Here is a 144179-nt window from a genome sequence, read left to right as displayed (position 1 = left end):
GAAAACAAAGATTATTCAACATTATGGTTTAGGGGAAGGATACAAAAAGCTATCTCAGAGATTTCAGCTGTCAGTTTCCACTGTAAGGAACATAGTGAGGAAATGGAAGACCGCAGGCACAGTACTTTTAAGGCCCGAAGTGGCAGGCCAAGAAAAAGAAAGAAAAATCTCAGATAAGCCGAAGTGAAGGATGGTGAGAACTGTCATAGTCAACCCACAGACCTGCTCCAAAGACCTACAACATGATCTTGCTGCAGATAGTGTCTCTGTGCATTGTTCAACTATACAGCACACTTTGCACTTTGCTGTATGATGCTGTAATGCAGAGAAAGCCTTTTCTGCATACATGCCACAAACAGAGTTGCTTGAGGTATGCTAAAGCACATTTGGTCAAGCCAGTGTCATTTTGGAAGAAGGTGCTGTGGAGTGATGAAACTAAAATTGAATCATTTGGACATAACAAGAGGCGGTATGCATGGCTGACAAATAACACAGCATTCAAAGAAAAACGCTTGGTACCTACAGTAAAATTTGGAGGTGGTTCCATCATGCTGTGTGGCTGTGTGGCCAGTGCAGGGAATCTTGTTAAACTTGAGGGTCACATAGATTCCAGTCAATATCAGCAGATTCTTGAGAACAATGTTCATGAATCAGTGACAAAGTTGAAGTTGCACCTGAACTGGATCTTTCAACAAGACAACGTTCCTAAACACTGCTCAAAATCTACTAAGCCATTCATGCAGAGGAACAAGTACAATGTTCTGGAATGGCCATCTCACTCCCTAGACCTGAATATTATTGAAAATCTGTGATGTGATTTTAAGCAGGCTGTCCATGCTTGGAAACCAACAAACCTGACTGAACTGCAGATGTTTTGTAAAGAAGAACGGCTGATCGTCCGTTTTGACCTTCGGAGGCTGATAAGCCTGCCATGTTTAGGCTTGAGCAGAGAAACACATTTGCAGCTCCTCTGATTGACCAAATCCAATTCCTAAGTATTCCCTGGTCTCCGACATCTTCCTTTGCAAGGCGTACATTTGCTCCGAGATGTTATCCAACTTACATCTGAGTTCAAGGGTTAACGCAGTCTGAGACTGTATCACCTTGCCCAACTCATTAATCATGATGGACAGGTGAGGGGTCATGGTTCTCGTAATAGCCATCTTGCCAATTCTCCAGTAGGTCAGGGCAGCACATAAACCAATAAGCACCAGCCCTCCCACAATAAAACCAAATATAAATAAGTCTTTCACATCCTCCACAGAGAGTGCTACCGAGCATGCAACACTCCACTTCTTCCAGTTGTCAAGAACATAGCCCACAGGGTAGGTTCCATCTGGGCACACAGGGTCCCAAGCCCTGATTTCCTTGTAGAAAAAATGGTGTTAATAGCGTTCAGAGACCAGCTGATCAATTCCATGGTTAATCCAAATACGGTTTGAAGAATTCACAGTCCAGTGAAGTAGGGACTTGAAGGCTGGAGCAGAGATAGAGGAGAGAGGAGGAGATGCAAACACCCTCGCCGGAGTCCCAAGCCAAAAGCTTGGGACTCTGGCAAGGGCGTCCCAGTTCGCAACACAACATGTATTCATGATTGTAAGTTTATCCATGGACATGTGCAAATAATTAGTGGTCGTTGATGTACTGTCCATCCATCCATCCATTTTCTTCCACTTCATCTGGGGTCAGGTCGCGGGGGCAGCAGTTCAAGCAAAACCGCCCAGACCTCCCGATCCACACACACTTCCCCCAGCTCCTCCAGGGGAACCCTGAGATGTTCCCAAGCCAGCTGAAAGATGTAGTCCCTCCAGCGTGTCCTGAGTCTTCCCCGGGGCCTCCTCCCGATGGGACATGCCTGAAACACCTCTCCAGTGAGGCGTCCAGGGGGCATCCTGAACAGATGCTTGAGCCACCTCAGCTGGTTCCTTTTGGTGTGAAGGAGCAGTAGCTCGACTCCGAGTTCCTCCCGAGTGACTGAGCTCCTCACCCTATCTCTAAGGGAGCACCCAGCCACCCTGCGGAGGAAACTCATCCTGGTCCCTTGTACTCACGATCTTGTTCTTTCGGTCATGAGCCAAATCTCATGACCATAGGTGAGGGTTGGAACGTAGATCGATCAGTAAATTGAGAGCTTTGCCCCTCTGCTCAGCTCTCTCTTCACCACGATGGTCCGATACAGCGACTGCATCACTGCAGATGCTGCACCGATCCGTCTGTCGATCTCACGCTCCATCCATCCCTCACTTGTGAACAAGACCCCAAGATACTTAAACTCCTCCACTTGAGGCAAGGACAACCCACCGACCTGAAGAGAGCAAGGCACCTTTTTCCAGTCGAGAACTATGGCCTCGGATTTGGAGGTGCTGATTTTCATCCCGGACGCTTCACACTCGGCTGCAGACCACCCCAGTGCACGCTGAAGGTCCTGATTTGACAAAGCCAACAGAACCACATCGTCCGCAAACAGCAGAGATGAGATTGTGTGGTTCCCAAACTGGACCCCTCTACACCCTGGCTGCGCCTAGAAAATCTGTCCATAAAGGTAATGAACAGAACCGGTGACAAAGGGCAGCCCTGGTGGAGGCCAACGTGCACTGGAAACAGGTTTGACTTACTACCGGCAATGCGAACCAAGCTCCTGCTGCGGTCGCACAAGGACCAGATAGCCCTTAGCAAAGGACCCCGGACCCTGTACTCCCGGAGCACCCCCCAAAGGGTGCCTCGAGGGACACGGTCGAACGCTTTCACCAGATCCACAAAGCGCATGTGGACTGGTTGGGCGAACTCCTATGAACCCTCGAGCACCCGATGGAGGGTGTTAGAGCTGGTCCAGTATGCCATGACCAAGACGAAAACCACACTGCTCCTCCTGAATCCGAGGTTCGACTATAGGTCGAATTCTCCTCTCCAGTACTATGGAATAGACCTTACCAGAGAGGCTGAGGAGTGTGAGGCCCCTGTAGTTGGAACACACCCTCTGGTCCCCCTTCTTAAACAGAGGGACCACCACCCCGGTCTGCCAATCCAGAGGCACTGTCCCCGACTACCATACAGTGTTGCAGAGGCATGTCAAGCAAGACAGTCCCACAACATCCTGAGACTTAAGGTACTCAGGACGGATTTCATCCACCCCAGGAGCCTTGCCACCAAGGAGCTTTCTGACCACCTCGGTGACTTCGGCCTGGGTGATGGATGAGTCCACCTCTGAGTCCCCAGTCTCTGCTTCCTCTTTGGAAGACATGACGAAGGGATTGAGGAGATCCTCGAAGTATTCCTTCCACCGCCTGACAATATCCCCAGTCAGGGTCAACAGCCCCCCCCCCCGCTATAGACAGTGTTGGCGGAGAGCTGCTTCCGCCTCCTGAGGTGTCGGACGATTTGCCAGAATTTCTTCGAGGCCGACCAATAGTCCTCTTCTATGGCCTCCCTGAACTCCTCCCAGATCTGTGTTTTTGCCTCTGCAACTGCACAGGCTGCAGCATGCTTGGCCTACCGGTACCTGTCAGCTGCCTCCGGGGTCCTACTTACCAATAAAGACAAGTAGGACTCTTTCTTCAGCTTGACAGCATCCCTTACTTCCGGTGTCCACCACCAGGTTCGGGGATTGCCGCCGCAACAGGCGCCAGAGACCTTGTGACCACAGCTACGAGCGGCCACATCGACAATGGAGGTGGAGAACACGGTCCACTCGGACTCCATGGAGGTGGGAGTTGAAGACCTCGCCAACAGAGGATTCCACCAGTCATTCCCAGCAGACCCTCACGATACGTTTGGGCCTGCCAGGTCTGACCGGCTTCCTCCCCTCCCAGTGGATCCAACTCACCACCGGGTGGTGATCGGTCGACAGCTCAGCCCCTCTCATCACATATGTGTTCGAGGCACGTGGCCGAAGGTCAGATGATACAACTACAATGTGACTGTGCCATCAATACTGTATGAAATGGAGATATAAATTGTGAAATGCTTGTGCAACTAGGGACTGTTATGACCATTTTACAAATCTGAATTTACATATAAATAAATTGACAACTTTTATGATGTAATGCAACAATGAGCTTCCCCTCTTTGCCCAGCAGCCGCCACTAGTTGGATGTCATTCACAATCCAGATGACAGGAATAGCAGCACTTGAAAAACATAGCAGAAAACAACGCTCAGTCCCCCCTCCCCTCTGCTTGCTTGCCTTCCAACCAAACTTCAGGTGGGAATCAAATTGCACCCACACGGCATTCAAGGTGCATTCTGCATATTCCTGCTGCATTCTGCTGGCATTATGGGGATTTGTGCTGTGTTCAGGATGCATTTGACCTGTATTCTGGGTATTTGTACTGTGTTTTGGGCACATTCCACCTGCATTCAGGAGCTGCTGCACACCACTGGTAACCAGGATGTGTGCCAATTCGGCCCACATTCTGGGTATTCAAACGGCATTCCAACACAGCTGTCGGAATATCTGTTCCCTCACGAGTGCATGTCGAAGTTTGGTTTTTTTACCCATTCCGGCTGATTTGGCTTCATTCCTGCTCATGCGTGCTAAGTGTGATGGGCCCTTGGTGCGTCTGAAGCTGGGAATCTTCTCAAGGTGGGAGGAATCATGAAGAAAGAAGGATATGTGAAGATTATGAAAGAAAACCTCAAGTAGTCAGCAGCAAAACTGGTTCTCAGTCGTTGCTTTGTCTTCCAACATGACAACGCCCATCTGGCCTGGACGGTCAGTAAGATCTTGGACATTCATCATCGGGGCAGGAGTTACCAGTACTTGGTGGACTGGAAAGGCTATGGACCCGAAGAGCGCTCCTGGGTGAAGCAGAGCCTTATCTTGGACCCTTCCCTCCTCCAGGACTTCTACCAGGACCATCCCAATTGGCCTGGTCGGTCACCTGGGGCTCCCATTGAGGGGTGAGGGGTAGTGTTGTGTGTTGCCTTGGTTTCTGCCTGGTCCTGCCTCCTTTTCTTTCTGTGTTTCCAGGTGGCATACTGTGGAGCTGATCACCGCATTTGACACTCATCATCTCCTGCAGTATTTAAAATCCAGTCAAACACTTCTACCTTCAGCAGAAACTCAGTTCTCATCACTTGGTATCCTGGCCTCTCTATCCCACGCAGTCTTTTTCTGATCTTCCAAGCTCAGTGCGTTTCGAAGCAGGTTTTAGTCAACTTTGTCACCTGTATTTGAACCATGAGCGCCCCATTGCTCCATCTGTGGTTGTGTGCCTCGAGACACCACTCACATGCTCCTCACCTGTATCTGCTCCTCGGTTCCAGAGATCCCACACCTCCTCTGCTCCATGGGCTGCCACCTAACTTCGGTCTTCATGACCATCATCTCTACACCGCTCCCCCGGGATCATCTTGCCATCATCACTCCTGGTTTGCTCCACTCCACTTCCCTGGTTCTGGTTCCATTGGACTGCAGCTCCCTGTTTCTACTATGGCCCAGCCTGGGTCTCCACGGTCCAGACATCCTGAGCATTTCCAAATTCTATTTGCATATTTGCAGTATTCTATATTGTACAATAAATCTGTTTCATTCATTCATTTTCTCTGCTCTCTGCATTTGGGTCCTCCTTCCAGTTGGGTCTGACCGTAACAGCCTGATCCTTTGAAACAAAAGAAAATCCATCATTTGTGTTATTTTAGTAAATCGGGGGTGTGCAGATATGGAATTTTGCATATTTGTATTTGAAAGATTCACTTGATTTTTGTTTACTTTCACAAACAATCATTTTATTTCAATTTGTGAATTAAGAGTTGATTTAGCATTCTTTAACTGTACACATGCAGACAAAATACACACAACAAAATGAAACAAAAAGAAAATATGGTTAAAGCATTTACTGAGTTGTAGGGATGACTGTTTTCTTATGCTGTACTTTCTTACTTTCCTCCCACACTTATTCTGAAGGTATGGATGGATGCTGGAACTCAGATCTTTTTCTCCTATGTCATTTACCTGGGCTGTATCACCGCTCTGGTAAGTTACAACAAATATAACAACAACTGCTACAAGTCAGAACCTCCATAATATCAAATAATGCTTCCAACTTTGTTTTCTCACATCTTTTATACATTTTTAAATATTTTAACCAAAAGTACATTGCAAGACATTATGGAACTGCTTCATCCCCCCCACCCCCACCCCCACCCGTCTTCTTTTTGTTTCCAGGGATTGCTTGTGCCTGTGTTTGCTGAACAGCGGCGCCAGTTTTGTGGCAGTCTTTGCTGTATTTTCCATCCTTGGCTTTATGTCCTATGAACAGAATGTGCCCATCTCAGAAGTAACTGAATCTGGTTGGTGTTTTAAAAAAAATGTCACCGTGCTTATGCTGCGTTTACACATAATGACGACAAGTCACGAAGGCCACGAAGTACACATTCTTGGCCACTGATCACGAATGTGATTATTTGGGGCAGAGACGTCAGGTGTCCTCAGGAACTGCTGCAACCTGTTACCACACGTTACGATTAATGGCACATGTTGCCGGAGAATTATCAAGAACCATTACGCACGGTCAAGAATAGTGTTCCGCATTGTTACACGCTATTACGCTCTATTACGCGTAACAGCGCATCGTTGTGAACAAGGTGAATTGTCTCCACACACACAGCCATATTCATCCAACCGATTTCAGATCGCTCCAGTTTTTCAGAAGAACTGTGTGACTGCATGCGTAGTTGGGCTCTGTGCCATGGAGTGGCGCAGAGAGGAGGAGGAGGACAGAGCCAGATGTGTGGCTTCATGCGGCTCTCGTCTTGTGCATTTTTCCAAACATCAGGCACATGCAACAGGTGGAACACCTGCAGGAGCACGCTGAAGAGCACTGAAATTAGACTTTTAGCCGACTTGGTGTCAGCAATCAAACTGAATGCGGTGCAGCAGGGTTTAATTGTGCGTGCGCTTCTTCCTCCGCAGGACTGGAGGAGGTGCAGAGATGTCTGGCTGCACGTGAGTCTCCTCTCGCTCCTCTGGTTGCTCAGACTCATTCTCCTGCTCATCGGTTACAACAGCAGGTGGAACACCTGCAGGAGCATCCTGAGGAGCTTCAGCAGGAACTGTGGAACAACATTTGGAGTCGAATTTAATTGTGCGCACGTGACAGGAAACTGATTCGTCGTGGTGCGCAGTGAAATGTGACGCCGCGTTACAAGTCATGTCAAAACTTGACAGTTTCTGTGTCACTTCGTAATAATGCGTGACAGTTTGGGCTCTAAGAACCATCACAGGAACCACTATGAACATTGTCACGTTCTATTAAGGATCACTACTCATCAAGACGGATCAATATGCTCAGTTGCGACCTCCACGACGTCAGACGAAATGAGGGTGGTGTGTGACATTCATGGAAGATTTTTTGACAGGCAAAAACATGCTCCACGAATATCAAGAATATCACGCACCAACATGTACTATTAAGAAACCTATTCAGATGCATTAAGTCACATTAAGAATGTCAGGAATGTGTCACGAATGACAGAAAAATGACATTCGTAATGCGTCTTAAAGTGTTTACATGTTTTATCTGTTGTTTTACAAGTTTTACAAAAGCTTTTGCAGCTGTTTTCTTTTGATTTATTTTGGCAAAAATATTCTGATGTCATCTGCTAACAAACAGAGGAGAGGCAAATGTTATGTGATCACCCAGCTGTCTGTCTGTCCATCTATCTGTATGTCCATCTGCAAGCAAATGATTGCAAAGACAGAATTCAGGTTGCCCAATAGTAGGGAAAGAGTTAGGTGTGTTATTGGTAACACAAAAATGGGCCTTGTGTCACTGCAAAGATCTGGTGGTGATAAAAGTCAGAATTCTGACTTTGGGACATCAAAAGGGCCACAAACTGTGAAGAACATCTGTTGTCATATTTTGCGCTTCATAATGCCCCACACATTTTCAGTGGGCAACAGGTCTGGACTGTAGGCAGGCCAGTCTAGTACCCGCACTCTTTTACTACGAAGCCATGCTGTTGTAACATCTGCAGAATGTGGCTTGGCATTGTCTTGCTGAAATAAGCAGGGACGTCCCTGAAAAAGACATTACAAATACCTGGATGTACCTTTCAGCATTGACCTATCACAGACAGTGATGCCGGTAGTAACGCGTTACTCTAATCTGACCACTTTTTTTAGTAACGAGTAATCTAACGCGTTAATCTTTCCAAATCAGTAATCAGATTAAAGTTACTTCTCCAAGTCACTGTGCGTTACTATTATTTTTGCATTGTGGGTTGATAGCAGCATTAAACTTGGTCTGTGGGCAGGAGGTCGGGGTTTGACTGAACTACACACTTTAAGCGAGCTGTGAGCTTTCATCCGCGGTTTTCTGCAGCAGCTACGACTCGTCCTCACCTCTTAAAGCATGGTGACAACAGCACACCTGCACTGAACTTTACAAAGACATTTTTATGTTTTATTTTTCTCCTTTATTTAGAATTCTGAGCTGAGCCGCTCCGTATCGTCTCGTTAAAAACAGCTGATCCTCCGCGACGTGTCAACAACTAACACTATTTTCCACTCAAATGCACCTAAACTCTCTTCCTGAGGACCACATGATGTGAAAACGCAATAAAACTTTCTTACCTGTAAATCTGGTCATGTTTTCTGCATAAATAAATGTTATCCATTCTTTGTGCTCAACCACCAAAGCAGGGGCGAATCCAGATGGAATGGGGGTGTGGAGCAAGGATGTGTCCCCCCACAACACCCCTAGATTAAAGGTCCAGTTTTGAAGCCTTTTTTTGCTACAACTACTAATACTACTTATAATAATAATAATTTTGACAAGTAAAATGTTTAGAGAGAATTTAAATGTTAGAATAATATTAGAAAGAATTTAATAGTTACATTTATAAACAATGTAGGCTAGAAATTGCAAGTTTTACTGTTACAGTGCTGTCAACAGTGAAATATGAGATCAAGAAAGAGGTCTTTATTTTACTTTTTATAAAACAAGTATTTATTTTCATTGAAGTCAAGAAAGGGTGACTATAAAGCGAGTTTTGGCTAAACAAGTATCATTGTCATGTTGAGGTGGCAGAGGGTTGTTGTCAACAGCTGGGGAAAGTAACTAAAAAAGTAACTAGTAATCTAACTTAGTTACTTTTACAACTGAGTAATCAGTAAAGTAACTAAGTTACTTTTTCAAGGAGTAATCAGTAATTGGATTACTTTTTCAAAGTAACTGTGGCAACACTGATCACAGATGTGTAAGTTGCCCTTGCCATGGGCACTAACACACCCCCATACTATCACAGATGCTGGCTTTTGAACTTAGCGCTGGTAACAATCTGGATGGTCTTTTTCCTCTTTTGTCCAGAGGACACAACGTCCATGATTTCCAAAAAACAATTTGAAATGTGGACTCATCAGACCACAGCACACTTTTCCAATTTGTGTCTGTCCATTTCAAATGAGCTCGGGCCCAGAGAAGGCCGCAGCATTTCTGGATGTTGTTGATGTATGGCTTTTGCTTTGCATGGTAGAGTTTTAACTTGTACGGACTTCCGGTTCCGGCCATGCGAGAGTAAGTCACAAAGTGTTTCGGCTCTGCAGCTAAACTGAGTAAAAGCTTCAAAATTTGACAAAGTATGTGTTAATCTGTCGGTCATTTAACCTGCTACAGTTATAAACCAAATACTACTCGTGAACACTGAATATGTCACCTAAAAAAGGAACTTTGAAGTCGGCGGGGACTGATGAGGTGAGCGCAGATAAAACCTCTGGGAGGGGCAGCGAGGCCCGGGCTAATATGGACGGGACGAGTAACCAACAAGTGCTGGATGCTATAGCTGCCTTGCGCTCAGACTTATCTCAGGCAAAAACCGACGTTTGTAGCACACTACGAGGTGAAATTGCTGCACTGAGGGCCGATAATGATGCAGCCATCTCCTCTCTGATGAAGCGCCTGGACGAGCATGATGATAAGCTTAAAGAAATGGCGGAGGTGGCCGAGGGCACAAGTTGCACTGTTGCCGAATTGGAGAACAAAGTTAAGCACCTATCAAGCAAACTGGAGGAGCTCGCGGAGAAGCGCATGGGCCTGGAGGGCCACTCCAGGAGACAAAATATTAGGGTGGCCGGGGTAAAAGAGGGCAGAGAACATGGTCAGCGGGTGAGCAGTTTTGTGTCACAGTTGTTACAAGAGACCCTGGATCTGCCCGAGCCTCCACTGCTGGACCACGCATACAGAGCAGGGCGTGCGCGCTTGGGAGATGACGGTCCCCCGAGACATCTTATTGCCAGAGTACATTACTGTCACACCTTGGATGAGATTCTACGTAAAGTATCACTGAAAGGTACTCTGAAGATTGGAGAGGACCCCACCTATATTTTTCGAGATCTGCCCCCAGAAGTGGTGAAACGTCGTGCTGCGTTTACCCTGGCCAGGAAACTGCTACGTGATCAGCCCGGGGTGAGATTTGGCCTCCTGTACCCCGCCAGACTGAGAGTGACTCACAATGGATCAGAGCTTATGTTCACGGATGCGGACAAAGCCTATCATTACGCACAGGAACACTTTGGTACAGCAGAAAGACGGTGACTGGAGAGAGACAGTGACGTGAGGACACCGAGGTGCGCGGAGAGAAAAAAGTGACGAGAGGCACCGAAGTGCACACGGTGGACTTTTGCATTATATAATCTGGGCTCGGGGAAGGTATGGTACTCACTCTTATGTTTATATTTGAATCTCACGCCATAAAGATGTTTATTCACTGTAGAGGGACATTTGTTATGCATTGTTATGCTTTGTCCAATGAGACTACGAGCAGCTGCAGTTGTCTTTGATTGTGGTTTTGGAAGTTAAGATAAAGAGCGTAGTTTTAGTTTGGTTTTTCTTTTCTTCTCATAGTTGTGGCATCCCCCCTTTTTTAGGATGCAGTATTTACGTGTTATGTTTTGCTCTGTTTTTTGTTCAGTGGGGTTTTACAAATGGGGAGGGGGAGGGACTGCACATGCACATAACAAATAAACGTGGTAATGTTTTATTTAGTGGTTCTGTGACCTACTGTACCTGGAATGTGAAAGGTATTAATGAGCCTGTGAAGCGAGGAAAAGTCTTATCCAATCTTAAAAGCCTCAAAGCAGACATTATATTCTTACAAGAGACTCATTTAAAAAATGATGCGCATAATAAATTAAGATGCAGATGGATCAATCAGGTATATCATTCAACATTTTTAGCCAAAGCTAGAGGGGTGGCTATTCTCATTAAAAAAGGAGTTGCTTTCAAACAGACATCTACGGTAGTGGATAAAAATGGGAGATATGTGTTGGTTACGGGAGAGCTGCACGCCAATCCAATAATTATGGTGAATATTTATGGTCCTAATTTTGATGATTGTGAATTCTTTAGAAAAATCATTAGCCTAATACCTGACATTCCTAATGCGCAATTAATCATAGGTGGCGATTTTAATTGGGTGCTTGATCCATATTTAGACAAATCACAAACTCGAAAAGTAATACATTTTAAAACAAGGGATCTGGAGTACTCTTTCCACTCTCAAGTACATATTTACTTTTCAATATTATTACTGAAGAGGCAATGGAAGTGTGAGTGATGTTTATATTTGTTTACTTAGCAAGCCTCGTTAATACTTGAAGCGCATTTGTTTATTTTCTATTTATGCACTTTACGTTGCGCTCTGTATAATATTAAAAAAAACTGTCAAAATGCATGTTTTAATACTGTTCATGCCTCTAATAAAAATATCTGACAAGTGTTTTAACTTGTAGATGCAGCGATGAACTGTGTTAACTGACAGTGGTTTTCTGAAGTGTTCCTGAGCCCACGTGGTAAAATCCTTTAAACAATGATGTCAGTTTTTAATGCAGTGTCGCCTGAGGGATCGAAGGTCACGGGCATTAACTGTTGCTTTTCGGCCTTGCCGCTCACATGTAGAAAGTTCTCCAGATTCTCTGAATCTTCTGATTATATTATGGACTGTAGATGATGGAATCCCTAAATTCCATGCAATTGAACGTTGAGAAACATTGTTCTTAAACTGTTGTTCACAAAGTGGTGATCCTCACCCCATCTTTGCTTGTGAGTGGCTGAGACTTTTGGGGATGCTCCTTTTATACCCACTCCTGAGTGGGGATGTAATTATTTGTTTGAATTTTGTTATATTTCTGTTTTTGGGACCTTAGTGTAGCCTTCAACTATTTAGAGGGTTTGGATAATATTGCCCTGAGCGATATAAAACCAAATTAGCAGCAGCAGGACTGGCATCTCGTCCGTACCAACACCAAGCTGGAAGATGGAAAAATGATCCCACACAATGGCCAGATATCCTGATATTTATTCCTACCTCATAGACACACCAGGTATTTTTATATTTTATATAATTTATGTCACGTATGCATTATGAATTGCTGGTCTGCACCAGGAGGGGTCAGCTGCTGATTATTTCCCCCAAAGTAACGCATGATCGATGTGACGCATAATCCTCTTGGTGTTTCATAACAGATTTTAATATTCTTTGTCACTTTTTTGGTACAACCCACTGCCTTGCATTCTTGAGGCATTAAAAAAACAAAACAGTGGTGAAAATGAAAAAACCTGCATCAACTCCATTGTCCACTATGGATGGTTTACACACCAGTCGGTGTTGCTCAGCACGTTGCTAAGATCTCACAGGCAGAGTTCCCGGATGTGCGACTGAGTCAATTCCATTATTATTATTTGAATATAGCATTTCATATTGTTTTTAAAAATCTGTTTTATTATCAATTATATGAAAACAAAAGGATTCCTGTAAAGCAGGTTATTGAAAGCGACTCAGACAAAATTGAACAGAATATTTAGAATATTTGAAACAGCAGATCCCCACCACAGATATCTCCACCTCCTGAACACAGTTTATTTAAACTTGAACTCAAAGCAAATATAAGATTGTTTTCATCTTAATGTACTTAATGAAATGTTGTACAAATTGTGGAAAAATATAAGATTGTATTCAGCTTATGTACTTACTGAAACATTGTACAAATAGTGGGAAATTTGTTGGTGTTAGCAAAAACAGATATTAGCTAACATCATCTCAGTGTTGTCAAGTTAAACTCAGTTGCAAGGAACACTGACAGCATGTGTTTCACAGTAAAAGTATTTGCTGGAATGCTGGCATTAAATGTTTATTTGTGAAATGGTGCGAGCAACATGAATTATCTGATGTTGTTTAACTTTGCTACCAGTAACATCAGCGAGCCACGCCATCTTGGAAGTATGAGTGTTACAATGTTAATCAAAATAAAGGTTTCAAAATAAAGGTTTTGAAATGAATTACCAAAATTTTTATAATACATCATCGTGCTATGCGCAAGCCATATCCAAAAGTGGAGGCCGATCTGACAGATAGAGAGATATGCGAGCCATATACCCACACACAGATGCTCAGGTTTTGCTCACTGCTTGTCTGTAAATACACAGTCAACACATCATTAACCTCTGCAACACACAGTGTGCACCTTTTCATTATTTGACAGCATGAAACCTTTTTTTTTCACTTTATATGTTCTCTGTGTGTGTATGTGTGTGTGTGTGTGTGTGTGTGTGTGTGTGTGTGTGTGTGTGTGTGTGTGTGTGTGTGTGTGTGTGTGTGTGTGTGTGTGTGTGTGTGTGTGTGTGTGTGTGTGTGTGTGTGTGTGTGTGTGTGTCCACACAGGGGGTCATGTATGTCTTCCAGCTCTTTGACTACTATGCTATCAGTGGCATGTCTCTGCTCTTTGTGGGGGCATTTCAGACACTTGGCATTGGTTGGATTTATGGTAAGTGTGTTGACCAGAAAATATAAGACTGTGCAAACAAATAATGAGAACATCTGCATCCACTGCACTTCTGCTCTCAGTCAGTTCATTCAAATTAAACAATCTTACGGTGTGACAGTACAATTGGGAGGTGTGAGCTTGAGCAGGGTGAATGTGAACATTTAAAGGACATGTCTCACATAATTAATAACAACTCAGATTCTGTCTGTTAGAGTGATGATATACTATTAATTTGTGCACTTCCGTGACCTGTCTCTAGCCGTACACCAATCAAAACATACAGCTATGGAGAGTTACGAAAAAACAATATACTTGTATTTCTGACTGTTTCCGGCAGTCTGCTTACATCATATATGTACAGTGCATCCAGAAAGTATTCCCAGCGCTTCACTTTTTCTACATTTTATGTTGCAGTCTTATTCCAAAATGGGGTAAATTAATTTTTCCCTCAAAATTGTACTCACAACACCCCATAAAGACAACATGAAAAAGTTTTTTTTTTTTTTGCAAATTTATTAAAGATAAAAAAAAAACGAAGAAAACGCATGTACATAAGTATTTACACCCTTTGCTCAGCACTTTGTTGATGCATCTTTGGCAGCAATTACAGCCTCAGGTCTTCTTGAATATGATGCCACAAGTTGGTGCACCTATCTTTGAGCAGTTTTGCTCATTGCTCTTTGCAGCACCTCTCAAGCTCCATCATGTTGGATGGGAAGTGTCGGTGCACAGCCATTTTCAGATGTCTTCAGAGATGTTCAATCAGATTCAGGTCTGGGCTCTGGCTGGGCCACTCAAGGACATTCACAGTTGTCCTGAAGCCACTCTTTTGATATCTTGGGTGTGTGCTTAGGCTCATTGTCATACTGAAAGATGAACCATCACCCTTGTCTGAGGTCAAGAGCGCTCAGGAGCAGGTTTTCATCCAGAATGTCTCTGTAGATCAGTGTGATCAGTGGAAACATGATGCACCTGTGCTCAATTTGGAGCTTCATGGTAAAGATTGTAAATACTTATGTAGATGTGATTTCTTAGTTTGTTTTATTATTGATAAATTTGAAAAAATTGCAAAAAAAAAAACTTCTTTCACATTGTCATTATGGGGTACTGTGTGTAGAAATTTAAGGAAAAAAATTAATTTCAGCAATTTTGGAAAAAGGCTGTAACATAAACAAGAGCAATCAGAGATTTCTGACATCCACCAATTCGGATCTGGATCACCACCAAAATGTAATGGAGTCTTCCATGGCCTAATATGTATCCGTGGTGAAAATTTGGTGAGAACCCATGAAGTAGTTTTGACGTAGTCCTTCAAAGCGTGTATAAAATGAAATCTGGATTCAGAATCTGCATCCGGATCACCTCCAAATTTGACTGGAGTCTTCCATGGCCTAATATGTATCCGTGGTGAGAATTTGGTAAGAATCTGTGAAGTTGCTTTGATGTAATCTTTAAAACTGTATGTAAAGGGAAAACTTGATCCAGAATCCAGATCTGGATCTGGCTCACTGCCAAAATTCAGTGGAGTCTTCCATGCCCTAATATCTATCTGTGGTGAAAATTTGGTGAGAATCCATGAAGTAGTTTTGACATAATCCTTCAAAGCACATATAAATTGAAACTTGATTCCAGATCCGCATCCAGATCACCTCCAAAATTTAACGGAGTCCTCCATTGCCTAATATGTGTCCATGGTGAAAATGTGGTGAAAATCCATGAAGTAGTTTTGATGCAATCCCTCAAAGCCAATAAATGTGAATCTTGATCCAGTATCCAGATCTGGATCTGGTTTATATCCCCCAATACACACCCAGAGTGAGAAGAGAACCAGTGCAGAAAAGGTTGGTGAAACTCTGGACTGAAGAGGCCACTGAGAGGCTGGGGGACTGTTTCAGAACCACAGACTGGAGCATGTTTCAAAACTCTTATGGTGAAGACATCAAGCCTGACTTAGTGTGTCACTGACTACATGAACTTTTGTGTGGAGAGCACTCTGTCCACCCGGAGGGTACGGTGCTTTCCCAACAACCACCCCTGGGTGACCCCCGAGCTGAAGGTCCTGATGAACCAGAAGAAGAGGGCTTTCAACTTGGGAGACAGAGAGGGGCAGTGTAGAGTCCAACAGGAACTCCAGTGGAAGATTCGGGCAGCCAAGAAGGTGTATGGAGGGAAGATGGAGGAGCAGCTGGTCCAGAACAACGTCAGGGACGTGTGGAGAGGCCTCAAGACCGCCTCCGGATTTGGGCAGGGTGCCAGCAGGACTGCAGATGGAGATTCTCGGTTTGCAGAGGAGCTAAACAGTTACTTTAACGTTTTGGCTCCTCCACACCTGCCCCCCCTGCCTGCTGCTGGCTCTCCACATGTCTCCAACAGCCAGCCCTCCAGTCCCTCTGACCCCCCACCTTCTTTCCCCGATCACCTCCACTGCACCCCGGACCTCATCCCTCCTCTCCCCAGACTGTATTCAGCACCAGCCCACCTCAGCTCACCCCCCCCCCCCAATCATGTTTATATATATATATATATATATATATATATATATATATATATATATATATATATATATATATATATATTCTATTTCTACCTCATTTTCTTATTTTATTGTATTGTTACAAGTATTATTATTGCTTATCCTTGCACACGCTGTTTGATGCACATTTTCCTCTACTCACACCCATCTTGTGTGTTTTTTAAGAGCTGACGTAACATGTGAATTTGTCCACTGTGAGAGAAATAAAGTCTTATCTTATCTTATCTCTTATGTTATATATATATATATATATATATATATATATATATATATATATATATATATATATATATATATATATATATATATATATGAAAACTGCACTTCAAATACAAATGAAGCACTGCTTCTTTTAGACAAATATGCAGAGTAAAGACAGGTCTGAGAAAGTACTAGGTCAATAAAATGCTTCAGTTTTGGACACAATTTATCAAATTTAAAGCGACACAGAACCATATATTTTTGAATCAGAAACAGTTAATTTGTATGAATCTGTGTTACACATGTCAGCCCCTTCCAGATTTTGCCCCAGAAGTCATTATTTCAGAAAATCATCATACTGGTACATTTTCCTCTATGTTAACTGGTTTTCTTTTACAGCGCCTTGCTATCCTGGTGACTCCCTCTCCTGACTTGCGCAAGAAAAAACAGGAACAGGAGAAACTCACCTTGAAGGCAGATGGTGACCGTGTCTGTCAGAACGTGTTGCCCCCCAGTGACAGCTCCGTTCTGCTTGAGGAAATCGTCTCCAGCTGCTAGTGACCCCAGAGCTGGTAAATAGTCTTGTAAGGGTCAAAAGTCACTCCTCTGCTTCTGGTATCATTGCTGCTCATCATTCTTTGTAATAACAAAAACATTGTTTAAAAAAACTCTGAAAATTCTGTTATTCTTGTGACAAAAAAAGGCAGCTGTTTCGCCTGATTGTCAGAATAAGTTTGTAAAAAATATAGTAAAAACAGACAAATACTTAAGAACATACTACAAATTTTACAATATAAATAATTAGAATTTGCAGAGAATTAACAAGAGGAGAATGGGTATAGGTAAGCTTGAACTGGGTGTATTCTGTTTGTCACATGATGTGAATAGTCTGAAATTGTAATGAACTGCAGAATCCATTTCATCCTATAGATACATAGCCTACTCAATAATAAATGGACAGGATTTTTTCAGAAATCCTCATATATAACATGTATGTTATATATGAGGATATACATATATATATATATATATATATATATAAATATATATATATATATATATATATATATATATATATATATATATATATATCGTATACAATTCACTATAGTTTCAGAGTAGGGGCCTGTTGTGTGACAGCACGGTGGCACAAACAGTAAGCATGTTGTGCTGGTCTCTAAAGCAAAATATACCTATTTCAAGGCTACTTGAGGCCTATTCTTATACAACTGGTGCTGTGTTAGAAAAACCAGATTAACGTGGTTTGCACACAAAACTTCCTGTAGTGGCCCTCAGAAAAATGGGAGCAGCACAACAAAATCTTATTAAATGGGGAAATAATTCTAAAGCTGGATTTAATGGTTTAAAGTTTTTTGTTTGTTGTGATTTTGTTTGGGACTTTTTTCTTTTTTGTAAATTGCAACAACTTTACACCATAAAATTTACAGGTTATTTTGCCATGGTATTTATGTATTGTTACTATGTTGTTGTTGTTGTTTTGTTTGTTTGTTTTTTAGCAATTATTCTGGCAATCACAGCTGCCAGGGTTTTACCCTTAAAAACAATAGTTTTTTTGTTCTTGTTTTTGTGTTATTCTCTGATGGGAAAGTGAGAAAAATTTTGTCACTTTGTTTACATTATAAATATGTGGGTCACTGGTGTTACACTGTGGTTAAAGAACTATAACGCTTCGTTATTCAGTTAACTTGTATAGTGGAGATGATTAATACTTCTCTTCATACCGGTTTATTTTCCAGCTTTTTTAAACAAGCTGTTGTTGAGCCAAATTTAAAGAAATCGTATTTGGATCCATCTCTTCCAAATAGTTACAGGCCAATATCAAAATTACCTTTTGTGTCAAAGATTTTGGAAAAAACAGTAGCAACACAACTTAACTCTTTCTTGGAGGATAACTGTTTTGGATATTTTTCAGTCTGGTTTTCGAAAATTGCACTCCACTGAAACCACTTTACTTAAAGTGTCCAGTGACATTTTGATGGCAGCAGACTCTGGAACGTATACAGTTCTGGTTTTACTAGATCTCACCTCTACTTTTGATACTGTTGATCACAGTATCATGATAAACAGGCTTAGGGATCTGTTTGGGATTAATGGTGTTGTTTTAAAATGGTTTGTCATATTTATCTGAGAGATCCTTTACTGTTTATATGAATCAAGTGATGTCTGAAACAACAATGTTGTCTTGTGGGGTGCCTCAGGGATCTGTTCTGGGTCCATTTTTACTGTATATATACGCTCTTGGCCAAATTATAATACGTTACAATAACATTTCTTATTATCTCTATGCTGATGACATTCAGTTATGAGTTTTATAAATTGTCTAGTTTAAATAATTGCCTGACAGAAACCAAGCAATGGTTAAACTGTTGTATGGCTGGGGGGGCCTGGCTGCCGGTTTGTTTGCCTTTTGTGTTTCCTCCCAGGTGGCATGCATTTGGGACTGAGTGGCTGTGTTGCTGAGGCTGTTAGGACTTCACCCTGATCACCTGCGACTCGTCAGGACTCACAGCTGAGGTGCATCTGGAGGGATTGGAGTATGTTGGCATTTAAGACTGAAGTGCACAGTGTGCATTTGCCAGAGACTCGACCTTGTGACCAGACGGGTGAGATCGTCGTCTTGGGAGCCATCTCATCAGCAGCGGACGCTGAGAATGTCCAGGTTTGATGCACGGTCTGTGAAAGAGGAGAGGGTGAGGTCTCACGCTCGTCAGCACACTTCCTGAGGTACGTTGGATTTTGTGACTAACAGTTATACAGTCAGTAAATGTGGTGTCCCTCACACCTTATTGTATTGAGCTGTATGTTAGTCATGTATCAGCTTCCACTGCGGTGGTGATTTGTGAACGGGATGTTCCATGCCTGCAGGTTGGAAGCTGATCAGTAATCAAGCCAGGAAGTGTTTGCTGTTTGTACACCTTTAAGTGTTCTGTGTGTAGAGTGTGGACTCACATAATGGTTCCTTCTTTCACAGACTCGGTTGTTGCGGCCACCTGGGGGGTGTCGGCGGGGTCCTTGGGTCCGAAACAGCTTCTGGCTCCGGACCATTAGCGCTGCTGGGAGCGCACCACGCCAGACCGCACCTTTTATTATTATTATGATCACTGTTATGTATTAAATTCAGTTAGCCTTTGTACCGTGCTCTGCTTATTTCATACTGGGTCCTTCAAACGCTGGTCGGTTCTCCGAGCTGCGTCCGACACATAACATAAACAACAATTTCCTCCAGTTAAATACTGATAAAACAGAAACATTGATTGCTCCTGACCATATGTTTTCAGAAATTAGGCAGCATATCAGCTTCTTGGGCTCTTCTGTTCAATCGAACCTTAGAAATTTAGGTGTCATTTTTGACAATTCAATGTCCCTCAAGCATCATTCCAAACTGCTGGTTCGAAATTGTTTTTATCATTTAAGGAATATTTCAAAACTCAGATTACTGGTGTCAAAGGTTGAACTTGAGATGATTATTCATGCTTTTATCACTTCTTGTTTGGATTATTGTAACAGTCTTTTTACTTGTTTCAATAAATCAGTTTTGGATCGCCTTCAGTCTGTACAGAATGCTGTGGCAAGGCTTTTAACTGGCACCAATAGAATATCCCATATCACTCCAGTTTTGGTTTCTCTTCATTGGTTGCCAGTAAATTTTAGGTTTCATTTTAAAATTTTAGTTTTAACTTTTAAGGCCTTACATGGTCAAGCTCCTCAGTATATCTCTGACCTGCTGAAACCTTATTCTTCATCCCAAGCTCTTAGATCGTCAGGTCAAAAGTGGTGGTTCCACATACGCGGTTCAAAACTCGTGGCACCAAGGCTGTGGAATTCTCTTCCCCTGTCTTGATGCTTTTAAAAAGCAGCTGAAGACATTTTTATTCAGACAAGCTTTTAATTAATTTGTTGTTTGATGCTGTATTCTATTGTTTTATATAGTTGTGATTATGTTATACTTTCATTGTGAAACACTTTGTGATTTTTATCTGTTTAAAGTGCTATATAAATAAAATGCACTTACTTACTTATTTACTTTAACTCATAAACAGCTCTGATGTTCAGTCTGACATAAAGCAGAATAAATAGGGAGGATCCTCGGTTCAAATCCCAGCCTGACAGGAAAATCACTAAGTTACTGATAGAGGAGGACAGTCAGAATTCTGACAGTATGAGGTAAGAATGCCAAAGAATGAGATAAAACTAAAATATGTCTGGCAATGTTGAAGAAAATGAGGAACAAGATAAAAGAAAGCATTTTGATCTAGATTTGGAAAGTAATGGCCAAGTGGTGAAAGTGACGGGCTTGTGACCAGATAAGCCAAATTTCCATCAGATGGGAAAATTACTCGGGCCCTTGGGCAAGGTCTTTAATCCCCTAGTTGCTTCCAGTGTGTAGTGAGTTTATAAAATCGGTAGCTGACATTTTTCAAGTGCGGTAATAAATTGCACAAAGTTTGTATGAGTTGGAATGGCATGTGAGTCCAGAACCTTTTTAGAACACTTAGATCTTAGACCTCAAAGGTTTTTAGAAGAAGAACTCAACCCTTTAATTTTGTGTTAATTACTTAATTTTTTTATGTTCATTTACTGTCTTAATGTATTTAGAAATTGTTTGTTTTTGTTATCATATATACACTAATTATTATTATTATTGTTGTTGTTATTTTATTATTACTTCTATTTTGTCATTCGATTTTAAAAGGGACCACAAAGGAAATAAGCGTTTTCACTTTCTTGTCATCCATGTATTTTTAACGTATTTACAGTTATGTTATGTACTTACATTGAACTTACTAAATAAAATCATGCACACACGCTTTAAATATATAGATGATTTACAGCATTCATCCGGGACCCAAATTACAAAAGCATACCTACCGGAAAATGTCAGCTCTTCTCAGTTTCTCCTTGATCAAAGCCATATGCACGCATGCACACACACACACACAAACGCACACAAAAGCCACTTGGCCGTTATAATAGAGATAACTCTTTCATTGTTCAAGCTGTCTGCCAGGAGCTGAACACAGCAGGTGAAACATGAGTGTTTTCATCCTGAATTAAGAATTTTCTTTTTCAGTAAATGCTGTAAAATACTCATGCAGTGGTTAGTTGTGTCACCTCTCAGACAGGTCATCGGTTTACATCCTACAACTGGCATTGTTCTTCTGTCTTCCTGAAGTTAAACCACATATATTCTGGATGCAAACTGTGGAATGAAGGAATCTAATATTGATTATACTGATTAATGATTATAATAGCAGAAGCAAAATGATTAATTAATTTGTTGATTAACAAGAAAATAAATTCATGGGTTCAGCTTTGTTAATTAAATTATTAATCAAGCAAAAATATCAAATCCTCATCTTTTTTAATATCTATTTGCTTCAGAAACATGGTGAACATGGTAGATTCTCTGTTTTATAACATTATTCATTTGTTATCTAGTTTATTGGATTGTTGGTTTGAACAAAAGACATTTGAAGATGCCATCTTTTGCTCTTGGATGTTTTGATGAGCATTTTTCACTGCTTTCTAACATTTGTAATCTAACTTATAAATTGAAAAATACTGTACATAATTGTGGAAAATGAAAGTTGTTGTATTGGAGTGGCATTCCAATAACCATCTGTGTATTTATCACACCCGTGACAGAAGTGACAAGATGATTATTCAATTAGTCAATTATGAAAAAGAAATATTAATTAACCATTTTTATAATAGATGAGGCAGTTTCTCATTTATCAACTTATTTATTCAGGAAAATTGCTAAAGTCACTGATTCCAGCTTTACATATATGGTATTTTTCATTTTTATCATTGTGAATTAAATATGTAAGGTGTATTCAAAAAGTACCCAACCTTATTTTATCCCATGGAAACGAATGAAGTGTACAGGGAGTTGTGTGGTGGGGAACCTACTTACTAATGCGAGAATTATTTTCTTTCCTGCAGACCATATTAGTTGCTAGCAGTCAACTTTAGAGTGAACACATGTACTGAGCACCCGTCGAATTCTCATTTGCTATAATATGACGGAACAACTAGCGCAAAGGTATTGCATCAACTTTTGCCCAAAGCTTGGTGATACCCGATTGGAAACCATTTGCAAGATTCAGCTTGCTTTTGACGATGTTGCCATGAGCGTGACATAAATTAAAGAGTGGTATAACCACTTCAAAAATGGGAACACGTCAGTGGAGAGTGAAGCACGTTCCAGGAGGACATCCACAAGCCGAAATGACCAAATGACTGAAAGAATACGGGCTTTGGTCATGGATGACCATTGTGTCACCATCCAAGAACTTGCGAACAAGGTAGAGCTAAGCACAGGTTCGGTACATCCCATTTGGACAGAGGATTTGGGCATGCAGAGCGTGTCAGCAAAATTCATGCCAAAGCTGCTAATGGTGGAGCAGAAGCACCTGCATCTGGAGGACTCGCAGGACATGCCAGAACACACTAATAGTGATGTAGGTTCCTTTTTAATGAAGCCACAGTTTGACGCTCAAATTATTCCCTCGTTGTCATCCACAACAACGACCAAAAAATAACTCCACAGGATCCACTGAATTCAGTTAAATATTTTACTTAAAGAAATAAAAACAAAACTAACTGGTACAAAGTTGTCCACAAAGGGAAAATAAGACTTAGTGGGAAAGATCAAGAAGGAGAGGTCAAAAAACTGTGTGGCTCCACTCTGTGCTGCCTGACTGAAAATCAGACCAGGTAGCGGTGCTTGGCTGCAATTAAACATGGGCAACCACTTAAAGCCAAAAGAGGCACTACAAAAATGCCACATAAGGAATACAGATGAACTCTCAAACGATACGAATTATCCACACATTTAAAGTGCACTGAATTAAATATTACTCTATTACTCACTGTAAATACTGTAAATAGTCTGTATTTAACAGAGTAAACATAAATAGCCATGAACTTAAATTATTGTTCAAATATTGATGAACTAGAATTGCTTTTAGGCTCCTACAGGTGACCCCAACTTCCTGAACACCATCATTACTGGTGAAGAGACCTGGGTTTACTGGTGCAACCCAGAAACAAGTCATCGCAATGGGAAACATCCAACATCACCGAGACCAAAGGAAGCATGGCAGGTGTGCAGCTATGTCAAAGTCATGTTGACCATTTTCTTGAATGCACACCAGAAGGCCAAAATATTAATAAAGACAATTATCGGGATGTCCTGTGTCACCTTCATGATGCTGTGCTTCGCAAATGACTAGATCTGTGGGCTAAGAAAGTTGGCAGCTCCAGCATAACAAAGCACCTGCCAATTCTGCTCAGCTGATTCAGGGTTTCCTGGCCAAACATCACTTCAGGGATTCATCAGACTCATTACTCTCCTGACATGGATCCCTCTGGTTTTTGGCTGTTCCCCAAGATCAAAATGACACCAAATGGGACTTGATTTGAGTCATCAGAAGACATCATGTGGACTGTGATGCCCCAGCTGGACATCATTCCAAAAGAGGCCTTTCAGAAATGCTTCCAACATTGGCAGAACTGCTGGGAGACGTGTGTACAGTCCCAAGTAGACTACTTTAAAGGGGATAAGGATTTCAGAACCCCAGGTGAGTAATTGTATTTTTTGTGGCCAGTGGTTGGATACTTTTTGAATGCACTTTGCATTTTTGTTTTGGACACCTGTGAGGGCAAAACAATTTATGTGAAAAAAGAAATGCCTTTTAGCTATTTATTCTGAGCAGATATCCTTATACTTTCTTGAACATCTTCATTCCACCACCATGTCTCCTTGGTGTCCTTCCTCTGTCCAGATGTCACAGCAAGTACTGTACCTATCTGGCTGTCACCACTTTTGCAGTAGATGTCCCGTTGTCCACATCCAGTGGCTGTCTCACATTCCCCCTCAGTTTCATATGATAGTTTTCAACCTTCACCATCTGATCCTTGATTTAGCTCTCATTCCCTTCCTGTTCCACTCTTCCAAGGTCATCCTACAAACCACCATCCAATGCTGTCTAGGTATGCTGTCTCCTGCCACCACTATACAGGCTACAAATTCTTTCAGTTTGCATTCCCTACACTGGGTATAGTCCACCTGAGTGCACCTCCTGCCACTGTTACACATCACCCTGTGCTCCTCCTTTTAAAAGTAAATATTTGGGACAGACATTTTCATAGTTTTCCAAAATCCATCATCATCTGGCCTTCCGCATTCCTTTCCTTGATACCATGTCTACCCATCTCCTTCTTAATGTCCTTTGATGTCCACGGCAATCCCTTTACTTTCTTCCTTGGGTAAACTCTCTTCCACCTCATTTAACGCGCTCCATAAATCTTCTTTCTCCTTCATCTCACAGCCTACCTGTGATGCATATGCACAGATGACATTCACCATCACCTCTTCAATTTCCAAACTCACTTCTTTGCTCAGTACTTTGTTGATGCACCTTTGGCAGCCATTACAGCCCCAGGACGTCTTGACTATGATGCCATAAGCTTCACACACCTATTTATGGGCAGTTTTCCCATTCCTCTTTGCAGCACCTCTAAAGCTCCATCAGGTTGGATGGGAAGCATCGATGCACAGCCATTTTCAGATCTCTCCAGAGATGTTCAATTCGACTCAGGTCTGGGATCTCGCTGGGTCACTCAAGGACATTCATAGAGTTGTCCTGAAGTCACTCCTTTGATATCTTGGCTGTGTGCTTAGGTTCATTGTCCCGCTGAAAGATGAATCGTCACCCTAGTCCAGGGCTGGTGCTAGCCATTTGGGTGCCCTAAGCACAAATGCTTTGTGGTGCCAAATGGTGGTGCCATGTTTTGAAAATGGCTGCAAATAAATAATTTTGTATTAACAATGGGACCAAACATGACACAAAATGATATAAAATTTTAAATAAATAAATACCACCACCATTATTTAAAAATTAATGCATAACTACAGTCTGTAGTTAATTAATTAAACTTATCTCAGAAAAAAAATTTAAACTTTTTTCATGTTTCAGCTTTTAACACAGGATTTTGTGCTTTACTCCCATTGAGATCATTGTCAGTTCAATTCTCTTATATTTTTGGACCATTCCATGGATGAAACATCATAAAGTCAATGTAAATTTTCACAAATATTTTACATTTTACACACTAAATTAATTCTGAAAATAATCAGAGTAATGAAAAGAATCAGCAAGCAGCAGCATTAAACGTGGCGTAGAGAACTAAAACATTTAGCAGGATCTAAATCGTTATTTTGAAATAAAATGTTCAATTACATGGCAGTTAAGGCTTATTTAACATCAGTGAGCATAAATGGGAATTTAATTGCACATGGAATTTAAAGCATCAAGTGTTTCAGAGCCCTGGCTGTGAACAAATGATCATTCAGCTCTCTGTAGCCTAATTCCAGAAAGCTTGATTTCAAAAATGATCCAGATGAGGACGCACTAGACCTCACCCGGTCTAGTTGTTTTCACCAACTATGTGGACTTCTGCAGATGGCTGTCAGAACGTTTTGGAATTGAAATCCGACACTTTTTGGATGTGCATAATATAATTGCATTTTCTACTACTAATTATTGTGCTTAGCTTTCAAAACAACCAGAATAAATCATGCGGTCTGTATGATTAATATGCATATTTTGACCTGATTCCGTTATGTTGACGTTTAAGTAACGGCGTGATGTTTCTGCCATAATCCTAAAACTACTGTTATATGATCTTATCATATACCTATAAATGATACGCCAATATGATTGGATAAAACGCTAAACAATAAATAGCAATACACCCTTGTGATATTTTTCGCGGACCGGTAATATTTTTCATACCACCCAAGTAAGTGAATGTCTCCTTGGTAATCAGCCAATCCATACATATGTTGTGACGTCACGGTACATGCGATCCTAGATATTGTCAATGTTTAATTTAATACAGTGGTCCCTCGCTATATCGCAGTTCACCTTTCGCGGCCTCGCAGTTTCGCGGATTTTTTTAGTGCAATTTTGCATGCTTCTTTTTTTTTTTTCTTTTTTTTTTTTAACAGCGCATTGTGTTCTGCGTCCTTATCAGGCGGGTCAGTCGTGGTACCGGTCAGCATCACCGTGATTGCTTTCACTGCCTCCGATGCGCTTACTGAGTCTGCGGGCTTGGTAAGCGCCGCAGCGGGCAACTCACACCGCTCCCCTCTCTGCTGTGCCGAGCTGCAATCCAACTCCAGCAGCAGGTCCAGAGACTACGCTCGCTGTTTTTATTTGCAGCGCCCGCTGCATGGTCTCGGTAACTGCAGCCGCAGAGCTCTGTGGCCATGACTTGGATTCTTTGCGGGTCCCGCATCCGTACTCCCAGAGGCAGTGAGCGAAGGGAGAGCACACGCATTGTGTTCTCAGGGTGTATGGTTTTCTTCAGGTTGTATAAAGCCATATTCATTGGTGAACAACCTGATAACTGATAATATTGTGTTCATGTATGCTTACACTGTCCAGTTGAACGTGTTTTGACTCATATTACTATAATATCCATTTAGGGCTTCTTTGTAAGAGCACATTATGTGCTGAAGATATTGTACTCGTTATTCTACTTTTGACTAATCGTGGGAGTATTAAAACTCCTAATGTGGCCTGTTTAGTATCAGTGGAATGTCTAGACAAGATGTACTCCGTCTATATTGTTGCTGTGAAGCTAAGTGTTGAACCGCAGGCACGTCTGTGCACGCTAGCCTGCTGACATTTAAGCTATATGTTATGGCTAAGGATAATCTTGCAAAGTGTGTTTATGCCTACACATAGAGTTGTTTTGCAGATTCTCACAGGAACAAAGAAGGAAGCCTGAAGAATGTGGGCATGACCTGCCCTGTACAAGCCAGTCAGGGACGGGTGTGGTAAAGACACACGAGGGAAGTGATGTGCTAGTAACCTTTCCTTCCAAGTTAGTCATCTGGTCACACAACGCAAGGGGAGGAGAATTCCCAGAAGCAGACAGTTCTCGCCAACCTCTTGGACCAATGAGAGGAAGGGACAAAACATCGCCTAAAGAATAGCTGAATCACTGTTAGAGCAGGTTATTTAAGTGGGTCATAGATAGCATGGGGGACACTTCTTCCTATCTCCTGTTGAGAGCTAATGCTACATCAGGGCTGAGAACAGGATCCACAGAGCTCTGTGTAAGACTGATTTTACTACTCAACGTTGTTTTGAATAAAACTGTTCTGAACAGTAAATCAGGCAGGGTGCAATCTGAACAGATTCTTTTGTGTCATGATTTCTTTGGTTCCACCTTCCTGTGATCAACGGACACGCGGTGACTGGCAGACAAGGTCAAGGGCCTTGGAGGCCAGTCTCCAACAGATGTGCGCCGATTCGTTATTCCGACGCCATTCTACATGATTCTGGCTATGTGGATGGGGGTATAAGGAAGATAATTTTAGAAATTTTTATATTGAGAAGACTGATTTACTTTTGCATTTGAAATGCCATAAACAAATTAAAATGCGTGAAATACCAAGTGGGGGGGGGGGGGGGGGGGGGGGGGACTTTTCAAACCACTGTATCTCAATCAGAAGTGCCTCAATCACTCTTGTTTTTACTTCCGCCAGTGAAGTTGGGTTGAGGTTATGTTTTCACCCCTGATTTTTTGTTTGTTTGTTTGTGAACAGCCTGTAACCCACAATATTTCATATATCGTTATTATGAAGTTTTTTTTTTACTGAAGATTCATATCTTCATAGGCAAGAACTCATTCAGTTTTCAAGGTCATAGGTCAAAAGTCAAAGCTTGGAAAAGTAGAAAAGTCCCTCCTTTAACACTGAATGAATTTTCAAAAATTCATAACTCTGTCAAAAAAATTTGAATTTCTTTCATATTTGAGATCATTATATAGGATGGTATCCTTTATTGACTAACAAAGTTTGATCTGGATCTGATCCATATTACACATTTTGTGACCATTTCAATTCAACATTGAAAACCCCATTTAATGTAGATTTTACATTATATTTTAATCAAACATGCCCCAACCACTCTCATATTTGAAAGTGATGTGCAGACTGGCACTCACTATTGCCTGGATATGTTTGATCTGGATATGATCCGGACTATGGATTTTGTGGACATTTGAATTTAATATTGAAAAGCCCATTAGGTGTACATTTTGCATTATATCTCAATCAAAACTGCCTTCAATCATTCTCATTTGTGACAATCAGTGTTGCCACAGTTACTTTGAAAAGTTACTTGATTAGTTACTTTATACAGTTACTTCATTAGCAGTTGCCGACAACTTGTAATTAATAAGTAATGTAACTAATAAGATAACTAGTAATATAACTTGATTACTGTTAAGATTGAGTAATCAGCAAAACTGATCAACAAAGTAACTAATAGTTGCTTTTTCTGAGTACTCAATCTTAAAAATAACCAAGTTAGATTAGTATTTACTTTATTAGTTACATTCAGCAGCCGCCGACAAGTTGTCCACAACTGCTAATGAAGTAACTGTATAAAGTAACTGTCAAATGTAACTGTAAAAAGTAACTAATAAAGTAACTTTTCTAAGTAACTGTGGTAACACTGGTGACAATGAGGTGCAAACTGGCACTCTTAATGAATAGACTAAGTTTGGTTCAGTTTATGTCATTTATCAATTTATCAAAATTTAGCAAATCACAACAAATCTGCCTCAAGGTACGTCACATGAATAAGGTCTACTTGGATATATTTAACTTAATATCATCTATTTTCTTCTCAAAGTTATCTCATAAGTCTTGGGCTGTAAATGGAGTGTGACTTACGGGTGGTTGTCTGTGAGTACTAAGTGATGCCAGTGAGTTTGAACAGGAACTTTGAATTATGCTTGTTTTTGTTAATCAAATCAGAGCAGTAGGACCATTTTGCAGCCATAGTGCATGCTTATAGTCTAAAATAGCATCGGTCCACTTGAGGTGGAATATTTCTATTTTGAACTATGCCATTTTTGCTCTAGACCTCTTGACTTATGCTTGATGCCACATAAGTAATCACTGAACCAAGGCAAGTGTGTTTTGGGGGTGGGGGGCATGGTTTTAAGGTGTAGCCATCATATCCAATATTGTCGTGAAGGCAAAATTAAAGTTGTCCACAAGACTGGGCTGTAAATGGAGAGTGACTTACAGGTGGTTGTCCATGAATAAGTGTTTCCACCATGTTGAACAGAATACTATTTTTTGATCTGCCTCTGATCTGTATTGCGGATTTAGAGGATATTTGATTTTAACATTGAAAAGCCCTTTTGATCTATATTTTGTATTATATAAAGCCACTTCTAATGGACTTTGACCTTGAATTTTTTTTCCAAGGTAAAAATTTGTGGAATTGGATATTAGTGTTGGTGGATGTTTGCACTCTAAGAACACGGTGCTCTAATTCATACTTTATTGGTTCTTGTGGCAACGATAACTAGAACAACATTTATCAGATTTTCACCCAGTCTGGGTGCACACCCCAAACAAATGTATCTGAGACCAGTTCACCAGTTTCACCAACATCTGGTATGGTACCCCAGTATCCTGAACAGAGTATGCTGGAATTTATTTTTTATTTTTCCCCAAAAGCCGTAGATTGTTTTCCCCCCGAGTATCAGCTGGCTCTTTTTCATGTCCTCACCCTAATCAAGCAGCCACATAAGAAAGAGCCTATATAAAGCTTCCTATATGAAGCTTCCCGTTTTAAATTCTGAAAGCTGAAATCTGACACCCCAATCCCAATGATGGTAGTACAGTTTGAACAGCTTTATAAAGCTGCTTTTTATTACCAAATACAAAAGACAACATCTGCTAATTTATTAACCACAGTGATCAAGCCCATATTGAGCCAAGTGAATGGCACGGTACAAATCACCAGTAGGGAAAATTTGGCCCATGAGACTGATTTGTTGTGAGAGCAGTTCATACTCTGCTCAAACAGGATTTTATTCAATTGTCCAACACCGCTAGATGAAATTACTATGTATTTTGTGACCTTATCCCTCAAGCGACCAGTTGGGGTCATTTACGACCCAGGCATATATTTTTGTGCACCATTTCTCTAATTTTATTCTGAAAAAAAGGTTTCCTACATGACTTTGTCAGTCTATTTGTCCTGCATTTGTTCATAGAATTTTGCAAGGATCGACCGATCCATGTGACAAGTATAATCCAAACTTGTGCAGGGTCACTTATGAACCCGGGAAGATCTATGAGATATTTGACATCATAGCTTCAGATGGTATTGCAATTTGCCAACTCTAAACATGATACTTTACTCTTTTGCAAGGAAGCATGGCGAACAGACCAAGAACAGCAAAATTTACAGTTACACATGCATTGAGACAGATTCTTGATGGCCAGAGTGAGAATGAAAAGGATGATGGACTAAATATGACGAAACCTAGAACAATCATTTATATAGAAGTATTCCAATATAAAGTCAATGGGGTCATAAATAACCCCTTTTTGTCATATTAGTCGCTAAAATATGTTGGTCACTTGAATGTTAAACAAGTCAGCTCAATCTGAGCTCATGCTTTGGGTCCTGGATGGCAACAACCCAAGTAGACAACACTTCCATCTGTACAATAACCATCTATCAAACCATCTTGGGCCACAGTGAAGATGTGTGTGGGTGTTTTTATTACATTTGTTTGTATTGCTTTGTATATTTAGTGTCCATCAATCCATTTTCTACTCCAATTAAGGGTCACGGGGGCTGTAGCCATATCCCAGTAGTCGTAGGGTGTGAGGTGGGTACATCCTGGACTGGATGCCAGTCTATCGCAGGGCCATATACAGACAAACAAACACATTCACACCTGCACGCAAAAGTACAGACAATTAAAAGTCTAGTTCATCCAATCTGCATGTCTGCATGTGGGAGGAAGCCGGAGTACCCAGAGGAAACCCATGCAAACACAGGGAGAACAAGAAAACTCCAGACAGAAAGGCCACAGGTGGGAAGCCATCCCATGACCTTGCTGCAAGGCAACAAGTGATAACCACTAATCCACAGTGCTAGAATATTTAATGTATTTATATTATGTTTCATACACTTTTTTTTAATTATATTTTATATTTACATTCTTTATGCAAATAAAATCAATCAATTGATCAATCATCTGCTACAGCCAGCTGAAACATGAATTTTCCCTTGTTCTACTCCTAAAATAAATCTGAGTAAATCCACAGATCCACAAACGTTTTCATCCTGCTGTATGAACATCCACCAGCAGGGGTCACTGCAGCCATCTGAAGCTGCCACTGTTTACGGAAGTCGAAGTGACGTGTCACTATACACCAAAGCATTGTGGGAAGCGGGGTGGACGGCCGATGCTGATGCATACTGTTGGCTGGCTCGTTTTTAGAGGAAAAAAAAAAATCTTCCGACACTGAGCTTCTTGAGGAGTGATTTGTGGAATGGCGCTCGTTGACGAAGTGGACCTGTGAGGGATTTGAGGCGGTCGGACATATGCGGGTGTCATCGCTGCGTTTGTGCGCGCGGGCGCTAGAAGCGCAGAAGTGGGTTTCAGTGTCCGCGGACGGCGGCGTTTTTCTCTTCTCGTGGAGGTGAACGAATATCCACGGATTATATCCGCGCCGTGGATGGGCGAGGGGGCCAACTGCGCTCCCAAATTCCTCAGCCTTTCAAGTTTTTTTTTTTTTTTGAAGGTTTTTGTTCCTGTCGAAGACGCCGGTAAAAATGTCGCCCAACAGCCCCGAAGCGGTGAAGAAGCTGGTGGACAACATGCAGACGGACCTGCGCTCTCTGTCCATGGAGTGCAAGAAGAAATTCCCCCCTGTCAAAGAGGTGAGCAGCCGCCTGTTAGCTTCACTGACAGCAGCCACCAGGCCTGTCATCTGTCTGTTTAATGCTCAATTTAAAAACTGGATGAGCTACAGGGCCTACCTGCCCGATGGCTCACTACACAGCTGCAATTTCTGCACACATTTGTGCTTTCACTTCGTGGACGGTTCACCAAAGGTTCACGGGACATTCTCCACGTCATGTGGAATTGCGTCAGGAAGGGAATCTGGTGCAAAACTTGTGCCGAATCTAAATACGGATTCGATATGGATCCCTTGTAGGAGTATGTTGGGGTACTAATTTTAGTTTATATTATCCAAATCATGTTTGAGTACTATGGTAAGAATATTTGCATTCCACCTTTCAGCTCATGCAAATGTTGGCTCCATTGCACAAATACACAGGTATGAGATCAGGGATTATTATATGGCTATGATAGCAGGGGTGGTGACCAAGTGCTGAGTGCACTTAGCTTCAGTGCAGAAGGTTCCTGGTTCAAACCCCATCCCTGCCACATTTCTCCTTGTAATGTGGAGTTGTGTCAGGAAGGACATCCAGCATTAAACTTGTGCCAATCCAACATGCAGAGCCACCTTGGATTTGCTGTGGCGACCCTGATTGCAAAACAAGGGAACAACCAAAGGGACTTACTATTATATGGCTATGATAGTACGCATGCTCTGATTGGCTGATTTCCAGTCTGAGGTTTTCTCACCTGAGACCGTTACCATGACAATTGGTTTACATCGCATATCAGGTTTGCGACTTTGTTTACAATTTTCACAGCGCAAATTTCATTAAAAAAAAAAAGATTTGTTGTGTGCTTTGTCGTACCGCCAGCTGGCTGGATAGCAACCACTTGTCTGTTTTTACTGTAAAACACCCACTCTGACTGAAAATCAATGGCAGCTGGTTATTTGACTGTCTTTTGTAGCAAATGTGACCAAGGGTTGACGGAGTCACAGCCATGCTTGATAGCTACTGCAGCAACCTTTGGTGGCCAAACTAAGTAATGATGATGTCCAACAGCTGAAGTATTTTTCTGCATTGATTATTCTGTAAAATTTTTCCATATTGATAAAAATGACATCTATACCAATATGTTTGTGAAAGGCTCATATCAGCTAATATTATTTGTCAGTGTGTTGGGGGGGTGGTAGATTTATGTCAGAATCACAATTCTTTTCAAATTTAATTTAACCTTTATTTAACCAGGTTAGTCCCATTGAGATCAAGATCTCTTTTGCAAGGGAGACCCAATTCACCTAACCTGCTTGTCTTTAAATGTGGGAGGAAACTGGAGCACCCGCAGGAAACCCACGCAAGCATGGGGAGATCATGCAAACTCCACACAGAAAGGCCACAGGTGGGAATTGATCCCTTCACCTTCTTGCTGTGAGGCAACAATGCTAACCACTAAGCCACCGTGCTGCCGTTCTTAATTCTAACGATTAAAAATCAATTGAAAATGTTCAAAAATCTAGTTTTAAAATAACTTCTCTTTTTTGTTTCTCCTGACTGCCGTTCAGTGAGTTACTTCTGCCCCTGTTTCCTGACATCTACAGGATGTGGAGTCAGCATGCTCTGTGTTTGAGCATAGATGTGTAGCAAGCTCTTGGTGTGGACAGTATACAACAGTGAACCAGGCTGCATCACTCTGTCTGGAATGTTTGAAAAATAAACAGAATTTGTTTACTTACTGTTTTCTTCCTTACTGGGAACGTAAAAGCCAAAGCGTACCAATTCCTATTTGTGTTGAATCATCCTCTGTATTCAATCAGACTGCGCTGCATGCGTGTGTAGACAATCGGCGTGACCAGTTTATGGCAAAGTTTACATTTTATGTGAATTCATGTAAAATTTCACAGATGAGATGTTGAACAGAGACACAGCCAATGATGATTTTTTTATCTGTACAGAGCAATGCTTTATGACATACCATAATATGTGCAAAAATCAAACAAGCTTACAATTGACTAAATATTGCAGGCCGTCTAGCTCGACATGTCACATGACTAAAATACAGAATAAATTCATCCAATGCTAATGAGAAGAGCTGTTATCTAATTAAAAAATGTTTAATAAAAAAGAAAGTTTACATTTCCTCTCTCCTGCTCACAGATTAAAGGTACTACATATAATTTTTAGCACAGCAGCAAACGCTATGTTATACATTATTTATAACTTATATATAATATCAAATGACATGAAATATAGCACAAAATGAATATGCATCATATGTAACTTAAATTTGTTCAAGTTGTGGCTCTTACAGTAGATTAAAAAAACATTTCAAATCCCAAATTATTTCATTTTATTCTGCTTCACTTTAACAAATTCCAGCCAATTCTGAGCATGCAAAAAGAATAACTAGATCCAATACAAGACCTGCACACCTGCAGCGTTGTGGAAAACGAATGCCTTTAGACATTGTCTTTTCAAATTTAAAACTATATAATCATCGACACACTTTGCTTTCATGGCATCATTTGTCACACCACCTCTCTTAGCACATTGCAGTACAGTTGAGTAGTTCCTGAAATTTGCAGCTCTATGTACTGATTCAATTTAGAATCGGAAATAGATTTTTGACTCAAATCATTACCCATGAATCAGAATAGACTCCAGTTGTGAGATATTGAAAGATTCACACCCCTATTTATTAGGGGTGCCGGAAAAAATCGATTCATGTCCGAATCACGATTCTTATTTCTTAAGATTCTGAATCGATCCAAAATGTCCAAGAAATGCTTTTTAAAAAAAGCATTTTTTAAAACATTTTTTTGCTTACTCGCTGCGTGTACTGTTTGTCAGGCAACGGCCTCTGTGCTACAGCGTCCCCGTGAGGGGAGGGTCCAGCGTGCTTCAAACATTTGTGAGCTGCAGCTTAGCATGGCGGATGAAGAGCTAATTCAGCCAGCACCGTCTTTGCCGAAGGAAAATGTTTGGGCGCATTTTGGATTTTATTATTTGCTGCGTAAGAAGGAGCTTGACATGACTTATGCAGTGTGCAAAATCTGCAAAATGAAAGTCAAGTACTTCAGAAACACTTCAAATCCGCAAGCCCACATGCTACGGCATCACCTGGAGCTAAAAGAAGCGGAGCAGCGGTCTCTGCCGACTACTGACCAGTAGGGCTGCAACAAACGATTATTTGGATCATCGATTAATCTGATGGGGTTTCGACACGATTAATTGGATTAGCGGGAATTTTTTAAAAATGTGCCAGGGAAACAATTTTTCTCTACTTCCATCACTTTATTTAACAACAGAACATTTGAAAACTTGTCCCTTGGCTGTTGAAATATAACATAACAAAGAATAAAACAGTTTATAATAAAGAACACAAATAATTATTTCAAATGACATTGCTTTATCAAAGTGCTGAGCTGCCATAAAACAACTTTGAAACATATAAATGTTATAAAATATATGGTGAAAAAGGTATTTTTGTTGCTGTAATGAGCAATTAACTTAACCATAAAACCTAACTCAAACACTGCAGCCTGACTCATATGTGCAACATTCTCTGTATAACTTGTAAACTATGTGGTCATTTCACAATGACACACGTAACTCATCCCACATATTTTTTTACTCTCTTTCACTCACACACTTCAGAAAGGTTGCATTGCAATGCAAAAATGTTAGCATGTCAACATGCTCCTGGCTCAGACTGGCTCTTCTCTTCGAGGCTATGTTGCCAGCAGCAGAGAACAGCCGCTCAGATGGAGTTGAGGTGGCAGGGATGGACAAGTAAGAGCTTGCTAGCCTGGCCAACATGGGATATTTGCCCTTGTTTTTCCTCCACCACGTCAATGGATTTTCTTCCTTTGAAATGTTCTTTTCTCCAAAGTAACTGAAGACCTCATTCCTCACTTGGACATCATCTTCATTACCTTCCCTTGCACTGTCTTCATCACCTCCAGAGTCAAGGAGCGAATCAAGAAGAGTTCCTTGAGATGCTGATTCAGGAACTGTGCTCCTGGTTTGCTGCTGCGTATTATCCACCTCTTTCTCTCCCAGTGCCATTGCTTGCAGTTCAGTTTTGACATCCAAGATTTCCTTTGGTGACAGAAACTTGAGTTTCTTAAACCTTGGGTCGAGGGCTGCTGCAAGAACCACTGTGTTTGGTGCAGTGTCTGGAAAAGATGTTTCCTTCTTCCACCTTTCTTGCAGTTGCTCCACAGCAGTAACTTTGAATGCCTGAAGTGCAGCCAATTCAAAAGATGCACGCACAGTGGACTTTAACAGCCCATTCACCAGTGGAGGTATAGTGGATATTGGGGTGTATGTATGCCCACTCATAAAAAGAGTGGCAAGTTCAAACGGCTTTAGAGCCTCTGAAAGCTCACCCAGCAAATTCCACTGTTCTGGTTTCAAGTCAGATACTTTTTGTCTTTGTGTGTAACAGAGTTGTCAGAGAGTGTTGCTGTCACGGGCCACCTTTGTTCGAGCAGTCTAGCAATCATATAGAAGGTACTATTCCATCGTGTACTTATGTTCTGAACTAGGCTGTGCTCAGGTGTGGCCATTTGTTTCTGTTTCTCTTTAAGCTTACTGGTGGCTAGTTCGCTTCTCTTAAAATGTTCAACCAGACATCTTGCAGCCCTAACAGTTTTATCAATGGCTGGATGCTTCAAAGCAGAATTGATCACAAGCTGTAGGGTATGGCCAGTACAATGGATCGAGGACCACCCATGTTTTTCCTCCAGTGTGTTTGCTGCAGCCACAACATTGGCACTGTTATCATGGACTAGAGCAATGATTTTGCTGTGAGGGATCTCAAATCTGGTTACTGCTTCCTCTAACCACTCTGCAATGTTGGCTGCAGTGTGTCTGTCCTGCAGTGGTTTGGTGGTGAGGCAGATCGACTGCATCTCCCAGTCTTCTGTGATCCAGTGGCATGTGATGCCAAGGCACGCTTCAGTGGCTACACTGGTCCAAATGTCAGCTGTGAGGGCAAGCTTGCTGTGTTTTGTTTGTCTTGCAGATGCAGTCTTTACCTTCTGAAATGTCTCTGCATATTTTGCCTCCATACGTTTGATGAAATGGGTCCTTGACGGGAGGGTATAACCAGGATGTAGGGCATGGAGCATGGCAATGAAGCCATCATCCTCCACCATGGATATAGGCCTCATGTCCATCACCAGCATATTCAAAATGCTATCTGTGATGACAGCTGCTTGTTGAGGTGTGCAGGATTTGTTTGCTAACCAGAAACTGCTCATTGTTTGTTGTTTAGGCCTGGAGAAGGTAAAGAATGAAACAGTCAGCATAATACTACAAAGTACACAACATCAACTTTTCTTCATTAAAAAAATACAGGCTAAGAATCTAAACATCATAAATTACAGGAGGAACATGTTTACTAAAACAGTTTTTTCCATGATTACATGAATACAAAACAAGTGGGTGGTACTGTCAGAGTATATTGTAGCTAAACTGCACACATTAGAAAAAAAATCACATTATAACCCAACGGGGCTCCTTCAGGGTTGAGGTGGTTAAGGCAGAGGTGCGCATGCGCAATGCGCTGCAAAGACGCCCGTGGACTTGTTTACGGTTTATTTCTCTCTCTCTGCTTCTCCCACGCGGTTGCCCTGAACGTACAGGGACAGCATTTTAGAGACTTTGACAACATTAATAAAAAACTGTCGGTGCTGTTAACTGTTCTTTCTTTTTCTCTCACTCTTTGGCCCTCGCAGAGAGTGGGTGACGCGCTCTAGGAGACGCGCAGACAGCCTGTGCCTGACTAGATTATTAAATATTAAATTTAAAAAATATTACAATTTGTAGTACATTTGACTCATTTACGACAACAAACAATTATTATACAGAAAACAAATGCACTCGAACATGCTGACAGTTGCAAGTGCATAATGCTAAATTTACCATTGAAAATGCCATAGACATGCTAACGCGTTAGCATTATATCTATCAACTGTTTCAGAAGACCATAACAGGTCGGTTTAACATAAAAAGGTGAATAATACTCACAGACATATGCTCTTTAGGGTTTTAGCGGGGGAAAATTAAAATAAAGCGAAAGAACAAAAATGAACCAACGAAGCAATCGATCGACTCATTGCTTCAATCTGCGAATCACTGCTTCAGTTGGTTCAAGGTTCAAAGCAAACCGCGCTGCAGAAAAGTTGATTACAGACCCACTGCAAGGTCTGTAATCAATGTATAGAAATGATCATTTTCCTGAAAAACACCCCCAAAAACAACGGCCACTCTGAATGACCAATAAGGGAATCGTTAAGCAAAAAGCTTATTGATGTTGGTGGATCGAATCATTTCTTAACGATACCCGAAAGGAACCAGTTCTCGATACCCATCCCTAGTTACGACTGCTTACACAAAAAATAAACAAACATTTGTTAACTTACCCAGACACTGAGCTCTCCCCTTCCTCGTTAATGACTCCGACTGCTTTCGCTTTGCGTTGTTTAATATAAAGTGCCCCCACACTTTTGAAGTCTTAACTTTCTTTGGTCTGCTTGCATCTGCCATATTCTAACTGTGCAGTTCTGCGAATTGCGAAACAGCGTCTGATCTCCTCTGTGCACTGGTCGCTACTGAAGTCATAATCACTCGACACAATGCATCGATGACGCAGTGCGTTGCCAACGCCTGTTGTTATCGATTTTATCGATTCGTTGTTGCAGCCCTACTGACCAGCGCACACTCCATCACTTCACTAAACTGCCAGCCAACTCTGAATGAGCAAAGCAGATAAGTAAATTTACATCTTTAGAATCACTTGATTAACCTTGTAAAGCTGCATTTTCTTAAACATAAACATTTTTTAAGTAATATAACTATTTCTGAGCTCTTTGAATCAAAAATCGATTCTGAATCATATCGTCACCCCAAGAATCGGAATCGAATTGAATCGTGAGTTGTACGTTTCACATCCCTACTATTTATCAGTCAGACTCTACTTAAAATTGGACATGTTAGGAATGCACAATAATATTGGCAAAACATCCGTATCGGCTTATGAAAGCTCAAAAAGTTGATTATTGGTAGCTGAGCACCCCCATTGATAGAATTGTGCACCGATAAAAATGGCTGGTAATGTTACACGTTCAGACTACTGGGGCTCAGATTGCAGCTTATGTGACTTCCCTTTAAGAGCAAGTCCGATGTTAGCATCAGGGTTCTCACCAGTGCAGTTGAGCATAGGGGGCCCCTACGCTGTGATTTAACCAGCGTAGGGGGAGCTTGTCTGTTTTTTTTTTATTTTAAGGACATGTTGCACATTATTTAACATCCCATTTAGCAAAACCAAGTATTCATGATTCTAAGTCTATTTGTGCGCATGTGGTAATAATTAGTGGTCACTGGTGTATTTTATTGCTAATTATCCCTCTTTTTTGGCGATTCAGCAGGTGCATTTCCGCCAGAGGTTTAACAAGTTTCGCATTCACCATGTTTGTGAAGCGTCATGGGTTCCCAAAAAAAGCAAAAATTAGAAAGCAAAACACTCAGTCTGTGAGTCATAACCACAAGATTAATGAGCAAAAAGCAGAAGACTGAGTGACGGACATCACCCTGCTATGAGGAGCTTTTTTTTCAGTGACTGTTCGTCAGTGAGGCCGGACGGAGCTGAAGGGGCTCACCCAGCCAGAGAGCCACACCTGTCGGTCAGGCAGAGAGACAGCAGCCAGTGTGATTGAGTCAACCCACTCAGTCTAAAATTCTTCACTTTTGATAAATACACACACCCAGTTTGAGCAATGGGGCTTCTGCAGATTTGTCTGAGGTGAGTAATCTAAAAATAAAATGGGACGTTACTGCACCACTTAAGTTTTATCAGATAATGTTAGCTTAGTCTTTTGCCTTTAGCTGCAGGATGTTGAATCAATCACTGTCAAGCCGAGTGAACATTTTATACAGTAAAACCCGCATATAATGGTTTCAGGTGGACCAGTGAATTTTGCCATTATAATTGAAATCCGTTATATGTATAGAATGGACAAAATCCGTTATATGTATGTAACAGATTAGTTACAGTCAGGAGGTGCCAAGCAATCTATGGGGAATCCTGAATCAGGACCTGCCTCATTTAATGACCGGGTCAAAACTTCCTCTGATCAAAATAAAGGCCTGCCTTAAATAAGCGGTAGGCATTATGTGCATTAAAAAGATTACATTTGGTCGAGTCACTCTTTTTTTTTTTTTCTTTTTTTTTTCTAAATCCGCTGTGGAGTGGGACCTTAAAATCCTAAAGCCTGATTTATGCTTCTGCAACTCTGTAACTGTACCATGCAATGACATCGATGTGTGTAAGAGTTTTAAAGTTCTCTGTCATGTCTTTATGTAATTTTTCTGGATTATGCTTTTTTCTGGATCAATTTGTCCCTCAACAAGCTCTTCTTTCCACAATCATCAACCTCCAAGTCAAAGGTAGGGGGTACAATTTCCTCCATGAATTGGGGGTCATTTTCTCGTCTTTTTTTCAACTACATGTTGTGAAGTTGGTCATATTTGCAGACTTTTCTGCCAAATGTATTTGATACATGATCAAAATGTAATCAGCAGGCACACTGAAAAACTATTAAAATATGACGGGAGAGGAAGGAGTGAAAATGTAAAAGTGAGAAATCACAGCCTTTTGCGGTCTTTGATTTAGCAGGCACCTCAGGCTACTGGTCCCGTGTCTGAGCACAGTATGAAAAAAATAAACGGCCGGCCTTTTAATCACAGAAATTCGATTTCGTACCTCTGTTACTGGGCTCGTCCAGACTGCTTTGTCCAGTACATGCAAGGGTTTTTAATGGAAATGCATTGTGGTCGGACAGGGCGTTTTGTCCGATGTTAGCAAAAATCTGTTATTCAAAATCTGTTATATATGATGTTTATTACATGGAAAACCACACAAAAGCATTGGAACGTTTGTTTTTGTTCGGTGAGTGTGACTATCTGCTTTGTACATTGACAGTTTAGGCGAGTTTTACTGTATTCATAAATTGTTCAGTCTATTTTTATTTTTACCAAATGAAGCTACAGAATTTGTTAATGGTTACTGGTTGTTAATGGTTAATGGAAAAGTCTGAACTTTAAATAACTTCGATTTTTTTATTCTTATTTTAATTTTTAAATTATCTAGTAATCAGACAATGAAAGTAGCACAGCACTGTTTCATGTTTCTTTATATTTTAAGAAATTTATTTCTTTACTTGTCCAACATCAGGAACATTTCAACATTTGCTGTGCAGACAACCTAAATATAGATGCATTTCAAAACTTCCAGTGATGGAGCTGGACACCAAAACCTGAAGTCCAGAAGGAAGAAGAAAACATCTCTGCTCTTCAAAATGTGAGGAAAGCGTCTCCAAAAACTCCACCAAGAGGTCAACGCTGTAGAGGAGACCTTCATCTGGTCCTGGGGGTCCAGCTCACCTGTTCTCTCTGAAAACCAACACTTGCTGTTGCACGTCTAAATAAAACAAAGGCTTTAAAGAGCAACTATTTAATTGTTGGAAAAAGCTCTTTCCTTTTTATATTTTAACATTAAATCAATGAATCATTAAACAGAAGTCAAAGTTCAGTTAATAAGACACTTGCACAGGTAGAAGAAGCCCTGCACCTATTGTGCATCATTTCAAAGCATTCACAATCACTAGAATAGTCAAATTCCTATTTTAGTAATTACTCTGTCCTGATTACAACATTAAAAGCAATGACATAGTCAACGAGGATGTAATTAAATGTTGAAATGTTTAAATTAAAAAATGATTTCATCATGAGGTTTATGTCACATTGAGAAATCCTAGTTAACAGACACACTGCAGTCATTGTTACATCATCTACTGTTGTGTTTATAATAAATAAATATATTTATTCACGGTGTCTTTTTCCTGCTTGAAATGTAGGTATAAATGAATGAATTTTATTTTTCTAAAAATCATTGCCCAAGGTAGGTTCCTTATGTTAAGCAAGAAATCATCTCATCTGAAACAACAGATATGTGGTTTTAATTTGCAGATGAACATCAAAGATTTCTAAAGAATCTTTTTTTCTTTTTGCTTAAAACTATCTATCTATCTATCTATCTATCTATCTATCTATCTATCTATCTATCTATCTATCTATCTATCTATCTATCTATCTATCTATCTATCTATCTATCTATCTATCTATCTATCTATCTATCTACCTATCTACCTATCTACCTATCTATCTATCTATCTATCTATCTATCTATCTATCTATCTATCTATCTATCTATCTATCTATCTATCTATCTACCTATCTACCTATCTACCTACCTACCTACCTACCTAATACAGTGAAGAAAATAAGTATTTGAACACCCTGCGGTTTTGCAATTTCTCCCACTTAGAAATCATGGAGGGGTCTGAAAGTGTCATCTTAGGTGCATGTCCACTGTGAGAGACATAATCTTAAAAAAAATCTTGAAATCACAATGTATGATTTTTTTTTTTTTAATAATTTATTTGTATGTTACTGCTGCAAATAAGTATTTGAACACCTACCAACCAGCAAGAATTCTGGCTCACACAGACCTGTTAATTTTTCTTTAAGAAGCTCTCTTATTCTGCACTCTTTACCTGTATTAATTGCACCTGTTTGAACTTGTTACCTGTATAAAAGACACCTGTTCACATAAATCAATGAACGTCCAACCTGTCCACCATAGCCAAGACCAAAGAGCTGTCTAAGGACACCAGGGACAAAACTGTAGACCTGCACAAGGCTGGGATGGACTACAGGACAACAGGCAAGCAGCTTGGTAGAAGACAACAACTGTTAGGATTATTTATTAGAAAGTGGAAGAAACACAAGATGACTGTCAATCTCCCTTGGTCTGGGATTCCATGCAAGATCTCACTTTGTGGCAGGGGTGGCCAAGTTCGGTCCTCGAGAGCAACCTTCCTGACACTCTTAGTTGTCTCCCTGCTCCAACATACCTGAATCCAATCAGAGGCTCATTAAAAGTCTGCTAACGAGTCTTTCATTGGATTCAGGTGTGTTGGAGCAGGGAGACAACTAAGAGTGTCAGGAAGGTGGCTCTCGAGGACCAAACTTGGCCACCCCTGCTTTATGGGGTAAGGATGATTCTGAGAAAGCTCAGAACTACACAGGAGGACCTAGTCAATGACCTGAAGAGAGCTGGGACCACAGTCACAAAGATTACATTAGTAACACATGATGCTGTCATGGTTTAAAATCCTGCAGGGCAGCAAGGTCCCCCTGCTCAAGCCAGCACGTCCAGGCCTATTTGAAGTTCACCAGTGACCATCTGAATGATCCAGAGGAGGCATGGGAGAAGGTCATGTGGTCAGATGAGACCAGAATAGAGCTTTTTGGGATCAACTCCACTTACCATGTTTAGAGGATGAGAACAACCCCAAGAAAACCATCCCAACTGTGAAGCATGGGGGTGGAAACATCATACTCTGGGGGTGCTCTTCTGCAAGGGGGACAGGACAACTGCACTGTATTGAAGGGAGGATGGATGGGGTCATGTATTGCGAGATTTTGGCAAACAACCTCCTTAGTAAGAGCATTGAAGATGGGTCATGGCTGGGTCTTCCAGCATGACAATGACCCCAAACACACAGCCAGGGCAACTAAGGAGGTGCTCCGTAAGAAGCATTTCAAGGTTCTGGAGTGGCCTGGCCAGTCTCCAGACTTGAACTCAATAGAAAATCTTTGGAGGGAGCTGAAACTCCAAACCTTAAAGATCTAGAGAAGATCTGTATGGAGGAGTGGACCAAAATCCCTGCTGCAGTGTGTGCAAACCTGGTATATGGGTGATTCTTTAACTACGGGCACTATTGGCCTTGTAAATGTAATTTCCACCACACCATTGCCTTACAATATAAAGCGCCTTGGGGCAACTGTTTGTTGTGATTTGGCGCTGTAGACATGTGCTCTGATGTCACTGTTTATCTCCATAGAAACTACCCAAACAATCTTTCATACAAACTGTTTAAAGGGACATTAGTGTTGTGGTGGAAATTACGGCAATAGTGTGGGACAACTACATTTTGTTTAAAAAAAATCAACAGTTGTATGACATTGAATGCCCCAATTATGTTTTGATTATTTTACTGATATTTTATTCAGAGATATTTTAAAACATTAGAAAAAATGTTTCTTTACCATTCATTTTTATCATTGAAGATCAAAGTATGGGTGTGGGACAAGCACAAAACGGCAATATTTGCATATAATGATGCTGAAAAAAGGTGAAAAAGTCATCATAGACTACTAGAACAAATTTCTTAACACACTTTCATTGTAAAGATAAATATAAAAGTGTGAAATTTCCCCTTTTTTCTGTTTTTCATACAATATGATCAAAGGACATAAGTGCCCGTAGTCTAAGAATCACCCATATATATATATGCAACGATTAAAAATTTTAATCGCATGATTTCCATGATTAATCACGTTGTTATACGCTCAATCCACAAATTAATTCAAAAGTAATATATAGCACAATTTTAAATGTTCTGCCATATGAACAAAAGTGCCATAACGTTTGTTCTGCAAACACTTACCAACAGCATTTTCAAGGAGGATTCAAGGATTCAAAAGAAATTTGTCATATGCACATAGGAACATGTTCCATGCACAATGAAATGTGTTTACTGCATTTTTACCCATCCTAATTGCCAGTTAGGAGCAGAGGTCGCCTTTTTTGGCGCCCGGGGACCAGCTCCAGATGTATATCCCTGCCCTAGGTCACGAGCAGGGCTGAGCAAACCTTGACCGGCCTCATGACGCACTTAACAACACACATAAGCTGGGCCGGTACATGAACACATATAAAAGCACACACAAGGAAAGAATTGGGAAAAGCAAAACCTCCATTGTTGCTGTGTTGAACTCACGCAGCAGCACTGGATAGCAAAAAAAAAAAACCCCATAGCACAGAAAAACAGTCATAACAAAACAAATCACAACAGACAGCCGAGACTTGGATGTGTCCAGTGTCCAGACAGACAGCCCGGAAGGCCACCCGTGGCACCATCGACAGGCCTTATCTGTCCATCCTGGGGGGGATCCCAGTCCTGAATCAGTCCACCAGAGTCTCAAGGTCCCACAGTCAACATCTCAGGACTGGGAAGGGAGGGAGGGAGGGGGGGAGACAAAGAGGCGGGGGAGACGAGGAGCGAGGCTATCAGGAGTGTTCCTCGGGGGGAGGATTTTATCCCTGCGGCCTTGAAGGACAGCTGGGGTTTGGAAACCAAATAGATATCCAGATTAACAGACGCCTGGCAGATTCCACAGTCTGAAACTTCAGAATGGCTCCCAAAAACATCTGAATAGAGGAGATGTGGTCTTACTGACGATCAAAGCGGTTTTCCAGTGCAGCCATTCTCCCCAAGATGGATTCCAACGTGCAGTTGACACCCGCCGACTGAGCTGACACTGCCCTTCCAATCGAATCAATCGTGGGGCAGCCTGGATGGGCCAATTAATGCCGCCTCCACCTTCTTAATTTTCCGGTAAACCAGTGTTATGGCCACCCCACACAGCAGAAACCTGGTCACCACAGCTCCAAATAAGTAAACATCTTCAACGTCCTCCACAGACATCGTGTACAGGCACATGACTTACCACCTCCGCCAGCTGTCCATCACATAACCCGCCACGTTGTCCCGGCAGGACAGGTCGGGTCTTCCGCTCCCGAGTGTCTTGTGGAAAAAATAGTGTCAGTTGCGTTCAGAGACCACTTCATCAGATCCATTTTGCCATTTTCCAGAGGAGCAGGGCTGGCAGCCTCACAGACAAAACACGCTACAGTAGCAGGAAAGTTGGGGAGGGAGGAGGAGAGAAAAATGCGACCGTCCCGACCGAGAGCAAGAAGGCAAATGCAGTTGCAGTTAACAGGGTTCTCAGCAGGATTTTTTTCTTCCTGGCCGGGGTCCAGTGGAGGTGGAAAAATGAGACACAACATGTCGGCAGGCTTTGCTGTGACCGATTGATCTTAGAGTTCAAGCAACCACGATCAGATTGTTTCAGATGCTGTTTTGATGCCGCCAGAATATGTCAATTGCTGTCAGATGGTTGTCAGATTACACATGGACCGCTGTCGGATAGGCGCTCGGAGAGTTTTGAACATGTGCACGACACTCCGGGCCGCCAGGCAATTTTGACCAATTGTGTCGACTTCCACAGATGGATGTCAGAACATTTTGGAAATGCGCACCAATTCATAAGTCCGACACCACTCTGCATGATTCCAGCTATATGTGACAGGGGTATAAGGCTGTAACAAAGAACAATAAAAAAAAAAAAACCTGTCTTTCCATCACACAATTTGGTGCTCAAAATGCAGGCAATAGTGTTTCAGAGGGTTATAAATTTAAAACTCTTCTGGGGGAAGCTGGCCCTGCTCTCCCCTATCCCCCAGCGTTCAGCACGCGGTTTGCTGCAAGGAGAACATTAGCAGCTGTAGGAGAACTTTCCCCCCGGTGCTCGGTGCAGGGCACACTGCAGGAGAACTTTAGCAGCTTTAGTTCTGTCAGCTATGATGTCTGGAAGCACTTCAAAAATTAAAATGGCCATGTAAAAGTTCCTTGCCCTTCTCCATGTCCATGGCAGCAGTCAGCGACAGACTTTGAAAAAAAAAATGCGTTAAGGTGGGGCGCTCAGAGTAGAGCCACTGCACCTTTGCGTTGAAAGGAGCCAACTGAGGTGGTTCGGGCATCTGGTAAGGATGCCTCCTGGGCGCCTTTCTAGGGAGTTGTTCCAGGAACGTCCACCTGGGAGGAGACCCTGGCGAAGACCCAGGACTAGGTGGAGAGATTATACCTCCACACTGGCCTGGGAACAATTCGGGATCCCCCAGTCAGAGGTGGTCACACGAGAGAGGGAAGTCTGTAAGATCTCAACCCTGTGTCTGACCTGTCTACAAACTTTGCAAATAATTTTATTCTAAGTGGTGTAGATTTTGGATGAGGATTAGGATAAGGGGTAGGGTTAATTTTTTTTATGAAATACACTTTGTACATTTCCAAAGGTATTTTGTAATAGCAGACACGCAGGTCCAATTCTGGGATATAATACAAAGGGTGAGCACAAGAACACTCCTTGATTTCAAATAGCTATAACAGCTATAAATGGCTTTGATCACACAAAAACTTGGGAGAGCTGACATTTGCCGTTTGGTATGCTTATGTATTTTGGGTCAAGAATGAACACTGCGACAACAGAAAGTTGATAGGACTAATATTTTTTGGAGAAATAAGCAATTATAGCTAACCAATAAACAATAGATGTTGTGCTGCAATGCACCATGGGAGTTTGGAGTTTTGGGGTTTTAAATATTGTGGTTCATGTTAGTTTAACAGTGTTGTTAGTGCTATTGGTTTATTGTCATTTTGTTCAGTTGGTTTAGTCACTTGTTATTTTGCAGTTACCATGAGTGAGTTCAGTCTCATGTTGCTGACACCATGAGTGAAATATGTATTATGTTTGATCTCCATACTGTTTGTGTATCAAATTAGAAGTACCTGCATGTGGTAAAGACAAACAGCTGCGTGTGCGTGCATGCGTGCAACTTCGATCAGGGACAAACAGGACACAGCTGAATTTGCTGTTTGGCATGCTTATGTATTTCGGGTCAAGGATGAATGTGGCCAAAATGGAACGCTGATAGGACTAATAGTTTCGGAGAAGCTACAAATGTTAGCTAACGTTGCTAATTACATTTTGCACTTACACACCTTTCCAGCAGGGAGTAGTAAATCATCTTTATATTAAAAGTGTGTAAGTGCATATAATTGGAAATACGTTAAAAATACATGGATGACACACGAAAGTGTGAACACTTATTTCCATTGTGGTCTATTTAAAAATCAAATGACAAAATAGAAGTAATAATAAAATAAAAATAATAATAATGAAAGTAATAGTGTGTATATGATAACAATCTAAACAATTTAGAAATACATTAAGACAGTAAATTAACATGAAAAATTGCATAGTTAACAAGAAATAAAAGGGTTGAGTTCCTCTTCTAAAAATTGTTGAGGTCTATGATTCTAAAAACATTCTGGACTCACACACCATTCCAACTTAAGCAATAAGTTGTTACCACCCTTGAAAAATGTCAGCTACCTATTTTGTAAACACTACCCAATCTAGAGCCCATGGATCCCCATGAACAACATGCTAGTATGTTTAGAAATATTGTGAGGGCAGATACATTAACTCAAAGACTTTGTTTTGTCATGCACAGGAATTCTGCCACATTTATAAACATATTACAGTATATACCTGCTTGAAATGAAGGACTGTTTTGGTGATCAACCCTGTCAGAAGTTAAGTGCAGTTTTTCTATTGTTTATGCTATGCAGTATTCAGATATGTCTTAATTTAGGTGGATTAATGATGCATATGCAGTAGGGCTGCCACAAATGATTAGTTTGACAATTGACTAGTCACCAGTTATTTTTGCGATTAGTCGACTAATGGGGATCACATGTAAATTGTGGCTTATAGCACCAGCATGCAGCTGTTATTTGTCTTTGAATGTTGCTATTCATTGTATCATTTAATTAATTATTTATTTTGCTATGTGTTATTGTTTGCAATATTGTTTTAATACATTCATGCCAATAAAGCAAATTAAAATTGAGGGAGAGAGAGAGACAGGGAGACAAAGAGAATGAGAGAGAGACTGACGTCCTCCAAGGTTGTATCATATTTCTTTGCCATCATTATGGTGACGTGAGATCGGCCTCGGAGGTAGTTATCATGGTATTCTAGGTTGAACTGCTTGATCATTTCTTTGAAACTTTGTTCGCCAACCATGGACAGGGGTCTCATGTCAGTCACCAACATGTTCAAGATTGCTTCAGTCAGGATATTTGCTTGCCGAGGTGTGCATGTTGTTGGCTTGGTAACAAAGTTGTACATTGAATAGGAATACATTTTTTTTTAGGACTGTAACGTAGCATTATAAGGCATTGACGTTATCACATTTCCTGCCTTTATGTGTTACAGCATAAGTTTTATGGCCCTGCATATTTAACTGACAAAATATCATCAGATACATTTTCTCCTAATTCTCTCTGTTTGTTTGTATACAGAGTGAAACACTGGCCATGCAAGTCATTAGGTGAGTTGTTTTGGTGGTTGTGGGGCATTTGTGTCCCTCAAAAACCTATGTAGTGTTCGTTACAGTTTTCCTGACATCTGATGTCTGTAAGGAACACTACATAGGTGAGACTAAGCAACCTTTACACAAAAGACTATACCAGCACTGCAGAGAGGGCGCCAGTGGACCTCAGTCTGCAGTTCATCTCCACCTTAAAGACACAAACCACACGTTTGAGGACAAGGAAGTTAAAATATTAGCCAGAGAGAAGAAGTGGTTTGAGAGAGGGGTCAAGGAGGCATTCTTTGTGAAACGTTTGAAACCCAGCCTTAACCGGGGAGGGTGTCTGAGACACGTTTTATCCCCTGTTTACAATGGGGTACTCAGGTCAAAGCAGTTTCAGTCTTTTGTTCATGGTAATGAGTCATTGACGTCATCAGGAGAGTCATCAAGGGAGCCATCAAGAAAGGCATCCATCCCATCATTAGGAGGGACAGCTGCCCTGTCATTAGGATGGTGCTAACTAGAGCACAATAGGTGCTAATTACAGCTATTGTTTAGTCACTAGCCTATAGCAGTCTGCCTCTCAGTAGGAGGGGTCTGGTTAGGTTTAAAACTCCAGCTTTTGTTGGCTTCTGTTCATTTGTCTCTACAAGAGTCAGACAGAAGTCAGACTTCCAGAGCAAGAATTTTAGCTGAGGAAGCTTCTGCAATTTGAAGCGAAATGTCCTTGCGTCAAGCAACCCAGTCCAGTCGAAGATTCAAGCTTCTCTACTATGGAAACCACCTGGACAACTGAGAGCCTACACAGAAACTGGTGCCAACAGTACTGTGGGTGTTCCTTTGGACTTCTGTGGTGAAGATGGAGCTGAGTCAGAAGGTGACGCTCTCAGTTTACAAGTCAGTTTTGTTCCAATATTCTCGCCTGTGGTTATTTACATTTGGCAGTGATGGAAAGAATCAGACAACAGATACAAGTGGCTGAAGAGTGACTTTCTCTTGTAGGTTGGTTGATCTCACGAGTAGGGACAGGATGCTGGATAGTCCGTAGAAATAGATGTCTATAAAATCTATCAGCAAGTGACTCTTTCTTTTTTGTTTGTGTCACTGCAGTCTGATTTAGCTTAGAGTGCCCCTTGCAAAATGAGCCATCTGACAGGCACAGAGCACTTACTATTTTATTTTTTTTTTTTAAAGTCACAGCTGGTGTCACCAGGAGACCTTTTGGCTCCTGCTTGGGGGTTGTCAGAAAGCAACCTAGCTTCAATATTGATTCATCATTGCCCAGGTTTTCTAATCCTCAGCAGAATGTTTCCCTCAGGACTGACATGAGCATAGGAGCCCATTTTTATGTTCCTGACAAGTGGTACTCACTCAAGCATGGAGTAATTGTTTGATTCAAGAAACGTTTTCCAGAGTTGAGCAGTCAGGGTTTGCTCACTGATTAAATTAAACCCGATTAAAGTCGAGTCATCAGATCAGTGCACAAGCATTGTTTCTACTTTGCTTTATAAATACAGAGCTAGTGGAGTGAACATAGAGGCTGCTGTTTCAGCAAAAAGCCCCAGCCTCGCTGCATGTTTAAAAGAAAAAAAAACAAAAGAAAAATTGTGCTTCAAATAAACAGGCCTATCACAGATGAACAGTGCACGCCAGTCCCCTCTGTTTGGTAAGTGAAGAGTGATAAAAGATGGCACTCAGAGCTGACACTGTGAAAGTTTCACAAACGTCATGATCTTCAACTTCACATCTTTTTAAAATAGACACCAGTCTATTGGGATAGAGATTTCAACAACAAAATAAGTTTTTCCCCATTCTTCATTGCCAAGTGTTTTCTCCTGTTTGCAGACATTTTACAGGGCTGTAGCCAGATAGTAGAGGACCTAGAATGAGACATGTATGCATGTCATTTAGGAGAGGATAACTCAACTGTTCTAGACTAATATGACACCAATGAACAATTTGGGATATGTGCCAAAATCTCTGTCTGGAGCGAACCGCTTGAAAATGACCACACAAAATGACTAAAATAAGTGGGTCAACTTATTACTGTACATTGAAAGAAAACAAACATTTGCCAAATATAATGAAATTTTATTTTCAGTCATACTGTTATCAATGGAATATTGATTTACAATTAAAAATGTAAAACAAAACTTGTTTCTTTAGCAGACAGCAGTATCTAGAAATCTTAAATCTGGTGTAAAACACGTGCGAAATCCACAGTGGATCCAGCACAGATCCATATTGGGAGACCCTGAACAAACGGGAGCAGCCATCCACCAAACAACAACCTGGTCATATCTTGATACAGTTTAGTCTTTTAAGGAGTTGTCGTGAAACATTGGCTTTAATAAAAGTGAGATTTTTTTTTTCAGCACTGTAAATTCCTTCATTTTACTTCTCTTTACAGGCAGTAATTTAAACAAATCACCTGTCTCAAATTCATGCTTAAACACAAAGATTAATGTTATTATATTTTTATTGAGGTGTTGTGTGTATGTGTTTATATATATATGTATATACAGAGAGAAAGAGAGAGAGACGTTCATACTTATTACTTGATTTTAAAAAAACTTCCAGACCATTTTCCAGTCTCTCACATAAGTCTTCCACCATAGATCCCTTTTTTAGTTTCTATTACAGTCCAGAGGGATCAAGAAGTGTCCCAGTGATTTTTTTTTTCTTCTTTCCCCACCCAAGTAGCATGGCATCTTATCTTTCGTTCATGCTCAGCAGAACCATCAGAGCTTTGTTGTTTCTTGTGCTCTCATTGCATTTGTGTAGGTGGAGAAAAACAAAAACATCAGTCAGCCCGCCTCTGCAGCTCTAATGAATCAGCTGCTGTCTGTCTGTATGTAGCTCATTGTGAAGTGAGTAGTCAACTCAGGGAAAACTGCAGGATTTCTAAAAGCATAAGCAGACTGGAACATTGCAGTATTTCTATAAGTATTATGAGCAGATTACCGTATTTTCCGGAGGGTATGGCACAGCTTTTTTGCTAGTTTGGGAGTATTGGTGTGTGATACGTATTGTTTACAGTAATATGGTGATTGTTGTTTTAACAATGTACAATCTGATATATGAAGTATTTGAGCCTCTGGTTGCAGCAGAGCAGTGTTACAAGATTGGGCAGTTTTGAATTTCAGTTAGCAGGCTGAAGGCAGTTTTTGAACAGCCTTTGGAGTGGAAACCATTAGCTGTACTGTATTCGTATCTGGCAACATTGCCGCAGAGCTGCAGGTTCACAGTCACATAATCACTCGCAGCGTCACCGCGACACAGGTTATCTTTTACCATAACTGAGATTTTAAAAATGGAAGGAAAAGGAAACATGCAGACACTTCCACCTTTACAGTCTACCTCAGATTTAGTTGCTAGATGTGGCTCAGCCTCGCTGGTGGAGGTGGTTTGGATTCGAAAAGACTCAAAAGACGGCAATGTGCAAAATACGTTGGAAACCTGTTGCTGTTAAGCAACTCCTCAATGAGCTTGTTTCACCACCTGTGAACTAACCGCAGCAAGGAATATCAAGAATATGACAGACTCAGCTGCCCATTAAAAGCCCAAATCAGCTATGGTGCTTGCACAACACAATTTGCAAACTTTATTTGATCTAAGTAATATTTGCACTTGTTTCTACTTTAATGCTTAAGTTTTAAGGACATAATTAAGGGCAGTTTTTAAAGGTTGCATCCACAACCACAGTTTTGAAGAATATCATCTAATTATTGTTGTCGTAAAGGTCACAAAAAATATCAAGATATTATTTTTTTTGTTCATATTGCACACCCCTATTTGGGAGGTCCTGCGATTTATGCACGGGTAGGACTTGTAATTGGGAAAATACTGTATGTAGTAATTAAACACAATTAAAAGTGTTTCTTCTAATATTGATGTGGTTATTATTTCTGATGATTTTGTTTGCTTCATCAAAGCATTACTCACAGTTCCTCCTCACGGAACTTTGAAATGTCAATTTTTTAGCCAAAAGAGGTACTTCTAGGGTGTTAAAACTGAGATTTACCCAAAATTATGCTTCTCCTTCAGTTCTTGTTGGATTTTGATTCCGATGGTTTTGTATGAATAAGTCCTTCAGTTATATAACAGCACATGCTGTGGTGTGCACATTCTACAATGAGCTCCTGTCCATTGTTAAACTTGCTTCCCGGGAAATGGTGTTAAAAATTGAGTTCCACATATACAAAGAAATTGTGTCAAGTCCCTTCTACTTCTCCCTTTTTCCACTCTAGGTCGCTACAGCAGATCGGAGATTAATCCGTATGTTACATGATCAGCAGATTTGCACCTAGCCAAAAATGTATAGAGGCCTTGACAGAGTTAAACACTTTGCCCTAAATATTTCTGTAACCATAACAAAGCCTATGTGGGCAAGACACTCATTCTGACAGATTTCAGTGATCTGTGGTGAAAAATGGGTGTCATCATGGTTGACCTTAACCCTAAATAATGTAATCGACGTTGCTGCCTATTCACCTCTAAAATGTTAGATTCTGATAGACACTGGCAAGGACACGCAAACCTACTTTGTTGTTGGTATCGTATAACATGTTTGTGAAGCCTTTTTGCTAATTGCAGGGTTAGGGTGTCCAGTAAGGACAGGGTTGTTTGTTATGTTAGGAACAGTTGTGACCAGAGGTGAGAGAAACAGGACTGTGGCTTGTCCATAGATGGACCCTAATTGGCAGGAGAAATCTGTGATATTTCTGTGACAGTCATGCCTGGAGGTTTCAGGAAGTATTAAACAGCTGTATGTAAGAAGAGGTCACAACAGTTTGAGTGGGGCTAAAACCAATGAAAGTAAAAATAAATCACTCAGTGGGATCATGGTAGGCCACATATGCCTTCTTCCCAGGGCCACATTCTTCAGTTCCTCTCTGGGGAGTCTAAAGCCTTTCCTGTCCAGATGGGATTTGTAATCCCTCAAATATATTCTGGTTCTTCTCTAGGGTCTCTTCCCAGTTGGATGTGCCCAGAAAACCTTCAAAGCAGACACAGTAACTAGATTCCCTATCCATCTCCACTGGCTCTTTTTTTTGCATAAATTAGCAGTTTTAAGCTCAGGTTTTTATCTAAATGTTAGACATTCTTACCCCACTTTCCTTCACTCTTTGAGAAAACTTGATTTTTGATTTATTTTTTTTTTCTTCAACTTTCCCATCCATTTTAAACCCATGACCATAGATGAGAGTTGGTACATGCAATGGCCGGTAAATTGTAATGCTTAGTTTCTAATTCAGCTTCCTTTTCACCAGGATGATCCTAACCAGTGCAGTGCTGATGTTATTTCAGCCTGTCAACCTCGTGCTCCACTTTTGCTTCACTCATGAACAGGCTTTCAAGATCCTTGACATTTTTGCTTGGGGCATAAATTCACTTCCAACCAAGGACAGTGGGAAAAAAAATGCACACAGAAGATGAGAAATATATGAACGTGGCTTTAAAATATGATGCGTTTTAGCATATGTCATTATGTGTTTTTTCTGTGAGGTTCTGGACTTTGATAGCATTTAATACGTGTGTTCCCTCCTGCTCTGTCGTCTCTTCTGTCACATTATGGGAATGAAGGCAAACACTCAATCATTTTCATCCATAATAAATAAATAAAAATCAAACAAATCTAATAATTGTTTATGTTACAGTTTTACATTTTTACTGGTCAGTGCTGTAGTTTATGGCCATTAATAATGGATAAAAAAAAGACCAAGATCGTGCCCAAAATATTCAGGAAAACACAGACTATAAGAATTGCTGTATGAGAAAAGAGAACCTCTCTCTTACTCCATGCTGAATGTCCATGTATAGTTGGCTCCCCTTTTTTGTGATTTCATATTACTGGCAGATGTGGGAGAGAAACTCAGTCTTTTGCAGAAAATGCAAGTCAACACTTTTAAAGAGGAAGCTGGTGAAAAATATATGGTCATGCAAAAATAGAGATGTCATTTTATTTTCATTTGACTCCATTAACTAGGACAGTTAAAATGATTTTCATTGTGCAGCACAAAAGCTGTTTTGCAAAAGTTTTTATTGCATGGCAGATCTGTTACTGTTGATTTTGAGCTCATCAGAAACTACAGCTTGAGTCCACATTAGACTGAACAAAGCAAATCCAAATTTTTGGCATTTAATTAATGGCTTTTAATAGTTAATTGCCTTAGCTACTATATGACAGATACGTGACATCTCTCCGAATGGAGCAAAATGCCTTGGTGAGTCTGTGCAATACACTGATTTCTGAAAGATTACTTTCAAGATGTTATGATGTTCATGACATCCCACTAAGTAAAAATCCCTCTTCACCATTCTGAGTGATTCATAACAGCAAATTTACTGCTCCTTAAATTCCACTGGCAGTGGGGACTACGTTTTTACAAAATCACTATGGCAACATGGTGAAATTGGTATATGGAACTTATTATAGGTATATGGAAGCTTCTTTAAACATGCACTTTAATTCAAATACCACTGTAGGGAGGGTGTTCTGTTCCTGAGCCTATACATGGATTCTTTTTAAGAATGCACTCAATAGTTAATATGGACAATCTTAGTCATTTTGGTCTGTTCCTCATAAATTGATTTAGGCTTTTTAACCCAATGATGCGAGAATACCTAGCTGTTAAAAAAAACAAAAAAAAAAAACAAAGGCAAGCGACCTCTCCACAGTTAAGAGGAAATCACATGACCTCAGCAATGTATCGCCCCCCCCCCCACACACACATATTGAGTAGCATATGGATTTTTATTCCACTTCCATATGTGAAATATTTGTGAAATTCCAGGTCATAATTTTTGTTTAAACCTTTAATAAAACAGGACATGACATGACATAAAAGTGGTGTTATTTCTATAAAGTTTGCCCCATTTTAATGTATATCTAATTTAGGAATATCAAAGTTTGATTAAAAAACTACTACTATTTTACTGTTAAAAGCTTGGACTCTGTGAGATAAACAAGTAAGAAAGAGACTGGCACTTATTGAAGGTTAACATTTCAGATAAGAGAAGCTAACAGTTCAGCTGCCAGCCAGCTGTTTTTCAGTAAATGGAGTCCATTTATACAGTGCTTTTCAATCTGAATCAGAAGCTCAACGTGCTTTACAATGATGCATCACATTAACCAGCTCACATGTCAGGGTGCTGCCATGCAAAGCGCTCAACTGCACACCTGGGAGTGACTTGATATTTCAGCACCTTACCCCAGGGCTGGAGTGATTTTTCTAATCTGACAGGGAATTGAACAGAGGATCCTCTGGGCTCAAGCCCACTGCTTAACCACGAGGCCATCAGTAGCCGGAAGGGTTGTAAGTACAAATTTTAAGTTGTGTGACATAGAGCGATTTACTTATTTTTCTGGCTGGAAACTAACAGCAGTTAAATTAATCTGGAGAGGGGTTGTGTGCGTGCCTGTCTGCAGCAGTGCTGGTTGAAGTTGTGTCACTGTTTGTGTCGGTACTGTAACAAATGAGTGTCTTATCAAAATTCTTGAAAGGGTAGTTGTAAAACAGCTAACTGATCATCTGCAGAGGAATGGTCTATTTGAAGAGTTTCAGTCAGGTTTTAGAATTCATCATAGTATAGAAACAGCATTAGTGAAGGTTACAAATGATCTTCTTATGGCCTTGGACAGTGGACTCATCTCTGTGCTTGTTCTGTTGGACCTCAGTGCTGCTTTTAATACTGTTGACCATAAAATTTTATTACAGAGATTAGAGCATGCCATAGGTATTAAAGGCACTGCGCTGCGGTGGTTTGAATCATATTTGTCTAATAGATTACAATTTGTTCATGTAAATGGGGAATCTTCTTCACAGACTAAAGTTAATTATGGAGTTCCACAAGGTTCTGTGCTAGGACCAATTTTATTCACTTTATACATGCTTCCCTTAGGCAGTATTATTAGACGGTATTGCTTAAATTTTCATTGTTACGCAGATGATACCCAGCTTTATCTATCCATGAAGCCAGAGGACACACACCAATTAGCTAAACTGCAGGATTGTCTTACAGACATAAAGACATGGATGACCTCTAATTTCCTGCTTTTAAACTCAGATAAAACTGAAGTTATTGTACTTGGCCCCACAAATCTTAGAAACATGGTGTCTAACCAGATCCTTACTCTGGATGGCATTACCCTGACCTCTAGTAATACTGTGAGAAATCTTGGAGTCATTTTTGATCAGGATATGTCATTCAAAGCGCATATTAAACAAATATGTAGGACTGCTTTTTTGCATTTACGCAATATCTCTAAAATTAGAAAGGTCTTGTCTCAGAGTGATACTGAAAAACTAATTCATGCATTTATTTCCTCTAGGCTGGACTATTGTAATTCATTATTATCAGGTTGTCCTAAAAGTTCCCTAAAAAGCCTTCAGTTAATTCAAAATGCTGCAGCTAGAGTACTAGCGGGGACTAGAAGGAGAGAGCATATCTCACCCATATTGGCCTCTCTTCATTGGCTTCCTGTTAATTCTAGAATAGAATTTAAAATTCTTCTTCTTACTTATAAGGTTTTGAATAATCAGGTCCCATCTTATCTTAGGGACCTCGTAGTACCATATCACCCCAATAGAGCGCTTCGCTCTCAGACTGCAGGCTTACTTGTAGTTCCTAGGGTTTGTAGGAGTAGAATGGGAGGCAGAGCCTTCAGCTTTCAGGCTCCTCTCATGTGGAACCAGCTCCCAATTCAGATCAGGGAGACAGACACCCTCTCTACTTTTAAGATTAGGCTTAAAACTTTCCTTTTTGCTAAAGCTTATAGTTAGGGCTGGATCAGGTGACCCTGAACCATCCCTTAGTTATGCTGCTATAGACGTAGACTGCTGGGGGGTTCCCATGATGCACTGTTTCTTTCTCTTTTTGCTCTGTATGCACCACTCTGCATTTAATCATTAGTGATCGATCTCTGCTCCCCTCCACAGCATGTCTTTTTCCTGGTTCTCTCCCTCAGCCCCAACCAGTCCCAGCAGAAGACTGCCCCTCCCTGAGCCTGGTTCTGCTGGAGGTTTCTTCCTGTTAAAAGGGAGTTTTTCCTTCCCACTGTAGCCAAGTGCTTGCTTACAGGGGGTCGTTTTGACCGTTGGGGTTTTACATAATTATTGTATGGCCTTGCCTTACAATATAGAGCGCCTTGGGGCAACTGTTTGTTGTGATTTGGCGCTATATAAAAAAAATTGATTGATTGATTGATTGATTATCTGTCACTAATTTTTAGTATCTGCAGGTTGTAAAATTGTTTAGTTTCACAGTCTTTGTGTCTTTTGAAATAATAAGCAGGAGTGCTGTTATATTGCTGTTATGAGGAAGCACAAAGCGATTGCGCCATAGACCATCAAATGCCTGCTGTAAAGTCTAGTGCAGACTTTTTCTGGCATTTAATAGGCACAATATTCAGATGTCCCTTGCATAGATGGGTTCATGGTGCATGTATAATCTGCTTGTATACACAGTGAAACAGTTGACAACAACCATTAAACAAAATTAAAGTAAACAAGTCATGTAAAACTACAAAATGTCAACTTTTTGCATCACTGTTTAATCTCAATTAACTTTGGGCGCTGCTCCCCATTTATACATTTTGTCATTGGTGCAGATCTATTAACTCACCAGTAAACCTCTTGCTTGGGCTGTTGTAGGCTTGTATTTCTTGCAGAAAGATTACAACAGCTTCAGATGCCCATAAATGAAAATGGTGAACATCTTGGTCTAGTCCACTACTCCACCAAGGAAATTACTTTCTAATAAATGCCTGTTACAGTGAAGACTGTTTATTCAGCAGCCTCCTTTTTTGTCAGTCTTCATGCAGACCTAGCTGTTACGCCCCTGTGGCCTACATACAGGGCAAAGTGTTTATCACTGGCAACATAATGGTACTGTCAGCACCCTTTGAAATGTGGTAACTGTTTTAATCTTGCAAAATGCATGAAACTAATGTAAATCTTGAAGTGTACCCACTTTTTTGATCTTTCAGGCTGCAGAGTCCGGCATTGTAAAGATTAAGACGATTGCAGGCAGGAATTCAGACATCCTCGCAGGTGAGTATAAGGATGATAATGGAAATCCTAAGGCATTCACTTATTGCTTCAAGGAGATAGATTTGCTCCCATAGAATTATCAAGTGATGTTGAGTTCAGTTTTTAAAAGGAACTTTTGGGATTATTATAACCTCTTTCAAACTAAGGTTGAAGGGAGTACCCTATTTTCTGGAGTGTAAATCGCACTGGAGTATAAGTTGCACCTGTTAAAAAATGCCTCTTGAAGGGAAAAATATAACGCAATGCTAAAATACCCTCAGCTGTATGAGCATTGTCTTCTTTATAATTTGCAGTTGTTTAATTGGTATCCCAGGGCAAAATATATGTGTGTGTGTGTGTGTGTGTGTGTGTGTGTGTGTATATATATATATATATATATACACACACACAAAACCCCTGGCAAAAGTTATGGAATCACCGGCCTCGGAGGATGTTCATTCAGTTGTTTAATTTTGTAGAAAAAAAGCAGATCACAGACATGACACAAAACTAAAGTCATTTCAAATGGCTTTAAGAAACACTATAAGAAATCAGGAAAAATAATTGTGGCAGTCAGTAACGGTTACTTTTTTAGACCAAGCAAAGGGAAAAAAAAATATGGACTCACTCAATTCTGAGGAATAAATTATGGAATCACCCTGTAAATTTTCATCCCCAAAACTAACACCTGCATCAAATCAGATCTGCTCGTTAGTCTGCATCTAAAAAGGAGTGATCACACCTTGGAGAGCTGTTGCACCAAGTGGACTGACATGAATCATGGCTCCAACACGAGAGATGTCAATTGAAACAAAGGAGAGGATTATCAAACTCTTACGAGGGTAAATCATCACGCAGTGTTGCAAAAGATGTTGGTTGTTCACAGTCAGCTGGGCCTAAACTCTGGACCAAATACAAACAACATGGGAAGGTTGTTAAAGGCAAACATACTGGTAGACCAAGGAAGACATCAAAGCGTCAAGACAGAAAACTTAAAGCAATATGTCTCAAAAATCGAAAATGCGAAACAAAACAAATGAGGAACGAATGGGACGAAACTGGAGTCAACGTCTGTGACCGAACTGTAAGAAACCGCCTAAAGGAAATGGGATTTACATACAGAAAAGCTAAACAGAAGCCATCATTAACACCTAAACAGAAAAAAACAAGGTTACAATGGGCTAAGGAAAAGCAATCGTGGACTGTGGATGACTGGATGAAAGTCATATTCAGTGATGAATCTCGAATCTGCATTGGGCAAGGTGATGATGCTGGAATTTTTGTTTGGTGCCGTTCCAATGAGATTTATAAAGATGATTGGCTGAAGAGAACATGTAAATTTCCACAGTCATTGATGATATGGGGCTGCATGTCAGGTAAAGGCACTGGGGAGATGGCTGTCATTACATCATCAATAAATGCACAAGTTTACGTTGATATTTTGGACACTTTTCTTATCCCATCAATTGAAAGGATGTTTGGGGATGATGAAATCATTTTTCAAGATGATAATGCATCTTGCCATAGAGCAAAAACTGTGAAAACATTCCTTGCAAAAAGACACATAGGGTCAATGTCATGGCCTGCAAATAGTCCGGATCTTAATCCAATTGAACATCTTTGGCAGTTGAAGAAAATGGTCCATGACAAGGCTCCAACCTGCAAAGCCGATCTGGCAACAGCAATCAAAGAAAGTTGGAGCCAGATTAATGAAGAGTACTGTTTGTCACTCATTAAGTCCAAGCCTCAGAGACTGCAAGCTGTTATAAAAGCCAGAGGTGGTGCAACAAAATACTAGTGATGTGTTGGAGCGTTCTTTTGTTTTTCATGATTCCATAATTTTTTCCTCAGAATTGAGTGATTCCATATTTTTTTCCCTCTGCTTGGTCTAAAAAAGTAACCGTTACTGACTGCCACATTTTTTTTTTCCTTATTTCTTATAGTGTTTCTTAAAGCCAGAAAGTTGGCATTTGAAATGACTTTAGTTTTTTGTCATGTCTGTGATCTGCTTTTTTTCTACAAAATTAAACAACTGAATGAACATCCTCCGAGGCCGGTGCTTCCATAATTTTTGCCAGGGGTTGTATATATAATATACACCGTATTTTCCGGACTATAAGTCGCACCGGAGTATAAGTTGCACCAGCCACTATGTCCATTATAAAGAAAAATAAACCATAAATAAGTCGCACTGGACTATAAGTCGCATGGACATACAGGTATGTTAACATGAAAAGTTCAGATGATAATATTGTGACGGCACCATGGCTGAATGGTTCTTTTCTGACACATTACCTGCTGTGGACCATAGTACACCAGGTGTCAGCTGCCAGTGTTCGTGCAACACCTACCTGCGCAGCTCATGACCTCCCCGTGGTGTCGACGCCATCTCCTTCCAAGTGCAGACGCTATTGAAGCTGTTTTGTTAGCCCTCCCAGAATAACAGCAAGCACCGTGTTTGTCTGCTTCACACGCTGTTTCACAATCATTGTCTGTGTCAGGTGGGTCTGGGTGAGGTGAGGAATACACGTCCAATGTTCTGTTCTCTGATTGGTTATCGTGACCAGTGTGACCTATAGGGCGGCCGCCATACTGCAGTGCCCATGATGCATTGGATTTCCGTTTCCGGTGGCCATTTTAAAACATAGAGTGACTCTGTCACGTAAAATTGTTTTATTACAGTAAATTAATTGAGAATCTACCGGTATATTTTTCATTTATAAGTCGCTCTGGCGAATAGGTCGCAGTCCAGGATTAGCAGCCTTGCATAGGAGTCCTTGTTCTCTGTGTGGGAGAGGGCCTGATGCGCCACGGTGAAGATGGCATCAGCTGTGGACCGGTTTTGCCTGTACACGTACTGGTGCTCATCTACAGTCACATTGATGGTCTGCTTCAAGCGCCTCATCACCAGCCTCTCAAAGCACTTTGTGGTGATGGGGGTGAGTGCAACTGGCCTGTAGTCATTGAGGCAGGATGGTGCAGAGGTCTTTGGCACAGGGATTATCCTTGATGCCTTGAGGCATGGCGCAACTCTGGCTTGGGACAGAGAGGTGTTGAATATATCCACCAGAACCTCAGACAGCTGGTGTGCACAGTCTTTAAGGACCCTCCCTGGTATTCCGTCAGGGCCCAGGGCCTTTTGGGGATTGATCCTCTGCAGCACGTTCCTCACCTCAGCTGTAGTGATGTTGCTGACTGGGGGGTCTTTGGGGGAGGGAGGGACTCGGGAGGGGGTGGTGGTGTTGGACACCTCAAAACGCGCATAAAAGGCATTCAGAGTGTCCATGAGCGCTGGGTCTGCAGAGCACTCTGCTACATTGTTTTTGTCATCTGTGATGCATTTGATGCCCCTCCACATGCTCCGTGGGTCGTTGGATTGGAGGTGGCCTTGAACCTTGAGGGCATATGTGGACTTAGCTCTTTTTATTCCCGCTGACAGGTTCCTTCTGGCTGCTCTGAGTGCTGTTGCATCGTTGCCTTTGAATGCAGCATCACAAATTTTCAGCAGGGAGTGCACCTTTCCGGTCATCCAGGGTTTCTGGTTTGGCCTGATGGTGATGGTCTTGGAGGTGGTCACATCGTCTATGCAGCTCCGGATGTAGCAGTGCACAGTCGATGAGTATTCCTCCAGGTCCACATTGCTCCCTGTTGTTGCATCCGCTCTGAACAGTTGCCAGTCGGTGGTCTCAAAGCAGTCTTGAAGCATGGACACAGCACCAGTTAGCCACACAGAGATAGTCTTTGTGATGGTGTCCCTGCTTTTCGACATTAGACTGTAAGCAGGAAGCATGAGGAGTGAGATGTGGTCTGAGGCGCCGAGATGGCGGCGGGGAGCTGCTCTGTAAACTCCACGTATATTTGTATACACTTTGTCCAGCATGTTTTCCCCTCGTGTGGCGATGTTTACATGCTGGTGGAACTTGGGGAGAATATCTTGCAGGTTTACATGGTTGAAGTCCCCTGTTACTATATACAGCGCATCTGAATGTTTATTTTGATGCAAGCTGATGGAGTTATGTAGCTGCAATAAACACTGCTGTAAATTCCCGCTGCACATAGTAAGGGTGGCATTTTACTGCAAGATATTCTACAGCTTCAGAGCAGTGTCTTTCCACCTCAGAACAGTTTGTGCACCAACCTTTGTTAATGTAGATGCACAGCCCTCCTCTTGTGGTTTTACCGGAGTGCTGCTGGTCTCTGTCCGCACGGAAGAGTATCTGCTCGTGTACCTCGAAGACAGAGTCCGGCATGTTGATGTTGAGCCGCATCTCCGTCAGGACATAAACACTGCAGCTCTGCATGTCCTGCTGATGTAATCTCAGTCGTAGCAAGTCCATTTTGTTATCCAGCGCACGTACGCTGGATAGAAATAGTGACGGGATAGCCAGTCTTCCGCCTTTAGCTTTTAGCTTGTTTAGCAGAACTCCGCGTTTTCCCCGTTTTGGCCCGTGTGCGCAGTGCTTCCTCTTGGGCCTGAGCCAGCTCCAGCTGCGACTTGCTCTCATGACCTTCAATCTGCCAAGCGTTGCCTTTATTTCCGGGTGGATTCGGACATGATGGCAGTTGTTGTTTAGCTCGCGCAAATCTTTGGGGCTTTATTTTATGCTCGTTGTGTTACTCAGAACACTAGAGCACCGTTAAAGCTACTATTTTTACTAAGGACTACACCAGGAGCTAGAGAAGCCGCTGCGTCGATGCGCGCCATCTTGGGCCCCTATGCTGTGATTTAACCAGCATAGGGGACCTTTTCTGTTTTCTTTTTTTTTTTTTTTTTTTTTTTTTTTTAAAGGACATGTTATATAACATCCCAGTTAGCACAAAGTGGCCCTGAAAATACTGTTTCAAAGGATTATAAATTTCAAACTTTTCTTGGGGGATGCTCTCAGACCTTTCTGCAATACTTAGGCCTGCAGTGCTCGTTGCACGGCTATGCCCCACTAAGTTCCCCCCCAATGCTGTGACAAAATCCTAGTGAGAACCCTGTGTGTATATACAGTGGGTTGCGAAAGTATACCTTGGTATTTCACGCATTTTAAATTGTTTTTATGGCATTTCAAATACAAAACATAAATCAGCCTTCTCAATATAAAAATTTCTAAAATTATCTTCCTTGGACTCAAACTGAAAGCAAATCTCTACAACTTGTTATAAATTAATTTAAAATATAAAAGCCAAGATGATGGTTGCATAAGTAATCAGCCCCTTTGGTATAATACCTGAAAATAATCAGTTTAAATGCAGGTTTTCTGCAGACAAGTCAGGGGATGGATACATGAACATTTCCAAGTCACTGAATATGTCTTCAGCTTTATTTATATCAGTTATGAACAAATACAAACGGTATGGCACTCTATGGTAAATCTGTGTGACTAGACAGTTCTCAAAAACTGAGTGACTGTGCAAGAGGAGAAGAGTGGGAAAAGCCACCAAGACACCCAGATAACTCAGAAAAAGTTACAGGCTTCTGTGGCTGTGATTGGAGAAATTATGCATAGTGCATGATTTGCATTTTGTATCCCCAGTTATACAGCTTCATGATGAAGTGGCTTCATGATGAAGTGGTACAGAGGAGGGTTTTCTTAAAAAGAAGACCTGAAAGTTCAGCAACAATTTGCCAGAAGGTACATGTGACATGCAAGCCTAGATTTAATGTTTTGGTGAAAGCAAGCCCTCCTCCTCCCAAGTAAATGTGGGGAGAACATGCAAACTCCACACAGAAAGGACAAGTTTGGATGTGAACCTGGGATCTTGTCGATGTGAGGAAACAGTGCTAACTACAAAGCCAATTTGCTGCTTCATTTGCATCAACCCATAACCGTATGCAGTGGTGGGCACAGTTCCCCTAACCGCTGTCGAAGCTAACATTTTCATTATTGGATTAGCTTTTCAGATAACTTTGAAAACCATCATCGGATCAGTTATCTTCCAATAAATCTGATATCAAAGATTTTAGAGTCTGCCTGTTAAATGTTTTGTAGCAGACGTACAGTTCTGTCCTCTACAAACAGAGGAGAACTGGTTTCAGGAGAAGTCACTTTATCCTCTGCAATCAGAGGAGAACTGGTCACAGAATACAAATAAAATGAGACCATTTCTCTTTACATCCTACTAACCAGCCGGCAATATCACCCAAGTCATCCAGAGGCATACAGTTTTAACTTGTGATTAAAATTTTAACCCAACTAATTGTGGAAAGTTATTTAAATTAACATCACATCTGAAGTTTTATAAAGTGAAAATATCAGCTATATGTTTTAGTTTTAAGATATTACACTAATTTTAAACATTTTAGTATGGACATGGTGTGTGTGCAGTGCATTATGGGTACTGTAAAAGTTCACTCATTTTACCCACAATCCCTTTGGCATCTGTGTGTGTTTGTTACAAAACTTCAGAATTAGTGCATTATTTAAAATGAAAAGTTATGTGTTATATTTTAACTTTGTACAAATGACAGAACTGCCATTAATGTAGTTATTGTATACAGAATAATTTCATTTATAAATCAAAACCATAAGTCAAAACTACTTTATTTTCCAAGACCTCTGCCTCATAGCAGAACTGTGGTTAAGGAATAATGATTTTTTTTTTTGTGTGACAACTTGGTGGTCAGGCTCCTTTTGCTGCGGTACAGTAAAATACGTAGTAAACAGGAGCTTCCAGCAGGGGGCACAGCGCACAAAGACAGAAGTGGTGATTCATTGTTTGGGTTTGTGATCATGGTGTTAAAACTCAATTTTGAAAATTATCAGATATCGGTTAGCTGTAGCTTCAGATAAATTTTTGGGAGGTTTATCTGTTTAGCTTTATAAAAGATAACTTTTCAGTTAGCTGATTAGCTGTTACCGGAGCAAACCTTTTGGTTAGCTGTGCCCACCACTGACAGTATGTTAAATCTGTGTCAAATCGGCAATTCTCAGAAATTGAATGACCATTAGGGAAGCCGCTAAGATGCTCTTATGACTCCTACAGAGTCATAAGAGCAAAGTGCAACTTTTGTCTGTTGCATCACCAGCTATACAACTGCATGATAAAGTGGTACAGGGAAAGATTTTCTTTAAAACAACATATGAAATTTCAGCTGCAGTTTACCAAAAGGTACATGAGGAATCGAAGGTTAGAGTTGATGTTTGTTTGAACATCTGATTCTCCGCTTTGCCCACAATGCTATGTGTTGCCAAGGTCACAACAATAAAAATCAGCTGTATTATTTTGTCATTGTATATAGGCCCCCTTTAAACTCAGCACTCAAAACTGCACTTGAGATGATTGTGCCACCGATATTAAAACCACACCACCCAAAACACAGTCTCCTTGGTTCAGTGATTACTTGTGTGACTTCAAGCATAAGGCTAGAGGTCTAGAATGAAAATGGCAGAGTTCCTAATTAGATATATTCCACCTTGCATGGTGCAATGCTATATTAGACTATAAGCATGCACTACTGGCTACAAAGCGGTCCTATTACTCCAGTTTGATCAACAAAAACAAGCATAACTCAAAGTTCTTGTTTGACACAGTGGCAACACTTATTCATGGACAACCATCTGTAAATCGCTCTCTTTTTACAGCACAAGATTTCTTGAATTACTTCGAGAATGAGATAGATGACATTAGGTTAAACATATATCGGCATGCCTTAACCCAGCCACTACACCCTGCTATTGAGGTGGGTGCCATCACTGAAGTTTTACCTAAATTTACAGAATTTCATAGTGTCTCACTAGGCATGCTGACGAAACTCGTAACGTCTACAAAAAGCACAACCTGTTTATTTGATCCTATACCAACAAAACTGTTTAAGGACCTGTGGCCCACTCTTGGGCCGACTGTGCTGGAAAATATTAATCTCTCATTAACCTCTGGATCGGTTTCTAAATGTTTAAAATCTGCAGTGATTAAACCATTACTTAAGAAATCCAATCTTGATGCTAGTGTATTGAAAAACTGTAGGCTATGGGGCTATGTGGTTCCACAGCAGTCTGTCTTAGGCCCCCTGCTTTTCTCCCTTTATATAGCACCCCTTGGTGCTGTAATATTGCGGATTTTGGGATTACCTTTCATTGCTATTCTGATGATACTCATTTATACATGCCGATAGCTGCTGGTAATCTCATCCACATAAAATCCTTAGAGGATTGCCTTGTATCAGTGTCTATCAATTTCCTACTTTTAAGCCCTGACAAGACTGAAATGATGGTTCTTGGTCCAGTGAGACATCGGCATCAATTTGACCAGCTAATACTTAGAGTAGTCTTGTGTGTCACACATCACACTTTAAAGTGTGTTACACTTTACCCCAAGTGAGGAAACTTGGGGTAATTTTTGATCCTACGTTGTCATTTGACCTCCACATTAGAGATAATACGAGGACTGCTTTCTTCCACTTGTGAAATATAGCGATGATCCATTCCATCCTGTCTATAGCTGATGCTGAGACCCTGATTCATGCATTTGTTTCTTCTAGATTGGACTACTGCAATGTTCTAATTTCTGGTTTACCGCAGTCCAGCATTTGGGGTCTCCAATTGGTTCAAAATGCTGCTGCCAGACTTTTGACAGGAAGCAGAAAGTTTGACCACATTACACCCATTTTGGCGTCTCTTCACTGGTGTCCCTGTGAGATCAGATTTTAAGGTTCTGTTAATAACCTATAAAATTATTCACGGACTAGCCCTGAACGCTGGGCGGCACCACGGTGCATTCTGAGAAGCGCAGGGGGCCGCCAGGGGCATTATGGGAAATGTTAAAGTAACTAATATGTATCTGTGTTGAAAATTTTGTCAAAATCCGCACAGTAGTTTTGATGTAATCCTATTAACCGTAATCCTTCAAAGCCTATATAAAGTGAAACTTGATCCAGAATCTGGATTCGGATCAACTCCAAAATTTATGGATTCTTCCATGGCCTGATATTTATCTGTGGTGAATGTTTTGTCAAGATCCGTAGTTTTGACGTAATCCTGCTGACAGACAGACAGACAAATAAATAAACGCAGGTGATTTTATTACATCATTGATGGTCGTACATATGTGAATCGTATACTTGTAATAAAAAAATTAAATCTATTTATTGAACATTATAATCCAGTTACTTTTTTCCGCAAATCTGATTGGTTAATCGTGTGAGATTTCACACCATAAAATATCGTGTGGATGGTGGCAAAATATTAAAACTGTTTCACATTTGATGTGTTACTCCTCCCCCTGACTGCGTTGCTGCGCAGGTGTCAACAATGACAGTCACATGAGAACGACAGAAAGTAGTGCAGCGACGACGGAGCCGAAATGCGTGGATTTAATAGATTTAACTGGATTGATTGATTGATTTACCGTAATTCAATGCAGCTGAGAAGATGGAGAAATCTGTGGGTCTTCTCACAGAATTTCCAGTTTGGCATGAAGACGCTGTTGCGATGGTAAGCTTTGACAAGCCGACCACACCCTTTCACAATGATTCGCCGAACGAATTACTTACAGAAAAATTAACCGTGCAAACAATGGAATTAGAATAGAATGGGAATAATCCTGTTCTGTCCTGTTTTCCCAGTTCCATCGCCGGTTAAAACTCAATTTGCGGACGTAAAATCCAGCAGGAACATCCGCAAATCATCAGACACAACAGGGTTTTGCCCTAATTTTACTTCTGTTTATTTAACTACTTTACTTCCTTTTGATATGTAAGGTAGTTTGATATTTCCATGAAAATAAGTAAAACCTGCCATTATTATTGACTTTATATTTTATGCAACCATATGTATGACACTTAGTTTATGGTCCTTTTTGTGATTATAGTGTATTTTCTTCTTGAAGATGCTCTGATCTATCTGACATTCATGCAGTAAATCACATGTATTATCATTTTGGTGTGCTTTTGAATTTTAGTGATCTGGAGTGGATTTAGCTACTGATCACAGATAATTACCTTGCATTACAGAAGTTAACGGCTTGCTTTGCCTTTCTTGATCTCATCCATGTATTTATGCAGTGCATTATCTTATTTCATTGAGTTTATGTTGTCGTGATTTGTTTTTGCTGGGATTCAAGAATATAATTTTACAAATGTTTGCATTACAGCCCAGTTATTTTTTCTGAGTTGATATAACAAAGAAAAAAACATTACATTTGTAAAAACCCCAATCATTCACATACTTTCCAGCAGCTCATATGCCTACATTCTGTTTTTACACAAATACGTCATTTGTGGGATGATGATGCTTTGTAATTGAACACTTTTGAAGAATTGTCCCTTCACTGAGTTTGTAGTAATACTCTGCAATATCTACATTTTTGTTGCAGCTCTAAAGGAGAACAGCTCGGAGGTGGTACAGCCCTTCCTGATGGGCTGTGGCACCAAGGAGCCAAAGATTACCCAGCTGTGCCTGGCAGCCATTCAGAGACTCATGTCACATGAGGTGGTGTCTGAGGTAAGCACCGTGATCTGCCTGATCATGGATCAGATGGCATGTGCACAGAGCACAGCAATTCTTGTCTTCAGTTAATATAGTTAGATGTAGGGTTGCTTGATCTGTGCTTAATAGTTATCTTGAAACTATTGTTTTTATAAAAACAAGATATGGCAGCTGCAATCAGAAAGCCATTACCATATAGAGGAGTTTTCTGCTCCACAGACCAACCTCAGATGAAGATTATTTGGTGACTCCAACACCTAGTTGATATTCAGCACTGTCATATTGCTTACATATTGCTTATCTGTCTGGATTTAATTCCTCTGTTTACAATTAACCTTTGTTGCCAAAGGTTTAATCAAAAATGGGTCAGCTGCTCAAGCCCTCATCTGGATTAATTTAGTCACTCTAAAAATGTCTGGCAATGTTGAAGAAAATGAGGAACAAGATAAAAGGAAGCATTTTGATCTAGATTTGGAAAGTGATGGCCAAGTGGTTACAGTGAAAGGCTTGTGACCATAGGAGCCTCTGTTCAAATTCCGGTCCAATGGGAAAATTACTCGGACCCTCTGGTAAGGTCCTTAATCCCCAAATTGCGCATGGTGTGTAGTGTGAATATGAAGTGACAATAAAAGTGTTGTATAAATGCAGTCCATTAACATTTAACATCACCCAACGTCTTCCATTGCACAACAAAATTTTCACCATTGCTTGTGTGTCCAAATACAGTTGTCCCCTATCAAATACCCCCATCAACAGCAGTCGTCCCCACCATCAACAGCGCCATGTGTGGAAATCGCGTATTCATGTTTGCAAACCTGTGACCTAAACTGATTATAATTGGCCTTTTCCACTATTTGTAATCTGCCTTTGGATTGGCTGTTGAAACATCCTAGAGGACAACTAATTGGAATCGGGTGTCTAATTCTAAAAATGGGTGACTGTCATAATTTATTTAAACCCAAAGTGGTTTAAGAGACAGAGGGGTTTAGAGCCCTTTAAATAGCCCAGTTGTAATCAGGCTTATCATAATTGCTTTTTTGCCACTTGCTCTGCTGCTACACAAGATGCCGTAAACAAAAAAAAAAAAAAAAAAGATGATTGTACTCTCCTGTGTTTTTCCTGTTTGTCTGGTATTTATTGAATTAACATATTTTTTAAGATGCATGTAATAGATCTGGACCACCTTATCATGGTGGAAGGGTTTGTGTGCTCCAGTGATCCTAGGACCTGTGTTATCTGGTCCAGATCTGTCACATGCAGATGCCACTGTAATCTATTGTTGTTCAAACTCAGTTACGCAGGCATTTGAATTCCGCAGTCCGCTTTTGATGTAATGCAGTGCCGTCTGGAGAAATACAGTCTGGTCTTGAATGCTGAAAAATAAAAAAAAAAATGTTTTTTTTTTAAAGTCACTTGTTTCCTTGGAAAATATACCATTAATTAAAACTGCTCAAGGTAAAACTCTTGAGCTAGTCAGTAGTTGACACGGAGCTTTCTTTTAAAGTTCATCTGAAACACTTGATCTCCAGATTAAGGGTGAAGTTTGGCTGCCTTTATAGAAATGTCATGTTAAGTGCCCGGAAGCTCCTGATAACTGCTACCCTCTTGCCCTTTCTGAACTACTGTGATGTCATGTATATGTGCTTCACCCAATTGTCTACAGTCCCTGACCACGCTGTATCATTGTGTCTTGAGAGTCATCACTGGTTGTAGCTGTCTCACCCACCACTGTGAGTTGTATGCCAAAGCTGGCATGCCAATTGAAATACACATTGGATGACGCTGATTTACAAGATTCTTATTGCACTGGTTCTGACCTACATTGTATTTATAAAGTTTACTTTGGAGATCTGAAAGCCGCTATGCTCTACGGTTGAATGACATGTTATGCTCTTGTGTACCTTGTGTCCGCACTGACATGGGAAAGAAAGCTTTTAGTTTTCTGCTGCCTCTGATTGGAACATCCTCCAGTCTGAACTGAAACTGTCCGGGTTGACCTCTTTGAATGCCTTCCGCTCTATTTTAAGATACAGTGAATGGAATTGTTTTGCACAGTGCCTGTGTTTCTAAATTCTAAGTTGTTTTATCCTATACATTGTTACAATTTGCAATGACCAAGATGACTGTATTTTATTTGTTCTTTGTTCTTCTTCTCTTGATGATGTTAACCTGTTTATTATGACGTGTGCTGCTGCCTTTCTTGGCCAGGTTACCCTTGTAAAAGACGTTTTGCTCTCAGTAGGCTTTTATCTGGTTAAATTAAGGTTATTATTATTATATGAATTTTTTTTAAAGCTGCATATGATGCAATCATACGCATTCACTGAAATTGTTTCTCCCTCTTGGCATGAATATTTGTTTATTTATTTGTTTTAATTTTGTTTTTTCTCCCAAATAATTTATTTATATAATTTTGTATTGTTGTACATATTCATGGTTGACAGAGTAGTACAGCAATGTTTTAGTGAGGTCCGCTGGAGCCTTCCTCATAGGACTTTGGCATGAATATGTGAGGAAAATTTTCCAAGGAGGCTTTTCGTTTTTAAGTATATTGGCTTTTGAGAATGCATTTGTTATTCCTCTTGCTCACTCTCTCTCTCTCTCTCTCTCTCTCTCTCTCTCTCTCTCTCTCTCTCTCTCTCGCTCTCTTTCTCTCTCGCCCTAAGGCAGTATTTCTTATCCTTGTTTTTAAGTGGCTGTTATCAGACTCTTTCACCCAATAAACATCAAGGACATCTAGGTCACATGCTTCAAATATTCCTCATATATTCTCTGATGTTTTAACTCTGCAACTCATCATACGCTTTGAACTGCAAGATTTAAAAGCCAGCCTGGGGCCTCTCAAGACCAAATCTAACTTTGTTGGTATTGATTCATTACATGTCACTGGGGAGATTCATGTCAGGTATTTTGTCACGTGGAACAAATGTGGTGATGTATGTTGCCATTTACTTTGCCTCTGGGGAATGAAGGAAACCTGTTAAAAGGCACTGAAGGAAAGACATCCGGTAGAAATTGAACTGCTCTTTATTAACTGTACACATATGAGGGCATCTGTTGCTACATAACACCACAGTAGAGCCTGTGTATTGCCACTGCTGAGTTTAAGAACAATACGGCATCAAAACCTTGACAGAATGATTGGAGTACAAAGCAAATCGAGATTTTAAAAAAGGTGCACGCATTGCTGAATTATATTAGGGCTGCACCTTATGATGACTTTTTTGTATTGATTGCGCTAATATTTATCAATTAATATATTATTTTTGCTACTTGAGTAATATAATAATGAATTTCCCAAAATTACATTTTAAAAACTTGTCATTTATGTCACAATATTGTGTTCATTTGTCCTCTCTTAAAATAAAGTGTATATAACATTTAACAGTATGCACCACTGGACATTATTTCACAACACATACACAGCCCCGCTTTTCCTGGTAATTTGTCTTTTACAATAAGGATTGTAGCACAGTTTCCATTTAGCAGTTCAACAATAAAATAAATGCAAAATTCAAGTCACTTTTAGGAGTAGAAACAAAAGAAACCTCAAATCTATAAGTGCAACAAAACATCTTACAGTAAAATATGACATTATATTTCATGTCATTTAATGTTATGTATAGGTCAGAAATAATGTTTAAAAGATTAAAAATATGTTAATGATGTAAATATACAACATTTGCTGCCGCCTTGAAAACTTGTCTACAGTTATTTAATTGAGTGAGGCATGGCAGTTTTTCCACTCCACCTAACATCTCACCATTGTGTCAGACGAAGTTATGCGCTCGGTAAGAAGGTTTTTTTTTTTTTTTTTATGGAAACGTCACACCCTCGCACCATACTGCCTTCAATAGCTTGTCAATTTTAAGTCTGATTTTGCCCAAATGACGGCATCTCATAAAATATCACTCTGTACAGATTTAGAATAATAGTAGGCAGTGTGGCTAGTCGGCAAAGATTCCATTCATGAAATCTAACACTAATTCATATAAAGCTTCAACTTTTGTAAATAGCTTCATCACGTTTTCTCCTGCTGTCGGGGGCCTTAAACTCAGATGCACAAATCATGCTTTTAAAAATAAATGCGTCAATGATGCAGGCTGCGCTAAAATATGAGCCAATGGAAGTGGTGTAGCGTTGCCGTTAACAGCAGCAACAAACATGGGGCAAAAAGTAAGCTGGACGGTGCCATTTTGGTCCCACTGCCGTCTTCAGAAATCACACCAGGATGCTTCCGCTTCAAGTGCTAGATCATGGCAGTAGTACTGCTGTGATAAACTGTTTATAATTTGAATAGTTTGCAGAGCACCATGCTGTTCAGTCTCTGCTTAAAATACTCGCACACTTAAGAAGCACGTGGTCGAGATTAATCAAGTATGCTGACATGTCGCCCCAGCACTAGCTTATATTAAGTGCAGGTGATGATAATTGCCACACAGTCTTACTGATCTGTGAGACTTAACACCAACCAGTGCCACAAATATATGTTGTTGTGTGACCTTAGGCTTTGCTGCCTCATGAGCAGATCATAAAGCATTGAGTTTTTATTCTCATTTAACTTAAGGTATTTCTGTGCACAGGCAGCAGCGGGCAACATCATCAACATGTTGTGGCAGCTGATGGAAAACGGCTTGGAGGAGCTGAAACTTTTACAAACAGTACTGGTCCTGCTAACAACCAACACAGTCGTACATGATGAGGTCCTTTCCAAGGTACAAAGCCAGCACACATTGACAGAAACAGGCTGAGTCTTTGTTATCCTCTGTTGTGCCTACAGTACATGCAGTTACATTATGGTTGGGCACCATAACCTGGTTCCACTGCCACACTGGTTCAAATCTACAGAACTGAAACGCATTGCCTATTTTGGTGTTTTTTTCAGTCTGTTATTGCCTTAAATGTTAGGGGCTTTTTCCTTTTACACCAGCACTTTTTAGCAAGGCTTTGAACTGGTTCATGCAACAAAAATGAAAACCAGAAAGTTTTGGTATTTTGCTAGGAACAAAAAGGAAACCACAAACCTTGTGTGTGTGTGTGTGTGTGTATATATATATATATATATATATATATATATATATATATATATATATATATATATATATATAAAATATGTTGTGGAACAGAACCATTTTTTTTATAATGGTAACTGGTTAATACCATTATTTATTTTGTTCTTGAAAAGATTTCCATTTACAGTGACCCAGTGAGGACATCAGAGTCCATTAATGCTCCACACCCAAACGGTGGTGGTAACGCTCTGTGTCTGTTTGCAAACTGCCACTATACTCAACAGAAGAAGATGACTTGGGGAGGTTCACTTCCGCCTGTCATTTATTTTGGATGTTGTTTGTGGGACAAAGTGCTGCCGTCCCGTGTTTCATGCTGAGAAACACACCCGAAGCAGACAAACATTGACAAACTTCTTTAAAAACACTGCATTTAGTCATTATTATGCTTTTTTTTTTTTTTGTCTTGGTGGATCAAAAGGGATTTATTTTCATCACAAGCAGAATGCTGAAGATACGTCAGATGGCTGAATGCTGGTGGGAATATATTTAAACTTTTAAAATAACTTATTTTTCTTATTGTTGTTGGAACAAAGCACTGGGGTTCTCTGGTTCAGGATGAGAAAGGTACCCGGAGCAGACAAACACTTATGGACTTCTTTAAAAATGCTACAATTCTTCAGTAATTTCCATGATAAAGAATTAAAGTATTTCTAAAACAAGAATGTCTTCTCGTCAGACTGTGATGATGAATCCAACTGAAACGATGCAACAGGTCAGATTAAGACTTTATATTTCCTCAATGTGTGAATGGTCTTAGGAAGTGGCTATTCGTACGTGGCTGTATTAATAATATTCATACGTAGTCCAGCCTTGTTATGGATAGGGGTTATTGTTATAGTTATGGTCGTGTGAGAACTGTAACTTTTGCTGCCAAGCCAATAGATGGGCGGCAGTGGGTTTTGTGCAGGCTTCTATGTGAGGATGAAGATGAGAGCAGCACAGCATTGTGTCTTTTAAAAATACAAGAAACACACTGCTTCACTTTAAATACACAATAAGTCTATTTCAGGTGATCAGCGCAAACCCACTTTCTTTTTAAAGGCTTTATTTTACTCAGCGCCCGTTTTGAAAAATTCTAGTGTCTGCTGCCTGCTACAATACGCTTTGTCTTCTGTTTTTCGTAGTAGTGTGACAACACCACATACAGGTCTGGTATATACAGTGTTTTCAGTGTCTCACAGCTGACATGGAAAATTATTAACCAGTTCTGGAATAATATTTTTGTGTTCCAACTGGTTCGGTAACGTCAATTTTGATGAGGTGGAACCCAAATCCTGAAATGTTAAAATACCATTTCTGTTTATAACGAACCAGTTAGGAAAAAATTCTGGTTCAAAACCCTGTTTTTTACTCCTCTTAAATTACACTCTGGTTGGTTTTCCTCTTGGGTCATTTTGTTTGGGCAGATATAAACACAGTAATCTCACTCTGGTGTGGACCAGAACCCTTGCAAGGATGTTCTGTCTGTCTGGTTCCAGAGAAACTGTGGAGTGGTTTGTTTGTTTGTAATGAGAATGCAAGCAGAACCAATGGACCAAATACTTGGACAAAAGTGGAATAATGCACATTATATATGCTTTATTTTGTTGCATAGCCTTTATTGTCATTGTACATATACATACAACAAAATCTGTCCTCTGCATTTAACCCATTCTAATTGCAGTTAGACACGATCCAACCACTACTAGCAGTGAGCAGCCACAGTCCAGCGCCCGGGGACCAACTGCAGATGTAGATGGACAAACTCCAGATGTAGAGACACTGCCTTAGTCAGAGGCAAAGAAAGGAGCAGACCCTAAATAATATGTCAGTGAATTTTTTTCTGACAACCACAACTCTGCGCAGTTTGGAAAATTAAAAAAATAAAGCAATGCATAAAGTGAAGTTTCTGTGTAGGCTCTCAGTTGTCCAGGTGGAGAAGCTTGAATCTTCGACTGGACTGGGTTGCTTGACGTGAGGACGTTTCACTTCAAATCGCAGAAGCTTCCTCAGCTAAAATTCTTGCTCTGGTAGTCTGACTTCTGTCTGACAGCATAAAGTGAATTACTTACAAAGAACAGTTGCAGAGTTTTCACCATTCTGTAATACAGGGAGACAAACTTATCAGAAGACCAGTTGAGGCTAACAGTAGCTTTGATATTAGCATCTCCTCAGACTCCAGAAGCTGCAGCTGTGACAAAAATCACAGAAGGTAAGCACTACTTGTTTGACCAATGAGGGGACAGTGTGCTCACGTGTGAGTTTTCTTCCACATTTTGGTTTGCTTAGAAATATTACCATGTGAAAGTAAACCAAACCATGGTGAAAATACAACATTGTAACATTTGGGTCTCTGGGCCAGACCAAACAAACAAACACATTGTTAGGTGTTTAGGTGTAACACACTAAATATTTGCCCTCTGGACCCGGTTTCATAAAGCAGTCTAATATTGTTTAGTTGAATTAACTCACTTAGCTGACTAATTTTTTTTGACGTTAGTTGTTACACAAAATGCCTAGTCAGCTAAAATTTCATGTTACGCTACTAAATTTTTTGGCCTGGTACAGAGGAGGCTAATCTTATTTTAGCTGACAAAACTCCAGTGTCTTACCTCAGGAGCACCACTTGATGGAACACTCAAGAGCACCCCTACGTCGCTTGTATTTCTCCAAAAGGAGAGCTTCCTCTGCTTTTTGCAGCAAACGACTGTCATGATGTGGTTGTGACAGTTCTCAGATGAGCAACCGGGCATCACTGTTACACTGAGCAACGTTGCACAAACGGTTATTAAAACCGTTTTTGAGCTGTTACCTCATTGTCTAGTTATGCATATTAATACTAGTATTATATTGACATTTGACAGCAAATTAATCAAGTATTGGTACTTAATAATGATGGCTATAAGACTGATGGCACAGCCCAATCCCCCTCCCAGAATGATAGAGTAATATTTTTATTTTCCAAACAGGCTGAATATCAGCCAAAACAATGCGCCAGAGGTACCTGGTTCATTGGCCCTGACACAGGCTTCCATGTTTTGGTTTAATGCCTCATTTCTTTTGGGTTTAAAGTAAGGCTGTAACAAAGGTTAAAAAAATACAACTATGGCTTTACTTCACAAAATGTGGCCCTCAAAATGTAGGCAACAGTGTTTCAGAGAGTTATAAATTTTTAAATTTTCCCTGGGCAAACAGTCCCAGTGTCCCCTACAGTGCTGGTGGAAAAGACTGACTGGCAGTTCAGTCAGTCTTTTCCGCCAGCACTTGCTGCGTGGCTGAAAGGTCAGTCCACACCACAGAACCTTCGTGCGTTCTCCCATGGAAAAGGCATATTATGAGGAACGAACGCAAAAAAACAAAAAAAACACACCACTGTGTGAATTAAATGGCGGACTTTTCTTTTTTCTTGCCCGCAACAGACAAGAGTCCAGGTCATCATGACTGACATCTTTAAATAGCTTTGACAGAGGTTGATGAATAAATTATGGATCTGTTTCGTAATCAGAACCACCACAATCAATGCAGAGAAATGATCATTTTCACACCCTCGGAAACAGCAGAACGGACCAACTGCAGCGTCATTTTTTCAGTGACGCTGCTCCAACGCTGGCGTGAAATTTATGTTGATGCCAGGCAAGACTCAGGAAAATGCCAAGATTAACCATACTACAGCAAACAAAAATTATTGAGTTTTGGCACCAGACCAAGTGTCAAACAGGTGCAGTGACTTTATGCTAGACTGACAAAATGCAGGGCCAATATTGACATTGGTATGAAAAACTTCAAACTTTCAGCTTTCTATCCAGCCATAAATTTATTTCCTAGACATATGCTTTGACCATTTTCTTTGCTGATAAAATGTTGCATATTTTTTGGGACACCCTTAGATGTATGAATCGATCTATGGGATTTAAAATCGATTAAAAAAAAAAAATCAGTAAATCGATCTTTTCAACCCAGCACTACTGATGTGTAACATGTACTAAATTGCAATTACAAAAACTGTTTTCCCCACTTTCCTGTTGCACTGAGGCTTGTAAACAGTTTGTAGTTTTTAAGCAGTTCCAATGAAAACTATTAACTTTTCGTTGTGAAAATGAGGGACCCCCGGTCTCACCGAGCAAACGGAGCGTTTTGGAAACACGAAGCCTTTACCATACATAAACCATACATTTCTGAATGAATCAGCATCTACGGTACACAGAAGTAACTGGATTATTTAATGAAAGATTCTGATGGGAGTTTTTTTTTTTCCTTTCAACTCAGAGTGGAGAGCAACGCTTCACTATGTTGATGGAAGTTACGGCAGTAATGCGGCTCACTCTGTACTCCTATGTCAGCCTTTCGCTGGTGTCCGGCGTGACGAGCACAAAACAAATGCAGCAAAAGCGGTAACCAGTTAATGCCGTTTGTATGTGTTTCCTGCCTTTTAATTAGTACATGAACAGAATATATTAATTAATTTTTCAGAACTACTTTGTTGATGGAAGCCGTAATGTGGCTCGCTCAGTGTATTCCTACGCCAGCCTTTCGCTGGTGTGCGACAGGACGACTGCCGCAACGACAGCGGTAACCGGGTAACCGGTAACAGTGTTCTCCCGTCATGCACCTCGGTTTCTCCTATCATGCTTCTTGTGTACTTCCTGTTTTAACTTCCTGTTTGCGGTGACTAAAGTGTGCTTCCAGTTTGCGGTCATGGCGGAAACTGAGCTGGATGGATTACGACTGACGTCTCGCCCGTCTGTCAGCATCCACGTGTTAGCATCGCTCCCGTTTTTAAGTTATAAAATACATCTAACAACTGTTTCAGAAGACCATAACAGGTTGGTTTAACATAAAAAAGGTAAATATTACTCACAGACATATGCTCTTTAGGGTTTTAGTGGGGGAAAATTAAGATAAAGCGAAATAAAACAATGAATCAATGAAGCATTAGATCGAAGCACTGCTTTCATCTGCGAATCACTGCTTTGATTGGTTCAAGGATCAGAGCAAAGCTGCGCTGCAGAAAAGTTGATTACAGACGTGCTGCAGGGTCTGTAATCAATGTAGAGAAATGATCATTTTCCTGACCAACACCCCCAAAAACAAGGGCCACTCTGAAGGACCAATAAGGGAATTAAGCAAAAACCGTTGACTAAGGTAAGACAGCTAATCTACAAATTTAACCGTCAATGTGAAACTGTAATTAGATGGATAATGTTGGGCGACTAACTGTAGTCGACTAAGTTTAGTATCTGAAACCGGGCCCTGGTGTTCCAAAGGGGACTTTACATGCAACAGCAGCATTGGAAGTATCGGAAGATATCACTTTGCATCACGTTAATATATTGTTCAGTTTCACATTCAGATTTACTTTAGCAACCAAAAAAAAAAAAAAAAAAAAAAAAAAACTATTTAAAGATGTCATTAACATTTGTGTTGTACTTTTCAAAAAATTCAAAATTTTTGGTCAGGCACTATAGGTACTGGCATCATTTTAAAAGTATCACCGTCTGTATCGCAATAAAACTAAATAATAAACAACTCAACATTTTTGTAAACCAGATAACAGATGCCACGCCACCACCTTTATGTTAAATTTTCTCTAAAACTTTGCACAGTGGAAATGGGGCACCCTTGCCCTCAGAAGTGCCCCTGTATTCCAGTGCTATGAAGGCACTGCTCCTTCATTTACAGTTTCTGGACATTTCCAATGGGATGAAGACCTTGAGGCAGACCCAGAAGCTGCTAGAGAGAATATGGTGTTCAAGAGCTCTTGGCAAAATTCTATTGTACCTGCATTAATAGTAAATCTCCACCAGGTGGTGATATTGCTGCATTTCAAGAACCTTGAGTACAGGCTGCTGTGGGACATGGGAGTGACCAACCTGTTGCTCAAATTAGTAAATAACCCATTTGGTTTTAGGTGCTGCAAGAACAGCCAGAGGATGTAGTGATGGAGGACATATGGGCTGCTTTATGAATGGCACATGCATATGATACTGTGTGCATTTCTGCAGATGTTCATGGGTTCATGGATGCTATATGGTGTACATTTTGTGCACATGGCAATACATTACTGTTGTGTTTTCAGTAAATTGGAAAAATAGCTTTATTTTGCAGTAACTGAAATGCAAAGGGTAACAAAGGGTTGCATGTATAGCAGCTCTGAATATGGAGCGCTGATGCAATAGCAGTTTAATAAGCATGTAGTTTCAGCATTTTAAAGGCCATCAGCATAGATTTTATGTCTTTGCTCTTTCTTACTTCACAGGCCATCGTGCTGTGCTTTCGTCTCCATTTCACCAAGGACAACATCACAAACAATACGGCAGCAGCCACTGTCAGACAGGTTGTCACTGTGGTCTTTGAGAGGATGGTCGCTGAGGATGAACGTTGCAAAGGTCAGAAAGTGTTGCCTTTGTTTTAAAAATGGGAGTCCTTATCATGCTGGAAGTTAAAATGTCACCTATGGGATACTAGCTATTTATAGCTAAATTTGAATTTTCTCATGAAAGGTTTCTCCACAAGAAAGGATAAATCAATATTCACATGTCTGAAGACATCCTGTGCTAATGGCAAAATATCTACATTGTGAAATAATTAAAAGTTAAGTCTCAGTCTAGACACTAGAAACTACAACATGTTTACTTATTCACATTAAGTACTAGTTTTCTTTAGAAAGTGACAACACACACTCACTGAGACTGTACGTATGACCCCATCGCAATACTGTCCTTTTGCCTTTTCCCTTCATTTTACATGAATATGCAAAATGAAGGGAAAGATACTGGGCCTAGGTATCCTACTTCACCACTACATACTTATATTAATATACACTTAAGTGCTTAAGCCCACAGCAGAGCAAGATACAATTGGGTTTGGACAAATTCAGTCTGCTTCAGCTAGGAACCAATTTGTGACCAACCTTTTTGAAGACTGTTACTCAGTTGGGAAGTTGTGTTGTGACACTTAAATTGCTCATCATCATGTTTTCTGCAAATTAGACTTTGACTGACACCTGAAAGGAAATGGGCAACTATACAAAGGCTACAGAGGACATTATGGGTTTGGACATTATGGGTATGTGATAAATTGTCAACAAAACACAAAAACAATTGAATTTTTCAAAGGAAAATTTTATGCCAAGGACACAGGTTGCTGTGTTATTTTGGTAATGCCATGATTAAAATGGAAAACAAATGTGGTAAGTTAACATGTCCAGTAAAATGCTTCTGTTAGTCTGCACATTGCAGCTTTTTGCAACCTAGATTATATTTTCTTTGCTGTGTGCATCATTACTACATAACTGTTTTAACTATTTTGGCTTTGGAATGTAATCTAGTGTGACAAGCATTAGCATTTTTGCTTTGGGTCATGTGTTCAGTGTGTTGATTTGATGGGACCATACTGTCACAGTTTTGTGGAGTTGTTTAAATGCCTAAAATATAAATTGTCATTGTCATAAATTGTCATTGCCCCTCTAGGTATTGTGGAGCAACATCCTCCTATTCAGGGAAATACCAACCGGCGTTCTGTTAGTACTTTGAGGCCCAGCGCAAAGGATGCATACATGCTCTTCCAGGTACAGCCACTAGGGAGTGACAGTTTTGTATAGTCTACAGCTTTCTGAACTCTGGTTAAAACCTTGGGATCAATAACATTTTAGGACATTGCATGATTTGACGATATACAAATTGATCAACAGTATGTGAACTACAAGCACCAATGTAATGTACTTAACATACAGTTGTGGTCAGAAGTTTACATTCACTCATCATTGGCATGAATGTCATGGCCTTTTTGGGCTTTCTGTGATTCCTTTGAACAGTCCATTTGCCACGGTGGAATAATTGTACAGCATACATAATTAATTACTTCAAAAATCAAGAATTCAGTGCACAAGTCTTAATTTATTTTGGATCTTGTCTAATACACACAGGCTCAAATATATACATACACCACCACTAATATTTGGTTAAATGTTCCTTACTGAGCTGTACCTCGAGCAGAAGCTTTTGGTAGCCATCACAAGCTTCTGTCATAAATCTGGCTGTATATTTGACCACTCTTCTTGACAGAATTAGGAGACTTTGTTGAAATTGGTTGGTGTCCTGACACAGACTCAGCTTTTAAGTGTAGTCCTCAAATTTTTAATAGGGTTGAGGTTGGGGCTTTTGGAAGGCCATTCCAGAAGCTTAAACTACAACCAGTTTTGATATGTGTTTGGGATCATTGTCCTGTTGGGTCGCCCAATTGTGGGAAAGTTTCACTGTCTAGCTGTTGATTTGAGGTGACGTTGAATAATTTGGAGGTAGTCCTTCTTCTTCATTATTCCATCCACTTTATGCAATGCACCAGTACCACTGGCAGCAAAACAGCCCCAGACCATGATGCTACCATCACCATGCTTGACACCTGGTGTAGTGTCTTAGGTTTGAAATTCTCACATTTACTTCTCAGTCATACCTCTTGTCACTGTGGCCAAATAGCTCACTCCTTGTCTTATCCAATCATAAAACCATGTCCATGTGAGCAGCTGCAAATTTCAGTCCAGCTTAAAAAGTGTTTATGTTGGAGCAGGGGTTTCTTTTGTGCTTTCTTGGTTGGCGCCCTCTTAGTCCTTGGGGATATAAAACTTCCTTCACTGTGGACTGTAACCCTGGTGTTGCAGCAGTTTCCAGTTCATGGGAGGCCTAAAGGTGCACTGACACTTGAACGACTTTGATGCACACACTTCCACAACCTGTGTCGTGCAGGAGTGTAAACTCATCTTTAATGGGTACAGACTGAATGTGGGAGGGGTGCTGGCGTGTGCAATTGTGCAAAGAAAATTTTGAAATTTTCAAAAAATCTTTCATGCATAAATGTCATGCATTGTGGTGCGATCAGCTCGCCAACACTACATGCAGCTCGTCAAGTGGAGTAAAGAAGTGAACAGAGCGAGTGGTTGCGTCAGCGAATTGCATCAGAGTGCAGCTCATCTGAACGATTAGAACAAGATGTTAAATCTGTTATAAACATACTTTTACAACTGCACACAAGAAGGAAAGAACATGCAACTGTTTTACCAAGCCATGACAATGTAAACATGATAAATAACTACCTTTTTAGACAACTCCAAATGTTTTCTCCAGCTTGTTAGACACGCACACGCAAATGGCTCCAGCTGGAGCTCCTGTGTGAATCAGAAAGCGATTAGAGCCACTTTCAGCAGCCAACTTGCAGAGAAAATGATTAGTCCGCCACAAAATAATTATTTTATATCTGCATTGCCCAGTGCAGACCAGCTGGGAACACGGCGGGTGGGATCATCACGACAACTTGCGTGCAAGTGCGTGCAGCAAAGTTGTGCAAGTGTCAGGGTACCTTAAGCCTTGGTGGATCATGGGTTGTTCCAGAACATCCTAACCATTTTCCTTTGAACTGTGAGTGTCAGTTTGGGTCTTTCTCCAGACTTTGGCAAAGTGGTGACACATCTGACTAACTTGTACTTGTGTACAGTTGTTTGAACTGATGATCGTGGAATCTGTAGTTGTTTTGAAATGGCTCCAAGAGACCTTCCCAACTTGTGCAAATCTGCAGTTCTTCTTAGGTCTTTACTGAGTTCCTTGGACTTTCCCATTGTTCTGAGTATTGGTCAGTCCAATGACTGTTGTCAAACACATCCTTTTTGTGCTGGCAAAGAGAAACGACCAGTTGTAGTCAATCATGATCACTAACTAAGGAGTTCATAGGTCTTGGTCTTGTCATGTTAAAAGATATTGTAGATCCTTCAGTACCACTTATTGAAAGATTTGAGTGAATGTATTTATACATTTGAGCTGGTATGTATAATTTTGACCCTGTGTGGATTAGAGAAGATCCAAAATAAATTCAAACGTGCACCAAATTCTTCTTTCTTAAAGTCATTAATGATGTACAATCAATCCATTCTAGCAAAAGAACAGTTCAAAGACATTGTTAAAAGCTCAGAATTACCATAAAATTCATGCCCATGATGAGTGTGTGATATTAGTGTGCTTTTTATTTTGGATTCTGGTTGCAATACATTGATTTATTTGTCAGGTAGCATTTGCTGCTTGATCCTACGCAGTGATGAGAAATTTCCATGTGATTCTGTTGTTTTTAATCTGTCCCTTGCGTGCATTTTTTTGATAATGCTTTTCTTCTTTCAAAGCTCATTGACAGCCTGCTTGATTTAACGCTCTACTTTGTCTTGGCTTCTTATTTGTCCTGTAGGACTTGTGCCAGCTGGTGAATGCTGATGCCCCCTATTGGTTGGTGGGGATGACTGAGATGACGCGCACCTTTGGTTTAGAGCTGCTGGAGTCTGTTCTCAATGATTTTCCTGAGGTTTTTCTGCAGGTATGCGTGGTTTTAATTTTATCTACTGTACCCTGATTAGAGCAATACATTGTATGATAATAGGTATGCAAACAATATTTAGAATTGATGAGTGAAATAAATGGAACAGATGAGCACACTACAGACAAAAATGAAAATCTCAGGGAGATTGACTTTAAATTATCAGGCATTCCTCATTGTCATTCACATGCATATTTCTAAGTACGACTTACATTTCATTTTGAGCACCTGATTGGCAAACATCTCATTGTCTTCTCTACCTAGCACCAGGAGTTCAGCTTCCTGTTGAAGGAACGGGTGTGTCCCCTCGTCATTAAGCTCTTCTCCCCAAATATTAAATTCCGGCAGGGCAGCAGCAATGCTGCCTCCCCCGCCCCTGTGGAGAAACCGTACTTTCCCATCTGCATGAGGTTGCTGCGTGTAGTCTCAGTCCTCATCAAGCATTTCTACAGCTTACTGGTAAGAAGCTGACCTGTAGCGATGGTCGAAAGGACAGATAACCACTTTACAAGTCAGACACTGGTTCAAGCATAGTGTTGATGCATGCATTTAATTGGGTGTGGATTCATGTCATAATAATTTTGTGTGATTTCTGCTTCAGGCAATTTTGTGACTTTGGTTCTATCTAAGGGATCCAGCTCTTTCTGATTTATTGAGCTTCCACCAATCACTGAGGTGTCAGTCTGTTTTACTGCTGTCAACATGCATGTGTAGTGAGGCATACAAATCTTCATTAAAAAAGACTTCTTTTTATCAGTGAAAGCTTGTTCATGTTTTTGTGTCAAATGCAACCAGCGACTATGTTCTTAGCATCTGCCATGGAGTGCAGAGATTTCTGTTATAAATTATATGTAAATGTACAGTCTCCAGTGGTGTCCTGTTTTAGTAACAACCCTGCAGTGGTGAGTTTCTGCTCTGCATGACATGCACGTCAAGGTGGTACTATGTACTGCATAGGCTTGGGTATCAAGAATCAGTTCTTTTTGAGAATCGTTAAGAAATTATTCGATCCACCGTCATCAATAGCTGTTTTGCGTAATGATTCCCTTATCGGTCCTTCAGAGCGGCTATTGTTTTTGAGCGTGTTTGTCGGGAAAATGATAATTTCTCTATGTTGATTGCAGACCCTGCAGCGGGTCTGTAATCAACCTCGTCTGCAGCGCGGCTTCTCTTTGAAGCGTGAACCAACGAAGAAGCGCTCTGATCCATTGGTTCTCTGCGTCACTTTTGTGCGGATTAAAGTCATTAACTGGGACTCTTGTCTTGTTGAAGCAGGCATAAAACAAGAATCGTCCTCTGTTCCGTTTGTACCACTCCAACACTGTGCCACTCTTTGCTAAGTCAAGTTAGAATCTGGTCGGAAGAAATAACTTCAAAGCGAATCACTGTTTTAAATCAAATGACACCTTTTTCCAAATGTTGTAATACACACAATAAACTAGAATCGAACAAAATGTTTTTTTCCTCCCAAAATGAGACGTCCTGTGTTCTTTATGAATTACATTGATGCTGACGTGCAGCACAGCCGACTGAGCTCAGCTCAGAGGTATGGAGTGATATTCATGCCATTAATATCTGAAAGGAAACGCTTTTGACAAAAACTGTAGATTTTGTTTATTTCTATTTATGTCCAGAGATCAAGGATTCAGTGACCATGTACAGATTTTATTGATTTTTATTTATGTCCAGATATCAAGGATTTCTGGACATAAATGACCAAAAGTGACCAATTTCATATTTAAAAACCAGTAAAGCCTACTTTTAGTACACAGAAAATTCACAAAAGGTATCAATAAGGGAATCGATAAGGAATTAGATTAAGTGGAATCGATAATGGCATCAATATCGATAAAATCTTATGGATACCCATCCCTAGTACTACAAAAATCAGCCTTTCTTGGACAAGTTGATTGTGTACTAATTTGACATGTACGTTTGTTTGTTTTGCAGGTTACTGAGTGTGAGATTTTCTTGTCCCTCCTGGTGAAGTTTCTGGATGGGGAGAAGCCACAGTGGCTGAGAGCGGTGGCTGTGGAGTCGGTCCATAGGCTATGTGTACAGCCACATTTATTACGGTATGTAATAGACTCTGTACATATAATTTTCCATTACCTTTGAATTTGTCTTCCTTGTATATTTTTCTGTCTCATCTTTGGGTAATAATGGCAGACATGGTGGCCTTCTTTGGAATCTTTGTTATTCATCTTGTGAATCTAATACTTCTTGACTCACACAACATATATTTTTATCCCCCTCTGGCCAAAGGCCCAAAGGGGGATTATGTCGTTGCGATTTCCGTCTGTTTGTCCGTCTGTCCACCCGTCCCTCCCAAAATGGGTATAAGCGTTCTGAAATCAACTCCTCCTTGGTCAGTCCATTGAGTGCTGTCAAACACATCCTTTTTTGCTGCCAAAGAGAAACTAGGAGTTATAGTCATTCATGATCACTAACAAGGAGTGAATAGGCCTTAGTCTTGTCACATTAAAAGACACTGTTGAACCTTCAGCACAACTTATTAAAAGATTTAAGTGAATGCATGCATACATTTGAGCCTGTATGTCTAATTTTGACCCTGTGTGACTTAAAGAAGATGCACATTAAATTCAAACTTGTGCACAATCATTCCACTCTGGCAAAACAACAATTCAAAGACATCATTAAAAGCCTAAACTTACCATGACATTCATGCCCATGATGAGTGTATGTAAACATCCGACCACTGTATTTCTTGTCTGTCATTCTTAGAACTCTGTGTGCAAAACCTTTGTTTATATATTTATTCCCCAACTTTCAGAAGATTGTTTACTACTAAATTAACTTGAATTATGCAGAATTAGAAGAATTAAGTCCTAAATATCAATGTGACATGTGTAACACAATGCCTGTGTTTATTTTAGATAAATATACCTTAAAACCCCTTTTACACAGAGATGCGGCCTGTCCAGTGGCCCTTGTGTGGTCATGAAATTGTGTTGAATACCGCATGGTGCCAAAGTGGCTCTCAACTGTCGCCGGGACCTTACAAGGTCCTCTCAGTACTCTCTCACAATCTGCCATGATCATAATGGTCGCCGTGAAGTATGAAGCTGCACCTGATTTCCTCAGAAGAGTTGCCAAGCCTGGAAGATGCAAAAATACTACACAAGCCACACACAAGCACCTCTCAGACCACTACATGACTGCCCAATGGGCGCACAGTGACCACAGTGACACTAGATCGTCCAGTGACATGACCAAAGTGTCATGAGTTTGGACATGAACTCAGGAAAAAAAGAGCAAACGGCACGCCATGATCAGGGCTGTGATTTTTATGAATAAAGTTCATTTTATAAGCACAAAATGAGTTCCTTGTCATCTGATGTCCACTGAATTTGTCAAAGTTTTGTGCATCTTCAAATGTGAACAGATTTCAGGCAGAGAGATTTGTCTTCTACGTTTCCTACGGCTCATGGTTCATTCTGGCCTTATGTAAGCTTCGGTGTCAATTCAGCACAAGTAGATATGCAGCTCGGCTGTCACTGAAAGTGCGCATCACGTCAGTAATCTGCGCCCCGATTACTGTTATTATGACAACTTGTAGCACTAACTAACAAAAAACCTGTCACCATGGAAGACAAAATGAGCTAAATATTAAATGAATCCTTTTTACACATTTCTGTATGTGTACATTCAGTTTGCCATGCCCCTTACAGCACCTGCATGAAAACTCCTCATGTGGAATGTTTTAATATATAAGTACAGTTGGGCTCAACTGCCACTGAATATGTTTCAGACTTTATTTACATCAATTATAAAGAAATACAAACAATATGGCACTCTGTGGTAACTCTGCATGGAGTAGACAGTTCTCAAAAACTGAGTGACTGTGCAAGAAGTAGAAGAGTGAGGAAAGACACCCAGACAACCCAGGAGAAGTTATAGGCTTACATGGCTGTGATTGGAGAAATTATGCAAAGTGCAAGCTTTGCATTTTGTATCACCAGTTATGCATCTTCATGATGAAGTGGTATAGAGGAGGATTTTCTTAAAAAGAAGACCTGAAAATTTAGCTACAAATTGCCACAAGGTACATCTGAGATGCAAGCCTGGATTTGATCTGTTTTGGTGAAAGAAAATCCTTCTCTGCTCTACTCCACTATGAAGCTAAGAGTAGTGATGAAAAATTAACCATTTTATATTTAGCTTGTTTTGTCCGCGCTCTCTCTCCCCGTCTCTGCCTCTCTCTCTGATTGCGCACGAACTGTACAGACAAATGATGGCAAACGGCTCAAAATCCAGCAAATATGTAAAAAAAAAGCGACAGATCTCTGTGGAAATGTGATGTCATCTGTAGCGCACAAACTCAAGCATGTACAAGGGTCGCTCAGTCGGTTACAAAGAAAGATGATTTTGCATCCTGTCTGCGGATCGGGCGCGTTTCAAGCCACACAACAGACTCACAACTCCCACCGTCCTGTGTAAAGGGGGCCTAACTAATGATGAAATACTTGTCACAGGTGTGTAATTTGCAGTAACGTCTCAACAGGTGCAGAGTTATGGCCAAGTTTTCAAACTTTTCAAAAGATGTTACTAAACTGCAGACTATTATAGTTGCAAGGCTGCCAGGAACTGCTACATGGTGTCAGTAGTAAAGGCAATCAAGAAAAAAAAAAGGTTATTTCACAATAGACATTTCATGTAGTCACAAAGTGATACACAGATGGTGGACACGTCCTGTGACAATATTACAGTAACACTGCAATCACATCTGTTACAACAGATTGTTTTTGTTACATGTGCAAGAGAAGCATTTGATCATTTCCAAACCTGACAAGCCAGGCTAGACATTCTGGAATGTTTTTGGAGTGTGCTGCTGTTTTCTGTCAACATCCCAAAGGCTAATGTTATGCTGTGTCTGAATTTGATGTGAATATTTTTTGTGCCAATTTTAGTTCATTCTGCCAGTCATACGACATGAAGCAGCACTCCACTAAAGTCTTCAGAGACATTGTCAATGCCCTGGGCTCCTTCATCCAGTCCCTCTTCATTGTCCCCAGTGCTGGAAACACTGCAGCTGTGATCATGCCTGCAGGTCAGTTCTTGATTTGTAAGATTAATTGCTGCATTTGTGACAATTGAGACAGTCTTTTTACCTCTGTCAACAAAGTTGGGCAGAGGTTAAGTTTTCGCCCTTGTTTTAGGGAGGGGTGTTATTTCAAAAAATTTGGAAATCTATAAATGTTTGCATGGAATATACACGGAATAAACCATAGCAGGATAGATTTTGGGTCATTTGGTTCCAAAAACCCATATGGACGGAGCCAGTGAAGATATCGGGTTCAAAAATATCGACGAAAATGTAATATCTTGAGAACCACTGCACCTAGAGACTTGAAATTTGGCTCCAAATGTTGCTTGACCCCAAGTTTATATTCACCTTCTATAGTAACAATAAGCCTATCTGGTGTTTTTTAAGAGTAACTGACAAAAAACCTAATTTCAGTACATATGTTAAGATCAGTTGTAACAAACAAAATCTATGTAGTTTTTATTTCAGGAACATCAGTTGAGTATAATCATCACATGTAAAGAATGACATGGCCACAATGAACTAATTATAAGCAACAGAGTGGTTTTCTACGTCAACAGCACATATACGACACACACGTTACTTGAAATTTTCAAACGCTCCGTCCATATGGGTTTTTGGAACCAAATGACCCAAAATTTATCCTGCTATGGTTTATTCCGTGTATATTTACATATTCCATGCAAACATTTATACATTTCCAGATTTTTTGAAATAACACCCCTCCCTACTTGTTTGTGTGTTTGTTTGTGAACAAGTTGTAACCCGCAATTTTTAAATTTTGGGCATTTGAATTTAATATTGAAAAGCCCATTTGGTGTACATTTTGCCGCCTTATATCTCAAACAAAAGTGTCTCAATCAATCTCATTTGTGACAATGAGGTGCAAACTCACACTGTCAATGAATCGATTAAATTTGATCTGCATTTGTTCCATATTGCACATTTAGTGACTATTTGATTTTAACATTTAAAAGCACTTTTGAGCTATATTTTGTATTATATTTTAACTTATGAAAAGTCACTTCTAACAGGACTTTGACCTTGAAAAATTTGTCCCCATCGGAAACATGGCACCATGATGTGGTGGAAAGTGGATATGTGTTGGGGTTTGTTTATGACCCAGAGGTGAAAAAGGTATAGGCGGTTGTGCAGGTGTGAGACCGCAGCTACACTCTCAAGGTGTGTAGGCTAAAACTTTCTGACATGACCACTCCCATTTGCCTTGTCTTCCCAGAAAAAAATGGCACTTTTCGCGACTGCTTGGGTGATTCCAGCTGAAAACATAATAGTACACCACTTTTCTGTTAGAAGTGACACTGTGTTTGCGCACATAGATATATGTTGGTGCAGGCTGTCCCTGGAAGTGTGCCGTGATATCACGCAGGGGTTCGAACGAGACTGCACTGCTCCATTGGAAACTAGTGTTGGCAGCAGTTTGCTCTCTACGAGTGGGGTGCTCGTATTAATCTGTGTTTACAATTCATGATACCAGGGGACATTTGGAAAAGTAAATTAATTTGCAAGGATATTTATTCCCCCACCGGCCATAAGAACACAAGGGGTATATAGAATTGTGCCACTTCCAAGCACCCATCTCCAGTCACGCTTTCTTGTGCACATGATGTCTTAAAAAATGTATCAAGTTTGAACTGGACAGTGTGTTTTGGATGAGTTCAAATTCGAGCAGCCATAGTTTTTTTTTTTTCCTCTCACAGGCCATAAAAATTGTGCTCCATCCATGTATCCATTCTTCAGTCACAATGTCTTATGTAAATGATGTTAATTGACATTCATGTAAGTACAAACATAGGATTGGAATGCACCACAGGTTGAGGTGACATGACCAACTTTCAACTTTTGCAGGCATCATTGGAAGTTTTTGCTTCTGTCATAAATCACGATACCTTAAGCTTATCATTTAAAAAGAAAAAATACTGTCATATGCTTGAGTATCATAGTCAACAGTGTTAAATAACCCACACTCCACCCTTTTCAGTACAGAAACTAAAAATGTGTACATGTGCTGGAAAGTGCTGATAGAAAAATGTAACTGTTAACAACTAAACAAATTGATCAACCATGCAAGGTGTATAGACATGTCATTTGAAATTCCTTTGAAATTTTAAAATATTTCTTCGCGTTTTTGGTTGTTGTTTTTAATCCTTCGTTTTGTGCATTACTTGACTCTGTAATACCTTACCTCCCACCACACTCCTTTCTCATTCTGTCTAGGTGGTTCAGGTGCTGGGCCTCAGGGAACAACACAAGGAGGTCAAGGAACAGGAGGAGTCAGTGGGAGTCTGACCACCCAGGCTGCTTTTGAATACCGTGGTATCTGGATCCCTCTTATGACTGTCAGTGTTCAGGGCAGTGCCAAGGCCACATAGTGAGTGCTGCTGCCACGGACACACAAATAATTGTTAGATTCATCAGCTTTTCCTGCTGTCAGGAAAAAGACAGGTTAATACAAATAAGTTTTCCTCAACATTTATGAATTGTTCCAAGTCTGTAATTTAATATAATTTTTATAAAAGGATCCATAAAAAACGCACTGCCAGGATTTAGGTTTTTTTTAATTAACATTGTAAAATGGCGCATTTTATGAAGAAACCAATTTTTACAAAAACTGTGAAGGTTTTGTGTAACTTAGAATACAACACTTGTTTTTGAGGCACATTTGACAGGGACGAACCAAGCAGAGTTGCAGCGATTAATTGAAAATTCAATCATTTGATAATTCATTAATCATTTGAAGTCTTTTTTTAATATCCAAATTTTCTGATTTCACCTTCTTAAATGTGAATTTTTTTCAGATTTATTTTCCTCATTTCTTTACTCCTATCTGACAGTAAACTAAATATATTTTGGCTGTGGACAAAGCAAGACAGTTGAAGGCATCATCTTTAGTTCAGGAAAACAACATTTTTCACGGTTTCTGACATTTTATGGACCTAACAATTAACTGATTAATCAAGAAAATATTTGATTGACTAATTGATTATGAAAATATTTATTAACTACCACCCTACGGCGAATAAAGTTTGAAGGATTTTTTTTCATTGTAAGATATGTTGTTTTGGCTTTAAAGGTGCTTTTGCTGTCACAACGTTTTCACATGATGCACATTGAGCTGTAGCCCAGTCTAAGACTTGACCAGTACTGTTGACTTCTTGCTGATATTGGACTCCATACTATGGTATGTTGTTATGAGCTGCGTGGGCCCACTAAACACCACAGCACTTTGCTGAAAACCACTCAGATGTGGTCAAGATCATGTGACACACAGTCTGCAGTGGCATCTGTCATTCATAATCATTGTCCGTATTTTGCAGATGATGAAAGTACGTAGCCCTATTTTTGTAGATTTCGGCATGCTTTCGCCCATTATGTGCACACTGTGGCGTGACATCTTGTCAACATCTTTACGTGGCATGTTGTACTACATCATAATGTTTGTGACGTTGTGTGTTCATGTGATCATTCATGGGAACTCTTTCTGATGTTTTGTCAGGCCTAGATGAGGGCATGGTATTGTCCTGTGACACTGCAGTGCTGCAGAAATGGTGTTGCAAGGGAGTCCTAGCAATGTCACAACTAAATGGCAGGGTGCTTTTATTGATAAATGGTCAAAGGCCATCACAAACTACAGCTCGGGGTAGTTTGGCTTACAGAACTTCACAATTTCCTCAAGTAGAAAGCCCCCTTTAGCAGAGATAAGATAATAAGTGCTCTATATGGGTTTTGTGTTTCGAAATACTCCAAAAGTACACACAGTGAGAAGTGAATATGTTAAGTTGTAGTAATCATTAAATCCAAAATTTTTATTAGAAAAAATACACAGTTTTAGCATCGTTGACTCTAAATAGTTTGACTTTAAGCCACAGGTGTTTAGCAGATGTCAAACTACAAAATTGACCTTTTTGGTACTTTTACAGGAAATTAGTACTTGAGAAGCCCCCAAAATAAAAAATCTTCCTGAGACAATTTGTTACATTTTTTAAGAAATTTTGTAGACATTATTTGTTATAAAATCAGTTTTAGAAAGATGTCTGGCTATTTTGGAATAGCTGTGTTGTAACAGCTATGACAGTAAAAACAATAGGTCCACTAATGCACATTAATAACAGATGGACTTTTATTGGAAGAACTTTCTGTTTGAATATGGACAAATGTATATCTTTTACTCTGTCCGTTTCATTTGTCCTCCAGTCTGGAGATGTTGGACAAGGTTGAGCCCCCATCCATCCCAGAAGGATATGCTATGTCAGTGGCCTTCAGTGCTCTGCTGGACCTGGTCAGGGGCATCACCTCCATGATAGAGAGAGAGTTGTCCATGGAGGAGGAGGCAGCTGCTGAGTTCAGCGAGACTCACCCCGGCCTGGAGTGGCGACTCCAACCCGGTGAGACGCAGCTGGTGTGACAATTTTGTGGAGTTCGGGTTCTCATAATTTAGTGAAGTGTGGAGAGAGAGAGAACTGGACAGTACAGCACAATATGAAGAAATAATTAATCAAACCTTTAGATGTCGTTTGGAGAAATAGTGCATTGTGAAGGTGAATTTTTAAGGAGTGATTGAACAAATGTGAGTCTGATAAAAGTGAAATATCTTTGTTGGTGGTGATTAGAAATATGTGTCAAAAACACTTCATAGATTGTAAGAATTCTGAAGAAATCCACTTTAAATATGCTGTATTAAGAAAAAATACAGGAGAATTTGCACACAGTACATATTGTTATCATCTGGTTCCATATTGTTAGTTTGTCTCTGCTGTTTCTCTGTGGTTGCACTTTTATGATCCCTGGTGGCCACTGTGTGTCTTTTCATATAAGATATCAAAAATGAAGGCTTAAGTAAACACAAGCTTGCTTTCTTTTTGTTTGTTTTTCCTCATTGATTGTGCCCAAGGTGAGGTTAAACAATAGCTAAATAGTTTTTTTTTTTTCTTTGTGATTAGGGGCCCACTTGGTGTGGGAGGAGATGGTCAGTGCCTGCTGGTGTGGCCTGCTGGCTGCTTTGTCTTTGCTGCTGGATGCCAGGTAACTCCCTTTTCTTAAGCTGCTCTCCTACTGAATATACACATTGAAAAAAGAGCGAAGGGTCTGCACTGTAAGAAATCCCCAAAGTTTGCTGTGAAATTATCCAAAAAATGCATCATTGCTTTGGAGGAAAAATCATTTGAAATATGCACATGCACTGTTCACTGTTTTCTGACAAACTTGGACAAAAGTTCAGGCCAGGTCTGTGCACGTTGCTGCATCCACGACAATACGGAACTGCCCTGGGTTGTGGTTGGCAGCCATTGGGAGACAGCAGGTCCATCCCCACTTCCCTAAAGTAGGCATCCATCTACAGCAGGCAGGTGATATGTGGGCGGCTCCTTGGCCTTTTCTAGTTGCTGTGGTTCTCAGTACCAAGGCACCTGTATGCTGGAATATGCTTTGAGAATCCTGCCACATGGGCAAAATTTTGTCACTGATGTTCCCTCATGATCCAAATCGTACACGTTGACGTAAAGCCTTTCCAGCCCTATCGTGGATCCTCTGGTGAGACTTACTGTAGGCTGAATTTGGAGTGAGGCGGAGGGGTAGGCAGAGGGCTACAAACCCTTCAAATGGAGGGAATCTGGATGCACACTCCGTTTGAGGGGGTAGGAGGAGCTTACCGCTGTCGCCAAAGAAACAAACATGGCGCCCAGAGCCACACAAATGAAAGCGGTTTTCATTACAAACTACGCTGTTTAGAAAGTTATAACTTGCCAAAAAAACTTTACAGGCAGTTGCCTATGACAACAACGTGTATGCTGCTGGATGCATGTTGCGTATATTGTTGTTCTGAAGAATATCGTAACATCGCTCGTGTGCTGAGGCGTTATAATGCACATATACACACGAACGCTATGATAAGACACTTTTATTTCTCACAATGGAGAAAATCATGATAAAGGATGTTAATAAAGCACGTTAATTTGTATGTTCATAAATCTTTGGATAATAACAATCTCTGCTGTTGGATTTCAAGGTCTGTAACACGTGTGTATTTTGTAAACAAACAGGAGCCCTAAGCACGCTTGTCTCCTAATAAGCTTTCAGGCAGAAAATGAGGAAAAGTTTCACCAGTGGGAATAAGTTGGAAAATATAAACACACATGTATATGTGTAACACATAACCTGATGTCCTAATAGACTGATATTATTTGTCAAGGAAAGTTCTAAAGGAAATAGGGCTGGATGCAAAAAAGGAGAATTTGAAAAAGAAATATAAGGTTAACAGAACTAGATGCAGCCCATAACATACATACAGGTGCTGGTCATATAATTAGAATATCATGAAAATTTGATTTATTTCAGTAATTCCATTCAAAAAGTGAAACTTGGATAATGTATACATTAATTCCACACAGACTGATATATTTCAAGTGTTTATTTATTTTAATTACCAATTAATTAATTCATTAATGAATTACTAATCAATAATTTAATGATTAATCAATTAACAATATTACTTATTATTATTGACTATTATCAGTATTAACATTAATTCATTACTAATTAATTAATTACTAATACTATTAATTATTATTATAAATTACAAATTAAATTAATTATTAATACCACAAAATTCTCCGACATGATTGCGATGTGTCGAAGAAATCTGCGACTACTATTTCTTTACATTTACACAGAAAGGCGAGAAAATAAAAAGAGCAAACAGGCTACTACAAGAAGTTTCGCTTTGGTTGCCATGTTGACAAAGCTTGAAGACGGCAGTTTGAGATGGTCAATTTTTTTTTCCCCCTAAGGCGGATGGGCTGTCTCAATTCATAGGGCTAGAGGCATACCCCTAAACGTACCCCTTGTTTTAAAGGGGTAGGTTTGGGGTAGGGGTAGGGCCAAGGGGAAGGGAAAAGGGTATTCGAACCAAAGACTTTCAGCCTTAGAGCACTGGTGAGCATCCAGAACTCATACAGAAACACGAGGACTCTGAAGACTTGGAGCTTTGTTATCTGGAAAAAGATATCTGCATTATCAGGCGGCTCTGTCCAGCGACTTCCTGACTCCACAAACAACTCTTGACAGGTGTTCCCCAATGTCATCGGCTGAGATTTTAGAGACATGAATGTCCTGCTGCAACCCCAAGTGAAAGAAAGAGAAGCTGATCTTCAGGAACCTCATGATTCAATTCAATTGCAGTTCACCAATTAACCATTCACATGCACAAACATATTCACTGCATCATGATGTTCCATATCTTTACTTTTCTGTTTACTGATTTTGGACAGCAATAAACACCCCTGATTTTTTCATCTCTTCCGCTTGGTCTCTCCCCTTTTAGCACTGATGAGACGGCAACTGAGAACATCCTGAAGGCGGAGCTGAACATGGCCTCGCTATGTGGCCGTCTGGGCCTGGTGACACCACGTGATGCTTTCATCACAGCGATCTGCAAGGCGTCTCTGCCACCCCACTATGCCCTGACTGTTCTCAGTAGCAGTGCTGCCAGTCTCTCCAGCAAAGGTACAACACTGCAGCAGCAAGCAACACTTAGAACAATGCAAAATGCAGCTGTAAATTGTGGGTGCTGTTACAGGATTTTGTGTATTATGCAGCACTGCATGAATACGGCATTGTCCTCACACACATGCAACACTACAATCATTTTAGTAAACCTCAAAAGCAGTTGGGACTAGGTTTGGTATAGTGTAATATAAGTGTAGTGTAAGTTGCTATTACTGCATTTTATCCATGTGCAATAGTGCATGTGGAGATATTAGTTTGTCCATCTGTTTTTATTAAAATGTTTTAAACCATCAATGATCAAGCTTTGCAAAGCTGTGGTAGGATAATAACAGTCAGTATAATTGGCCTAATCACCATCATCAGTGTTTATAGCGATTCCTCATTTCAATTTCAGATGAGTTTACAATATTTCTCTAAGAAAGCAGAGCCATCTGACATCATGCATGTGACTGATCCTTAATGGAACACCTCTTGGAGAATTTCTTTATGAGTAAGCCTCAGTTGTTTTTCTGAAAAACAAGAAATATCCATAGACTGTATATATACTCAGGATTCTGATGCAGTATGGAATTTGATTTTAGTAATTTCCAGGTCTTGATAAGTATGGAAAAAGGAAATTAGGGTATGAAGAAATATTTGTGTTTCCAGAGTTTTGCCACTACATTGTACATTAACATATATGCACATACGTCTTCATCCACTTATCCAGGATCGGGTCGGAGGGGTACCAGCTCCAGGAGGGGACCTCAGTCTTCCTTTCCCGGGCCACATTAACCACCTTTGACTGGGGATCCCGAGGCGCTACCAGTCCAGTGTGGCAATATCTCTCCACCTAGTCCTGGGTCTTCCCCAGGGTCTCGTTCCAGATGGGCATGCCTGGAACACCTCCCTAGGGAGGCGCCCAGGCTTAGGCATCCTTAACAGATACCCGAACCACCTCAGTTGGCTGCTTTCAATGTAAAGGAGCAGCGACTCTACTCCAAGCTTCTCACGGATGACTGAACTTCTCACCCTATCTCTAAAGGAGACACCAGCCACCCTCCTAAGGGTGTTGTGTTGTGCTCACTTACACCTATAATCTAGATCTTTCGGTCATGACCCAAACCTCTTGACCATAGGTGAGAGTAGGAATGAAGATTGACCAGTAGATTGAGAGTGTCACCTCTTGGCTCAGTTCCCTTTTCATCACAACACTACGGTAGAGTGAATGCAGCACCGCCCCTGCTGCGCTGATTCTCCAGCCCATCTCATGCTTCATTGTCCCCTCACTCGTAAACAAGACCCCAAGGTGCTTGAATGCCTTCACTTTGGGCAAGACTGCATTCCCTACCCGGAGTAGGCAGTTCATTGGTTTCCTGCTGAGAACCATGGCCTCAGATTTTGGTGTTCTGATCCTCATTTCAGCCGCTTTACACTCTGCTGTGATCTGGCCCAAAGAGTGCGGGAGGTCACAAGTTGATGAAGCCAGCAGGACTATGTCATTTGCAGAAAGTAGTGATGAGACCCTGAGCCCACCAAACCGAAGACCGTCCTCCCCCCAACTACGCTTCGATATCTGGTCCATGAATATCACAAACAAGATTGGTGACAAGGCACAGCCCTGGCGGAGGCCAACCCCCACCGGACACGAATCCGACTTACTGCCGAGCACCCGACCACAGCTCTTGCTTTGTGAGTACAGAGATTGGATGGCCCTGAGAAAGGACCCTCCACTCCATACTTCCGTAGCACCTCCCACAGTATCCCCCAGGGTACCCGATCATGCACCTTCTGCAAGTCCACAAAACACATATAGACTGGATGGCTGTACTCCCAGGCCCCCTTCAGGATCTTTGTGAGAGTGTAGAGCTGGTCGGTTGTTTACGGCCAGGCCGGAACCCACATTGTTCCTCTTCAATCTGAGGTTCTACTATCAGCCGACCCTCCTTTCCAGCACCCTGGAGTAGACTTTACCAGGGAGGCTAAGTAGTGTGATGCCCCTGTAATTGGCACACACTCTCTAGTCCCCTTTCTAAAGTATGGGGACCACCATCCCAGTTTGCCACTCCTTTGGCACTGTCCCAGACCTCCACACACCACACACTCAGAGCTTTCAACATTTCTGGACGGATCTCATCAACACCCCTGGGGCTTTGCCACTATGGAATTGTTTGACTACTCCAGTGACTTCCACCAGGGAAATTGTTGATTATTCTCCATCAGCTTCCAGCTCTGCTTCTAACGCAGATGGCGCTCCAGTCTGATGCAAGAGTTTCTGAAAGTACTCCTTCCAGTGTTGGATTACCTCCTCAGTTGAAGTTAACAGAGTCCCATCCTTACTGTATACGTCTTGGATGGTTCCCCGTTTTCCTCTCCTGAGGTGCCTCACAGTCTTTCAGAAGCACCTTGGTGCCGACCAAAAGTCCTTCTCCATGGTTTCGCTGAACTCCTCAACACCCGCTACTTTTCCTCCCACATAGAGAGGCTGCCGCCCTTCGGGCCTGTCACTACCTTGCAACTGCTTCTGGAGTCCTTAGAGATAACATATCCCAGAAAGACTCCTTCAGTCAGACGACTTCCTTGAGCACAGGTGTCCACCACAGTGTTCGAGGGCTGCCGTCCCATGAGGTACCTAAGACCTTCAGTTCACAGCTCACTGCTTTGGAGTGAGCTGTGAACTGAAGTGAGCTTTGGAGTGAGCTGTGAAAGCTTCCACTGCTTCAGAATTAGGTCCAGAGCAGAGGCTGTGTGTGGAGGTGAGGCCCACCAGATCTAGAACTTTTTCTCCTCTTCCCCTGTCTTTAGGAAAGCTTGTGCATGTTGCTCAGCATTTCCCCCTAATGCACAACTCCTATTCCATTAATTCATAACTTTTCACTGCATTTTCTAATTAGCTACTCCAAGGACTACAAACAACCCACTGAAAAACTCAGTTTGCTTATTAGTTTTTTACACATAAAGCCAACAAATTGGGTCTCAGCTTGCGATGAATGTTTGGCTTGGAGTTAGTTAAGTAAGTTTTTCTTGCATGTCGGAAGCGTGGTACTGTGTTACTGACTTGATTGTGTTCTTCACAGCGTACTCAATCCAGGGCCAGAGTGTGCAGATCATCAGCCCCTCCAGTGAGTCCCACCAGCAGGTGGTGGCTGTGGGACAGCCACTCACCGCTCAGCCCCAGGGCACTGTGGTGGTGAGGGCATGTGCACGCACGCACGTACACACACACAAAAACAAAACTGTTTTTTTTTGTTGTTGTTTTCCGTGGAAAAACATGAATAAATACAGGGTGGTTTATAATTGCACACAACAGTTTTACTTGTCATATACAGCTGCAAAAGTAGGTGGTGCCAAGTATCCATAAAACTGGCTGTCTTTACTCCCCACTGTTTTAATCACAACCACCCACAACAGGCGAATGTTACCCTGTCGGGTATTAAATAATTATTTCTGAAATTATGAAATCCATTTTAGAAAGAGAAAAAAATACAGTGCAGGCATAATTGTATAAGGCTGTAGTCCACCTAGTGCAGATTGGCCTACCTTTGCTCCTCAGATCATCATGTCAGTCATTCAGTTTTCTACAGGTCAAACGTTTGACTGAAATGTAAATAAAAGTCAAATATAATCACACTATCCCCCCTCACTGGTCAGAAAGACGTGCATATTTCAGGGTAGCCATTGTAGCAACAGAGCCCATTCAGCTGAGGTGGTAATATCAAAATGAATCTTCACAGGTTCAGGCAAGGTGTGAGATAGCCAATTTGAGATGACCGACTCATTCTCCAACGGCTTTTAAAGCAAAACAATCTATACTGTTCATTTTTCAACGTTACAATTTTACAAGGTGTGTTGGTTTGGATTGCCTCCTCACCACAAGTGAACTGAACCATGGTCCATTTAAAACTAGTCCAGGTCTGACCTGTTTAGGCTGTTTAGTCCACATCTAAGTCTGAATGTGTGTTCACACCTCCCCAAATGAATGGAACTACAGAACAAATGGACCACTGTCAATTAAAACAGACCAAACAGGGTAGATGTGAAAGCTTCTTAAAAAAAAAACAGACTAGAAACAGGTAAAGGATGACCTTTCTCAACAGAATCAGATCATATGTAAAGCTGTCTTTAAGGAGAAACATTTCAAACAGGTCAGCATGTCCTTACTCTGACGTGGAATAATTTGGCCTTAAAGGACACGTCGCACCAAAATCATAATTTAGATTTAGGCTGTTTGTGACGATCCGATGATACACCGGGATTACTTTGTGCACTTCCCTGACCGGTTCCAAAGTATACGGCATTCGCATCAAACAGCTACGGAGATGTCCGAAAACAAAGTACTCGTGAGTACTCAGGTGTTTCTGACAACTGACATTGCTACTAGAAGTGTCCCAGTGTGCGCTTCAATGGAATGCAGCTGATAACATTAAGAACTGAGGTACGGATTCATTCCAAAGTTTACATAAGGGTGATGTCATGTTATGATGACTCATTTTTAAGTGAAAGCTGTTAATTTTGATGTAGTCATGGTAAAAGCTGCAGTTTTGTGAAGGTTTCTGTGCACCTGCACGGTCATAAAGGCAGCCTGTCAATAGCCATCTCTCCTCCAGGTTCAGCTTTGTGCACGATTAATTATGAGTGTCGTTATCAATAAAATAAAAAAATACATCTGCCGCTGGGGGAAAAACCATCTTGGAAACATTCCTTTTTGCAGCGAGCTGAGAGGAGCAACGAGCAGCAGCGCGCGCACACACACACACACACTCATTCTCACTCTAGCTCCTCAAAGCAAAAAAAAAAAAAGCTTGCCACAAAACACAAAAGGGGTAAAATCCTGAACATGCCAGACTCACCGTGTTATATTGTTTTCCATATGTAAATTCCACACAAAGACGTGCGCGTGTGAGATCGTCGGCTCCAGCTTTGCCTCTCTCACATTCGTGGCACGTTAAATAACATCCATTAATTCCTGGAAGTAATGTATTCTGATTTTTCCAATGTAACGAATCCATCTCTCTGTCCAGGCAGTTTGTTAAAAACAGTGTCAGATGTCCCGATGTCCATGTCCACAGCTTCAGTAAACCAGCATCCACACAAACAGCGTGTCACCACACTTTAGGCTCCAAAATCTGACACTGAAAAAGTTAAGAGTTTCAGGGTGAAGCATGTCATCTCCTCTGTAAATCCCAGCCATCACTTTTGAACGGCAGCTCAGATGCTTCGTTTTTGGATGGAGCAGGTTTGTTTCCCTCTGTCTGTCAGTCACTGGGAAGTTTCTGTTTTGCTAATAAGGACATCACACACTGAAAAATGCCAAGAATTGCAGAGTGAGATGTTTTCCGGAAATGCACCTGCTGTTCTACAAACAACCCACTCAAAAACACTCAGATTGAGAGGAATAAAATACATCAGAGATCATTAATTATTAGCACATGTGTGCAAAGACACTTAGAATCATGAGTACTTTTATGTTGTCTTACTAACTGGGAAGTTAAAAAATGTGAGGCATGTCCTTTAACGGGAATTCTTCTTCATAACACACAAGCTATTTTGCAATAATAATAATGCTAAACTTGGATTTATTTTTTAATTTATTTTTTATATCGTACATGTGTTGTGCATTTTTCCACCATCATGCGCATGTTTTTAATTGTCCACACAAGAATGTCTTGTTTGGCACTGTTGATAGCTAAATGTTTTTATAAAATAGAAATTTGTGGATTTTCTGCTGAGAACTGTCAGCTGTATTGCACTGGATGAACTGTGATGTAACTGTCTGACAGCTGACTGCGAAGAACATCCAGTGTATGCGAACCCTGTTGAACCTGGCTCACTGCCACGGGGCCGTGCTGGGCACCTCCTGGCAGCTGGTACTCACTACACTACAGGTATGTCCACCTCTTGGTGCTGCATGGCCACATGACTGAGCGTACACACACACACAGGCATGCACAAAAAGTTCATCTTTTGAAACCATCTGAAGCAGAGTTCCATGTCCATAGTGGGCTCCACATATCTGCATGTTATCTTGTCTGTCTGTCTCCATTGTCAGTTGAGGTACCTTTGGGTTTTGTCTTCCAGCATTTAGTGTGGATCCTTGGGCTGAAGCCAGGACTGGGCGGCGCCCTGAAACCCGGCCGAGCTGTGGAAGGACCCAGTACAGTGAGTTACCGAACACAGCATCTGTTAACAACTGTCCACTGTGTGTCACATTTCTCCGCTGACTGCTGAAAGACGCTGGCTGTGGTTTTGCTTTCATCCCGTCCAGGTGCTGACCACCGCTGTGATGACTGACCTTCCAGTCATTTCTAACATCCTGTCCAGACTATTTGAGAGTTCCCAGTAAGCACCACCACGTAGTGTACAGACTAGTGGATTATCCCTCTGGCAGGGCATAGTCCTGATGATTTTTTTTTTCTTTTATAAATAAAATATCTAAAAATTGATCAAGGTCATTGTGGGTCATGTTTGTTTCAAAGGTGCATTTGGGCAAAATAAATAGTTTTTCACTGAAAGGTTCAGTGCTCAGCATATGAACATACCAATGCATAACATGCTGATGTCATGAGTTTTTTTTTGTGGTCTAGATACCTTGATGATGTTTCATTGCATCACTTGATCAACGCTCTTTGTTCCCTCTCCCTGGAAGCCATGGATATGGCTTATGGAAACAACAAGGTAACGTTGAAATAAACTTTTTAAGCCATGTGAACAAAACAAAGGTGAGTCTACTTGTTGCATCAACACCAGGTATTAAAGGGGAACTCTGGGATTTTTCCAATGTCTGCTCTGTTTTTTATTAGATGTTTCTGGGGTCAACTTTTCACTAGGGACAAAATGTTTATAAACAGTCCAGTACTGAATCAGAACGCTAACACTGTCAAGGGCTAATCTGCTGTACAATCGAAGCCTTCGGGGGAAGCTAAAAAACTCAAAGTAAATGAATGACATTTTCACTTGTCTAGTGATAACAAGAAGTGATTTGCTTTGAGGATTTTAGCTTTCTCCCTAGTCTTCCATTGCATATCTGTTTAGCCCTGATGGTGTTGTCGTAATTGGAACTCATTACGAGACAGATGATCAGTTTTTATCCCTAGTGAAAAGATGAATCAAAAACATAAAAAAATAGGGTCCTTGTGAAAAAAGTCCCTTTGATAAAATTCCTGAATGTTTTTAATTTAATTACATTTAATTTAATTTTAGTTAATTCATTCACACACCCCAGACTTGTGCATTTGATGAGAAACATTGTCAACATCACTGCTCAGCTGTGGTTTGTCTTTTCCTCATTTTTTAGGAACCATCGCTATTTGCTGTGGCGAAGCTGCTGGAGACTGGTTTGGTTAACATGGATCGGATAGAGATTCTGTGGAGGCCCCTAACCGGCCACTTATTGGAGGTAACAGAACCCGTAACATTCAGATAAGCTGGATGAAATCATCATACATGAATACTCAGGATTTTGCATTCCTGACGGTATAATACAGTTGTAAAATACTTGGAACAATATAGTTTAACATGTAGTGTTAAATTGGAAGTATTGATTTTTGAAGTCTCTAGGATTCTTTATTTTGGAAGCATGTTAAATCGGATCTGCACAGTCGAGCCCAAACACACATGCTGGTAATTGTCAGTTTGTGAGGGGATTGTCTCTTAAAAGGTTAAGTTGCTTGTATCATGAATGGTTTTCTTCATATTTGCTTTCTTTCTCCTTCTTTTTTTGCCCTCCTCTTTGTTGTGCAGAAGGTAAGATCACATTCCGTCTACTGTGCTTCCTAATCAGTGGCTGTTCATTGCTTTTTTCCCCCGTCAGTAGTCTGTTCTCTTTCCCTTTGTGTGGCGTCTGCATGCTGAAACAGGAAGATTGCCACGTTCAAATACATCCATAGTTTATTTGCTCTGCTGGCAATTGTTGATCTGTTGTTTTTATTTTATTGGATGCTTGTTGCAATGGGAACTGTTGATTTGTCACAAAAGCCAAATATGAAGCTGTGTCTGTTGTATGTGCTTATTAAATGCTGCCAGCCTTGTAATCCTTAGCAGGGGTGCCCAAGTTCGGTCCTCGAGATCTACCTTCCTGACACTCTTAGTTGTCTCCCTGCTCCAACACACCTGAATCCAATGCAAGACTCATTAGCAGGCTTTTAATGAGCCTTTCATTGGATTCAGTTGTGTTGGAGCAGGGAGACAACTAAGAGTGTCAGGAAGGTAGATCTCGAGGACCGAACTTGGGCACCCCTGCCGTAGTGTATTTCAGTGTAATGTGATGAATTTTTATGGCTGTATTTACAGATGTAGATCTTGATTGAAAAGTGGCAGAGTAATCAGCGTGCAGATCTAAATCATTCTGTAGATACACATGGCCCACCCACATTTTCAATATGTTGTCTGTGTTGCATTCCCTCTTTTACAACTTTTGTCAAGGTTTGCTCTGTAAGTACAGTGGTTACATCTCTGTTCTGGAGATCACCTGCCCTGCATTTTTCCTGTGTGCTGTATTCCTGCTTTGGCCACACCTGATTAGCTATATTTGGTATCTGCCATTTTAGGGTTGGCTGAACACAATATGACTGAGCAGGTAAGGATAGGAATATGCAGGACAGGTGATCTCTGGGATCACTGTCCAGACCACTGTCTCAGTATTGTGAAGTCCAACAGCTATATGCAGTTGCAGATATAAGTCAACATGCAGTTGTGCTCATCAGTTTACATACCCTGGCAGAATTTTAGATTTTTTTTAGCCTCCTTGATTTTTTTTTTTTAAATCATAATGACAACAGAAACTACCCCTTTAACATGACAGCTTGGAGTCTTTTGTAGTAGTTGTGGATGAGGCTCTTTACTTTCTCTGATGATAAAGCTGCCTATTCTTCTTGGCAAAAAGCCTCCAGTTCCTGTAAATTTCTGGGCTGTCTTGCATGACCTGCACATTTGAGATCTCAAATGTGTGAGGCGTTCTTAAGAAAACATTGAGTTCCTCAATGATATTGAGGTCAGGAGACTGAGATGGCCACTCCAGAACCTTCACTTTATTCCGCTGTAGCCAATGACAGGTCGACTTGGCCTTGTGTTTTGGGTCATTGTCATGTCGAAACATCCAGGTATGTCCCATGCACAGCTTCTGGGTTGGTGAGTGCGAATTTTCCTCCAGTATTTATTTTCTGATAACATGCTGCATTCATGTTGCCATCAATTTTGCCCAAGTTTCATGTGCCTTTGTAGCTCACACATCCTCAAAACATCAGCAATCCACCTTTCATACAACCCCTGGCAAAAATTATGGAATCGCCAGCCTCGGAGGATGTTCATTCAGTTGTTTAATTTTATAGAAAAAAGCAGATCACACACATGACACAAAACTAAAGTAATTTCAAATGGCAACTTTCTGGCTTTAAGAAACACTATAAGAAATCAGGAAAAAAAATTGTGGCAGTCAGTAACGGTTACTTTTTTAGACCAAGCAGAGGGAAAAAAATATGGAATCACTCAATTCTGAGGAAAAAATTATGGAATCATGAAAAACAAAAGAACGCTCCAACACATCACTGGTATTTTGTTGCACCACCTCTGGCTTTTATAACAGCTTGCAGTCTCTGAGGCATGGACTTAATGAGTGACAAACAGTACTCTTCATCAATCTGGCTCCAACTTTCTCTGATTGCTGTTGCCAGATCAGCTTTGCAGGTTGGAGCCTTGTCATGGACCATTTTCTTCAACTTCCACCAAAGATTTTCAATTGGATTAAGATCCGGACTATTTGCAGGCCATGACATTGACCCTATGTGTCTTTTTGCAAGGGAATGTTTTCACAGTTTTTGCTCTATGGCAAGATGCATTATCATCTTGAAAAATGATTTCATCATCTCCAAACATCCTTTCAATTGATGGGATAAGAAAAGTGTCCAAAATATCAATGTAAACTTGTGCATTTATTGATGATGTAATGACAGCCATCTCCCCAGTGCCTTTACCTGACATGTAGCCCCATATCATCAGTGACTGGAAATTTACATGTTCTCTTCAGGCGGTCATCTTTATAAATCTCATTGGAACGGCACCAAACAAAAGTTCCAGCATTATCACCTTGCCCAATGCAGTTTCGAGATTCATCACTGAATATGACTTTCATCCAGTCACCCACAGTCCACAATTGCTTTTCCTTAGCCCATTGTAACCTTGTTTTTTCTGTTTAGGTGTTAATGATGGCTTTCGTTTAGCTTTTCTGTATGTAAATCCCATTTCCTTTAGGCGGTATCTTACAGTTCGGTCACAGACGTTGACTCCAGTTTCCTCCCATTCGTTCCTCATTTGTTTTGTTTCGCATTTTTGATTTTTGAGACATATTGCTTTAAGTTTTCTGTCTTGACGCTTTGATGTCTTCCTTGGTCTACCAGTATGTCTGCCTTTAACAACCTTCCCATGTTGTTTGTATTTGGTCCAGCGTTTAGACACAGCGGACTGTGAACAACCAACATCTTTTGCAACATTGCGTGATGATTTGCCCTCTTTTAAGAGTTTGATAATCCTCTCCTTTGTTTCAGTTGACATCTCTCATGTTGGAGCCATGATTCATGTCAGTCCACTTGGTGCAACAGCTCTCCAAGGTGTGATCACTCCTTTTTAGATGCAGACTAACGAGCAGATCTGATTTGATGCAGGTGTTAGTTTTGGGGATGAAAATTTACAGGGTGATTCCATAATTTATTCCTCAGAATGAGTGAGTCCATATTTTTTTCCCTCTGCTTGGTCTAAAAAAGTAAACCGTTACTGACTGCCACAATTTTTTTTCTTGATTTCTTATAGTGTTTCTTAAAGCCAGAAAGTTGCCATTTGAAATGACTTTAGTTTTGTGTCATGTCTATGATCTGCTTTTTTTCTACAAAATTAAACAACTGAATGAACATCCTCCGAGGCTGGTGATTCCATAATTTTTGCCAGGGGTTGTAGTAGGAATGGTGTACCTTTTTCATCACAGACCTTGTTGACTCCTCTCCAAATGTAATGTTTATGGTTGTGACCAAAATGTTCAGTGTCATCACTTCAAATGACTTTGTTCTCTGTGCTATTTGGCATATTGTAAGCGGGATACTTTGTGGGATTTGTGTAGTAATGGCTTTCTTCTGGCAACTCGACCATGCATCCCATTTTTCTTCAAGTGCTCCCTTTTTCTGAATCTTGAAACAGCCACACCACTTTGTTCCAGAGAGTCCTGTATTTCAGCTGACGTTATTTGTGGGGTTTTCTTTGCATCCCAAACAATTTTCCTGGTGGGAGTTGCTGAAATTTCTGTTGGTCTACCTGACCACAGTTTGGTTTCTCTAATTTTCCACTTCTTGATTAGAGTTTGAACACTGCTGATTGGTATTCTTGGGTTCTTGGGTATATTTTTATATCCCTTTCCTGTTTTATACAGTTCAGTTACCTTTTCCTGCAGATCCTTTGACAGTTCTTTTGCTTTCCCCATGACTCAGAAACCAGAAATGTCAGTGTGGCACTGGATGAAAGATGCAAGGGTCTGTCAGGAGCCCACAAACTCAATGATATTTTGTACACACTCACTGATTGCAAGTAAACAGATCACAGGTGAGGTTGGTTACCTTTAGTAGCCATTCAAGCCTGTTTGTGTTAACTTGTGTGCATCTTATCACGCCAGAATCACCAGAGTATGTAAACTTTTGATCAGGGTCATTTGCTTAGTTTCTGTTATGATTTAAAAAGAGTAAACACAGTTGTGTGATGATAAATGGCTTCACACAACCACTAACCATGACTAAAAGAAAAGTTTTTGTGTTATCATTCATATTAGAATCACCAGGGGGAGGTCTAGTGGTTAAAGCTTTGGGCTTGAGACCAGAGGATCCTCAGTTCAAATCCCAGCCTGTTCAAATCATCAAGGGCCCTTGGGCAAGGACCTTAATCCCCTAGTGCTCCCGTGTGTAGTGAGTACCTTGTATGGCAGCACCCTCACATCGGGGTGAATGAGAGGCATTATTTGTAAAGCGCATTGAGCGTCTGATGCAGATGGTAAAGCACTATATAAATACAGTCCATTTACCATTTACAACTGTACATCTCGGCAAAACCTTTGAAACTCAGTTTTCATCAGCTGCACATATTCTGTTTTATCAAGCTTTATGTGTGTAAAATCTGCTAGAATGTCTACATTAGAATATGTCAGATTTTCAGTGAGCACCAGTTTACATGTACCAAGATGAATGCCTTTTTAAGATTCCAGAAATTAGCAGGATTACTTTTAAAAGCCACTAAATGACAAATGAGAATAATTCAGGGTTTAGCTTTTCTTAACTAGGTGTCACAATGGCGCCTCCTTGCATTGAAGATTGTTGGTTTTTTTTTTTTTGGTTTTTTTTACAATGCCTGCCAAAGTTCTGTGAGATTGAAACATTGTAGGTAAAGTTTTTGTGAGCTTTTAATAAAGTGTGCAGATCCTTTTTAATTTTTTTAAATTGCAGTCTTCAGTTTGAGTTTTTGATTTTAGCACCTAAAGTTGTTGGATGTGAGTTACCAGCACTCTGTTTTACCATGATTAATTATAAAACACTTGGAACCATACAGTATTTACATTAAAATTAGATCAGTGTTTACTGATACATTTGATCATCAAGACAAAGTCTAAGCTACTTTTTTAATATATATAAATTTTGGATCAATGGTTTCCTCCTTGGCTGATGGCCTTTGAGGTCATGGTGACTGAATGCTTTTTCAAATGTGGGGGATGTCACATTTTTGTCAGATGCCTCCAACTCCAACTTGTATCCAAGATGTGAAGTCTTTTAAGATGTTTTTGGCTCTGGAAAGGTATCGAGCACCTGCAACTTCTTCCAGGGAGGGGAGGGGGCAGCCAATAATCTTCTGTGCTGTTTCCACCGTCCTTTGTAGAGTCCTTCTTTCTGCTGTCATACAACCTACATAACAGACTGTGACTCCGTAAGTCACCATGTTCTCGATGACTGCGTGGTAGAAGGACCCCATTACTGCTCTGCTGAGATGATGTTTCCTTAGGACTCTGATAAAGTGAAGGCCTTGAGATGCCTTCTTGATTATATCAGTTGTGTGCACTGTCCAGGAGAGTGTGTTTGTGATGTGTATACCCAGAAATTTATGACTTTAAACAATTTCCACAGAGTCACCTTTTATAAGAAGGGGCAGGTGGTAGATCCTGTTCTTCCTGACATCTATTATCAGTTCTTTTGTTTTGTTTAGGTTCAAGTTGCGATTTTTCACAGAGCACCACATTGTCAGACTTTGGACTTCCTTACAATATGTTGTCTCATCCCCCCCTGAGATGAGGCCAAAGATGGTTGTGTCATCTGCAAACTTAATTATTGTATTGGCTGTAAAAATGGGTGTGCAGTCACTTGTATATAGAGAGTATAGAAGAGGGCTTGGCACACAGCCTTGAAGGGAGCCTGTGCTAAGAGTTAGTGAGGAGGAGAGATGAGTGCCAACTTTAACAGTGGGGACGGTGTGTAAGGAAGTCCAGGATGCAGGAACAGAGATGTGAGGAGAAGCCGAGATAGAGAAGTTTCCTGATGAGAATGTCCGGAATAATGGTATTGAATGCTGAGCTAAAATCAATGAACAGCATCCGGACATACGTGTGTATTCGTTCCAGGTGCTGCAGGGCTGTGTAAAGGGCCGTATTTATGGCATCTGTTCTGTCTATATGCAAACTGATGGTTGTCGACTGATGGAGGGAGGTTAGCTTTTATATGCTGTGCTATCGGTCTCTCTAAACATTTGGTGTCAATGGATGTGAGGGCAACGGGTCTATAATCATTCAAGTTCTTTATGTTGTGTTTTTTGGGTACTGGAATGATTGTAGCTGTTTTAAGGCAGGAGGGGACTGTGGCACTGGCAAGGGACAGGTTGAAGATGTTTGTAAAAACCTTTGCTAGTTCGTAGCTGCAGGCTTTCAGGACCTTCCCGGGTACACTATCTGGGCCTGTGGCTTTCCTTGGGTTGACAGCTCTAAACACACTCCTCACCTCATGTTCCTGAACAATCAGAACCCTCGAGTCCGTAGCAGGGATGTTCGTATGTGAGGATAGAGAAGCTGCCTCAAACTTTGAGAAGAAGCAGTTCAGCTCATCCGCCAGGGAGGTACTGCTGTCAGAGATGGTGGCAGTGTTTCCCTCATAGTTGTAATATCCTTTCATTTCGTTATTTAGTCAAGCTGTAGTTTGCTAACTTATGTGCACAGCTATAGTTAAACAAACCTGACTAAATAAAATACATTTTAGATCGTAATTAGAGCCAGGCCCGGATCCAGACTGGTTTGGAACGATGCAGTTGCATCGCATTGTTCGTCATTGGTAAAAAAAAAATCTCGGAATAATCCCAAATAGTGCCGAAACGTGTCCCCGTGGGTGAACACAGCTTTTGATTTGATCCCACAATGCACCACGCAGGTGTACACAGGATGTAAGGAAAATTGGGCGCTTATTTCAGCAAGAAACGGTGAGTGGTTTATAAATAGCTTTCAGACAATAGTGTGTTTGAAAGGCATTTTGTGATGACTGAAATTACATTTTTGGTGTTTTTCCGGCCATACATGTCAGCCTATACGGCTTGTCTGTAAATTATACGGATTTTTCCAAGTTTGAGTCATACAGATGTACGAATAAAGTCGGATATTCAGGGTTTGGTCTGCAGCAGCTCTGTAAATCAACCGTTTCTGCAGCGCGACTCCACTTTGAACCATTGAAGCAATGCTTCGATCCAGTAACTCGTTGGTTCTTTGCTTCGCCGCTCTTCAGAAATGGAGAGACAGCAAGCCCGCTTCTTAACCCCTCTCAAAGCCATTAAAATACAGTGAGTCACTTTTGTGTGGATTAAAGTCACTAACTGGGACTCTTGTCTTGTTGCAGTCAAGAAACGAGAATCATCGTCCGTTCCGTTGTCACAGCTCCAAACGCTGCGTGGCTCTCTGCCGAGACAGAGTCCGCTCGGTATTAATAACGTCATAATGAATTGCCGCTTTAAATAAGATGATACCTCTTACAAACTTTGTAATACAGACAAGAAACTACAATCGACTAAAACGTTTTTTTTTTCCTCCCAAAATGAGATGTACTGTATTTCTTTACAAATGACATGCAGCACAGCAGCTGCAAGAGCTCAGCTCAGATATATGGAAAGACATTCATGCCAATAATGTCTGAAAGGAAATGCTTTTGACAAAAACTACAGATTTTGTTTATTCCTATTTCTGTCCAGAGATCAAGGATCCACCATGTCAATTTTTGTATAGTGATGTTTTTTTGTACATCATATTTATAGAAATAAGAAGTGTTCATTATGGTCCATGAAGTATAATAAATATATTAAAAGAAGTGTGACAGTGTATGTTGCACACGAATAAAAGAATGAAGATTATTGAATAACAAGACGCGTACAATTTTTATTTTATCATTGGGCAGAAATGCATCTCTCAGATTTTCGTTCTGGATCCAGCCCTGAGAGCCCAGCTGACATGGATTTTGTGTGGACCGATACCGACATTACACAATAGAAAGTTTACAATTGATATATCTGCTGATATATACATTTAAAAAAGGGTTATGATTCCTAACGTTTCATTATCAAACTGTTATTACAAAGAAATGTAATTGAGGATTGATGTTTTAGAGATTAAACGTGAAGTTTATTATTTAAAAATAACATGCCAGTGTACATCACAATGCCATCATTATGCCTTCAGTTAGATTGGCAGTCGCACTGTTGCATCGCACAGCATTTTATCCCTGCCTAGCTGGCAGGGATAAAATGGCAACCACTTAGTCCAATTAATCGTTGCGGGGGGCTGTAGCCTATCCCAGCAGTCATAGAGCGCAAGGCGGGGTACACCCTAGACAGGACACCAGTCTGTCGCAGTTATTTGGAAATTAAGACTTGCAAATCTTTCATCATGATTCTTATTGCTTGAGCGCTTTTTGCCAAATGCTGTCCGTGCATAGTTTTCCATACTGCCAACTGCTCTTTTGGAGAATATTGCAGCGAAGAATGCACCAGTATAAAATCCTGTCTTGAAGTAATATTGAATAAATTCTGTATTTTTCTTGTAAAAAAAAAAAAAAACGTGTTAGCTAAGTGTTATGCTGTACGCAGAAGTGCCTTTTATCACAGGGGATCCCAAATGTAATTACAGTCTGTGGTGTTTTCACACATTTCTTTCACACCCGCCCACTTGGACCACTGCAGGGAACGCTGTTCTGAAGACAGAAACATCCTCTTCTGTACACAGATACGAGTATTCTGGTGACCCTCTGTCGTATGCATTTGGACTCATGCCTGCATGTGTACAATGTGTCTTGCAGGTCTGCCAGCATCCAAACTCCAGGATGAGAGAGTGGGGGGCGGAGGCTTTGACTGCACTTATCAAAGCCGGATTGGCCTATAATCATGACCCTCCTTTGGCTCAGAATCAGGTATGTAACTGCACTGCAGAAGTATCTGTCAGCACGTGAAGCACTGCAGAAAATCATCCGGAGCTGAAAACAAAAGACACTTGCTTTGCTGTCATTCAGAGTGCTTTCACCAACAGAGCCCAAATGATAGATGGACAGTATTACCTGTTTTCTCTGTGGCTCGACTCTTTGACTTATTTGGTAACTTTTTGTTGTTATTGTAACTTTTCATTTAACAAATGATCTCACCTGAGTCACCATTTTAACCAGAAATATCATTCACTTACATCCAGTCTTGACGACTTTCGCATTTTGTCTAACATCAACCGAAAAGCACCAAGCTTATCTTAAATAGAAGAAAGAAGTGTCGATGTTCAAGGAGAACTCAGCCATGACATTTTACAGAAAAATGACTTCCTCCTGGTCTTTCTCGCATAATGTGTGCAGCTTGATTCAAATAGCACACTTTATTAAATTATTCTGACTTCAGAGATGACTGACAAAATGTGATATGGATTTTATGAACCTATCAGAAATTTATAGCTTAAAAACACACTGAAGACTTTATAAAATAACGGCAAAATTAAACCCTAGATGCAAAATTTATTCTGTATTTAGAACAAATTGTAGGATTTTTTGTTGTTGTTGTTTTTAACTCCACACTCAGTTGGATTTTGCAAAACATAAAAGCCATTTATATACAATGATAAAACTGATCATAGCTGATGATAGTGACCATGTAAAATATTTAAATTGATTTGTTCATCTTGTTATAGTCGCAAAACAGCAGACTGGATGCAGTTGATTGGATTGAAGTGTTTTTGTTTTTACTTCTACCATCACATGTTCCATTAATTGAATTAATAAAATGAGTATTTGTGCTGAACAGTTGTTTACTCAGTTTCTCTTTGTTTTTGTTTCTCCAAGCGGCTACAACTTCTGTTGCTCAACCCCTTGAAGGAGTTGTCTAATGTGCTGCATGGAGACATTCGCCAAAAACAGCTTGAGAGTGTTCTGCAGATCCTGCAGAGTCAGGGGGACAGTCTGGGGACTGGCTGGCCTCTCGTCTTGGGCGTCATAGGAGCCATTCGCAATGATCAAGGGTGAGGTCACAAAGGGGAACAGCAGGCAAAGTTTCAAAGTAAATTTAGAAAAAGACAGTATGGATTGAGATTTAAAAAACTAAAATACTAAGCTCTGCTTATGAAAGCTGATTACATGCCAGTTTTATTTAGATTGTGACTGCTAGTAAATCAAAAAATGTGACTGGTCAAAGTGTACACCTCTCAGTATCTGATCAATGTTTATTGTGTTTCTTTCATAGCGAGTCATTGATCCGAACAGCTTTCCAGTGCCTGCAGCTGGTGGTGACAGACTTCTTACCCACAATGCCTTGTACGTGCCTCCAGATTGTAGTGGATGTAGCTGGTAGCTTTGGTTTGCAGAACCAAGAGCTAAATATCAGCCTGACTTCCATTGGCCTGCTGGTGAGATCTGTTTTGTATTTTATTTATTGTCAAAACTTCGTACTCAATTCTAGTTATTTAATTCTGTCATCCAGTGGGATTCTTCATGTGAGGAACAATGAAGACCTTACTGAACAATAGGGATGTGAATCGTACAACAACTCACAATTCAATTCGATTCCGATTCTTGGGGCGACGATTCGATTCAGAATCGATTTTCGATTCAAAGAGCTCTGAGAAATAGTTATATTACTTAAAAAATGTTTATGTTTAAGAAAATGCAGCTTTACACGGTTAATCAAGTGATTCTAGATGTAAATTTACTTATCTGCTTTGCTTGTTCGGAGTTGGCTGGCAGTTTAGCGAAGCGCTGGTCAGTAGTCGGCAGAGACCACTGCTCCACTTCTTTTAGCTCCGGGTGATGGCGTAGCATGTGGGCTTGCGGATTTGCAGTGTTTCCAAAGTACTTGACTTTCATTTTGCAGATTTTGCACACTGCATAAGTCATGTCAAGCTCCTTCTTATGCAGCAAATAATAAAATCCAAAATGCGCCCAAACATTTGCCGTCAGCAAAGACGGTCCTGACTGAATTAGCTCTTCGTCCGCCATGCTAAGCTGCAGCTCATGAATGTTTGAAGCACGCCGGACCCTCCCCTCACAGGGACGCTGTAGTACGGAAGCCGCTGCCTGACAAACAATACACAGAGCGAGTAAGCAAGAAAATGTTTTAAAAAATGCTTTTTAAAAATCGATTCTTGGACATTTTGGATCGATTCAGAATCGTAATAAATAAGAATCATGATTCGGATGTGAATCAATTTTGTTCCGACACCGCTACTGAACAAATGACTCGTATGGCTAACATTTACATGTGAAATAACTGGGAGCTGCCTCCTATATATCAGCATCATGCTGAAAAGGTAAAGGTTTGAAGAAAATAAGTTTGTTCGAGGGAGCAACCACTTGGAAACTTTTAACAATGCCACTGCAGACGTACGCTCTCATCATCGCCTATGTCACTATGTATGAATGTTAGTAAGATATCTTAAGAACGCCTCATTTGATTTTGATCAAACTTGGCAGAAACATTGCATCCATTATTAGCAATAACTGATTTGATATGTTAGGATCTGTTATTGATTGAGGTCAGAAGTCAGATTTACAACTCCATGCTAATCTAGTGGAAAATGGCTATTTTTATGACTGCGTTCAGATATTTTATTGTTGGTGAACTTGCCTGTTTCAACGGCATTAATTTGCATTTCCCCTACATGCCTGATGATTTGGGTATGGTATTATTGTGCTCTCAGAGTACTTTTAATAGAACTTCAATAGCTTTTATACAGTAATCAATTGTATGTCATAATTTTATGCTGATATTAATCGAGAATGTTCATCTTGACAGTAGCAGTACCTCCAAGTTTACTTTGTGGTCATAGGATAGTAATGCTGCTCAGAGGCATTGACCTTCCTCCTTTGCTACATAAGTGCTGCTCTGTACACCTATATCTTTTGTTTTTTCATGTCATAGTGGAACATTTCAGACTACTTTTTCCAAAGAGGAGAAGCTATCACGCAGGAATTGGAGAGGGAGGAGGAGGCTTTGCAGAAGCAAGCCCAGGAGAAAGGAGAGACTCTAAACAGGCCCTTCCACCCTGCACCGCCTTTCGATTGTCTATGGCTGTGCCTGTACGCCAAGCTGGGTGAGCTGTGCATCGACCCGCGACCTGCAGTGCGTAAAAGTGCCGGACAGACGTTGTTCTCCACCATCGCAGCCCATGGAATTCTGCTACAGCAACAGACCTGGCATGTTGTGATCTGGAAGGTATCCTCCACCAAGCTGTAGTATTTCGTTAATGTTGTTATACTGTTAAAGACTTTTGTCATTATAATTGATACAAATGAGTAAAAGGATGCATACCATTTTCCTTCTAAGTATGAAAAGACGGAAGCTATATCATAACATAAAAATATTTTCCACAATTTTTGCTATATTACTTTGTCTCATTGTAAATATTTTTTTTTTTATAAACACTTCAACTAATGTTGTCAGTAAAATGTCACATAGATGTCTTGAGTGGTCTCCATTTACTTCATCAGCATTTAACATTTCAGGGTCTTTTGTTCAACTAGCAGCAGGTCATTAAGTCTGCTTTATTTCAAATATTTTGGTTAAAAATACTATGGTATGAGGCAGAAACTGAGAAACACAGTAGAGCAATGGTTTGCACGTTTGCCTCTAAAATGGAATATATATATATATATATATATATAAAGTCCCTGGTTCAAGACCAACCTACATCGAGTGTGGGAGACAGGGTATCCAATATAAAACATGCTAAATCAACATATAAATCCATACCAGATCTGCTTTGCCCCCCCCCCCCCCCCCCCCAAAAAAAAACACAAACACAGGAAAACCCAAAGGAAATGAAACAGAAATTGCTGCTTGCTGAAGCATGTTAGTGTCACCGCTAGGTGCTGTTCGAACTGCTGGAGTGTGTAAGGACATCGTCCACCACGGCAGACAAAGAGAAGATAGAGTCCGGTGGGGGGAACATCCTCATCCACCACTCACGTGACACAGCAGAAAAACAGTGGGCAGAGACGTGGGTGCTGACGCTTGCGGGAGTGGCACGTATTTTCAACACGAGGCGCTACCTTCTGCAACAGTTAGGTGAGACATTTTTTACACAAATGTTCTAAAACAAGGGTCCACCAACCCTGGTCCTGGAGATCACCTGCCCTGCATACTTTTCAATCTTTTCTGCCTGCTCCCATGGCTAATTAACTAAGTCACATGTGCTCAACCAATCTGCAACTAGGAAACCATCTGTGGTTGCAGCAGTTACACAATGAAAACGTGCAGAACAGGTGATCTCCAGCAGCAAGCGCATGACCTCTGCTCTTTGAGTGAAACCAATTTTGTAATACTCAAAGAATTATGTATCATCTTGCAATTGATTCCATTAACTTAAAACTATTATAGTATCTCAAATTATTTATTGATTTATTAATTGGGTTAGAATTTATATTGGAGAGTGTTTTCCATCTGTCTTGAACTTCCCACATGATTACAACAGCATGTGAATGCACCATCATTAAACATGGCCTGATCTCTTCTCAGTCGTAATTGCACACTAAAAAAAAAAACATTTAATTTTGATAAAGGTCTATGTGCATTCTGTATGCTGTTATGAAGCACAGCCACATAAGCCTATACCTTCTTCTGGGTTGTCTCACTCTTCTCCTTGCACAGTCACTCAGTTATTGAGAACTGTCTACTCCATGCAAATTTACCAGAGAGTGCCATACTGTTGGTATTTCTTCATAACTGGTGTAAATAAAGTCCAAGACATATTCAGTGGCTGCTTTACCATAAGAGAGCCTCGTCCACAACTGCCACAAAAGACTCCAAGCTGTCATTTATGTTAAAGGGAGCAACACACGGTATTAAGGACAGGGGTATGTAAACTTTTGATCAGGGTCATGTGGGTAGTTTATGTTGTTATTATGATTTAAAAACAGTAAATGCAGTTGTTTGACAATCAATGGCTTCACCCAGCCACAAACAATCAGTGAAAAAAAGTTTTTGTGTTATCATTTATATTCTCTGAAAAAATAACCAAAAAAAGAAAATTCTGCCAGGTTATGTAAACTTTTTTTGCACAACTGTACATAATTTATGGACATCTATGGTTTAATTTCTTTGTAGTATGTGTGGAATACAAATTTCATGTCAATAGTACCTTTACAATACTTATTTTACCTGCTGTAAGTCCATCGTGTTATGTCATCGAGCTGCGCGCCAGTCACATTTGTGGGTGACTATGGTCGTCACTCACTGGTTTGTCACACAAATTGACCATGGCCTTCCAGGATGCATATCCATAAAATTGCAGGGAAAAAAATATCTAATGCTCAGCAATGTTTTTTTTTTAACAAATTAAAATAGGTTAGTATTTTATATTGTTCTTTTGGAAAGCAGTTTTGCATGCTGCTGTGGAGGAAAGCACTGTAATAAAGCCTGGAATTCACAAGTGTGTTGACTTTATGATCATTGTATAGATTTATGATTAGCGTGTAACTTTAAATGTCACAATAGCAAACATTAAGTTATTTATGTGGTGTAGAACTTTCAGTGTATGCACAGCTGTGGGAAAGGGTTATTTATTCATTTATTTGTTGACAGATTTGCCAGCAATTCAGCCCTTTTAACCTCTCTGAACCCATTAGTTGGCACCAGTGGCTTTGAAAAGTCTGCCAAAATGTTTATTGCCACACTACTTTTTTGCTGTACGATTAGCTGGCACATTTGAATGTGTTTCTGCAGGTGATTTCTTTGAGGCGTGGGAGGTGCTGTTGAACCACATTCAGTCAGCGGCTCTCAGCAAGAACAATGAAGTCTCCCTTGCTGCTCTAAAGAGCTTTCAAGAGATCTTACAGATCGTCACACCTGTCAAAGACTCAGATAAAACTGGTGATGCACTTGCTGCTATGTGTGTTCCCTCGGTGCTCATTGACCCCCTGTCAGCGTTGGGTCCAGGCAGACCCCTGGTACATTCAGATTCACTAGTTGAGCGGCTAACACGGTACAGTGGTGCAGAGCTTCAGGCCACTCCTCCAGGGGAGGAGTCAGCCTTAGAGGACTCCGCTTTGTGGTGGTCGGCGTGGAACACGTGGTTTCGAACAGGAACAGAGAGCACCAGGCCGCCTAATGGAGCAACAGAGAAGCTGTCCTTCATCCCAAGTCAGCCCTTCCTCACCGCACTCATCCAGATTTTTCCAGCACTTTACCAGCACATTAAAGCCAACTTCAGTATGGACGACCTGAGGAAGCTTGGAGTCATCCTCTATGGTGCTGTGTCGGTGCCCATCAGCAGTGAGGCCTCACCCTTCATCCTCCCGGCTTATACGGAGGCAGTGCTCACCAGCCTGCAGGAGGCCGTGCTCACCGCTCTGGATGTTTTACAAAAGGTGGGAAGTGGAAATTCTCATTGATATTCTCGCATGCATATGTCAAAAAACTGAAACACTGTAACAGTGTTCTTTTAAAAGATGACAAATGTTATACAGCATAAAAAAATAGTAGGGTGGTAGGGTGTTTTTTCATATTTTCATTTGAAAGCTTTTATTTGGAACAAAGATTTTCAGTGCAAGGTTGACAACTGTTTGGGCAGCACAATGGCACAAGTGGTTAGTTCTCTTTTCCCAAACAGAAGATTCCCAATTTAAGGGCACTTGAGCTCCGTTGTTGATACACATCTGGAATTGCATCAGGAAGGGTATACAATGTAAAACATTTGACAGACATGCATCTACATCGGATCCACAGTGGGAGCCAAAAGAAACTAACTTTTTACGAGGGCAGCATTTATGTAATGTAAATGGAGCCAAAAGAAACTAACTTTTTACGAGGGCAGCATTTATGTAATGTAAATAGAGCTGAGGCAATTAATCAACTAATTAATTGCCAACATTTTTGCTCATTGATTATAATGTTTTTGAATCATTTTTCTCTCTGATTTCAGCTTATTAAATGTGAATATCTTGTGGTTTCTTTTACCTCTCTTTGACATTAAACTGAATGCCTTTGGGTTGTAGACAAAACAAGGCATATGAGCACGTCATCTTGGGCTTTGGGAATCAAACATCAACATTTTTCACTATTTTCTGACATGAAATGCACAACGCATTGATTAATCAAGAAAAAAATAAACAGATTAATAAATAATGGAAATAATCATTAGTTGCAGCCCAAAGTGTGAAATGACTGATAGCACAGTACAATACAATAAAATCTCTCAAGGTCATAACTCAGACTGTTTAATTAATAAAGAGGCATTTAGATTGCAGTAAAGTCATATGCTCTAAATATCACACACATTAGCATTTTCACTGACAGTCATAGTGCAGATCCAGGATTGCTCAGAAACTAGTCAATGATTTTGTCCATACTTTTTGAGATGGTTTGGGAATCAAAAACATTAAATATTGAGCCCCATGCAGAAAGAGTTGGAACAAAGAACCATGAACCATTTTATTCAACCTGCAGCCCAGATCACTTGAATAAACTCAGTGAAAAAGTTGGATCTATTCTGGAATAGTTCCCATTAAAAGGTAGCATACCAAATAACAACATTGTAAATGTTTTCAGCTATGGTGGAGGTATGTACCAATTGTCTTTTTACTTATTAGACACAATTGCCTAGTGTTTTCGTTATTACACTGTTGTTACACTGTAGTATCACTTTGTATGTTAACTATAATTACAAAATTCTCCTGAATTTCTCTGTAACAAATGAACTCCTTGTTCCTTTAATAATTCCACTCCTTGAATACTGGCTTTGAGAAACACAGGCTCAAGAGGTATTTCTTTATTTTTATTTTTTTTTTTTTGTGCCAAGTCAGCCCATTGTACAGTGTCATTTTGCTAAATTATGTAATATTTGAACCGTGCGGTGGATGTCAGCAGTGTTTGTTACTGACTGCCCTTCCTGCTGTAGGCCATCTGTGTGGGCCCAGAGAACCTGCAGGTCATGTACCCGGCCATTTTTGAACAGTTGCTGCTCTTCGTGGAATTCTCCTGCAAGCCTCCACAGTATGGCAGGATGGAAACTAAGCATGTGGCCAATGCAAAATACAACCAGGTACAGAGAAACCACACAGTCCCATGAGCAGCTTGATTTTTATTTAAAATTTTCTTTTTTTTGCAGTTTTTCATTCAAGTATTGAACGATGCCTGTCATTTCCATCGCAGTTCTCTTCAGCCATTCAGACCATTTCAGCTTCATTTTTTTCCGTACATATGTCACCTCTTCTTTCCGGTCATCCTGTAGCCTCATGATAATTCATGAGATTGACAGAATTATCTGTACATTATTGTCAATCTCAAGCTATTTCACTCTCCCTATTCTTCAACCTACTCGTACATAACAAAAGAAAAATAAATAAAATTCACCAGTCTCTCAATAAACATTCAAATTCACCTTAAAACAACCTTGTACCCCACATCACACTCAGCCACAATGACTGCAATAGGAACCTGTGCATCTTATTAGAAATGTATTATAAACTGTTAAGTGTGTGGTGTTTTCCATGGATGTGATGGATGTTAGGAAATGACTTTGGACATTTTCAGAAAATATGCAGCGAGGTCATGGTTGAATCAGGACACAAATCAGTATGAATTAAATAAGGATGTATTAACGACTTAATTAAGCCAAGTAGGGGCTTCATTAATGTAGTGCAAGTGTGATGTGTGCTGCTTTGTGAATGAAATGTGCCAGTTATTGTCCATGGTCCTGAAATGGAGACAAAAAAATACATCATTCTCTCTCCTCACTGAGGTTCACCTCAAAGCACGTATGTGCACACACGAAGCATATTTAAGTGTGTGTTTATAATAGAGACTGGTAGAGTACAGGAAAATTGTATTTGTACATGTGGACACAAGAAAACTTGCAAAACGAATGGAAAAAGCACAGTGCGTGGAGCAGTATTGATAAAGACAGGACGCGTGTATACAATTTATTGTAGTATGGACAAATTGCATGTGGTATGCACAACATCAAAATATAAGAAATTAGTGGGAATTTATTAGACACTTTGACATCGGAGGGACATAATCATGGCAAAGTATGGACTTGAAAACAGCACATTTTTGCATTTTGCCACGATCTTTGCTGCGTTCAAAAATTTCAACACGCAGTATTTGTAGTCTTCGTCTGAGTGTGACAGCACTCTTATATTTCTTGGAAGAGTAATTTGTTCTCACACTGGCCAAAAAAAGAAATGTAATTTCTTCCCTGTGATATCAGGTTTTATCACTCACTCTTCTGGTTAAAACCTACAAATTATTTCAATGAGGTACCAGTTTGGTTTGAGCTAGCAGGTATTGCCCTGACTTTTAGTCCTGAAGTTAAGACTCATCCTGAGCTCTGAAAATAGACTTGTCAAAAGTCTCGATACAGCTGCATGTGAAAGTGTATCCAGACCTTTGACAGGTACTATATGTTAAAAATATTTGCGCTAGGGATGCATGATACTGGGGTTTTTCTTGCTAATATTCTATATGCCGATATTTTCAAACTCATTTTGGCTGATATTGATACCAGTTGCGATACACAAACAGTGGACTTTTTTCCCTCTTTAATTTCATTGGAAATTTAATTTCACAGGAGAGACTGGGTGCTCTTACTCAGTCTCTCCTGTACTGAACTGACCTTTTACACTTATTGTGATGGCTGACATACTGTAGATGCAAACACCAGATATTACAAAAAACATTTGATTCTACCCTGAATGTAGCATTTATAAATTATTCAATTCTGATTACATGATTGGACTTTACATATTCACTCATTAAAAACAAAGGAAATGATTTAAATTAGATGACATTAATAAATTATATGCTGGTGCCACATTTAAATTTTCATTAAAAGGGTAAAATTAAGAACTATATGCTATTTTCTGTGAGCCACAAACAACACTGTCACAACACAGCAATGCATGTATATACACACACACGTAACTCACCACATGCTAATGTTATCCTGTTAGGAAATCATTATATGACATGAGTTGTTAAAGATGGCATCTTTTAAACAATTAAATCCATTGTAAATTGCTGTGCTCCCCTCACTCAGGTCATAAAATGACCCCGCTGGTCAACCACATTAAAAAATTTTAATAAACCACATGTCCCATAATGCAATTCTGCTTGCTGCCATCAGTTGAAGCCTTCAAGTGAGACAGGCTCACCATTAAAATAGTCTACTACCCACAACTTGAGTCTGCAGCTAGCTAATATACTCTATGCAAAGTTTGTTGCAGTATGCAGCAAATGCAGAAACACAGAGAATCCCACGTGTTACAGTTTGAATGCATTGCAATTTTATCAGCATAAATTATATATCAATATAAATATTGATCAGCTTTTTAGGTGTTTGTCAATCCGATGTCCTGATATATCCATGTATCCTTAATCTGAGCAGATCAAACATAATTCCCACAAAGCCCAGTTTATACCCCCCCCCCCAAAAAAAACCCCCCCCAAAAAAACAAACAAAAATCTGGCCTCATTATTGAATCTTGTCAACCATCTCATGTAGACAACAAGCCAAATGGCTGCAACTTAATGCGATCTTCTCTAATTTTATGTTTTATTTCTTGGGACAACTCACTGGAAAATCATTTTAGATCCAGCTGTTTGCACCGGTGAGTTCCATCATCTCCCTTCGCCCCCACCCCGCTGTATTTGTACTAAGGTGTGCTGAATTGTGTGAGCTACTCTCTGGTTTAGCTGAGTGGTTATGTCGCATTGAAGGCTCTCACATTTCATCTGCGTGTCTCACTTCACACCATCCTGTCTGCCTGCACTAACTGGTGCCTCTGTGTGCACAGCGCCATCTTGTGCTGTTCCTGTGCTGTTCTATCTTCACTTCAGTTTGTGTTTTTGTGGTAATCATATGCACACATGTGCTGAACTTTATGTGGCCTAAAGACACACTTTGTAGCATTGCATCTTGGTTGTTTTGGCTGTACCTTTTCAGCTGTGAAACCCGTTTAAATGTGACAAATCCTTTGCGTACTCACACAGTGTGTCTTTAACACTGCTTTGGCCGTGGCTCTGCTACAATGTGCAGATGAATGTTTCCAGCTTAGTTTGATGTGTAATTTTCTCGCCCCTGCAGGCAGAATGGGTTGCCTTAAACTATGTGCCCTTTGCTGAGCGCTCCTTGGAGGTGGTGGTGGACCTGTACCATAAGACAGCGTGTCACAAAGCTGTTATCAGTGAGAAAGTCCTGCAGGCGATCATCAAGGTAGATTTACCAGACCTTTTCTTTTTTTTTTTTTCAACTTTCATAATTTAAAGCCTGGGTCCCACCGAATAATGAAGGATAAATAATGAGCCACGCAGCATGTTTTCTTTGCTACGAGAGGGTTTCTTCAACTATCTTGGGAGTTTTGTGGCTCTGAGTGGCTCTTAGAGCCATTATCTTCAGTTAACAAGGCTCCTCTCTGAGAGTGGCGCTAATTTCAAGATGTTCAAAATTTAGCAACAACAGCGTGGCCCAATTTATGTATGAGTTACTGCGATGGCTTAAAGGCATTTGTGTGGTGCTTACGAGTCTGCTAAAAGCCCATTATCTGTGTGCCTGGCAACTACGCAGGACCTGAGAGGCTATTTTTGGAGCGGCTGCCATCTTGCGCACACAATACCACCTGCTCTGTGCGCTGGACACTATAAAATCATTATTTTGTAGCGGATTAATCATTTTCTGCCAAACTTTGGATGCTGAAAACACCTCTAATCGCTTCTGGAATCACAGAGGACTGTTTCATCTGGACGCTTTTTCCTCTCTTTCCTGCTTCATGTGGAACAGCTTATGGTATCTATTTTTAATGTTTTTTTTATAGCTTGATAAAACAGTTCCTAGCTGTAGAAGTATATCTATAGTTCATTTAATATCTTGTTAATGGATCACATGAGCTCCACTGTGTGTGTGCACTGTGCACTGACGCAGTGACTCATCATCACGCAGTGACTCATTTTTTTTTTTTTTTTTTTCCTTTCCAGTCAATATTGGATAAACACAAGTTAAAATTTGGATGACTGCGTGAAGTGGATATGTGTGTGTAAAGCCACGGATTTTGAAGACAACACAAAGTTAAAGTTGTATCATGGTGACTTGTAAGCTGCGGAAGAAATTGTTATATATATATATATATATATTTTTTTTTTTTTTTTTGAAAGTGATCCTTAAAGCGGACACCTCATTCTGTATGCAGAACGGCACCGTGCGCAAAAGAGGGATTTTGCAGAAATAAACGGAAGAACACAAAGTTAAAAGTGATCACAGTGTAAAAATGACTGTTTAAAGCCAGGGGAAAAAATAAAGCCAGCAAGCCATGGATGGAAGGAAGCCAGTGAGACGGAGCACAGAGGCGGCTCTCCAGGAATGGACAACAGTGGCGCACGCACAAAAGAGTGATTTTGCAGAAATAAGCGGACAAACATAAAGTTTATAGTGGGATTATGGAAGAAATAAAGCCAGCGAGCCGCGGAGCCAGCGAGGAGCACAGAGGTGGCTGTCCAGGAGCCCTTGGTTCGGTTCTACCTGGTCTGGTGCATTACAGGTGGACAGCAGCCTGGCGCACAGCGCACAACAGCGGGACTGAACTGGAGCGTCTATTTTTGGACTGCATTTAAAAAATGTGACATCTTTAAATGCTGCTGTGAATCTGTGAATTGAAAACCCACACTTTAAAAGGACCAGGTGTGGGAGGGCTGGAGGTTTGGACCAAACCCATGCCTAAAAGTGCGCCAACATGGCGCTATCACAGCACTACGTGGCTTAGTGTGGCTGATGCAAGCCATTCAAGGCTCTAATGACGGGTCGGTTGTGGCTCACTAGAGGCTGCTACATGGCACATGCAGGGTACAGAGAGGCACATAGTGGTGCCTTCATAGCGGATACGTGATAAATGAAAACACACCCATGCGTGGCTCATTCAGCCTTTATTATTCGGTGGGACCTAGGCTTAACTTTATTTAATCCATCTTTTTGAACGTGGCTTTACAGAGTAATATACATTAACAGATTGGAGTTACCATAGACAACAAATGCTTTCTGTAGACATGTTTCTAATAAAATGATTAAAGCCAAGTTCTGTTACAGGTACTATTCATTACACAGGACATATGAACATTTGTGTGGCAAGTGTTTTTTTTAAATATTATATAAATCTTAATTGAGGCCACACCTTGAGAATAATAGCCATCCCTACTCACCATATTAGAATGTACAAGGTATGTCACCTTAAAATCCCTGCTTCAGGACGTAGATGAGTTATACTGGATATAATTGTGATCCAAAGGTTTGGTGCTGGAGTTCGTAATGATTTTGTAACAACAAGTGAAACTGGAACCCTGGACCTCAGTTTCAAGATTTTTAAGGCAGCATCAAACTGCTTTATTAAGGTTTAATTACCATTCAGTTGGTACAGTCAGGTCCATAACTGTTTAGACAGTGAGTGGTACAGTTTTTGTGATTTTGCCTCTGTACACCACCACAATGGAGTTGAAATGAAACAATCAAGATGTTCTAGTGTAGATTGTTTAAGTTCAAGGGAGTTAATAAAAAAAATATATTGCATTAACCATTTAGTAATTACAAGCATTTTTACAAATGTTTTACAAAGTTTTACAAATCAGCGTTTGGATACTTCAACATTTCCAGGCCAAATCAAAACATGAAGAAAAGGAATATTCGGCCATTCTTCAATTAACCTCTACCTGGCCGCCTATTGAAAATTCAAGTGGCCACTTGGTTTTCAACAGAGTAATGTCTAAGGAGTACTTGTGCCGACTTTGGTGCTTTAATTACCATTTGAAGGATTCCTCTGCAAATATTCTGTTATCTGCTGCACTATATATTGATGCAACAAGTCAAACAGCATTCTGACCCTACCTTATCATTCAACACTGTGTTCAAAATGATATTTATTAGGTGAAGTCAAAGGCTTGACTAATCATACCTTTTTTAATGTATTATCAATAAAATTGTATATCATTTTTTTAATTATACAAATCACAGGTCAATAAGGCATCTGACACATCCTATTTCAAGTTACAGCGTGCCAGTTGTTCCATTTTATATCGATTCCATATCTTATTCTTAAAGATTTCTTTGAACTTATGTGGTGATTTGCATGTCTTTATTTAATTACTGCAGCTGTTCCATAGGTTAACTCCTCTTAATGCTCTGAGTTTTTGCATTTGTCCATTCTAAATGTTTTGTTTGAATATACATAGTCCCCTTAGATTATATATGATTATATGTCCTTCATTTGAACAATCTTTTTGTGAACTGTTTGGTAACTATTGGTTTTTAGTTATGATTGCGTTTGTTCTCTGGACATGATTCACATTGTTCTCGAGTCTACCAAGTCCATAAGTTTTAGTGCTTTCTGTTTTATAAACAGTGGGTTAATGGTTCTCTATAAGTGGTCTTGGGAAGAACACAGAGAAAAGTACACCAAAAAGCCCTATTTCCCAGGGCCTGGGTCGTCAGCTGAGCGCTATCACTCCTCGGGATTTCGACCCATTAAGCTCAGTATCCCTCATGATAGTGGGTCCGCAACAGCTGTTTTCTGTTGCGCCCAGGCCCGTAAAATTCAGGTGCTGCCATCTTCTGCTCTTTCTCCCATTTCCTTTACCACCATACGACATCCATCAACACCAGCTGCCCTCAGAAAACGACCCACCGATGCTGCAGGGAAACCCCGGCATCCCACCTCAAAAGGAATGACCTCCACCTTCCAGCCACGCTCCCCTATCTCTACCCTCAAATCTTCATAACGGTTGAGCTTCCTCTGTCGAGCTCCATCAATACCCTCCTCCCATGAGACTGTCAGCTCTCCAAGTATTACCCTCCTTTCCTCCCTATCAATCAGCGTAACATCCGGCTGCAAATCAGACACCACCACATCTACTGGCAAAGTCTTGTCTTCTAACACAGTCCACTTCCTTTTTGGACCAGTGCCCATCCTCTTCTGCTTCCGGCTTCTCACCTGTTCACCAGCTCTCACAAACTTAACTGGTTGGCTTTTCTTCACTGGGACAAATGCATCATTTACTGCCTTCACAGCCACCTTCAGAACTAAATTATGCCTAAATGTATACCATCCTCTACTCAAAGCAACATGACACGCTGACAGAATATGGTGAAGAGTAGCATACTTTCCACACAGATGACAGTTCGCACTCTTGCCAGTACCCCATCTTCTCAGGTTCGCTGGTGATGGAAACACATCGTACGTCATCTGGAGTAGCCGCTTCAGACTCCCAAAACTTCTTCCCCAAATGTCCTTCCAAGTCACCTTCCTCTCCTCTACATCCCACGTCATCCATCGACCTTGCTGGCCCTGCTGTGCTGCTCTCAACACCCTTTCAGCCTCTACCAACGGACGAGTCTCCTGCTCTCTGATCTTTCTTCGTTCCCCACCTCCGACCTTTGACCAAAATCGTCGCCTTCTTCTTACGCCAAGGCAAGCTCCCTTTTCACGCACCACTCCAACAATTTCACGTTGACGTGCTACGGCCTCAACTTCTTTCACCATACCACCAACATTCCACTTCCGTCCAACTTGCAGGGCCGGTGGGTTATTACTTATCACTTGGTCATTTATAGAGAACTTATCACTTGGTTCTCTATAAGTGGTCTTGGGAAGAACACAGAGTTAAGCAACTGTCTACACTGAGTGATGTTAATTTCCAAAACTGAACTCGGATGTCTCCATTATTTGCTGTCTCCACTTGTGCACCCATGTTTAACCCAAAAGAAATGTTTTATCTCACTGGTGGCAGGGAACCCCAGGGTTAGTGCCAGCCTGTCAGCATATGGAACCCTCTTGTCGAGCAGTATCCTAGCACACTTTATATGAAGTGTGAAAAATTTAATTAAGCCAGTACATCTTCCTCCCATACTACAACAGTATGAGCATAACCGACAGTATTTAAAAAAGGGAATTTATCAGTTGCAGTACTGACAAATTTAGTTTTTTGTTTGTTTGTTTTATTTAATGCAAGAGGAGCTAAAAGTTACAACATACTTTCAGTTATTTAATATTTTATTATGAAGTCATGTCCAGCTTTCTTGTTCTTCTCTTGTTTGTGCTTAAGATCCTACGGATGCCTTTAGGTTTGAAGTATGCGTGCCCATCAGAGAGTACCTGGAAGCTTGCTGTTTCTTCACTCCTCAAGGTGTTGTCCATTGGACTGCCAGTAGCGCGCCAACATGCCTCCTCTGGGAAGTTTGAAACTATGTGGCCGGAGCTGGCCAATGCCTTTGAAGACTTTCTCTTTACCAAAAGGTTCAGTTTCAAATTAATCAAGTCTATATATATATATATATATATATATATATATATATATGAATGCTTTGGGTAATGGTTTTTTGTGGATCTCTCGTGATAGCACACCTCCAGACAACCTGTCCATCCAGGAATTTCAGAAGAATGAAGCCATTGATGTCGAGGTAAGCAATTGCTTTCTATCATCTTGTATATTTGAGTGATTTTGGTGAGTTTGTCCACATCAGCATTGTGTTGTCTTCACTTTAGGTGGTCCTGCTGATCAGCACAGAGATTTTGCCATTTGCCAACTTCATCCCCAAAGACTTTGTTGGCCAGATTATGACGATGCTTAATAAAGGTTCAATTCACTCACAGTCTCCTTCATTCACAGGTGAGATATGACTTCATGGTAAAAGGGATTTGTCAGGTTTTTTTAATTTATTGTATTAAAAGATTGCAACTAACAATGATTTACATTATCTGTCAATCCATTCATTAATAGTTTGCTCCATAACATTTTGAAATAAGCAACATCAAATAACTCCTATCGCAAACACATTGGTGCCTGTTTCTTGCATTATTATTGAATTGGAAAAAAGAAGCATATTTGTGATCAGTACATCTTCATCAAAATGACTTAAAATACCAGTGACTGCCGAAATATCTAATCTCGAAGATCTAAAAGCCAAATATTCTTCATTTTAGAGTGCCATATATTTCTATCTGGAACCACAGAAGGTGTGGCAGTTTTTACTGACAAATCATTTAATTGACTGTAACAGTAGTTTGTCATTGATTGATCACCTTCCTATGTGTTTTTAATGTCACTTTTCTGGCAGTAATATGATGGCAGACTGTTTGGACTAATCATACCTTCACCTTTAAATGTGGAATCCACAATATGTTTTTGATTAGTAATCAGGAGGAGATCGATAACCAGTATCTGGAACCAATATGCATTTGGAGTATAAATGACAATTTCCCTCACTCACTGTCACTCATCTTCAATGGCTTACTCCAATTAAGGGTCACGGGGGGCTGGAGCCTATCCCAGCAGTCACAGGGCATCAGGCGAGATAAACCCTGGACAGGGCACCAGTCTGTCGCAGGGCCACATATAGACACACACACACAATTCCAATCCACCTAACCTGCATGTCTTTGGATGTGGGCAGAAGCTCGAGCCCCCGGAGGGAACCCACGCAAACACGGGGAGAACATGCAAACTCCACACAGAAAGGCCACAGGTGGAAATCGATCCCATGGCCTTCTTGGTTTGACACAGCAGTGCTAACCACGAAGCCACTGTGCTGCCCAGTGACAATTTTAGTGTTTTAAAATATGTGTACTTACTATTAGTTTAAATACTGGAAAAGATTTCAACATATTTTTAAACAATAAAATGCGCCCGGGGGGTTATAGCAGCATTTCATAGAAACCGAACTGTAATTTTAAGCACATTAAAAGAATAAAGGTTTTTTTCATGTATAAATAAACAATTTTTAAACAGTTGAAACCAGTAAAGTTTAAATTTATAATCTTATTTTGTAAAAACTAGCTTCTTTGGGCTTCTTACTTTTGTAATTGATGATGGAGATGAACTGTGGTACCAATAATTGGAAAAATTAAGAATATCAGCTGATTATTACAAAAACAAAATAGACTATCAACTGTTAGTCAGTTGAACACTACTTCATCACAGTTGTTTTCTATCAAATATTCATAATTATGATGTTCGTCTCGGTGTTGGTTTAATGTCTGAAATGTAAATGGCTTTCCCTCTGCAGAGGCAGAGATTGATGTCCGGATGAGGGAGGAGTTTTCCAAGGTGTGTTTTGAGACACTGCTGCAGTTTTCCTTCAGCAACAAAGTGTCCACCCCACAGGAGGGCTACATCTCCCGTATGGCGCTCTCTGTGCTCCTCAAAAGGTCCCAGGATGTTCTGCGGCGATATGTAGAAGATGAGCGGTTGAGCGGACGCTGCCCCCTACCTAGGTACACCGTGCTCAACATCATCAGATAAAACAGCTTTTGAACTGTATTAAATTAGTACTCAGAATTAAAGTTAAAAATAAAAACAGGAGATCACTAATACAATATTGTTTCATCATTTGTGAATTACTAAAATTTTTCAACATGTATTAAAGGATTATTAACTGAGCGCAAGGTCTGTATGGGAAAATATCAGATTGAGGTGTAAGTATGGACCTTACTAATGCTCGATCTGTGTGAAAAACGCAGAGGTCTGATATTCCCATACAGACCGAGCAAACGAGGATCATAATTTGTTTATTATATGGCTGTTATATATGTATAAACTTGAGAACTTACAGTATCACCTGAATATGAAAGCTTCTGGCAGTTTTGGGTTCGTAGTCAGAGACCTGTTTGCTTCACCTCCGTGAAGAACTTGCTAACAGATGGTCCAGTTGTTAGCTGGTAAGCTTTCAATCTGTGTGTTTTTTCCCAGTGCTGTTTAGATATTTATGTAGTATGTTCATGTCTGACTTGGTTTTTCTAATTGTGTTTTTCGCTTTCTGATTTGTAACGATTGTGATACGCATTCTGGACAGATTGTCACGGTAACCGGTCTGATATGGGAAACTATCAGACCAGAAATCAGCCAATCACAGCGTGCGTAGCATCATAGTTATGTAATAATAAATAATATGACATTATGCACAATCTATACATAGTGGAAAATAAAACGTGGACAACACAATGCATACTTACAATAAAAGTTCATTAAGATTCAAAGATACAAATAGAAGATTATGTGGTGCAACGTCACACGATTTGACATCACAGATCTGGAAGTTTGAGTCCCCCACCCTTTTTTTTATAACCCCTACCACCCGCCTCATTTTGGCATGTCAGTACCTCACAAATAAAAAGTGAAATTTCCCTTCAATGGGATATACAGGTTTAGAAGGGGTTAACTTAAAGGTGTTGTCAAAAAATTAACTTTGTGGTGAAATCTCATTGCCATATTATAAAGTACTGTACTATTATTTCTGTGGTATGTCACAAAATTACAGCAGATTACATTGCTGGTGAAAAATTTATTTTTAGGAAATTCCATGGCAAATATCACGCATTTGTTCAGTAAAATTTTAGAGACAGTATAAAGTTGGACACCCTTGCACAAGGTTCAAAGGTCATGTTGTCTTTGATGGAAACTGGGAAATCAGAATTGCCAACTTACAGCTAGGAAAAATATGTATGTAGAATTTAATGAAGCAAAGGTCAAAACATTTGTCTCCGTTATTTTATTATAGTTATTTTGGTAAATCAACTATAAACATAGTAACTAATGTTAGGACTGACAACTGACACATAGATGTCAGTGAGTGTTGACTTAACTGTCAAGCAGATCTCAAACAAAACATTTGTGAGAAATACATTCAGTTTTTCTCTAGAGTTCTTCCCAACAGGATCTCCAGTGGTCAATGGTTTATTAGTTGTCTGTTGCTGTATTCCTGTTTCCTTCTCTTGCACTTTTAGTCGCAATTGGAGGTCTGCCACATTGGTTCAGCTCTGTGAAGCTAACCCCAGCATAGCAGTGCCCTGTTACGAAATCTGTTAGAAAAGTATCCGACCTTTCTTTTTTTTTTGTTGCAAAAACCTGATGGATTTGAATCACGTGTGCTTGCATGAGGCAACCTTGAACCTTCGTGCGCATGCGTGAATTTTTTCACGCCTGTCGATTGCGTCATTTGCTGGCAAGCAGCATTTGTGTGAGGACGTGTGTAGTGCTCTCGGTGGTTTTTCATTGTAAGGAAAATGACGGTGACGATGCTATGGGCATCACACAGATTAAGGAGCGGTACAACTGGTTTAAAGACGGCCGCACAACGGTGGAGAGCGAGCCACGCTCCGGTCGGCCATCGACATGCCGAAATGACCAGGTCATTTCCAAAGTGAACGCTGTGGTGATGCGGGGCCGTCGTGTGACTATCCGAGAAATTGCGGAAGAGGTGGACATCAGCACTTTTTTGGTACATTCCACTGTGACAGAAGATTTGGCCATGAAAAGAGTGGCGGCGAATTTCGTGCCGAAGCTGCTATCGGCGGAGCAAAAGCACCTTCGTGTTGAAGTCTCACAGGACATGCTGGACTCCGAAAAATGATGCCCACCTCTTCCACAATTTCTCGGATAGTCACACAACTAAAAAGCCACCGAAAGCCGTCTGAATCTTCCGAATGGTTTCCACCTGGCTGTCGCCCAGTTTCTGGCAAAATTTGATGCAGTAGCGCTGCTCCAGTCATTCCGTCTTTTCCTTGCAATGAAAATCCGCCGAGAGCACTACACAGGACCTCACACAAATGCTGCTTGCCAGCAACTGACGCAATCGACAGGCGTGAAAAAATTCACGCAGGAGCACAAAGGTTCAAGGTTGGCTCATGCAAGCACACGTGATTCAAATCCATCAGGGTTTTGCAAAAAAAAAAAAAAAAAAGGTCGGATACTTTTCTAACAGACCTCGTTCTCTTGAACAGCATGCGGAGAAACTGAGTTTTCTACTGTGTTATGGCATTTTGTTGCAATTTTTACCTGTATGGTTCAAAAGTTTTTCCAAAAAGGTTGAATTTTGATGATATTGTCAGTATAAGACTGTGAATCATTTACTTACATACCATGGAACAAAATTATAGTGATGACACGTAAATCCTTAAAAAAAGAGGGATTATAGGTTTAAGATATTTCTGTTGGCGCACTAGTATTTTATCTTTTTGCAACTCACAAATATTTTAATATACATTTTCATCAACTGGTGTCATCTGAGAGCATTTGTGACTATTTATGTAACTAACTATTGTTTTTTTGTGTGTTTATTTTTAGGCAGCAGGTGACAGAGATTATATTTGTCTTGAAAGCTATCAGCACTTTGATGGACTCGCTGAAGAAAACCCAGCCAGAAAATGGTAAGTTGAAAACTGACAAGGGTTTTGTAAAGAGGTTAAAAAAATTTATGTTTCAATGCAGTAATACCATAACTCAGTGTTCATTTGAGATGAATGTAACAGAATAAGGTGAGTAGAATTTTTTAAATTACTTTGATTTCTGATCTTGCCAGAATTATCCTTATGCTCCTCTTAAGCAAAATGAACTTGGCACATTGATTGTGATGCACAATAAAAAGCTTTTAAATTCACTTTTAGCATGTAATAAATGATGGAAAAGAGGGCTTCTGTTTTGCACAACATAAAATAAAATGTATGAATATTTCACCCCATTCATAGCTCACCAGTTTAAATACCTTCTCCCAATACATGGAGATGTGACAACTGCAAAGATAGTGAACACACAAATGTGCAAACATTCAAAGACAAATTATAGGGTTTTTTTATAGGCATGATGTCACGATATGGATCCACCATCGTGATGTCCCCCCACCTCTCCCATATACGCGTACACACACAAATTCCATTGCCTTTTGTGTAATGTAACTATATTTATTTTTATTTGATCATGCTAGGGATTTCCGTGGCGATCAAACTGAGCACTGATCAATATGTAGTTTATTTCGTCTCAGCCAGCGTGCACAAGTGAAAAATGGTGACTGGTTTTCGTTTTTTGAAACAACTATGATGTGCCATGCACGGGCTGAAAGGAGGCCGACTGTATGATTTAGCAGTGTGTCCTGCCACTCGGCGGCACGGTGGCACACAATCCAGCATCCAAACAGAAGAAAAATCTAATATCAACAAGACTTCCACTGCATGGAGGTTCATAGAGATGTGGCAGCTGCAAGGTGTATATGGGGTGAATTGAAGAGGAGCAGTCGGGACAGTACCTGTGCTGGGCTTCGAGCTGCCTGTTGATTGTGGTGATGTAGAATTTTCTTGCCAAGGACAGAATTTTGGAGATATCAAGAAGAAAAATGACTTTTCCTGACTTTGGTGTGGACATTTCAGCTGCTCCGAATGCGGCCAAGTGACTCTTCGGTAAATCAAATGAGGTGCGCTAGCAACCCTCCGCATAATGATTTGATGAACTCTTGCCTTATCAACAAAATGCAACACTATACCAACAAATTGCAGAAACACATTCTTAGAAGAACTGCAGAACAAAGCGCACACATTCCGGTGGGCACCGGTATCCACACAGCAGACAGGCGGGAGGCGCACACTATGCACCGTGCTGCACTACGCAGGTGTTCCCATTTGTAGACCATGTAGAACCTTGTTGTGAAGGAGAAATTTACACAATATTCAAACATGCTCGAAATGCTGCGCTGTGGTTCCAACTCACAAAGACGCTTGCTTTTAATAGGTCTTGTGTTTCTGTATGATCGTGGTAAAACAGTCAGATCACATTGTGTTGTGATTGGCTGGCTTTATTCAGCCCTTTACGGCAAACAGGTAAATTGTCCATAAGGGCAAGGGACACAACTGGAAGCTGATTTTTATCTGTCAGCCCATCTTATTGTTGTCAAAATTCAACGGTCAAGCCCTTGCCACACATTTGAGCAGCTTTTGTCGCCATCTAGTGGGCGATGCGAGCATTTCAGAGCTTCTTTTGCATTTCCAAAGAAACCAAAATTCAGTAAAAAATAAATAAATAAATAAATGAATAAAAAGCATTTATAAATGCCAGAAATTCAGGATTTATTTTATTTTTATTGATTTTTTTGGCAGACAGAGCTTTGACCTCCCAGTGTTAATGTACAAAAAGTTAGATTTTGAGAGTTTTACGGTTCTTGAGTTTTATTATGCAGAGGGTTTTACTAGATGGAAGAACAGACAGAACACAAAGTACAACACCCCTCCATTTTATCATCAGTGTTTAGATGATTTCTCTAATTAAGTAGACATCCCAACCCTAATGAGTAGTTTTATTATGTTTCTTTGTAATATTTCTTTAATTCAAAAGCATGAGCCATTTCCATGTGGGGAAATTTATTTGTTGAGAAATCTTTTGCGTGGTTGCCTTATATCATACTTCTTACTGTCTGGCTTTCTTTCTCCCATCCTTCCTTTTTTTGTGATTTGTGTGTGTGTGTGTGTGCGCGTGCGTGTGGCCTGCAGTGGATGGTAACACGTGGACTCAGGTGATCGCCCTGTACCCCACCCTGGTAGAGTGCGTTACCTGCTCCTCGTCTGAGGTGAGCTCAGCTCTTAAGGAGGCTCTGGGGCCCTTCAAAGACTTTATGCAGCCCCCCGTCTCCAGAGTCCAGAACGGAGAATCCTGACCCGGCCTGTGTTCAGCTTTTTGTTTCGTTTTTCTAATAATGAAGAAATCTTGAATGTGTCTTCTTGACTCACGTTCTTCACAAGTGCACAGACATGAACTCCATGTGAGCCTGATTCAGAGCGGAAGAAGTAAGTAAACAGAGCGGTGAGGCCACGCTGAAGACCACAGCCTTCATGTGCATCATGGAAAGCTTTTACCACATCCTCCATTCTCATACTGACCAGCTGCATGCTCGTCTTATCTGCAGGCATTTAAAAGAAGTTACAGTGTTGAATCTGGGTTCAGTTTATTTTACTTTACTGATGAGGCAGAGTCAGTGGAGAATGTGGTCGTACTTACAGTTGGATAAAATTAAAGTGGGGGGGGGGGGGATTGGGGCTTTATTGATATTAAAAAATGAACACTTAAAACTTTTGCAGCATTTTCAACAGTGAGGATTTTATGCAACAACAACAAAAAAAAAAAAACCCAGAAACAAAATAAGAAAACAAGTCTTACTGGAACATTCCATGTCATCTTCAGCCAGCCATCTGAGAAGGGATATTCATGTCTGTATGAAATAAACAAGACAGTTCTACAATCACTTCTGTGTACTCAGTTTACTGGATTTTAAAGTCCCCTACTGTGCCAGGAGTGCATTTATTTAAAATGTTTCATATATATAGTGAAATGAAGTTTATAGGACTTACAGAAAGTCTGCAATAATTCTTTAAACAAAATTAGGCAGGTGCATAAATTTGGGCACCCCAACAGAAAAAATACATCAATATTTAGTAGATCCTCCTTTTGCAGAAATAACAGCCTCTAAATGCATCATATAGCTTCCAATGACAGTTTGGATTCTGGTTGAAGATATTTTGGACCAATCGTCTTTACAAAACATCTCAGGTTTGTTTGTTTCCAAGCATGGGCAGCCTGCTTAAAATCACACCACAGATTTTCAATAATATTCAGGTCTGGGGACTGAGATGGCCATTCCAGAACATTGTATTTGTTCCTCTGCATGAATGCCTTAGTAGATTTTGAGCAGTGTTTCAGGTCATTGTCTTGTTGAAAGAGCCAGCCCCAGCGCAACTTCAACTTTGCCACTGATTCATGGACATTGTTCTCAAGAATCTGCTGATATTGACTGGAATTCATGTGACCCTCAACTTTAACAAGATTCCCAGTACCTGCACTGGCCACACAGCATGATGGAACCACCTCCAAATTTTATTGTAGGTAGCAAGTTCTTTCTTGGAATGCTGTTTTTTTTCTACCATGCATACCGACCCTTATGTCCAAATAACTCAATATTAGTTTCATCAGTCCACAGCACCTTATTCCAAAATGAAGCTGGCTTGTCCAAATGTGCTTGAGCATACCTCAAGCGACTCTGGTGTGTACACAGAAAAAAGGCTTCCTCTGCAGCATCGTACAGCATCTCTTTGTGCAAAGTGCGCTGTATAGTTGAACGATGCACAGAGACACTATCTGTTGTAGGTCTTTGGAGCAGGTCTGTGGGTTGACTGACTGTTCTCACCATCCTTCGCTTCAGCTTATCTGAGATTTTTCTTGGCCTGTCATTTTGGGCCTTAACTAGTACTGTGCCTGGGGTCTTCCATTTCCTCACTATGTTCCTCACAGTGGAAAGTGACAGCTGAAATCTCTGAGATAGCCTTTTGTATCCTTTCCCTAAACCATGATGTTGAACAATCTTTGTTTTCAGGTCATTTGAGAGTTGTTTAGAGGCTCCCATGTTGCTACCCATTAGAAGAGATGCAAAGAGGGGAAACATTTGCAAATGTCCACCTTAAATACCCTTTCTCATGATTGGATTCACCTGTGTAAGGAGGTCAAGGGTCAGTGAGCTTGCCAAACCAATTTTGTGTTCCAATAATTTGTGCTAAATATATTCAAATCAAGAAAATGACAAGAGTGCCCAAATTTATGCACCTGCCCAATTTTGTTTAAATAATTATTGCACACTTTCTGTAAATACTAGACCCTTCATTTCACTTCTCAAATATCAGTGTGTTTGTCTGCTATATGATATATTTAACTGAAATTTCTGATCCAGACAACCAGTGATTTATAAAGGAAAATCATGAAAATTATCAGGGGTGCCCAAACTTTTGCATATATATATATATATATATATATATATATATATATATGGTACTTTTTCTTCAAGGTGAGAATGTTTCTGCACCAGGGTGTTTGTGTTTTCAGTATTCACGCTAATGTATTTCTACAAAACATACCGTTCATAGTGCATTACTGAGTTTTCAGTGACATCTACAGGTGAGGTTTCGGATTGCAGGCAGTATTCACCTCTCTTTTTCCATGCATGCGTTCATGCGTGTGCTCACACCAAGTAGCGAGTGTTCTGGCTTCACTGAAACAGATCCGGGGGAGGTGATGGTCTAGTGGTTAAGGTGTTGGGCTTGAGTCCAGAAGATCATGGGTTCAAATCCCCGCCTGACAGGAAAATCACCCAGGGCCCTTGGGCAAGGCCTTTAATCCCCTTTTGCTCCCGGTGTGTAGTGAGCGCTTTGTATGGCAGCACCCTGACATCGGGGTGAATGTGAGGCATAATTGTAAAGCGCTTTGAGCGTCAGATGGAGATAAAAAAAAGCGCTATATAAATGCAGTCCATTTACCATTACCCTCAACTTACTGAAGTATTTGACACAGTCTCCCACACTGTCCCCTTTAATTTTTTCTCTGCACCACCATGATGGAATTGAACTGAAAAATAAAAAATGTACTTGAAGGTGGTTGATGAGACCAATCCTGTCACTAGAGTGTCTCTTGCACTGTGGGCAAGAGGATGCTGGATTCAGAGGAGGGCTGGGTTGAGGGGTGATGGATGTTCTACTTTTCTGTTGTTGGCGTCTGTGCTCTGCCTCCTTTAACTCTGTTTATTTCTGAAGCTGAAACCCTGCTGTGCAGTATTGAGCTGCATCCTCCCAGGATTCACAATGATGTTGCAGCACTTCAGGGTGGGCTTATGAAGGAGTAAATGCCAATAATAAAACGTACTCTACAACAATGCACAAAAATCCCAAATAAAAGAGCAGATAATGTAGAAAAACGTATACTCTGGTGAAACTTAAATATTTGTTGTTTTTTAAACTGGTGAGACCATTAAAAAAAATGTAGTTGAAATGAAATAGAGATTAAAAAGAAAAAAAAAATCTGGCACATTCCTTCATTATTTCATTCCTACTTCCGTCACCTTTGTTATACCAGACGTTTCACATCTTGTGGTCTTCTCCAGACCTGAAACTACTAGTCAGAAACATTCCACAAGTTCAAAAGTACATGAGGGTGATGCTGTGTCTAAATATACACACACACACACACACACTCTAATCTGAAAAACAAGTACTTATGTCACTTAATGAGATAACTAATGAAATTTTGGATGACACACATCCCAACAAACAATTTTCACCATGTGTCTCTGCCTGGCACAGAGGATTAATTGTGAGCAAGCCATGATGACACAGGAGAATGCAAAATAACTTTACACTTATCTGTAATTAAGAAGAATAGTAATAAAATCAATTTATTCAGGACAACCCATTCTGTGCACAGTACACAATATTGCACATTGAAAGTGGAGGCCTCACACCAGTATACCCTCAACTGTTGCCAAGCCACGTTCAAAAAGAGCTGACAATTTTAAATATGACTAAAATTAGCCAAAAGGCAGGATAAAAAAGATAAAAATCAATACAGGTAGTACTGTTTCTGTCAAGTTGCACTTGGAGTCAGGTGATTGTACACCCACTCGAAATCTTCAACTGCTCACCCCTATTGAGGGTCACGGCGTGGGCTGGAGCCTAACCCAGCAGTCATAGGGTGTGAGGCGGGGGACATTCTGGATAGGACACCACTCTGTCGCAGGGCCACCTATAGACAAATACATGCTTATGCAAATATATGTTTTTGGATGTGGGAGGAAGCTGGATGAGAACATGCAAACTCCACATTGAAAGGCCACAGGTGGGAATCAATCCCGTGATTGGTATATAAATACTAAGCCACTGTGTAGCCCAGGTGATTGTACATTAAGAAGTAAAATACTGTCTGCAGAGTAATTTGTACGTTTTAATAGATGTAGGTTGACTGTTAAATAAAACAGCACCATCATAACAGGATGTTTTTCACGACACTGCTGTAAACCCTCAGCACAAACCATCCTGAACCAGAGTGGTTATGAAACTCTGGTTTGTGTCATCTTCTCTTGTATAAGAGGGCACAAACTCCATAAGAGAGAATTCCTTTGTGGAGTTTTATAATGACATCACAAGTCTACCAATGAAGCAGTCAGGAGACTGGCGCAATAATCTGTGATCCAGAAAAAGGTCCAGAAACATCCCCAAATATTTAAACTGATCTACCACCTCCAGTGTTAATTTTCCTTTGGCTGTACTTAATTTGGTCCCAATTAGTATTGGTTTGGTTTTAAAAATAATAATAATAAATCGAACTCGATGGCATTAATAAACTAAACAGTGGCGTCAAATCCACATGAGAGGAGGAGGAGCCTGGCTCCGTGTGGGCGGGGCTTCCTTATGTGGCGCTCTGAGGAGGAGAGAAGCGGGAGAGGAGGGAGCACCGCTGGCTGTCGGAGCGTGTCGTTTGTTTTAGGATATTTAGACCTTTTTGTTTTTCTGTCGTATGGTTTTATAGGTGGCGTTATTCTTGGACCATGCACTGGCTGAGGTAGTAGTTTGTGCTGTTGGTTGGGTTGTGAGTCTACCCGCTTATGGAGATGACTGCGCAAGCTACTGCCTTGCTAGTGCTGGTGCGTTCACTTCAGCCTCGGAAAATAACCTCCCTCGCTCTTATACGGTTAATCCAGGTAATACACCAGACCATGTTTAGTCAGATGCTATTTTTTAACGCATTTACGTACAATTTTGAGTATTTTCAGTTTAACTGATTGTAACTGAGTTTAACTGATTGATTGATTAAAAACTGTTTTTCAATAAAACGGAGCAGTGATTGCTTTGAAAAGCACTTTGTTGTATGGAGTTATAATTTTTTTCCACATAGACTGGAAGTGACTTTTTTGTGATTATTATTGGGGAATGGGTGGAGGTGGGGGGGGGGGGGGGGGGGGGGGGGGGGGGGGGGGGGGGGGTCTGTGTTTTTTGGTGGGATGGAACTAATACTTGGCAGATACCACTTTGATGTGTGTGGCTGAAATTTGCTGTGCGTGTTTGTGCCCGTATAAGTTGTGGGTTTGCAGTGGTGTGGGCTGCACTGTGGCCGTGAAGAGTGACGTGGCTGCTGCTGCCCACAGAGATATCCCACAATACATCTGTTGCCTTATGGCTCACCATCATGTCCTTCACTGATAATGCTGCATTACAGAATCAAGTGTCAGAACTAGAGACTGTGTGCATACACAAGGTCTGAATAGATAATGTAGATCTCTGCATGAGAACAGTCACAGTTCTATAAATAATTACTCATTCAGGATATTAAATTATTTCAAACATTAAGTTAGTTGAAATGGTGAGGTGTTCCACATCAGATAATCAACCATTAAAGCCCTGGTCCCACCGAATAATAAAGGATGAGTAATGAGGTACGCAGCATGTTTTTTTTTTCTTTTTTGGTACGAGTCCAGTTATTAAAGAATCATGGGAGAATAGCGGCTCTGAGAGGCTCTTAGAGGCGTTCCCTCTTGTGCACTGAGGTGGAGAACATTTGGAACAGCCTAAAAGGTAATTATTTATATTGTAATAGCTTGGTAAAACAGTTGCATGTTCATTCCTTCTTTATAAGCAGCTGTAAAAGTATGTTTATGATAGATTTAACATCTTATAATGGATCAGATGAGGCACACTGCATGCTGACGCAATGACTCGCACTGGAGCATTTACGCAGAACGCAAGAGTGCAAAAGATCAATTTTGCAGACAATAACGGACGAACACAAAAGTTGGATCACAGTGTCAAAATGACTAAGCCGCGGAATAAATAAAGCCAGCAAGAAGTATCGCAGAGGCAACTGTCCAGGAACCCGTAGTTCGGTTCTAGCTGGTCTGGTTATGGATGTGTTTTGTGTTGTGGGTTTATTTGGGGGGGGGGGGGGGGGGGGGGGTGATCCACACAGCTGCGGGTGTATATAATTAAAGTGACCACCTCATTGTGGTGTTTTTTTTTTTTTTTTTGGTCACAGCTGGGTGAACAAGCAGACCTGCTGTATTTCATGACTGTGGAACACAGGTGAACAGCAGCCTGGCCGGACTGTACAGGAGCAACTTTTTTTGTACTGCATTTAAAAAAATGTGACATTTGGATGGTGTGAATTGAAAACCCACACTTTAAAGGGACCAAGTGTGGGAGGGCCAGAGATTTGAACCAAACCCATGACTAAACGTGCACCAACGTCACATTACATGGCGCTACA

The 144179-nt window shown here is 40.6% G+C and overlaps 1 protein-coding gene across 8 annotated transcripts; it reads left to right on the top strand.

The window, feature by feature from the left end:
* The first annotated feature begins 31782 nt into the window (after positions 1 to 31782).
* Positions 31783 to 138348, top strand: mon2 (MON2 homolog, regulator of endosome-to-Golgi trafficking). Of its 8 annotated transcripts, none has more exons than XM_034176018.1 (36): positions 31784 to 32301; positions 59388 to 59445; positions 69718 to 69857; positions 74426 to 74557; positions 81150 to 81279; positions 82363 to 82460; positions 85118 to 85243; positions 85508 to 85702; positions 87194 to 87318; positions 90175 to 90314; positions 92547 to 92700; positions 94524 to 94714; positions 95270 to 95351; positions 97648 to 97829; positions 100889 to 101001; positions 103592 to 103696; positions 103890 to 103970; positions 104077 to 104150; positions 104396 to 104486; positions 105106 to 105207; positions 105552 to 105554; positions 114149 to 114259; positions 115166 to 115341; positions 115563 to 115725; positions 117237 to 117530; positions 118184 to 118382; positions 120039 to 120682; positions 122212 to 122355; positions 124907 to 124924; positions 125401 to 125529; positions 130395 to 130585; positions 130689 to 130749; positions 130835 to 130958; positions 132355 to 132562; positions 135411 to 135493; positions 137600 to 138348. In XM_034176018.1, the coding sequence occupies exons 1-36, from the start codon at positions 32194 to 32196 to the stop codon at positions 137761 to 137763; spliced, it is 5139 nt and encodes a 1712-aa protein (XP_034031909.1). In that variant the 5' UTR covers positions 31784 to 32193; the 3' UTR covers positions 137764 to 138348. The 8 variants fall into 8 exon arrangements, with proteins under 8 accessions (XP_034031910.1, XP_034031916.1, XP_034031909.1 ...); XM_034176020.1 differs by having other exon boundaries at positions 59388 to 59451; positions 69730 to 69857; XM_034176019.1 differs by lacking the exon at positions 105552 to 105554 and having other exon boundaries at positions 31783 to 32301.
* Positions 138349 to 144179: the final 5831 nt, after the last annotated feature.

Source organism: Thalassophryne amazonica, chromosome 8 (assembly GCF_902500255.1).
Source record: "Thalassophryne amazonica chromosome 8, fThaAma1.1, whole genome shotgun sequence".
Lineage (NCBI taxonomy): Eukaryota > Metazoa > Chordata > Actinopteri > Batrachoidiformes > Batrachoididae > Thalassophryne > Thalassophryne amazonica.
The sequence above is the reverse complement of the archived record's forward strand: the minus strand, read 5'-3'. Positions and strand labels throughout refer to the sequence as shown.

Excerpts from the sequence above, each read along its gene's own strand:
- mon2 (XM_034176018.1), top strand. The coding sequence starts at position 32,194 with ATGTCGCCCAACAGCCCCGAAGCGGTGAAGAAGCTGGTGGACAACATG. Across the intron at positions 94,715-95,269 it reads GGAGTGGCGACTCCAACCCG|GGGCCCACTTGGTGTGGGAG; the intron begins GTGAGACGCAGC and ends CTTTGTGATTAG. Across the intron at positions 120,683-122,211 it reads CTCTGGATGTTTTACAAAAG|GCCATCTGTGTGGGCCCAGA; the intron begins GTGGGAAGTGGA and ends TTCCTGCTGTAG.